The 123983-nt window shown below is 45.2% G+C and overlaps 2 protein-coding genes across 2 annotated transcripts; one reads left to right on the forward strand and one right to left on the reverse strand.

Moving 5' to 3' along the window:
* Positions 1-22861: 22861 nt before the first annotated feature.
* On the reverse strand, positions 22862-101300 carry ZZEF1 (zinc finger ZZ-type and EF-hand domain containing 1). The gene is made up of 55 exons (XM_067472053.1): positions 100697-101300; positions 94205-94349; positions 92052-92246; positions 90066-90237; positions 88322-88521; positions 85070-85280; positions 84062-84178; positions 83425-83603; positions 83237-83335; positions 83054-83145; positions 80023-80174; positions 79330-79441; positions 78209-78427; positions 76145-76245; positions 75203-75378; positions 74077-74207; positions 72036-72106; positions 71211-71325; positions 70474-70633; positions 68610-68731; positions 68398-68523; positions 67191-67357; positions 65815-65896; positions 64482-64683; positions 63864-64009; positions 63519-63759; positions 61805-61884; positions 61148-61241; positions 59107-59539; positions 57435-57599; positions 55499-55618; positions 53179-53343; positions 50705-50834; positions 50465-50603; positions 49184-49349; positions 47745-48025; positions 45791-45957; positions 44184-44331; positions 43844-43959; positions 42749-43032; positions 38563-38737; positions 38299-38431; positions 37338-37552; positions 36350-36469; positions 35619-35801; positions 34153-34253; positions 33461-33596; positions 31566-31943; positions 31255-31398; positions 30907-31075; positions 30701-30799; positions 29106-29271; positions 28287-28437; positions 27749-27820; positions 22862-25581 (listed from the first exon to the last, which is right to left on the reverse strand). The coding sequence occupies exons 1-55, from the start codon at positions 101153-101155 to the stop codon at positions 25507-25509; spliced, it is 8997 nt and encodes a 2998-aa protein (XP_067328154.1). The 5' UTR covers positions 101156-101300; the 3' UTR covers positions 22862-25506.
* Positions 101301-106629: 5329 nt separating this feature from the next.
* LOC132763479 (putative methyltransferase DDB_G0268948) lies at positions 106630-119609 on the forward strand. Its single transcript, XM_060756973.2, has 6 exons — positions 106630-106843; positions 110089-110246; positions 112797-113010; positions 113611-113711; positions 116051-116188; positions 119373-119609. The coding sequence occupies exons 1-6, from the start codon at positions 106733-106735 to the stop codon at positions 119473-119475; spliced, it is 825 nt and encodes a 274-aa protein (XP_060612956.2). The 5' UTR covers positions 106630-106732; the 3' UTR covers positions 119476-119609.
* The last annotated feature ends 4374 nt before the right edge of the window (positions 119610-123983 follow it).

The raw sequence follows: 123983 nt of genomic DNA on the forward strand, positions 1-123983 counted from the left end.
GCAGGCAGGGAAGGACACCTGGGTAGATCAGAGCAGGGCTCTCCACCTGAGGGTCCCTCCCTAGTGGGGCTGGCCCCAGAAATCCCAGCCAGGTTACCAGCTGTTAGGAATTCTGGGAGCTGAAGGCCAAAACACCTGGGGAGAGACCCACAGATGTTGAGAACCACTGGATTAGATACATACATACATACATACATAGACACATAGATATGTAGATAATAGATACATAGATAGATGGACAAATAGATACATAGATACATAGATAGATACATAGATACATTGATGGACACATATAGATATTTAGATACATAAATACATAGGTAGATACACAGATGGATAAATAGATATATAGACAGACACATAGATATGTAGATAATAGATAGATACATAGATGGACACATAGGTACATAGATAAATAGATAGATAGATATCTATAGATAGATAGACAAATAGATACATAGATGGACACATAGATACGTAGATACATAAATAGATAGATAGATAGACAGACAGATACATAGACAAATAGATACAAAGATAGATAGATAGACACATAGATACGTAGACACATAAGTACATAGATACATAGATAGATACATACATATACATTAGATATATACATAGATAGATAGCTAGACACATAGATACGTAGATACAGATAGATAGATAGATAGATAGATAGATAGATAGATAGACAGATACATAGATAGATAGACACATAGATACGTAGATACATAAATAGATAGATATAGATAGAGACATAGATAGATAGACAGACAGATACATAGACAAATAGATACAAAGATAGATAGACACATAGATAGATAGATAGATAGATAGATAGATAGATAGACACATAGATACATAAGTACATAGATACATAGATAGATACATACATACATAGATATACATAGATACATAGATACATTCTGTTCAGAAGCCACACACACACACACACACCCCGCTTTGATAAATGGATAGAGAGATAGGGAGGGAATGATAGAGGGGAAAAGAGGGGGGGGATGGTGATAGATAAGATAGAGGGGAATGATAGATTAGATAGATAGATAGATAGATAGATAGACAGACAGACAGACAGACAGACAGACAGATAGACACACGCACAAACACAAGGATGGAGGGAACAGGATAGATGGAGGGAATGATAGATTAGGTAGGTAGGTAGATAGATAGATAGATAGACAGACAGACAGACAGACACAAACACAAGGATGGAGGGAAAGGATGGAGGGAATGATAGATTAGATGGATGGATGGATGGATGGATGGATGGATAGATAGATAGATAGATAGATAGATAGATACACACAAACACAAGGATGGAGGGAAAGGATAGATGGAGGGAATGATAGATTAGATTAGATTAGATTAGATTAGATTAGATAGATAGATAGATAGATACACAAACACAAGGATAGATGGACGGAATTATAGATTAGATAGATAGATAGATAGATAGATAGATAGATAGACAGACAGACAGATAGACAGATAGGATAGAGGGAATAGGATAGATGGACGGAATAGGATAGATAGAGAGATAAATGAGTAGTTGGTTTAATGGATGGAGAGAGAGTGATACAAGGATGGAGGGAATGATAGATAAGATAAGATAAATGGAGGGAATAGGGCAATTGAGAGAATGATGATAGATAGATGGAGAAAATTATAGATGGATGGATAGAATGATAGATAGATAGATAGATAGATAGATAGATAGATAGATAGATAGACAGACAGACAGACAGATGGACGGAGAGAAAGAAGGATGGAGGGAATGATAAGATAAATGGGGGGAATGAATGATAGATACATAGAGGAAGGCGATTACAGATGGATGGATGGCTTGGATGGATAGATATATAGATATAGAAGGATGGAGGGATAGATAGATAGATAGATAGATAGATAGATAGATGGATAGATAGATAGATAGATAGAGGAATGATTGACTGACTGATTGATTGATTGATTGATGGAGAGAGAGAATGATAGGTGTGTGGGTGGATAGATCGAAGGAGGGATTATAGATGGAAAGAAGGATGGGTAGAATTACAGACAGAAGGAAGGACAGATAGACAGAAAGAGGGATGGACAGATAGACAGAGGATGAATGGAAAGAAGGATGGATGGATAGATAGAGATATATACAGATAGATGGATGAGATAGACAGAGAGGCACAGGCAGGTAGGCAGATGGATAGATGTAGCGAAGACATGACTTTATGGGCCGAGTGGCCTAAATCGCCCTCCAGCTGAGAATATTCCCAGGATTCCACGGGGCATCGCACCAGACATTTCTGGTCATCTTTTAATGATGTTGGAATATTATGCATTCGTTTTTGACTTGGAGCCAAGAGAAGAGGCTGGTAATAAATACTAAAAGGTTATTATTATTTCTTCTTCTTCTTCTGACTATTATGGGTATTATCTGTATTTATTATTTATTACTATTGTTTTATTAATAATTGTTGCTATTATTACTATTATTTGTATCATATTTTATTATTTATTGTTATTATTGTTATTATTGTTATTATTTGTATTATATTTTTATTATTTATTGTTATTATTTGATTAAAGATTATATTTATTATCTTATTTTTACTATTATCATTTGTGTTATACTATGTTCATGATTTATTTTTATTTTTATTTCTTGTTACATTTATTTAGTTACTATTTTATTATTGCTGTTACTATTGTTTGTATTATATATTTACTAGTTATTTATTGTTATTATTTTTATTAAATTATTATATTTCTTATTTTTGTCATTATTCCTATCATTTGTATTATATTGTTTGTGATTCATTGTTGTAATTTATTTTCATTTTTATTTATTGTTATTATTACTAATATTTGTATTATATATTTATTATTTATTGTTATTCATTATTTTTTGTTATTATTCCTACTATCATTTGCATTATATTATGTTTATGATTTATTATTTTCATTGTTATTGTTACCTTTAATTTACTTTTATTTAGTTATTATTTTATTATAATATTTTAATATTTATTTAGTTATTATTTTATTATAAGTGAAGTGAAGAAGTATTATTTTATTATTGTTGTTACTATTATTTTATTATGTTTTATTAGTTATTTATTGTTGTTATTATTTTTATTACTCTGATTATATTTCTTTTTTATTATTATTCCTATCATTTTCATTATATTGTTTATGATTTGTTATTTTTGTTATTTATTTTCATTTTAACTTATTACTATTACTACTATTATTTGTGTTATATATTTATTATTTATTGTTATTCATTATATATTTTTATTTTTTGTTATTATTCCTACTATCATTTGTATTATGTTATGGTTATGATTTGTTATTGTTGTTATTTATTTTCATTTTTATTTATTGTTGTTATTATATTGTTATTGTTATTGTTTGTTATTGTTATTGTTGTTGTTGTTATTGTATTATTCCCAAGTGGAGGTGTTTAGGGTCTCTTTTGTGGTGTGTGTGTGTGTAGGGTGATAAAGGGTCTGGAGAACAAGCCCTATGAGGAGCGGCTTAAGGAGCTGGGCATGTTTAGCCTGAAGGCTGAGAGGGGATATGATAGCCATGTCTAAATATGTGAGAGGAAGCCACAGGGATGAGGGAGCAAGCTTGTTTTCTGCTTCCTTGGAGACTAGGACGCGGAACAATGGCTTCAAACTACAAGAGAGGAGATTCCATCTGAACATTAGGAAGAACTTCCTGACTGTGAGAGCCGTTCAGCAGTGGAACTCTCTGCCCCGGAGTGTGGTGGAGGCTCCTTCTTTGGAAGCTTTTAAACAGAGGCTGGATGGCCATCTGTCAGGGGTGATTTGAATGCAATATTCCTGCTTCTTGGCAGAATGGGGTTGGACTGGATGGCCCATGAGGTCTCTTCCAACTCTTGGATTCTATGATTCTAGTGGTTTTAACTTTGAATAGGTTTTGATGGGTATGAATAGTGAATTTCTTAGTGCTGTTTGTGTTGAATTCTGTCTTAATGTTTGTACATTTGTGTAATTTAAATTGTATGCTAATGCTATTATGTCAAGCCACTTAGAGTCCCCTTTGGGAGAGATAATGTGGGGGATAAATAAATATCGTAATAATAATAATAATAATAATAATAATAATAATAATAATAAATATTTATTAATAATTATTAATAATAATTAATTAATAAAACGAATCGATAACATGATGTCACACTACTATTTTTAATCCTGAGTTATCAATGTCATTTCCTAATTGGCTCTATCATAAAAACATGGGGAAAGAGGGGTTTGTTTCTTTGCCGCACACCTTGTGTTTCTATTTTCATATTCAAAGTGGGAGGAAGGTTCTGGAGAGCCAAAGAAAAGGAGGAGGAGGAGGATGGGGCCGTCAGTAGGATTACTTTTCCAAGACCATTTTGAATAAAAGCAGTGGCAAACATCTGTGTCACTCAAAATTTGCCTCCTGTCCGGATCTGTAGCTTTCTGGCAAATAAATTACCTTACAAACAAAGCTGGAAGGCTTTAATTCAAAAGCATGCATTAGGGAATGCAACAAAATTCCAACTGACAGTTTATTTCCCTCACACCTCACCCTGGCCACTTGTGCGAGAAATGACACACTCCTCCAGAAGCAGCGCAGCTTGTGCAGGAATTGACACACTCCTCCAGAAGTGGTGCAGCTTGTGCAAGAATTGACACATTGCTCCAGAAGCTGCACTGCTTTTGCAAGAAATGACACACTTCTCCAGAAGCAGCACAGCTTGTGCAAGAATTGACACCCTCCTTCGGAAATGGCGCAGCTTGTACAAGAATTGACACACTCCTCCAGAAGCTGTACTCAGTTTCAGTAAACAACACACTTTTCCAGAAGCAGTGCAGCTTGCCCGAGAAGCTGTGCTGCTTTTGCATGAAACGACACACTTCTCCAGAAGTAGCGCAGCCTGTGCAGGAAATGATACACTCCTTCAAAAGTGGTGCAGCTTGTGCAGGAATTGACACACTCCTCCAGAAGCAGCACGGCTTGTGCAGGAATTGACACACTCCTCCAGAAGCAGCACGGCTTGTGCAGGAATTGACACACTCCTCCAGAAGCGGCGCAGCTTGTGCAGGAATTGACACACTTCTCTAGAAGCGGCGCAGCTTGTACAAGAATTGACACACTCCTCCAGAAGTGGTCCGGCTTGTGCAGGAATTGACACACTCCTTCAGAAGCAGTGCATCTTGTGCAGGAATTGACACACTACTCCAGAAGCGGTGCAGCTTGTGCAGGAATTGACACACTTCTCCAGAAGAGGTGCAGCTTGTGCAGGAATTGACACACTCCTCCAGAAGCGGCGCAGCTTGTGCAGGAAATAACACATTGCCTGAGAAGCTGTGCTGATTTTGAAAGAAATGACACACTTCTCCAGAAGCAGCGCAGCTTGTGCAGGAAATTACACACTCCTCCAGAAGCGTTGCAGCTTGTGCAGGAATTGACACTCTCCTCCAGAAGCGGTGCAGCTTGTGCAGGAATTGACACTCTCCTCCAGAAGCGGCGCAGCTTGTGCAGGAATTGACACACTCCCCCAGAAGCAGCGCAGCTTGTGCAGGAAATTACACACTCCTCCAGAAGCATTGCAGCTTGTGCAGGAATTGACACTCTCCTCCAGAAGCAGCGCAGTTTGTGTAAGAATTGACACACTCCTCCAGCAGTGGTGCAGCTTGTGCAGGAATTGACACACTCCTCCAGAAGCAGCGCAGCTTGTGTAAGAATTGACACACTCCTCTAGAAGCGGTGCAGCTTGTGCAGGAAATGACACATTGCCCGAGAAGTTGTGCTGCTTTTGCAAGAAATGACACACTCCTCCAGAAGCTATGTTGCTGTTTCAGTAAACGACACACTCCTCCAGAAGCAGCGCAGCTTGTGCAGGAAATGATACCTCTAGATTGTCAAAGGAAGAGTTCTTTATTCCCAGGCTTGCAGATCCTGAACTGGGTTAAACAAGTCGCCTCATTTTTGAACTTCAGCCTGAACAGCGTAAGCATTGCTTTTGGTTCAGGCCAGGAGCAGCCAAGTCGAGCACCTGTTGAAAGCTAAACAAATGAGGGATTTGACGCCGGTCTCATCCATCCGGTGAGCCTGCCGTCTCCTTTGCATGCAATGCAAAATTCATTTGTCCAGATTAGGAAAAACCCTTTTGGAGCCCAGTGCTATTGCAGCCCCTCCCTCCCTCCCTCCGGGTCTTCGTCCTGTGGATTTCCATGGCACTGTGTTTCATAACTCTGTGTTTTCACTCCGTTGTACCCCTTGATGTGGGGCAAAAGAGTTCAAAAGATCATAAGAAGTGGCTCAGCAATTCCACTGAGCCAGGATATGGAGCTCTGCATCGTTGGGGCTGGAGCTTGTCCTTTGGTCCTTGGAGAACTATAATCCCTTCCAAGGACTGGAGCGAGGGTGGCAGATCCATTTCCCAAAGGTCTCATGGGATGACCACATTAACAGGAGCCCGAAATGCAAAAAGTGAGATGGCAACTAGTGTTAGAATTAGGCTAAGAAAAATATGGCACTAAAATGGAGTTGTTTGGTTAACTCGCGGATACGGGGGCCTGAGGAGTTTCCGTATCCGCGGTTTAAAGAAATGCAGATTCGGCCTCCCTGGGATGCCTGGAAGGCATCCCAGGCGGACCGGCGGCTGCCCGCAGCCTGAAAAAGGATAAGTTCATGCGTTAGATACTTTTGAATCAAGAAATGCACACAATGTATCACTGTGGAGAGGTGAAGGTTACAATTCAATTAGTCTTTATTAGGGGTTTTGTTACAATGCTTGGGCTGGGGAGAAAAGCAAAAGGAGAGAGCTCAAGGTTAGAGGGAGTCCTTGGTTGAGGCCCAACGGGGCATCCAGGAACTGCGGAACTCCCTGCAGCTGGTCAGATCAGCCGGAAAGCAGGGGCCTCGGGCGGATTCGACATCACTCCTCTTCTTTTCCTTCCCATCTTTTCTTCTTCATAGAAGTCCAAACCCCTTCTTCCTTAAAGGAAGGCACAATCAAAGCCCTCCCAACAGAGTAGATACGGTAGCCAAAGAAATGCAGCATCAAAGGGAAAGAGGCCTCACAGTAACACCTCGAAACTCTAAATGCAGCCGCAGAATCAGAGTTGGGAGAGACCCCAAAGACCATCCAGCCCAATCCCATTTTTTCTGCCAGGCAGGAAAAGCACACATCAACCCTCCCCCTCCTCACACACACACAGATGGCCATTCAGCCTCTATTTCAGCCTCCAAGGAACGTTAGGAAGATCTTCCTGACTGTGGGAGTGGTTCAGCAGTGGAACTCTCTGCCCCGGAGTGTGGTGGAGGCTCCTTTTTTGGAGGCTTTGAAACAGAGGCTGGATGGCCATCTGTCGGGGGTGCTCTGAATGTGATTTTCCTGTATCTTGGCAGAATGGGGTTGGACTGGATGGCCCACGGGGTCTCTTCCAACTCTAGGATTCTATGAAGGAGCTTCTGCCAGACTCCGAGGCAGAGAGTTCCACCGCTGAACAGCTCAAGGGGAAAGTTCTTCCTCGTGTTCAGGTGGAATCTCCTTCCCTGTCATTGGAGCCCATTGCTCCTTGAATTGTGGTGCCCGGAATTGAACGTAGCCTTCTTCCAGGAAAAGAGGTTTGACCAAAACCGAAGAGAGTGGGCCTAGGACTTCCCCTCCATCTGGACATCATCCTTAGAATCCTAGAGTTGGAAGAGACCTGGTGGGCCATCCAGTCCAACCCCATTCTGCCAAGAAGCAGGAAAGTCACCTTCAAAGCACCCCCGACAGATGGCCATCCATCCTCTGTTTCAAAGCCTCCAAAGAAGGAACATTCAGCATGATATCGAGCAAGAATTTAGGGGTCTTTGCCAGAAGGCAGATACCAGCCAGACCCATCAAAGAGAGTCCTTTCAGCCCCGGTGGGAAAAGAAGCACCCAATAGAGTTTTCCCTGATTTTCCAATAAAAGTCTCACCAAGTTGAAGAAAATGCCTTTATTTCGTCCGAGCTGATACGGATGTCAAGCCGCAATCCCTTGCCAAAGATTGACATGTTTTGCAAGGCAGAACAGTACATTTTTATAGAGAAACAGAACTGTCAAATTCAAACTTCCCGCTCCCGCCCCCTCAGCCAGCTTCATGCTGATTGGTTGGAGTCATCAGCTGGAGGGGAGGTGCGGCTGGCTCAGGCACACCTCAGCCAATGGGAAAGCCAGCGCCGCTTCAGCTTCTCAGCCAATGGGGAGCGAGGAGGTGGTCCGAGTGGGAAACAATGAACCGGGATGAAAGAAATGAGTGGATTTAAATGGCTTAATGGTTGTCCAGTTGCTGGCGATAACTCCAAGAGTCCTCAAGCTAGCTTTTTGTATTGTTCCAAGTGTATGAAATAAACATCTTGGTCCGGTAATCCTTAGTCCTGGATATGGGATCAATTGATGATATCTTGTCTCTGGTTTCGGCCAAGGGGATGAAGACAATGGGTGAGGCAGTTGGGGCACCCAAATCCTCCCGAAGGCAGGATGCCCCCTTTGGGAAGAATGATTATATCACCATGGGGCACATCCTTCAGGTGGCCATGCTCCAAAGCCTGAAGGTGTGTGCCTATTGTATTGCCCATGCAAGAGGTTCCTGTTGAGTCCTTTCAGTCAGGGGATTATCTATCCCAGGAAATGAGAAGATTTTCCTGAGATCCTTGGTGTGCTGGGGTCACGAAGAGGTGGCATTTCATATTTTATGCAGACACATATATGGGGTTCATAAGGCATGCATTCATAAAGAGGGGGAAAGAAATCATATCAACCCTCTCCACCCCCACCCAGAGCCCATCTCATAAAGTATGGAGAGCATAATGTTTTTCTTAGCTAACCTTTAGCCTGGATATGTAAATGTTTCTCAGCTCAAAAGGGAGTCCCTTTTGTTTGTGAGTCATTGACTGAGAGGGGAAATCAATTGGAGAGCCATTAATTCTCTAGCCCAGTTGTGTCTCAGATGGAAAAAAGTCAAATAACTTTTGTGGCATGGTTTTCAGTAATAAATGTGTTACCTTCTGCTATATATGAAATTTAGGGCATAAAACTTTAATTAAATGTACACACTATCTGACATGGGAACGGTCCCTGTTGTTGTTGTTATTAGTGTCTTTGCAAATTGACCAAGATTTGACCCCCTTGGAGGTGTCTATGGGCAACGCCGGCTCTTCGGCTTAGAAATGGAGATAAGCACCACACCCCAGAGTCAGGGGACAACCTTAGAATCATAGAATCAAAGAGTTGGAAGAGACCTCCTGGGCCATCCAGTCCAACCCCCTGCCAAGAAGCAGGAATATTGCATTCAAATCACCCCTGACAGATGGCCATCCAGCCTCTGTTTGAAAGCTTCCAAAGAAGGAGCCTCCACCACACTCCGGGGCAGAGAGTTCCACTGCTGAACGGCTCTCACAGTCAGGAAGTTCTTCCTCATGTTCAGATGGAATCTCCTCTCTTGTAGTTTGAAGCCATTGTTCCGCATCCTAGTCTCCAGGGAAGCAGAAAACAAGCTTGCTCCCTCCTCCCTGTGGCTTCCTCTCACATATTTATACATGGCTATCATATCCCCTCTCAGCCTTCTCTTCTTCAGACTAAACATGCCCAGCTCCTTAAGCCGCTCCTCATAGGGCTTGTTCTCCAGACCCTTTATCGTTTTAGTCGCCCTCCTCTGGACACATTCCAGCTTGTCAATATCTCTCTTGAATTGTGGTGCCCAGAATTAGACACAATATTCCAGGTGTACCTTTACCTTACCCCTATTATCCAGCCTGATGTCCTTGTCCTTAGCAAAACTATAGGTTACTATCTCTTATGGGGAGGAGGGGGTCATGTTCAACTTCAATCACACTCCAGGGCAGAGAGTTCCACTGCTGAACAGCTCTCATAGTCTATCAATGCAGCCTAGAATCACATTGGCCTTTTTCGCTGCTGCCTAACACTCTTGATGCCGCTTCCGACTCTGAGACCCTTTCCAACATGTAATCGATAGAAAGAATCCTTGCAATTCTTTGCAGGTCACGATTTTTATGGGGAAGTAGCCTCTTTTGTGCAGAAGGATGTTTTTTCTGCACAAAATAAAACAAATCCTGTTTTCTCTGCAGAAAAACCCCAGTGAAATTTGTGCAAAAGCAGCCATTAAGGGGGGTGGGTTGGGATTTTGCCTTTGGGAAACGGTCCTATTTTGGAAGCCTTCCTTGGCAGCGGCATTAAAAGGGCACTTTGAGTGTCATGGAAAGGTCTCCGTTCTTATTTAGATTCTTGTTTATCTGCAACAGAATTATGCGGCTTCCCTTCTGTTTTTCCGGAGCTGACGGAGGGAAACCCCTCCGTCTTTTTCCTCTGTTTTCGTCGGGCGTCATGTAAACATCAATTGGGGAGAGAAAAAGGCACGTTGCTGGAAAGCAAAGACATTTTTAACCAGGGAAAAGCAGGTTGGGCCTTCATCGTTCTTCCCTTTTCCAATGGATGATAGAATCAGAATGATTGGAAGGGACCCCAAGGGCCACTTAGTCCAACCCCCTTCTAGGCAGAAAAAGCACAATCAAAGCCCCCTCGACAGATGACCAATGTGGGGAGCAAATAATAATAATAATAATAATAATAATAATAATAATCTTTATTTATACCCCGCCACCTCTCCCTGATGGGGACTCAAAGCGGCTTACATGAGGCCAAGCCCAAACAACAATTACAATAAAGAAAAACCGAAAACGCAAACCGAAAATGCAAACAATAAACAACATCATAGTTACATAAATACGACAGCAAAGGAAATCCAGCACCAAACAGGTAAAAGGCAGCACGGTAATGCCTGGCTACCCTAAATGCATCTGTTGTATCACAGAGTTGGAAGAGCTATCCAGTCCAACCCTGTTCTGTCTTATAGGAATCCACAATCCAATCTCTCCCAAGAGATGACTGTGAGAGCTGTTCAGCAGTGGAACTCTCTGCCCTAGAATGTGGTGGAGGCTCCTTCTTTGGAGGTTTCTAAGCAGAGGCTGTTCAGCAGTGGAACTCTCTGTCTTGGAATGTGGTGGAAGCTCCTTCTTTGGAGGTTTCCAAGCAGAGGCTGTTCAGCAGTGGAACTCTCTGCCCCGGAGTGTGGTGGAAGCTTCTTCTTTGGGGGTTCCTAAGCAGAGGCCGTTCAGCAGTGGAACCGGAGTGTGGTGGAGGCTCCTTCTTTGGAGCTTTCTAAGCAGAAGCTGTTCAGCAGTGGAACTCTCTGCCCTGGTATGTGGTGGAAGCTCCTTCTTTGGAGGTTTCTAATTAGAGCCTGTTCAGCAGTGGAACTCTCTGCCTTGGAATATGGTGGAGGCTCTTTCTTTGGCAGTTTCTAAGCAGAGCCTGTTCACCAGTGGAACTCTCTCTCTGCCCCGGAGTGTGGTGGAGGCTCCTTCTTTGGAAGTTTTGAAACAGAGACTGAATGGCCATCTGTTGGGGGTGCTTCGAATGCGATTTCCCTGCTTCTTGGCAGAATGGGTTTGGACTAGATGATAGCCCACAAGGTCTCTCCCAACTCTAGGATTCTATGATTCTAAGATGGCCACCCAGTCTCCACTTCAAAGCTTCCAAAGAAGAAGCCTCCATCACATTCCAAGGCAGGGAGTTCCACTGTTGAACAGCTCTTCTTATGGTCAGGAAGTTCTTCCTGACGTTCAGGCGTCATTGGAACCCAATTCATAGGATGAGCTTCAAAACCCTTGCCACAAAGGGTGCGTCTACACCAGGCATGGGCAAACTTTCTAAATTGGGGGCCGGACAGGGAGGGGGTTCTCCCCAAGCCCCCTTGCTACCCTTTCCTCCCCTTCCTTCCTCTTCTCTTTCAGAGGCAGAAAGTGTGCTTTCTGTGCAAAATGACACAAATACAAACATTAAAACAGAAGTAAATATCAACTAATGGCGGTTCAATCGAACCCACCGCTTCTCCCGGCATTTCGCCTTCCTCAGAAGCACTTGGCAGAGGACGGAGGCCAATGCTGTGTCTCCGCTGCTGAGTCACGGCTGGCAGCAAAGCCTCCCAAGCAGAGAGAGGACATTATAGCCTTCCAAGTCGCCCTCATATGGGTCACGCTCCAAAAGGAAAGTTCCCAAAGCACCACTTTGGGCTGGCATCGCTTTTTCTGGCCGGCCTCCAACCCAAGCCCCAATTGGAGCCCGTTTATTTATTTATTTAGAGTATTTATATTCCACCCTTCTCATCCCAGGTGGATTACAATGCACATATACATGCCATTTAGACATACAACATATATAGACAGACACAGAGGCAATTTAACATTCCAGCTTTTTCTTATGCTCAGTTCCGGCCACAGGGGGAGCTGCTGCTTCACTGTCCACTTGTGACACCGACAGAGTACTTCCTCATTCTTCTGCACGCTGCTGGAAGGTTTTATGGCATCGTAAATTAGTTGAGTTAGACTCCCCACATAAAGTGGTACCTAAATTTCCTACTTGACAGATGCAACTGTCTTTAAGGCTGCACAGGTCAACAGCAAGCTAGACTATTAATGGGCTGACTATTAATGGGCTGCACAGGTCAACAGCAAGCTAGACTATTAATGGGCCGATCTGGGCTGGCTTCGAACTCTCGGTCAGTAGTCATTTAACGCAGCTGGCTACTAACTAGCTGCACCACAGCCCGGTCCAAGCAATAACTTTGAGGCATTGACACGGAGGGGAGGCCAAGGGCTGACAAGCAGAGGGTGCCCAGAGGAGGAAGAGGAGGAGGGTGCCTGCGGAGGAAGGCCCCATACTGCTGTTGCTCCTTCTATTAATTGCTATCCAGAAAGAACAAGAAGAATGCCCTGTTTACTCAAATCTAATGCTCACCTCTCTCTTTTTGGGCGAAATGTGACCTTGCTTGATTTAAGATGTGCCTTCCATTTGCATCGTAATACAGCCTTCTTATTGCTGAGCCAAAACAAAAAGGGAAGCTGCTTCAAGAGCTCCTCTTTGAGGGTCATCTCCTCTAATTCAATGGCTGTGCCATACTGGGATTTGTAGTGTGGCGAGGCATCAGCATCGCTATGTGGATGGCCCCTTGGGAATGTATTGCTAACAAGATGCAAAGTATATACAAATTATCCCTCCATCCATCTCTCCACCCTCCCTCCACTTCTGTCTCTCCATCTATGCCTTCATCCATCTAACCTTCATCTGTCTCTTCACATTTCTCTTCTGGTCTCTCCATCTATCCCTCCTTCCATCTCTTTCTCTCAATTTATCCCTTTATCCATCTGTCCCTCCATCTCTCTCTCTACGTCTCTCCACCTATCCCTCTATTCATCTCTGTCTTCATCTGTCTCTCCGTGTATCCCTCCCTCCATCTCTCCCTCTCTCCATCTCTCTCTCCATTTCTCCCTCTATTCATCTCTCTCTCCTTCTATCTCTCCACCTATCCCTCCATCCATCTCTCCCTCTATCAATCTCTCTCTCCATCTGTCTCTCCACGTATCCCTTGCTCCATCTTTCTCTCCACCTATTCCTCCCTCTCTCCATCTCTCTCTCTATCCATCTCTCTCTCCATCTGTCTCTCCACATATCCCCCATCTATCTCTCCACCTATCCCTCCCTCTATCCATCTCTCTCTCCATCTCTCCCTCTCTTCATCCCTCCCTCCTTCTGTCTCCACCTATCCCTCTACCCATCTCTCCCACTATCCATTTATCTCTCCACCTATCCCTCTACCCATCTCTCTCTCCATGTCTCTCCACGTATCCCTCCCTCCATCTTTCCACCTATCCCTCCATCCATCTCTCCCTCTATCCATCTATCTCTCCACCTATCCCTCCATCCATCTCTCCCTCTATCCATCTGTCTCTCCACTTATGCCTCTATACACCTCTCCATCTGTCTCTCCACATATCCCTACATCTCTTTCTCTATCTGTCCCCCTATCCATCTTTCTCTCCACCTCTCCACATATCCTTCCATCTATCTCTCCACCCATCCCACCCTCCATCTCTCCCTCTACCCATCTCTCTCTCCATCTGTCTCCCCAACTTTCTATCTCTCCATCTCCCCCCCCCCCCCCCCGATGGAGATGCACCCAATGACAACAACAGGCCGGCACCCTGTTCTCTCCCAGGAAGGAGAAGAGCCTGGCCGGAGTGAGGGGGGCTCGTCTGAGGCCTGTCAATCCCTGGCAGGGGGGCTCCTGGCTCCCCCCTTGTCCCTCCCACTTGCCCTTGGGGGTCGTTGGCAGCCCGTGCCACCAGAGCCTCCAAGAGGGAGCTGCCAGGCAGCCAAGGAAGCCCAAGAACACCTCGCTCGTTCCCTCCATCCAAGCACTTACTGGATTAGCTTGGGCTCAAGCAAGGAGGCTTGGCAGCCAGCTGAGTCCTCACAGGAGACCACTTTGCCGGCCAACTCATTACGCACCAACTCCCAGAATTGGAAGGGACCCATTCGGCCCAGCCCCCATCTGGCCACAATCCAAGCTCTCCCTACAGAGGGCCAGGAGAACTGCCAGGCAGGTGCAGGGAAAACATGGCTGGAGTCCAAAGACTGGCAAACACAGGCATCCCAGCCAAACAAAGACTTCTTGTGATTGTGTTTAACACATAAGAATAATAGCCTGAGTAAGAGCCAAGCCCAAGTCAGATAAGGAGGCCCATCACTCTCTGGATCTTGTACTGAAAGCAGCTTCCGCCTCTGGCTCTTATCTCTCATTCACTCCGCTGCTCATTGGCACCAATGCAGACCTGCTCAGATCTGTATTGGTGGGTCTTGCAATCTTCAAAGGACTGACATTTGGAACAATGGCTCCCCTCAGTCTGGACTAGAGGCAGCTTTGGGTGCAGCCTAGGATCACATTGGCCTTTTTCGCTGCTGCACCCCTCTCTCGGCTTGCGTTCAGCTTGGGATAGATTAAGACTCTGAGGGCCCTTTCGCAGGGACGGTTTCCAAGCCAGGCCGCACTCATCCTACATCTTTACATTTCACTTTTCCTGTGGACTGAGGTTCACGCAGCTCCTGAATGGCCCTGGAAGGCCCAGAACAGAACCCAGGTTTGAATCAGGTTTGAATTTCCTGCTCTCCGCCCCTCTGCCGGCTCGACGGTGATTGGCTGGGGCCCTACAGCTAGGAGGAGGCTTGACCACCTCCTGAGCGCCTGGGCCAATCGCTGGGTTTCTGCCGCCTCAGCATCCTGACAAATCAGGAGAGGAGGCAGGACGAGGGGGAAACAATGGATTCTTGAGGGGATTATTGAAGATAGTAAATGTCCAAGCGGCCAGTGAGTCCTGGGGGTCTGCGAGCCAGCCTTTCCTATTGTCTTTGATTGGCTGTAATCAACATTGATGTCTGGCAAGCCTGCCAGATCCAGATTTTCTGTGTGCTGAGATATAGAAACAATGAGGGAATTTTGGCTGAAGTTTCAGTGGAAGGAGATTTAAATGAGTAACAGATCAGGACAAAGGGTGGCTTTCCGAAGTTTTTTTTATACATTTTTCAATAAAGGGGAATCGGGCAAAAAGGTCAGATACATAGGGAGAAATATAAAAATAAGGAAATCATGATACAGAAAATATACCCACTTATCCCTCCCACCAGAGTCCCATAGAAGTTCAAGAGAGTACATAAGTGCACTCTCTCAGTAATAAATGTGCTACCTTCTGCTATATATGAAACGTAGGGCATAAAACCTTGATTAAATGTACGCACTACCTAACATGGGAAGGGTCCTTGTTGTTCTTAGTGTCTTGGCAAATTGACCAAGGCTTAACCCTTATTATCCAGTCTGGAATCCTTGTCCTTAGCAAAACTATAAGTTACTATCTTTTATGGGGGGGGAGGGGGTCATGTTCGACTTCACAACAATTCTTCCTCTGTACATGAGGCAGGGCATAGTGAACAAGCATACATGTGTGGAGTTGTCTGCTCTGCTCCACAGACACATAAGGTGTGGGATTCTTTTAGGTAGTGCCATTTTGCCAGGTTGTCTTTTGAATAATAACAATAATAACAATAGTAATAATAATCATAGTAATAATATCCAGCCTCCAAAGGAGGAGCCCCTGCCTCTATTATTGTAATAATAGCAATAATAATAGAGGCAGAGGCTCCTCCTTTGGAGGCTGAATGGCCATCTGTCGGGAGGGCTTTGATGGTGCTTTTCAGGTTGGACTAGATGACCTTTGGGGGTCCCTTCCAACCCAGGGATTCCAGGATCCTTGGGGTCCGGCCAATCAATTGATTATCAATCCACCAGCTTTATAGCTTCATTTCAGTGGGAATGTCGCGCTTTTCAATCTCTTTCCAATCTGGATTTCCATTTCAAAATCCACGCAGGCAGAACAAGCGTTGTTTTCTTACGGGCGACTGCATTGCCTTGACTGGTTGCTAAGGAAGAAAGAGGCTTTTCCTGATTGCGGTGATTTCAAGCATGGCCTTGTCTTTCCATCGCTCGGCTTTCGTTCGGCTGCTTGGCTTTCCAAACCGGGCTTCTTGCAAACGAATGCAAAGCAAACCAGGTTGAGTGACCACTACGCTTAAAAGAAAGAGATGGGAGCGTTTAATGGTCCCAGAATGGATCAAAGAGGGATCCCAATGATCCCAGTTGGCATCAGAACCTCCACCGTTACCATAAGGATAAAAATGCTGGAACGGTCAATGTATTCAATTTAAATCTATTTTTAATATTTATTAGTCTCTATATCCTCTCTATATAAAAAAGACAGTATGCACATTGGTTGGTTGGTATATACCTATACATCCCTAGAGGCATGTATGCTGCAGAAATACATTTCTAGAGACCTAGAGTGAATCCTTTCTATAGACTGCCCCCTTGTGGTTGCATCAGAGTATTGCATACATTTATCCCTAGAGGCTAACAGCTGATCCTTTCTATCCATAGACTTCCCCCTTGTGGCTGCATCAGAGCATTGCATACAACCATCCCTAGAGACTGACAGCTGATCCTTTCTATCCATAGACTGCCCCTTTGTGGCTGCATCAAAGCATCCCTAGAGGCTGACAGCTGATCCTTTCTATCCATAGACTTCCCCCTTGTGGCTGCATCAAAGCATTGCATACAACCATCCATAGAGGCTGACAGCTGATCCTTTCTATCCATAGACTTCCCCCTTGTGGCTGCATCAGAGCATTGCATACAACCATCCCTAGAGACTGACAGCTGATCCTTTCTATCCATAGACTGCCCCTTTGTGGCTGCATCAAAGCATCCCTAGAGGCTGACAGCTGATCCTTTCTATCCATAGATTTCCCCCTTGTGGCTGCATCCGAACATTGCATACATTCATCCCTAGAGGTTAACAGCTGCTCCTTTCTATCCATACACTGCCCCCTTGTGGCTGCATCAAAGCATTGCATGCAACCATCCCTAGAGGTTGACAGCTGATCCTTTCTATCCATAGACTTTCCCCTTGTGAATGCATCAGAGCATTGCATACAACCATCCATAGAGGCTGACAGCTGATCCTTTCAATCCATAGACCGCCCCCCTATGGCTGCATCAGAGCATTGCATACATTCATCCCTAGAGGCTGACAGCTGATCCTTTCTATCCATAGACTGCCCCCTTGTGGCTGCATCAAAGCATTGCATACAATCATCCATAGAGGCTGACAGCTGATCCTTTCTACGCATAGACTGCCCCCTTGTGGCTGCATCAAAGCATTGCATACCACCATCCATAGAGGCTGACAGCTGATCCTTTCTATCCATAGACTGCCCCTTTGTGGCTGCATCAAAGCATCCCTAGAGGCTGACAGCTAATCCTTTCTATCCATAGACTGCCCCCTTGTGGCTGCATCAAAGCATTGCATACAACCATCCCTAGAGGCTAACAGCTGATCCTTTCTATCTATAGACTGCCCCTTTGTGGCTGCATCAAATCTATCCATAGACTGCCCCCTTGTGAATGCATCAAAGCATTGCATACAACTATCCCTAGAGGCTAACAGCTGATCCCTTCTATCAATAGACTGTCCCCTTGTAGCTACATCAAAGATTGCATACAACCATCCCTAGGGGCTAACAGCTGATCCTTTCTATCCATGGACTGCCCCCTTGTGGCTGCATCAAAGCATTGCATACAACCATCCCTAGAGGCTAACAGCTGATCCTTTCTACCCATAGACTGCCCCCTTGTGGCTGCATCAAAGCATCCCTAGAGGCTGACAGCTGATCCTTTCTATCTATAGACTGCCCCCTTGTGGCTGCATCAAAGCATCCCTATAGGCTGACAGCTGATCCTTTTTATCCATAGACTGCCCCCTTGTGGCTGCATCAAAGCATCCCTAGAGGCTGACAGCTGATCCTTTCTATCTATAGACTGCCCCCTTGTGGCTGCATCAAAGAATCCCTAGAGGCTGACAGCTGATCCTTTCTATCCATAGACCGCCCCTTTGTGGCTGCATCAAAGCATCCCTAGAGGCTGACAGCTGATCCTTTCTATCCATAGACTGTTCCTTTGTGGCTGCATCAAAGCATTGCATACAATCATCGCTAGAGGCTAACAGCTGATCCTTTCTATCTGTAGACTACTCTTCTTTGGCTGCATCAGAGTACCATCACTAAGGAAAAAAAACTTCATTCATATATATATATACGCACTCATGATTCCAAGCCGTGTTTTTCCTTAATGGAAGTGTTGCCTTGGCAACCCTCTCTGCTAACATTAAGTCAGCCTGCCGAGAAATGGGGTGGGAGGGGGCGAGGGAGCGCTAAATCAGTCAGATTTTTTAATGGGAGCGGGAACTGGGAGAGAAAGATGGGTCTAGGTTTCAGTCCGAGCTTCAAAGAAGCCACCCAAGGTTAGTTCCAAATAGGTGAGGCAACAGAGAAGACAAAAAGAGCCAGGCTCCCAGAGTTGGAAGTCCCTTCTGCTGGGCGAGGAGACACAACCTGGCTCCACCATTATTGGAGTTACTATTCCAGGTGGGAGCATGGGCTGTTGTAGGTTTTCCAGGCTGCCGGGCCATGTTCCAGAAGCATTCTCTCCTGACGTTTTGCCTGCATTTATGGCAGGCATCCTCAAAGGTTGTGAGGTCTGTTGGAAACTAGGAAAATGGGGTTCATATGCTTGTCTGTTTGAGGCCAGTGTGAATGCTGCAATTGGCCACCTTGATTAGCACTGAATGGCCTTGCAGCTTCAAAGCCTGGCTGCTTCCTGCCTGGGGGAAACCCTTTGTTGGGAGGTGTCAGCTGGCTTTATTTACTTACTTACTTACTTACTTACTTACTTACAGTATTTATATTCCATAGCCAACATTCAATGCTATAGACACACAACATATATAGACACAGAGGCGATTTAACATTCCCATTTTTCATGGGGGTATTCTGGCCACCAGGGAAGCTGGGGAGCGAGTTCCACAGCTGTGGGGCCACCGCCAAGAAGGCCCCAAGAAGCCAAGAAGCGCACTTGCAAGTCTGGCGGGACCGAGAGCAGGGCCTCCCCTTGGCAGAATGGGGTTAGATTGGATGATAGCCCACCAGGTCTCTTCCAACTCTAGGATTCTATCATGTGGTGGAGGCTCCTTCTTTGGAGGCTTTGAAGCAGAGGATGGGTGGCCATCTGTCGGGAGTGCTTTGAACACAATTGTCCTGCTTCTTGGCCGAATGGGGTTAGACTGGATGATAGCCCACCAGGTCTCTTCCAACTCTAGGATTCTATGATTGTATCATGTGGTGGAGGCTCCTCCTTTGGAGGCTTTGAAGCAGAGGCTGGGTGGCCATCTGTCGGGAGTGCTTTGAACACAATTGTCCTGCTTCTTGGCCGAATGGGGTTAGACTGGATGATAGCCCACCAGGTCTCTTCCAACTTTAGGATTCTATGTTGTGGTGGAGGCTCCTTCTTTGGAGGCTTTGAAGCAGAGGCTGGGTGGCCATCTGTCGGGAGTGCTTTGAGCGCAATTGTCCTGCTTCTTGGCCAAATGGGGTTAGACTGGATGATAGCCCACCAGCTCTCTTCCAACTCTAGGATTCTATGATTCTATCATGTGATGGAGGCTCCTTCTTTGGAGGCTTTGAAGCAGAGGCTGGGTGGCCATCTGTCGGGGGTGCTTTGAAGGTGACTGTCCCGCTTCTTGGCAGAATGGAGTCAGACTGGATGATAGTCCACCAGGTCTCTTCCAACGCTAGGATTTTATGATTCTAAGATGGCCACTCAGTCTCTGCTTCAAAGCCTCCACCACACACCAAGGCAGGGAGTTCCACTGTTGAACAGCTCTTCTTATGGTCAGGAAGTTCTTCCTGATGTTCAGGCCTCATTGAAATCCAATTCATGGGAAGAGCTTTGGCTTTGATATCTCATTGAGTATCCCAGCAAAGACTCAATTAATTCAACGTAGTTTCTGGAAAAGAACAACAATATTAATCCTGTGTCCATTTCTGAGGTCCCGAGGCCATGGATCCGGGTTAGGAGCAGCCTCAAGGCCGGACGTCCCCCAAAGAATCGTCCGGCTTTATTTACCAAGGACGCAGGGCTTCCTGTCCCAACTTGCCTTCTCAGAGGAAAAACCTTGGCGTCCCCTCGTGTGGGCCTGGCGGCCTTTCCCAAACAATGCCATATTGTTTGGTGTGGGATCAGGAGAGGATTTCTAAAAAGCACGGCCCGCCAACCAGTTCTGCCCAGTTCCTGTGGAAAATGGATCGCGCCGATTGATTTACAGTTTGTTTGGAACCGGCTCGAAGGTCTCCCAGCGGCCACTTTTGTTCCCGGGTTGCAAATGTCATTTCCGGATTGGTTCTCTCCTCAAAACATGGGGAAAATGTATGGAATGGCAGAGAGTTCCACTGCTGAACAGCCTCCACTTCAAAGCCTCTAAAGGAGGAGCCTCCATCACACTATGGGGCAGAGAGTTCCACTGCTGAACAGCCTCTGCTTAGAAACCTCCAAAGAAGGAGCCTCCATCACATTCCAAAGCAGCGAGTTCCACTGCTGAACAGCCTCTGCTTAGAAACCTCCAAAGAAGGAGCCTCCACCACATTCCAAAGCAGAGAGTTCCACTGCTGAACTGCCTCTGCTTCAAAGTCTCCAAAGAAGGAGCCTCCTTCACGCTCCAAGGCAGAGAGTTCCACTGCTGAATAGCCTCAGCTTACAAACCTCCAAAGGAGCCTCCACCACACTATGGGGTAGAGAGTTCCACTGCTCAACAGCCTCTGCATAGAAACCTTCAAAGGAGGAGCCTCCACCACATTCCAAAGCAGAGAGTTCCACTGCTGAACAGCCTCTGCTTAAAAGCCTCCACAACACTCTGGAGCAGAGAGTTCCATTGCTGAACAGCCTCTGCTTAAAAGCCTCCGAAGAAGGAACCTCCACCACATTCCAGGGCAGAGAGTTCCACTGTTGAACAGCCTATTGCTTCAAAGCCTCTGAAGAAGGAACCTCCACCACACTCTGGGGCAGAGAGTTCCACTGTTGAACAGCCTCTACTTCAAAGCCTCCAAAGAAGGAGCCTCCATCACACTCCGGGGCAGAGAGTTTCACTGCTGAATAGTCTCTGCTTCAAAGCCTCCGAAGAAGGAATCTCCACCACACTCCGGGGCAGAGAGTTTCACTGGCGAACAGCCTCTGCTTAGAAACCTCCAAAGGAGCCTCCACCAAACTCTGGGGCAGAGAGTTCCACCGCTGAACAACCTCTGCTCAAAAGCCTCCAAAGAAGGAGCCTCCACCACGATAGAATCATAGAACCCTAGAGTTGGAAGAGACCTCGTGGGCCATCCAGTCCAACCCCATTCTACCAAAAAGCAGGGAAATCGCATTCAAAGCACCCTCGACAGATGGCCATCCAGCCTCGGTTTCAAAGCTTCCAAAGAAGGAGCCTCCACCACACTCTGGGGCAGAGAGTTCCACTTGTGAACAGTTCTCAGAGTCAGAAAGTTCTTCCTAATGTTCAGATGAAATCTCCTTTCCTGTAGTTTGATTGAGCACACAACTGAACAGGAAAGAACAGGCTCAGACCAGGAACAGAACATTTTTCAAATTTGCTTACAAAGTGTTGTTATTATTATTAGGCTTACCCGCTCAATTGAATTTCAATCTAGATTTTAACTTGTATTTCAGGGTGCATCTTATGGGTCTTTTAGTCGTATTTGAGCTCATTTAAAGATATACCTCTTTTCAAGCCACAGAGAGGAGGGTAATACTCTTCTTCTTCTTCTTCTTATATGAAACACAAAAGATGAGTCCACAGCGCACACTGCTGGCTGTTGAATTGGATCACATGCCGGACGTTTCCCAAGTGTCTAGGACTGTGTGATGTATCGGCGAATAATGTGTGCAGATCACAGCAAGGTGGCCTTTTGCAGTTGGCAGATGGTAATTTTGTCAGCGCAGATTGTGTTTAAGTGCAGGCCAAGGTCTTTAGGCACTGCACCCAGTGTGCCAATCACCACTGGGACCACCTTGACTTATTTATTATTATTATTATTATTATTATTATTATTTATTAGTCTCTTCTGTGAGTCAATTAAAATAAATTCTTCAGCTGTCGTGCGGATGTTTCTGATTCACCCGCGAACATACATATACACAGAGGCATGACTGCGGATTTGCAGCAATGGCATTCATGTGTGTTGAGGACTGGCCAGCGCCTGCGACATGCTTCACGCCATGCGCGAAATGCTATTGATCACAGTTGGAAGAAGACCCCATCAAAGCCCTCCTGATAGATAGCCATGCAGCCACTGCTTAACAGAGCCTCAACTGGACCCTGAGGCAGAGAGTTCCACTGTGGAACCACTCCCCTTCTTCCTAAGGCTCCTGAGGCCTGAATAAGTTCTGGATTATGCTTTATAGTCACTTTTTGCATAGGATGCCCCTCAAACACACACACAATGATGAGCCACACGCACCGGCGCGCTCTCGTTTTTAATAGATTTCTCTTTTTACAATATATCTCTTCATTTGCATATCTATAATATCGTCTCTCTTTTCTTAAGACACGTCGAAACCAAACAGGAGGAAATCAAAGGGGGAGGGGGGTTCCCGTAAAATAAGGTCAAAGCAAACGTGATTCGTGCCTGCCCGTTTCTCCTCCCAATGACGGATCAAATGGAGTCGAGGAAAATAAACATGAAAAAGGGGAAGCGCGGAAGAGGGGGGTGAAGAACCATTCGCTTTGGGGGTTTAGACTCAGAAACAAAAGCGGGGGGAACGGTGATTGTGATTCGTCACAGAGTATATAATATATAATTCAATCTGGATCTCGCCTTTGAAACTCTGCCGTAAACTCTGTTCAGCCCCTTCTTCTCCTTCTTCTTTTCTATACTTCTGGCTTTTTTGGGGGCTTCCAAAAACAAAACAGTAGCCGTCGAAGGCTTTAATGGCCGGAATCACTGGGTTGTTGTAGGTTTTTGGGGTTGTGTGGCCATATTCTAGTAGCATTCTCTCCTGACGTTTCGCCTACATCTGTGGCAAGCATCCTCAGAGGTTGCGAGGTCTGTTGGAAACTCTATGTGGTGGAGGCTCCTTCTATGGATGCTTTTAAACAGAGGCTGGATGGCCATCTGTTGGGGGTGCTTTGTGGAATAATGTCCGTGATGGGAGAGAGAAGGAACTCTTGTCTGTTGTAGGGAAGTGTGAACGTTGTAACTGGCAAACTTGATTAGGATTGAATAGCCTTGCAGCTGCAAAGTCAATTAGTGAAGGTATCTGTTGGAAACGAGGCAAGTAAAATGATGTCCAGGGTGGGAGAAAGAACTCTTGTCTGCTTGAGGCAAGTGCGAACGTTGCAATTGGCCACCTTCATTAGCATCGAATGGCCTTGCAGCTTCAAAGTCTGGCTGAAACTCTAGAATCGGGAGAGTAAATAAAGAGTAACACTCAAAAAGCAGGGGAATTCCAGACAAGAATAAATCAGGGCCAGCTAACACCTTCCAACAAAGGATTTCCCTAGGATAACACCTCCCAACCCCACTTTTTCTTCTTTCTTTTTAAATTTTTGTAGTATTTTTTAAAGATTCTTTTATCACTATTTTTTTTGCTCTCTTTGCATATCTTCTCTTTTTCTACCTCTTTTCTATACTTTTATTGTTCTCACTCTTTCGATGTATTATTACAAAACTTAATAAAAATCTTTTCCCAAAAAAACCCCCAAAGCATTCCCCTAGGCAGCAATCAGCCAGGCTTTGACACTGCAAGGCCATTCAATGCTAATCAAGGTAGCCAATTGCCACATTCACACTTGCCTCAAGCAGACAAGAGTCCTTTCTCCCACCCTGGACTTTCCACAGATATATAAACCCAATTTTCCAGTTTCCAACAGACCTCACAACCTCTGTGGATGTTTGCCACAGATGCAGGCGAAATGTCAGGAGAGAATGCTTCTAGAACGTCGCCATACAACCCGAAAAAAACTACAACAACCCATGGCCATACAACCCGAAAAACCTACAACAACCCAAAACAACTATTGGTGTGGAATTTGCATGATTTCCTTTTTTAGAAGGAATATTGCTTATTCCCCTCTTGAGAGCAGAAGGCATGCTTCTCCCGGTTGCGTAGGTTGATCTTTCCTCCTCGGATGTTTCGGAACGACAGGAAGGCTGCATCCCTGGGCATAGGGTCAAACCTTCAATCCCTCCCTATCCACTAGGCCTGATCTGCTTGTGCAGCCTTCACAGGGCTCGTTTTCCTATAGAGGCTCGCCTTCCTGGTGCGAAAGGAGTCATGGGAACAGAACGGGTCCTCTTCCAAGCTTGATGTTGACAACTTGGGGGGATGCACCCACTTTGCACACAAATAGCGTCTCCTCCTTCGGGGAGTTTGGCAGACAAAACATGGCGAACAATCCCATTCAACTTCAGCAGTTGCGAATGATTGCAAGCGGGACGAACGGCTGAGCATTTCCTACATTTCCAATCGGGTTCGAGTCAGAGTCCAGTCACTCCATCTCACTCCAAGATGAAACTCCTCGGCTTCTGCGCACATCCAACGAGAAATAGGGCCTGAACGAACCATTTCCAGTCCGCAAACGTTACGTACGAAGCTGCGCCCCCCTCGGCTTCCCCCCTCCCTCTCTGTTTTCATTCCAGGATGCAAAGGAAAGGGCTGGAAACGACCCCCGGGATGTTTTCGACTGATGGGAAGTCAAAAAAGGAAGACACCAAGTTTTTGGTCTCGGCTGCAGCCCCACAAGTCCCAAGAGAGATGCTTCAGATCAATGATATATTTGGGTTTCTGGGAGCCGGCAAGAGGGGTCGCCGAGGGTCCGACAGGCTGGGACGAGAATCACCAGGCGCCCCCTTTTCCACAGCAAGCCCCCCTTTCCCTGCCTCCGTGCACCCCTTTGCAAAAGAGTCAGAGAAAGTAAGCGACCATCCCACAGGCATGCTGCAAGGGAAGTGCGCACGGAGCGCCAGGGGAGCGCAAGGAGGGTCTCTGGAAGGCCCGCGTGCTCCCTCGCAGGGGTGGCACCTTGACCGTGGCGGAGCCCACACCCCAAAGCGGAAGAGGCCCCGTTCCTTCTCTGAGATCCTTACGAGGGCCGCAATGATTAAACGTTCCAAGGGGCGGTCGATTTGTTGGGGTAGTTAATGGCAAGGCTAATGGCGGCAATGTTTTGCAGGGCCTGTGTGCGGGGGAGAAAAGAGAAAGAGAGAGGTGAACACAAAGGGATTTGGAGGTGTTGCCTTTGCGCGGCATTTTGGAACATTCTAGTCAAAGAGCTCCCCCAGGACTAGTTAACAAAGTCACTTATTTCCTTTAACAAACCAAGCTCTTGCTCTGATATGTGTACTTGTTTGAACCTGGTGTGTGCACCTGAAAGAGCGTTTGGCAATGATTCCAGTCTGTGTCCTCCACCACAGGCATCCTAGTGTTACTTACTTTCTCTATTGCCGTGGAATTTGCCCACTGCCTCTCCCTTAACCCTTTCCTCCACCACGGACATCCCAGTGTTTCTTACTGTCTCTATTGGTGAGGAATTTGCATGACCCCGTCTACTGCTTCTCCCTTAACACTTTCCTCCACCACAAACATCCCAGTGATTTTTACTTTTTTTACTGGTGTGGAATTTGCATAACCCCGCCCACTGCCTCTCCCTTAACCCTTTCCTCCACCATGGACATCCCAGTGTGTCTTACGCTTTCTATTGGTGTGGAATTTGCATGATCCCACCCACTGCCTCTCTCTTAACCCTTTCCTCCACCACAGACATCCCAGTGCTTCTTACTCTCTCTATTGGTGTGGAATTTGCATGATCCTGCCCACTGCCTCTCTCTTAACCCTTTCCTCCACCACAGACATCCCAGTGTGTCTTACGCTTTCTATTGGTGTGGAATTTGCATGATCCCACCCACTGCCTCTCTCTTAACCCTTTCCTCCACCACAGACATCCCAGTGCTTCTTACTCTCTCTATTGGTGTGGAATTTGCATGATCCTGCCCACTGCCTCTCTCTTAACCCTTTCCTCCACCACAGACATCCCAGTGTGTCTTACGCTTTCTATTGGTGTGGAATTTGCATGATCCCACCCACTGCCTCTCTCTTAACCCTTTCCTCCACCACAGACATCCCAGTGTTTCTTACTCTCTCTATTGGTGTGGAATTTGCATGATCCCGCCCACTGCCTCTCTCTTAACCCTTTCCTCCACCATGGACATCCCAGTGTTTCTTACTCTCTCTATTGGTGTGGAATTTTAATCACTCCGCCCACTGCCTCTCTCTTAACCCTTTCCTCCACCACAGACATCCCAGTGTGTCTTACTCTCTCTATTGGTGTGGAATTTGCATGATCCCGCCCACTGCCTCTCCCTTAACCCTTTCCTCCACTACAGACATCACAGTGTGTCTTACTCTCTCTATTGGTGTGGAATTTGAATGATCCCGCCCACTGCCTCTCTCTTAACCCTTTCCTCCACCACAGACATCCCAGTGCTTCTTACTCTCTCTATTGGTGTGGAATTTGCATGATCCTGCCCACTGCCTCTCTCTTAACCCTTTCCTCCACCACAGACATCCCAGTGTTTCTTACTCTCTCTATTGGTGTGGAATTTGCATGATCCTGCCCACTGCCTCTCTCTTAACCCTTTCCTCCACCACAGACATCCCAGTGTTTCTTACTCTCTCTATTGATGTGGAATTTGCATGACCCCATCTACTGCCTCTCTCTTAACCCTTTCCTCCACCACGGACATCCCAGTGTTTCTTACTCTCTCTATTGGTGTGGAATTTGCATGACCCCATCTACTGCTTCTCCCTTAACCCTTTCCTCCACCACAAACATCCCAGTGTTTCTTACTGTCTCTATTGGTGTGGAATTTGCATGATCCCGTCCACTGCATCTCTCTTAACCCTTTCCTCCACCACGGACATCCCAGTGCTTCTTACTCTCTCTATTGGTGAGGAATTTGCATGATCCTGCCCACTGCCTCTCTCTTAACCCTTTCCTCCACCACAGACATCACAGTGTGTCTTACTCTCTCTACTGGTGAGAAATTTGCATGATCCTGTCCACTGCCTCTCCCTTAACCTTTTACTACTCTTTTCTATGGCACACAACAAACAGAGTAGAATTTGGTGGGGGGGGGGGGGTGTATTCACCTTGATTTGGGGGAGTTGTAGTTTACTTACATTCAGAAGCTCTGTGAACCCAAATGATGATGGATCGGGACCAAACTTGGACACAGAACCCCCTTTCTTCCCTGGGAGGGATCTGGGCCTCGCTCGAAGGCCACCCGTGCTATATCCCACCCCTCCCCCTCCCCAAAAGGGAATGACCAGAAGCAACGCCTTACCTGTGCAGTGGAGCGGTGGAGGTGGTCGTCTGTGTTTAAGGCAAGCAAGTAGTCCTGCAGAGAGCCCAGTTCCTGAAAGCAAAGGGGGGAAAGTCATTGGAGGCCCAGCAAGCGAAAACACGAGCGAGCCAGCAAGTGGTGCTCAATGTTCTCTGGGACTTGCACCATTAACTCCATTAATGCCAACCAAATTTCAACACGCTGGAGGACCTAGAAATGCCTGTAAAGAATATTTCAATCTAATGCATGGATTTGGCCTTTCAAGAGTGGATTTCCCTTCCTTTTGAGGAGAAAGGACCCCTAAAGGCCATCCATTCCAGCCCTGTCTTTAACTAGGAGCCATTTGTAAGTGGGATGTTTGTAACTTGGGGGCAGCACAAAGGCAAGAAGTAGCAGTGGGGAGAACAGGAGGGAGAAGGGACGGAAGGCCGGGCGCCTGCAAAACCCCGGGAAAGGGCCTTGTTGCGCCCCGACTGGAGTCATCAGGAGAGGCAGGTAAGACATAAATTAAGGCATTACTCCTATGGTGATGACTTACGCTGGCTTTGCTCTCGGTCACGAAGAAGAGTTCGGTCAGGGCCCGGTGGAGTGGGAGGAGGAGGCCCGGCTTGGCCGCCTCGTGGCGGAGGCCATTTTCCATGCAGCTGAACAACTGCCAAAGTGGCCGCAGCAAGGCCAGGTCGCAGTCCCTGAACGGAGGAGGAAGAGGCCGGCTGTCACAACGCCGCCGAAACGCACCCGCTCCAACCAAATATATATGCACGGAATGACTTCCAGAGTGGGAGAAAGAACTCATGTCTGATGGAGGCAAGTGTGAATGTTGCCATGGGCCACCTTGATTAGCACTGAAGAGCCTTGCAGCTTTAAAAAAAGCCTGGCTGCTTTCTGCCTGGGGGAATCCTTTGTTAGACATTCCACAGAGATATAAACCCCACTTGCCTCGTTTCCAACAGACCTCGCAACCTCTGAGGATGCCTACCAGAGATGCAGGCGAAATGTCAGGAGAGAATGCTTCTGGTACATGGCCAGACAGCCAAGAAAACTCACAGCAACCCGATGGGATGGATATTCATTGGAAAACGAGAACCAAATGGGCTACAGCAGGATGCCCCTCCCTCTCTTCATAAATATTATAATATATAAATAATTATACATAAATATAATATAAATATATTTATACTTATTTATAAATATATTTATAAATATTTATAAAAATATTCATTTACAATGTGTGTATATATATAATATCTCAAGTATTATATATATATATATATATATATATATATATATATAATATTTATATAAAATAAATATTTCATAAATATTGACGCATTTATGAAAGGTGTGCCCAGCCTACCCGTGGCCGCACCGCTGGACGATCCGGAGGAGCAAATGCAGGGCCTTCAGGCGCTGGTGCCCAGTCTGGCGGCAGGCCACGCCCACCTGCCACTCCCAGACTTTGGCCAACGGGATGTGCGGGACGACCCTCTCCTCCGACAGCATCTGCTTCAGGATCTCAAACCCTGCAATTCAACACATTTCCTTTGGCTTAGCCATCCTTCGACCCGACTTCTTCCGAAAGCAGAGGCCTATGCACCCCCCTCCCATTGGCCAGGCTTATGGTTGCACAGAGCCAAGAGGGCAATGCAGCAGATACCAAGGCCAATATGATCCTAGAACAGGAATGCATTGGGAGAAACCCTCATAGGAATGCATTGGGAGACATCTCCATAGGAATGCATTGGGAGAAACCACCATAGGAAAGAATTGGAAGAAACCCCCATAGGAAAACATAGGGAGAAATTCCCATAGGATAGCTTTGGGAGAAACCTCCCTAAACTGCATTGGTAGAACCCTTCATAGGAATGCATTGGGAGAATTCTCAATTAAGAAATCAATGGGAGAAACCCCCATAGGAATGCATTGGGAGAGACCTCCATAGGAATGCATTGGGAGAAACCCCCATAGGAATGCATTGGGAGAAACTTCCATAGGAAATCACTGGGAGAAACCCCCACTGGAATGCATTGGGAGAAATCTCCATATGAAAGCACTGGGAGAAATCTCCATAGGAAAGAATGGTGAAAAACCCCCATAGGAAAGCATTGGGAGAAATTCCCATAGGAAAGCTTTGGGCGAAACCCCCATAGGAAAACATTGGGAGAAATTCCCATAGAAAAACACTGGGAGAAATCTCCATAGGAAATCATTGGGAGAAACCCCCTATAGGAATGCATTGGGAGAAATCTCCATAGGAATGCATTGGGAGAAACCACCATAGGAAAGCATTGGGAGAAACCTCCATAGGAAATCATTGGGAGAAACCACCATAGGAAAGCATTGGGAGAAACCACCATAGGAAAGCATTGGGAGAAACCACCATAGGAAAGCATTGGGAGAAACCTCCATAGGAAAGCATTGGGAGAAACCTCCATAGGAAAGCATTGGGAGAAACCACCATAGGAAAGCATTGGGAGAAATTCCCATAGGAAAGCATTGGGAGAAATTCCCATAGGAAAGCATTGGGAGAAACCCCCATAAGATTGAATTGGTAGAACCCTTCATAGGAATGCATTGGGAGAGACCTTCATAGGAATGCATTGGGAGAAACCCCCACAGGAAAGCATTGGGAGAAATTCCCATAGGAAAGCATTGGGAGAAACCCCCATAAGATTGAATTGGTAGAACCCTTCATAGGAATGCATTGGGAGAGACCTTCATAGGAATGCATTGGGAGAAACCCCCACAGGAAAGCATTGGGAGAAATTCCCATAGGAAAGCATTGGGAGAAACCCCCATAGGAAAGATTTGGGAGAAACCTCCATAGGGAAGCATTGGGAGAAACCCCCATGGCCCTCCAGCCTCTGCTTAATAATAATAATAATAATAATAATAATAATAATAATAATAATAGGATCGAATGCTAGAGTTGGAAGGGACCCCAGGGCTCACCTGTCTGGAACCTGCCCAGGTGCCCGGCCGTCACCGTGAACTTGTATCCCCACTCGGTGTTGCTCATGTCGCTGGTGAACCGGTAGTGCAGGGTATCTCCTGGCAAGGCACGAAAGGGAAGTCGCCTTCAGCTCGGGAGAGGGCTTCCCTTGGGCCTTGTTGGGCCCCCAACCCAGAAGGGGAGGCCCCTGCCCGTCCTTCCTCACCTGGGAGCTCAAAGTCGGCCCACTTGTGGGGAGGCCCGCTGAAGGTGTGCCGGTCGTGGGCAAAGTCTGCACTGCTGGACACCACCAGCTCGTCACAGCCCTCCTCCGTGTTGCACTGCGGGTCAAACTTGACGGAGAGGTAGATGGCGCCCGGGATGTGGACCTTGTCCTGCCGGAGAGGGAGAGAGAAAGGGCTCCAATGAATTCTATTTCATGCGCAGGCCACAGGTCTTTAAATCTCTCCTCGCTTCTGCCTCATCCTCAGAATGCGATATACATATATAGCGTCCCTACTTCGCGGATTTTCACTTTTTGTGGGTGGTCTGGAATGACGGTGAGGCCGGTTACCTCAAAACTGGTGTTGTTGTTGTAGGGGTGCTTGGACTCTCGAGCTTGGACGGCCACCCCTGGCTCCTCCATGAACTGGCAAGCCGTGAGCGCCATGGTGGACAGCATGCTCTCGTTGCAGCTACGGAGCACCTTCAGCAGGATCTGCAGGAAGAAGAAGACAGGACTATTACTTTTATGTAGAGGCTGGGAGACCATGGTGCTTTTCCTGTCTTGGACTAGATGGCCACTTGGTCGCTTCCATCTCTACGGCCTGCCGTTGGGACTCCTTTGCGTGCCCACTGCCCCTCTTCCCCGCTGTACTCGCTCACCTTCTCGCAGAGCGGCTTCTCCTCCAGCTGGAGGAGCATGTCCAGGATGTAGGCCATGTGGGCGGGCCCACTCAGCTCCAGCATCTCTGGTCCGAGGGGGGCCTGCGGAGGCCACTGGGCCAGCAGCAGGGCCAGGGCGTGTCGGGCGTAGAGGACGGCGGTGGCCTTGTGCAGCCGGTAGAGGAAGCCCCTTGCACCCCTTGGGCCCCCCCGGCGCGGCGTAGGCGATGGCTCCAGCTCCTTGCGCAGGAGGACGGCACTCTTGGCACGGCGCTGCTTGGCGTAGCTGAGGCGCAGGTCACTCTCGGTGCTGGCGATGAGCTTCTGGGTGACCGGGCTGGACTCCTCCGTGGCAGTGCCACAAGGAGCTGGCTTGGCCTGCGATGCAGAGAGAGGGGAGCAAGGCAGGTAGGGAAGTTCAGCCCAACGAAGCTCAAAGCAGAGTTTCAGGATTTGTAGTCAGCGAGGACCAGGGCCTTTGAATGACCCCTCACTGGGCTACAAAGCCTGTTGTAAAGCGAGATGAATCTCACAACCGGAATGATTAAAAACTGTAGCATAAATACAGAGAACTGGCCTTTGAGTGCTCTAACTGGAATTCAGCTGTGACCAGCAGTGCTGCAAAATTCAAAAAGGCACAAATGGAGTGCAAAAGGGAGAAATGCGCCAAGAGGAAGAAAGCGCGTCAAGCCAACCCTGACTGGGACTGCCTTCCACCTGGAAACGAATGTCCTCATTGCAGGAGAACATCATGGCCAAGAATAGGGCTCCACAGCCACCTATGGACTGACCACCAAGACACTGGACTTGGCAGAGACATACAGAGAGAACTGGGAAGCCCTGGCCCTTGAGCACTCTTACTGGAGGTCAGCTGTGACCAGCAGTGCTGCGGAATACGAAGACTCAGGAATGGAGGGTGAAAGGGAGAAATGCACCAAGAGGAAGAAGGTGCGTCAAGCCAGCCCTGACCAGGACCGACTTCCACCTGGAAACACCTGGCTCTAGTTTTTGAATGACTCTCTCATCACTGAGTGTCAATTCAACCGAGTGTGTGGCAGTCACAAAAACCAAATCTCTGGAGCAGAACAACTGTTTTCAAAGGAAGGGCCGCACAACCAAACAGGAAATGACACTTTCAAGCCAGGAACAGAAGAGTTATAGAAGATCCCGAACTGACTGCGCAAGCGAGAGAAATACCATAGGTGCAATTTCACAGAGACCACGAAGGAGAAAAAGATTTCCCTCCCTGTGGTCTCTGCCCTGTTCTGAACTATGAGTCGTTTGCAAGTAGGATGTTTGTAACTGGCGGGGCGGGGGGGGGGGTTATGTCATACACCACTGAATCTAATGCACACCTCAAGTTTCGTGCTTAGTTGCAAAAAGGGCACATTTTCTCATTTGGCAAAAAAAAAAAAAAAGTGTGCATTGCAGTTGCTGCAGGACTAGAACCCCTTCATTAAAAGCAATGATGTGAAAACCTCCCAGCAACGGAAAGAGAGCCCTTGGAGAGCCTCTCTGCTGCCAAACGCATCCACTTTGATTGCCTTGGTTCACTGCTATGGAAATACAAATGGTTTTCTAAGATTGACAGATGCTCACAGGAATACCTCAGCAAGCAAGAGTCCAAAAGTGGCAGGCTAAATGAATGGCTGATACCAAATGAGAGACTCCCTCCTGGGCACACAGAATACTGGATGACTTCAAAGGTGCTGAACAGACTGTGCTCTGGCACCACAAGATGCAGAGCCAACCTTAAGAAATGGGGCCACAAAGAGGAGTCCATGACCTGCGAGTGCACCCTAATTTTGGCGAGGGAATTCAGCCCCAAAAGGTGGGCGTTGGATTTGAGTCAATGGGGAATATTTTCAGGGGCGGGCGGGCAGGCGCTCGCTCACCAGGCAAGGCACCACGATCATGTCGGTGTCCAGGGCTTTGGCGCTCTGCTCCTCGGAACGGGTCTGCTGGCTGGGCTGCCACTTCTGGGCCAGCGTGCGGATCCGCTCATCGGTTGTCACCACGTCGCCATCAAATCTTTGAGGAAGAGAAACATTTCACAGTCAGAAAGCGGCCACTCCAAAATTGACAGCACTTTGCATGGAAATTTACATATTCCAAAAGCCATTTCCAGCTTGGGAGTTTAAATCTGGGGTTTGTGGAAATCCAAAACCGTTGTGATTTGGCTGGCCTTTCCCCACGGCCAGGTGTTCATTTGCAAGATGCAAAAATAGGCAGCAAAAGCCGCGCTTCCTTCCTGGGAGCCAGAACCCCGGCCAAGGTTAATTAATTATTTATTGATTGACAATATTTATATTCGGCCTTTCTCTCCCCCCTCAGGGGACTCAGGGCAGATCACAATGCACAATGCAAACATTCAATGCCACAGACACACAACATATATATAGCCAGACACACAGAGGTTATTAAACTCTCCATCTTCATGAAGGCATGCTTTTTGAATTCCGGCCACCGGGGGAGCTGTGACACCAATTGAGTTCTTCCTCATTCTTTTGCACACTGCTGGAGACGGCACATGCCATTGTGGGTGTCTCTCCTCCACTTTTGCTGCCTGAGGCAGACCCTACTTTACCTCTTCTGCACCTCCAAGAAGAAAGAGTCCCTCCGCTTCATCTGCAGTTCGTACATGGCCCGGAGGATGTGCAGTGGGGCGTCCAGGGCGTCGTGCGTCATCTGAAAGCAGGCCCAAGCCACATTAACGTCCTGGCCCTCTCTGCCGGGGGGGGGGGGGGGGGGGACTATGGGTGCGCCTACACTAGAGGCATAACGCAGCCTGGAATTACTTCAGTGACCACAACTCACCCAATGGGACTCATTCTCTGGACCTTGTACAATTCACATGCCCTCACCTATATTTTATTTATTTATTTATTTATTTACGGTCTGAGACCCCCTAGAAGGGGACTCAGAGCAGCTTACAAGTAATATGTAAATACAATATATTATATTATTATCATAGCACAATATTACTCTACTATTATACAGTAATATTATATATAATATACAATATATAATTATCATATCATATTATTATATTGTATCACATTATAATATTATCAATATTATATGTATATACAATATAGCATATTATATCATCACCATAGCACAATATTAGTATTATATATTACTATATTGTACTATACCATTGTACTGTAATATTATTAGTAATATTACATGTAATATAAAATATAGAATTATAATATATTATTATTATTATTATTTGTAGTAGTAGTATTATACTGTATTACATTATAATATTATCAATATTATATGTAAATACAATATATTATATTATTAGCACAGCACAATATCAGTATTATATATTACTACATTGCATTCTACCATTATACTGTAATATTGTTAGTAATATTACATGTAATATAAAATATAGAATTATAATATATATTATTATTAGTAGTAGTAATAGTATTATATTGTATTATATTTTATTATCAATATTATATGTAAATACAATATATTATATTATTAGCACAGCACAATATCAGTATTATATATTACTACATTGCACTATAACATTATACTGTAATATTGTTAGTAATATTACATGTAATATAAAATATAGAATTATATTATTATTATTATTAGTAATAATAGTATTATATTGTATTATATTATATTATTATCAATATTATATGTAAGTACAATATATTATATTATTAGCACAGCACAATATTAGTATTATATATTACTATATTGCACTATAACATTATTCTGTAATATTATTAGTAATATTACATGTAATATAAAATATATAATTATAATATATTATTATTATTAATAGTATTATATTTATTGTATTATATTATTATCAATATTATATGTAAATACAATATATTATAATATTAGCACAGCACAATATTGGTATTATATATTACTATATTGCACTCTACCATTATACTGTAATATTGTTAGTAATATTACATGTAATATAAAATATATAATTATATACTTATATTTATAATTATATATATTATCCAGTCCAACCCCATTCTGTTACGAAGCAGGAAAAAAAAATACCAGGAAGCAGATCTTGGTGGTTTCGTCCAGGCCTTCCAGCGGGTCGAGGCGGCCCTGCGTGGCACCCGCAGGCGCCGCAGTGGTGGCCTGGTCCTGATCCTGCTCCGGATCCGGCTCTTCCTCCTTACGTTCTGCCAGGGAACCCGCCTCTTTTTTGCAGGAGTAGAGCATCAGTGACAAGATCTGCGAGAGGACAACAACAGAGAGAACACGTCATCTCTCTCTCATGGGCATGATTGGGCACGCTCTTAGAATGGGGTCCGTATTGCCTGGGCAACATCCTTGCAGAATATAGGTTGCTTACTTGTAACCGTATTTCCGAGTGGTCACCTGTGAATTCGCACTGAAGATGACGAAAAATGAGAAATTCCTAGCTGCTGCAATGGCTGCGGATGAAAAGATCTGCGGCAGTAGCCCCTCCCACTGGCTATATATACTCTCAAGGGGAGAGTGGGCGGGGCTACCGCCTAATAAATTTTCTAGAAGATTCCAAACTGTCTGCACAGGTGCAGGAAAAACCATATGTGCGATTCACAGAGACCACGATGAGGAACCACCGATTCTCTCACACCAGAAGCGACTTGCAGTTTCTCAAGTCGTTCCTGACACGAATAAATCACTAAATAAATAAATAAATAGGACAGACCCTTCATAGGTGCAGATCGAGAGAGACGCCCAACTCTCCACCTGGGTTACACTGCAGCTGGGAAGCCAGAAACCCTTCGGCTTACCTCCAAGTCCCGGAGAAGCCAGGTCTTGCTGAAGCCGGTGCCTTTGCTGCATTTCTTCACCAACAGTTTCAGCAAACCCGTCTGGAGAAAAGCTGTTCGTATTTCTTCAAAGGCAGGGGTCTGTCAGGAAGAAGGAAGGCGGTGCAAGTTACAGCCCAAAGAGCCCAATGTTCGCATCCAGTGGCTGGATGACTATTACTATTATTATTACTATTATTACTACTATTATTATTATTACTACTACTACTACTACTACTATTATTATTATTATTGTGCTATGCTAATAATATAATATATTGCATGTATGTATGTATGTATGTATGTATGTATATGTATATATGTATATGTGTGTGTGTGTGTGTGTATATATCTTGTAAGCCACTCTGAGTCCCATATAAATATCATAAATATTTATTTATTTTTTCTTTTTAAGTCCCTTCCGCTGTGTTTTTCAGCATTTTATGAGTGATGGTCACTTGTTGGCCTGAGAGGTGTCTTGTGTCTAAATTTGGTGTCAATTCACCCAGTGGTTTTTGAGTTATGTTAATCCCACAATCAAACATTACATTTTTATTTATACAGATTGTTGTTATTATTCTGCTCTTTATTGTAACTTTTATTATACTTATTATGCCCCGCTTTACATCCCGATTGTACAATTCTGTGTCTCTCTAACCTAGAATTAAGTTGTGCTGACATTCTGGTGTCTCAGTGCAAACTGTAGTAGGAAGATGCTGCACAAACCAACCCTCCGATGTCCTTAGAAACTCCAGACCCTGCGAGAACCTTTAATTCCTGCTTCCCTTCTAGAGAGGCAGGGAATCTTATTGAGTTGTGGACGCACACCTTGAAAAATCTATCCGTCCAGCTATAAGTGTTTGCAAGCAACTTCTGCAGAATCGTGAAGGGGTTTGTTTCGGTTTTGCCAGAATGTGTTGAAGGGAGCCCCTCCCTTGTATTGGTGAACGTCTTGGCCGAAGCCGCGTACCTTCAGTGCCTTGTAAAGGCCTTTCAGGACCAGGGACAGGACCCAGGTGGCCTCCACCGCCTCCGGGGAGCCACTGTCCACACCACTCTGGAGAAGGTGGCAAGCGATGAACACGAAGTGCGGGATGTACGGCCGCAGGAGGAGGCCCTCGGGGTTGCCGCCGTTCCCGTTGCGGTCATCTCGGCCACAAGGCTGAACCAGTTGGAGGTCCTTCACTGGGCGGAAACAGGGAAGACACGGCCATGGTTTGAGTCGCAATCTAGGCTCTGCTTCACTGGCTTGATTTTGTGTCAAGGGACAGCAAAAATCATGCAGACACGCCCCCAGTAGGGGGAGGGGATTGGCTCAGGTTGATGGGCGTTGTAGTCCCAATAGTTTCTCAACCTTTTGGTGTGGCATATATACTCGTCGCAACCAACTTTAAATACTAGACCGGGGAGGGGGGGATGATGAAGGACGATGGGAGTTGTAGTCCAATAGCTTCTCAAGCTTTTGGCTAAAATCAAGCATGGCGTACATACTCGTCACAAACAACTTTAAATACTGAACGGGTGTGTGAGTGTGTGTTGGGGGAAATGACATAGCATGATGGGAGTTGTAGTCTTAATAGCTTCTCAACCTTTTGACTAAAATCAAGCATGGCGTACATACCCGTCACAAACAACTTTAAATACTGGATGGGTGTGTGAGTGTGTGTTGGGGGAAATGACATAGGATGATGGGAGTTGTAGTCTCAATAGCTTCTCAACCTTTTGGCTAAAATCAAACGTGGTTTACATACTCGCCAAAACCAACTTTAAGTTCTGGATGGGGGTGTGGGTGGGTGGGGCAAATGACAGGATGATGGGAGTTGTAGTCCGCCCATACCCAGAGACCTCCCACCTGGAAAGAGGGATGATGGGACCACTCGACATTCCAAATGTGGGAAGCCAGGGTCAGGGGCGGAAGGGAGGGGTCCCACCTGCTTTCCGCTTCCGCGTTTTGACATCCACGACCACCGCCCTGTCCTTCTCCGCAAAGTGCTTGAGGACGACCACGTCATGTGCCTCGTTGGCCACGTCCACATACGCAGCCCGGCTTCCCGTGCACAGGACCTGGTGTCGCGGAATGAAAGAAAACACGGTCGATCCGCGCCGATGCGCAGCGCACATCTCTAGCCCCTTAAATCTGATCTAGCCTTGCAAATTTTTTCTTTCCCCAAATCCCTTCACTCTTTCTCACTCACCTCTGGGAAGCCGACAAGCACCAGCAAGGCAAAGAGGTTGGTGTGCTTCAGCTGGAAGGGAAGCTGCTTCACACAGTGCTCCGTGAAGGCCGAGACCACGCTGTGCCACTGCGGGAAGGCGCTCAGGGCACCCAAGGCCTCGGCCAGGATGCAGGCCCAGTCCAGGCCCAGGCGACTGCAAGCGCATAGGCAGAGCATACGCGTCACAAGAGGAACCATCATAGAATAGTATACACCTTTAGAGATACATTTACAGGCAGCCCCTGAGTTACAGACACCCCACTCCCTTACAAGCAACTCCCAGTTCAGAACAATGGGGCTGAGACCACACGACGGGAGAGGAATCTCATATGATGTATCATTAGTACTATAGTATTTTTATTATCTCCAGCAAAGGATCACCGCCTTGTCGGGGCGCTGGAGCTTGAGCACCTCAATGATGTCATGAGCGAAACCGTGAAGGGACACCCAAGACGGGACGGTTGTGGCAGAGAGGTCAGACCAAGCATGATCCCTGGGGAAGGCAATGGCAAACCACTCCAGTATCCTTGACAAGAAAACACAAAAATATGGAAAACACAAGAATGGCCATCAGACTGGAAAAAATCAACGTATATCCCCATACCAAAAAAGGGAAATGCGAAAGACTGCTCAAAATTCCGTACAGTGGCCCTTATTTCTCATGCCAGTAAGGGAATGCTCAAGATCCTGCAAGGAAGACTCCAGCAATACATGGAGCGAGAGTTGCCAGATGTTCAAGCTGGGTTTAGGAAAGGCAGAGGAACGAGAGACCAGATTGCCAATATCCGCTGGATAATGGAGAAAGGCAGGGAGTTTCAGAAAAACATCTACTTCTGCTTCATTGACTATTCTAAAGCCTTTGACTGTGTGGATCATAATAAACTGTGGCAAGTTCTTAGTGGGATGGGCATCCCAAGTCACCTTGTCTCTCTCCTGAGGAATCTGTACAAGGACCAAGTAGCAACAGTCAGAACTGACCACGGAACAACAGACTGGTTCAAGATTGGGAAAGGCGTATGGCAAGGCTGCATCCTCTCACCCAACCTCTTTAACTTGTATGCAGAACACATCATGCGATGTGCGGGGCTGGATGAATGCAAAGCTGGGGTGAAAATTGCTGGAAGAAACATTAACAACCTCAGATATGCAGATGACACCACTCTGATGGCCGAAAGCGAGGAGGAGCTGAGGAGCCTTCTAATCAAGGTGAAAGAAGAAAGCGCAAAAGCCGGGTTGCAGCTAAACGTCAAAAAAACCAAGATTATGGCAACAAGAATGATTGACAACTGGAAAATAGAGGGAGAAACCGTGGAGGCCGTGACAGACTTTGTATTTCTAGGTGCAAAGATTACTGCAGATGCAGACTGTGGCCAGGAAATCAGAAGACGCTTCCTTCTTGGGAGGAGAGCAATGTCCAGTCTCGATAAAATAGTAAAGAGTAGAGACATCAGACTGGCAACAAAGATCCGCCTAGTCAAAGCCATGGTATTCCCTGTAGTCACCTACGGATGTGAGAGCTGGACCTTAGGGAAGGCTGAGCGAAGGAAGATCGATGCTTTTGAGCTGTGGTGTTGGAGGAAAGTTCTGAGAGTGCCTTGGACTGCGAGAAGATCCAACCAGTCCATCCTCCAGGAAATAAAGCCCGACTGCTCACTGGAGGGAAAGATACTAGAGACAAAGTTGAAGTACTTTGGCCACATCATGAGGAGACAGGAAAGCCTAGAGAAGACAATGATGCTGGGGAAAGTGGAAGGCAAAAGGAAGAGGGGCCGACCAAGGGCAAGATGGATGGATGGCATCCTTGAAGTGACCGGACTGACCTTGAGGGAGCTGGGGGTGGTAACGGCCGACAGGGAGCTTTGGCGTGGGCTGGTCCATGAGGTCACGAAGAGTCGGAGACGACTGAACGAATGAACAACAACAACAATTTTTATTATTATTATTATTATTATATACAGGTTGCCCCCAGGTTACAAACACGTAACTCATAGCTAAATACGAGGCTGACAGCACAGGAAGGGAGAGGAATCTCATATTATTATTATTATTATTATATTATAATATATTATTAGTATTATTATTTTATATATTTACAGGCTGCTCTCAGGTTACAAATACCTAACTCATAGCTAAATATGGGGATGAGCACAGGAGGGGAGAGAAATCTCTTTTTTTTTATTATTATTATACTATAATATATTATTAGTATTATTATTTTATACACACACACACACACATACATACAGGCTGCCCCCAGGTTACAAACACCTAAACAAAGGGGTTAGAGCACAGGAAGGGAGAGGAATCTCATATTATTATGATATATATATATATATATATATATATACACACACACACACACACACACATACATACACAAGCTGCTCCGAGTTACAAACATCTAACTCATAGCTAAAAACAGGGCTGAGAGCATAGGAAGGGAGAGGAATCATTATTATTATTATTATTATTATTATTATTATTATTTTACTGACACAAAAACACAGTATGTCACAGCAAAAAAGATCTATATGTGGGGCTGAGAGCACAGGAGGGGAGAGGAATCTCTTATTATTATTATTATACTATAATATATTATTAGTATTATTATTTTATATATATACAGGCTGCCCCAGGTTACAAACACCTAACTCATAGCCAAATAAGGGGGTTAGAGCTCAGGAAGGGAGAGGAATCTCTTATTATTATTATTATTATTATTATTATTATTATTATTATTATTATATATACATATACACACACACACAAGCTGCCCCAAGTAACAAACATCTAACTCAGTTCTTGTGGGTTTTTTCGGGCTATATGGCCATGTTCTAGAGGCATTTCTCCTGACGTTTCGCCTGCATCTATGGCAGGCATCCTCAGAGGTAGAGGTCTGTTGGAATTAGGACAATGGGTTTATATATCTGTGGAATGGCTGGGGTGGGGCAAGGAGCTCTTCCCTGCTGCAGTTAGGTGTGAAGTTTAGCTAATCACCTTCATTAGCATTTGAAGGCCTGCCTGAACCTGGGAAAATCTGTTGCTGGGAGGTGTTAATCTGTGCCTGGTTTCTTCCTCTCTGTTGTTTAGCTGTTATAATTTTAGAGTTCTTTAATACTGGTAGCCAGATTTTGTTCATTTTCATGGTCTCTTCCTTTCTGTTGAAATTGTCCACATGCTTGTGGATTTCAATGGCTTCTCTGTGTAGTCTGACATGGTGGTTGTTTGTGTGGTCCAGCATTTCTGTGTTCTCAAATAATATGCTGTGTCCAGGCTGGTTCATCAGGTGCTCTGCTATGGCTGACTTCTCTGGTTGAAGTAGTCTGCAGTGCCTTTCATGTTCTTTGATGCTAAACTTCACACCTAACTGCAGCAGGGAAGAGCTCCTTGCCCCACCCCAGCCATTCCACAGATATATAAACCCATTGTCCTAATTCCAACAGACCTCTACCTCTGAGGATGCCTGCCATAGATGCAGGCGAAACGTCAGGAGAAATGCCTCTAGAACATGGCCATATAGCCCGAAAAAACCCACAAGAACTGAGTGATTCCGGCCATGAAAGCCTTCGACAATACATAAAACATCTAACTCATAGCTAAAAATGGGGCTGAGACCATAGGAAAAGAGGAATCTCATATTATTATTATTATTATTATTATTATTATTATTATTTTATTTTACTGATACAAAAACCCAGTATGTCACAGCAAACAAGATCTATATGCTCGATTTCGTATCACAAAATCACAAGTTGAACACTTCTGAAGCGTCTAGGACTGTGTGATTATTATTATTATTATTATTATTATTATTACTACTACTACTACTACTATTATGATATACAGGTTGCCCCCAGGTTACAAACATCTAACTCATAGCTAAAAACAGGACTGAGAACACAGGAAGGGAGAGTAACCTCTTCCTCAGAAGGAAGGGAAATGCACTCTGGGAAAAGTTATGATCAAGGGGAAAAAGGGGCTCCCATGAAACTCTCGTACTGATCCTTGTTTCCACAGGTCTCTTCCAACTCTAGGATTATAGGATTCCAATACCCTTTCCCCATGTTTTGATGACATAACCAATTAGTAAATGCCCCTGCCAACCCAGAAGCAGACAAACAAACATCCCAGCGTGACCGAGCTCTGCTCCGAGAGGGGTGGGTACCTTTCCAAGCAGGCGGCTCCCAGGCTGAAGAGCAGGTGGGTGGTCTTCCAGCCTTGGGGGGCTGCCGAGGTGCCCTCTCCGCCGGCCACCAAGGGGCCCTGCTTGGCTGAGAAGACCTTGCCCAGCGCCGCATCCACCTCAGCTGGGGGCAGCCTCCGGATGACCTGCCCCAGCAGCCCCAGCGCCAGGTGGTAGGCCTCGTTCAGTCGCCCCGCGTTGGAGATCACCTCCTGGAATAGGAGTGGCAGGACCCGGTCCAGGCCGGGCAGAGGTGTCGCCAGGCCCTGCAAAGAGAAGGAAGGACATCATTCCACAGATATATTAACCTCACTAGCCTAGTTTCCAACAGATGCCTCAACCTCTGACACCTCCCAAGAAAAGGATTTCCCTAGGCTTTGAAGCTGCAAGGCTTTTCAGTGCTAATCAGTGGCCATTGGTAACATTCACATTTCTCTCCAACAGACAAGAGTTCTTTCTCCCACTCTGGACATTCCACAGACATATAAACCCAATTTTCCTAGCTTCCAACAGACCTCACAATCTCTGAGGATGCCTACCAGAGATGTGGGTGAAATGTCAGGAGAGAATGCTTCGGGAACATGACCATATAGCACGAAAAACCTACAGCGACCCAGTGAAACTCCAGTCTACTACTACTACTACTACTATTATTACTATTATTATTATTTCTTATCCGCCTCTCCTCATAGTTGGAAGTGGGTCACAGCACACTCTATTATTATTATTATTATTATTATTATTATTATTATTTTCAACTGGCATTAAAAATTGTCAGATTTTTGTCCATAAAATGCAGTTGCACTCATCATGGGAGAGTCATAGCATCCGAGAATCGGGAGAGACACCAAGGGCCCCCCACCCAACCCCCTTCTTTGGACCTCTACCTTCAAACAGTAGCAATCACCCAACCTGAGCAGAAAGATAACACCTGAGTCGAAAGCCTCCAGATATTTTTGGGATTTGACTCCTGACATTCTCTGTCATGCTGGGAATTGTTATCCAACGTAATTGGGAGCAGTGCTGTGATTCCCCCCCCCTGCCCCCCCCCCCCCCGGGTTGCAGAGCACTCCTTACTGGTTTCAAGCGAGGCAACATGGCCGCCAAGAGGCCCAGGATCCTCTTCTGGGAGCACTCGGCAAACAGGGCCTCTTGGACGGGCGCCGCTTGGTTCAGAGGCCAATCGTCAGCGCCTAAAACACAGGAAAGAAATAGGTTGACCACCGCTTCCGACTACTTCCTGTGAGAAGAACGCTTTCTGAATTAGGGACAAAGACGGACACAACGGTCCCTTGTTTGTCTGGAGGTTCTACCAGCCGAATCGACCTTGGCGATCAAGGGGGTGGCAAATCTCGCAGCCAGATGGCCCTCACATCCAACAGCCACTTGGACTTCCATGGAGAAACTAGGAAGTCACCTTGACCGGGAGGCTGGGAATCAGAACGAGGCACGGCGGGCTCCCTCTCAGGCAGGTCAGCCTTCTTCTTCTTGGGCGGAAGTCCATTGGAAGCGTTGCTCGGCTCTTGTTCGTTGTTTGCGATGCCCGGGATTTCTTTTCCATTTCCCTGAGAAGGAAGGAAGGAAGGAAAGAAGGCCCAAAGTTGCAACCAAATTATTCAGAGGCATTGGATGTACAAGCATTTCTATTCCTAAGCACAGGCCGTCCACAAGTCACAGACAAAATCAGTTCTCTAGGTTTGTTCTTAAGTTAAATTGGTATGTAAGTTGGAACAAGTTAGAGTAAGTTGGAGACCAGGCTGTGGTGCACCTAGTGAGTAGCCAGCTGCATTGAATCACTACTGACTGAGAGGTCATGAGTTCAAAGCCAGCCCGGGTTGGAGTGAGCTCCTGACCATTAATAGTCTAGCTTGCTGTTGACCTTTGCAACCCAAAAGACAGTTGCATCTGTCAAGAAGAAAATTTAGGTTCTCTCTCTCTCTCTCTCTCTCTCTCTCTCTATATATATATATATATATATAATATCCTAAATTTCCTACTTGAAATTTAGGTACAATATATACCAAAATTGTATATGTGTATGGGTTTGCGCATGTATCAGTGTTTTGTTTTGTTTTTAAATGGCTTTTTAGTCACTCCCGCTGTGTTTTTTCAGTGTTTTTATGAGTGATGGTCACTTGTTGGCCTGAGAGGTGTCTTGTGTCCAAATCTGGTGTCAATTTGTCCAATGGTTTTTGAGTTATGTTAATCCCACAAACTAACATTACATTTATATGTATATATACACATTAGTCGTCCCCTGCCATGCGTTGCTGTGGCCCAGTCTGTGTATATGTGCTTAGTGTGTGAATATATTTGTGTATATGTATATATGGACACTCATTGGCCTGATACGTGAATTGTGTCCAAATTTGGTGTCAATGCGTCCAGTGGTTTTTGAGTTATGTTAATCCCACAAACGGAGCCCCCGGTGGCGCAGTGGGTTAAAGCGCTGAGCTGCTGAGCTTGTTGATCGAAAGGTCGCAGGTTCGATTCCGGGGAGCGGCGTGAGCTTCCGCTGTCAGCCCTAGCTTCTGCCAACCTAGCAGTTCGAAAACATGCAAATGTGAGTAGATCAATAGGTACCGCTCCGGCGGGAAGGTAAGGGCGCTCCATGCAGTCATGCCGGCCACATGACCTTGGAGGTGCCTATGGACAACGCCGGCTCTTCGGCTTAGAAATGGAGATGAGCACCACACCCCAGAGTCGGACACGACTGGACTTAATGTCAGGGGACTATCTTTACCTTTACCTTAATCCCACAAACGAACATTACATTTTAATTTATATAGATCTGTATATTTGCCAACACGGCCAGATATGAATAGAGCCTGCAAGCCTAACAATTCACACACTGTATATATTGATAAAAGGAGTTCGGTCAGTCAAAAACCATCTATTTGTTTGTAGTACATGTGTAAGTGGCCTGCTTGTAACTCTGGGATGGCCTGTAATCTTTTCTTTCCTTGCTACGGTCATTCAGAGCCAGAAGGGAGGTCCAGCCAGGCGCTCTGTCACAGGACTTACGTTGCAATGGGCGAAAGGCACAGGCGTCGCCAGAAGGCTTCCCGCCACTTCCTCCTTTGCAAAGTGTTGCGTTGCAGCATCTGCAGAAGCATCAAGCGATGGGGCTGCGTTTTCGGCAAAGGATTCACCATCCGGCAACATGGAGAGCAAGGCCAGGCCTTTCAGACCTGCGCATATGGGGAAAAGCACAAAACCTTGAAGGAAAAGGGACATCCTTTGTACAGAGTAATGGTGCAATATGATGGCGCCCCCTAGAGATGCATCATGGCATGACCAAGGGAATTGTTACTATTCATGATAATAATAATAATAAATTAAGGAATCAGGAAAAGAGATTCCACCTAAATAGTAGGGAAAATCTTTCCGCTGTTGGGAAGAGGCTGCCACAGAGTTTGGCGGAGCCGCCTTCTCTGGAAGGTTTTAAGCCGAGTACACATGGCCACCTGTTGGGAGGGATCGGGAGGTGCCTTCCTTTATGGCAGAAGGGGGTTGGATTGGATGGGGTCACGCCCAACCCTATGAGAACAATACTAATATGAATACCAACAAATGATAACACTGGGTAACAATCTAATAGGAATTCTTGCATGGCAGAATAAATAATAATAATAATAATAATGCAATATAATAATTATATATTTTATATTACATGTAATATTACTAATTATATTACAGTACAGTACAATATAGTAATATATAATACTAATATTGTGTGTGCTAATAATATAATATATTGTATACATATATAATATTGATATTATTATAATGTAATACAATACTAATAATAATACAATATAATAATATATTACATGTAATATTACTAATAGCATTGCAGTATAGTGCTGTAGTACAATATAGTAATATATAATACTAATATTGTGTCTGCTAATGATATAATATATTGTATATATATATAATATTGATATTATCATAATTAGTACAATGTAATACTAATAATAATGCAATATAATAATTATATATTTATATAATTATATATTTCATATTACATGTCATATTATTAATAATATTTCAGTATAGTGGTATACTACTATATAGTACTAATATTGTGTGTGATAATATAATATATTGTATACACATATAATGTTGATATTATAATGTAATACAATATTATACTACTAATAATACAATATAATAATAATATATTTAATAGTACACGTAATATTACTAATAGTATTACAGTATAGTGGTATACTACAATATAATAACATATAATACTAATATTGTATGTGCTAATAATATAATATATTGTATACATATATAATATTGATATTATGATAATTTAATACAATATAATAATAATTATATATGTATATAATTATATATTTCATATTACATGTAATATTACTAATAGTATTACAGTATAGTGGTATACTACTATAAACTAATATATAATACTAATATTGTGTGTATTTATTTATTTATTTGTCATGTCAGGGTAACCAGTCAATTGTATATTACTAATAATATTGCAGTATAGTGCTATAGTACAATATAGTAATATATAATACTAATATTATGTGTGCTAATAATATTTTGTATACACATATAATATTGATAATATTATTATATTATATTATTATATCTGAGCTCAAGTGGCAGTTGAGTTCCCACAGAAGTTGAGGAAGCAAGAAACCATCTTCTCCCTTTGCTTCAAGTAAGCCTTGTCTTAGAGTGCATTAGAAATCTCAGTGTGTGTTTAAGACTAGCTGCTCTGAGTGTTTGTTTTGTTTGGGAGGTCAGGCTAAATTCTTCAGCCAGCAGTGATCGACAGTTTCAGGGCTGGGTGGCCCTTGGGATCCATTCCAACTCTAGCGTTCTATGATACCTAGACAGACCTCGACAGATCCCAATAAGACCCAGGCAGACACCAGGGGCTGCACTGGGGGCCCTTGTGGCCCTTGGAGCTACAAGGCTCATCGGAGTCCACCATTACCTTTCCCCTGCTGGACTTTCAGGAGGCAATCCCCAAGGAGCTCCAGGCATTCCTGCTGCAGCGCTCTGGCACAAGCGATGGCCGGTGGGTCAGGGGCCTCTTCACCCTGCTCCTCCGCCTGGGCTCCTCCGCCTCCGGTGGCCAGGTCAGCACTGTAGAGGGCAAGGGCCGAGAAGAGCAGCCAGGAGTAGTTGTGCAGGTAGGGCTGGATGGGCCGGTGGCGCTCACTGGTCCGGACGGTGACCGTGGGGTGCAGTGTGACGCTATGGCTGGGCAGGTGGCTGGTCAAGAGAAAGACGCATCAAGCCCCCGGGCATCCACTCATCCGTATCATCCACCCATACCCACACATAGGCATAGACCTGCTTCCCAAACCTTTTGAGATGCGCCTCTTCCAGTTTTATTGCCAATGTCCACCCTCCAACATCAATCCATCTATCCTCCATTCATTCTCATTTGTCTGGATGTCTATCGTCCATCCATATATCTGAGTGTGACCCAGAGCTATTCAAACATTTCTGGTTGGGGACAGACTCATGAGACATGCTTCACTTAGTGACATGGTCATGCAACTGTCCTCCATCTCCAGATCCATCACCCGTGTATGTACTTCATGCATCCGCTATCATCTATATTTCTTCAAGACCTCCAAACCAGACCCTTATACAATCTTTCCATGTTGGGGACACACTTTTCAGACGTGCATCCCTCTGCTACACAGTCATACCATTTTACTGGCAAATCAGAGGAGGGCGAACCCTTCCCTATGCGATCCAAATCTATGTATCTATGTGTTTGTGGACTGGGTGTGGTACATCTGGTTGGGAGTCGGTTTCATCACAATCACTACTGACTGAAAGGTCATGAGTGCGAAGCCAGCCCAGGTCAGAGTAAGATCCCAACCATTTGTCTAGCTTGCTGTCGACCTTTGCAGCCCGAAAGACAGCAGGAAATTTATGTACCACTTATGGGGGAGGCTAATTCAACAAATTTACAACACCATAAAAATCTCCAGCAGCATGCAAAAGAATGAGGAAGTACTCCATCGGTGTCTCAAGTGGACGGTGAAGCGACAGCTCCCCCGGTGGCCGGAATTCAAAGCATACCCTGATAAAGCTGGAATGTTAAATAGCCTCAGTGTGTCTGTTTATGTTGTGTGTCTATGGCATTGAATGTTTTCCATGTATATGTGTATTGTGATCCGCCCTGAGAAGGGCGGAATATAAATACTGTCAATAAATAAATAAATTTGACAGTTGTTGTTCTCTTCCAGAAACTTTGTTGTTTTTGTTGCGGCCGCAAAGTAGGTTGAATTGGTGGAGACTCATTGTTGAGAGACTCACTGAGAAACTAGAGCCGAAGGTGCGAGAGCCGGGCCTCCCTCCCGCAACCGACTTTCTCCATGTTATTAGGACAGAACCCATGAGAAGGGGGAATACCTGTCGGAGGGCTTCTTAGCGGAGTAGCAGCCAAAGCACAGGTCCAAATCCTGGCACTCGTCGCAATGTGTGCGTCGGCCGACGATGACTCCCCGGCACTGCCCGCAGGTGTAGGCCATGTGCACCATCTCGTGTTGGGCCTCGTGGCCCTCCGGCCGCACTCCGCCTGCAGGAAAGGAAAGGGAGAAGCGCACGCGGTTGCAGGGCTGACCTCACGGCAGGGAAACAGGGCCCCCCCAGTGGCACCCACCCACTCTTTCCAATGGAAGATGTATAGAAATGTGGACTGCTCTAAAAGGGTTGGCTCTGGTGACTTGGTTTCTGTTGAAACACCTCACCACCGGGCTGTAGTGCAGCTAGCTGATAGCCAGCTACATCAAATCACTAGAGGTCATGAGTTCGAAGCCTGACCAGTTTGGAGTGAGCTATTAGTCTAGCTTGCTGTTGACCTATTTATTTATTTACGACATTTATTTGCCACCCTTCTCACCCCGAAGGGGACTCAGAGCGACTTAGATGTCATATGTAAATACAATATATTGTACTAGCTGTCCCCTGCCACACATTGCTGTGGCCCACATGGGGGTTCTGTGTGGGAGGTTTGGCCCAATTCTATCATTGGTGGGGTTCAGAATGCTCTGTGATTGTATGTGAACTATAAATCCCAGCAACTACAACTCCCCAATGTCAAGATTCTATTTCCCCCAAACTTCATCTGTGTTTATATTTGGGCATATTGAGTATTCGTGCCCAGTTTGGTCCAGATCCATCATTGTTTGAGTCCACAGTGATCTCTGGATGTAGGTGAACTACAACTCCAAAACCAAAGGACACTGCCCACCAAACTCTTCCAGTATTTTCTGTTGGTCATGGGAGAACCGTGTGCCAAGTTTGGTTCAATTCCATCATTGGTGGGGTTCAGAATACTCTTTGATTGTAGGTAAATTATAAATCCCAGCAACTACAACTCCCAAATGACAAAATCAATTTTTTTTGAGTGAAGGACATAGATTGGGTTGTTAGGTGTCTTGTGGCCAAATTTGGTGTCAATTGTCCAGTGGTTTTTGAGTTCTGTTAATCCCACAAACGAAAATTACATTTTTATTTTTATTTTATATCTATCTATCTATCTATCTATCTATCTATCTATCTCCCCCCTTTGGGATGCGAAGGGCGGCATATAAATGTTGCAAATCAATCAATCAATCAATCAATCAATTTTTGCATATGACTGTGTTGTGATGTTGGTGTCGTCCCACAAAGGCTGCCCACCCGGCTTACCCAAAAAGCACGTTTTGCAGAGGTCCATGTCGTTGCAGCGCAAGCAGCGGTAGCGGTGCCATGGCGCAATCTCATCGCAGCCATCACAGGAGAAGTCCACGCGCAGCTGGTCGCAGTAGCGGGCGATGAACATGTGCATCTGGAACGGGGAAAACGGACCAGCCAGTGTTGGCGATGGGGCGGCCGAGGGCCTTCCCTTTCTGGCCAGAGCGCCACCCCGTTTCCCCCTCCCGCGCCAACCTTGCGCTGCTTCTCTGTGTCGGCTTGGCCAATCTTGTCGAACCAGATCTCAAAGAGCCCTTCCTGGCACTCGTCCATCCACTCCAAATTCTGCTTGTAGTCGGAAATTTCCTCTTCTTCGCTCCATTGACTATGGGGGGAAAAGGCCGGAAAGCAGAGCTTGAGAAAATCCCAAGGACAGGCCTCCCCGGTTGAAGCTGCAGGAAGCACTGGATTGAGATCCCTTTATCCAGCAGCATGGGGTTCCTTCTAATGGCAATGAACTTGTCTAAATTCCCTAACTGACTCTTTTACACTCATAGAATCCTTGAGCTGGAAGAGACCTTGTGGGCCATCCAGTCCAACCCCATTCTGCCAAGAAGCAGGAAAATCCCCTTCAAAGCACCCCCGACCAATGGCCATCCAACCTCTGTTTGAAAGCCTCCACCACACTTCTGGGCAGAGAGTTCCACTGCTGAACAGCTCTCACAGTCAGGAAGTTCATATGGAATCTCCTTTCTTGTAGTTTGAAGTCATTGTTCCATTGCGTCCTAGTCTTTAGCAGAAAACAAGTTTGCTCCCTCCTTCCTATGACTTCCCCTAACATATTTACATATGACTATTATGTCTCCTCTCTGTCTTCTCTTCTTCAGGCTAAACATGCCCAGCTCTTTAAGCCGCTCCTCATAGGGCTTGTTCTCCAGACCCTAGTCGCCCTCTTCTGGACACATTCCAGCTTGTCAACATCTCACTTCAATTGTGGTGCCCAGAATTAGACACAGTGTGATTCCAGATGTGGTCTAACCAAGGTAGAATAGAGCATGGATAGCATGACTTCCCTGGATCTCGGCACTATACAGGCCAAAATCCCGTTGGCTTTTTTTGCCGCCGCATCTCATTGTTGGCTCATGTTTAACTTGTTGTCCACAAGGACTCCAAGATCTTTTTCACATGTACTGCTCTTGAGCCAGACATCATCCCCTATTCTGTATCTTTGTCACTCTCTTCTTTGTCACTCATCACTCTATTATTATTATCATTAGTAGTAGTAGTAGTGTATCCAGCTTTTTCTCTCTTAAAAAGATACTCCAAGCAGCTTACAGTCAAACATGATGATGATGATCATCATCATCATCAGGAGCCCCCGGTGGCGCAGTGGGTTAAACCCTTGTGCCGGCAAGATGAAAACTGACAGGTTGCAGGTTCGAATCCGGGGAGAGAGCAGATGAGCTCCCTCTGTCAGCTCCAACTCCTCATGCGGGGACATGAGGGAAGCCTCCCAGAAGGATGGTAAAACATCAAAACATCCAGTTGTCCTTGCAGACAGACAATTCTCTCACACCAGAAGCAACTTGTAATTTCTCAAGTCGCTCCTGACACAATCAAAAATTATTATTATTATTATTATTATTTAATACCCCTGCTCCTATGTTGCAATTGAATCCCATTTCATCAAAATTTATTATTTATGTCAGACATGGAGTTGGATAGGATGACCTCTGGGGTCTCTTCCAACTCTGGGATTCTCTTGTATGTATTTTTAAAGAGTCTGCATGGCCATCTGTCAGGATGGCTTTGATGGTGTCTTCCTTTAAGGCAAAACGGGGTTGGACTGGATGGTCCTTGAGGTCTCTTCCAACCCTAGGATTCTATGATACAGGTTTTTAAGCGGAGTCTGGATGTTCATTTGTCAGGAGGATCGGATGGTGTCTTCCTACATCCATGGGGTTGGACTGGATGGCCTCTGGGGGCCTCTTCTGACTCCAGGATTATATTATTCTTATGCACTTGGGCTACAATAATATTACCTGATAGCCTGAAAACAAAATACATTTTGTTGCTGACGAACATACAGATTCAATCAACCCACTCATGGGACTCGCTTTTGCTACTGTGATCAAATTTAATGTGTGGTTTATTTATTTTATTTATTTAATATATATAATTTGAATGAAATTGTAGGAAAGTTGTATGGCTGAGGCCTATATAGCCTGAAAACGGAAGAGTGAATATTGAAACCTGCTAAACTGAACTTCTGGCATGACGAGAGACCACGAGAAACTCTTGGGTTGAAAGCAACATGTTTACACAGTCAAGGACAAGGATTCTTTAAGTTCAGGAGGCAGGCACAAAGCACCTTACTTAAGAAACAATACCAAAATATGTCCAGAACTGACAGAGTCTGCAGGTTTTAGCTGCTAAACACCCTGTCAGTCATTTACCACTTTTTGGGGCAACAATAAAAAGAAATATGCTACGTAAGAGACCTTTTTACTATCCCAAAGTGTGGCAGACAGTAGAGACTTTCTCCAAGAGATGGCGTATCTGCAGAAGGGCAGATTGGCAGGTCACGCGATCTGACCCATGTTTGGTTCTCTTCTCCAGGAGAGGGAATAAGGGATAGTCATGTATGCCTGAAAAGTATCTGTGACCAAGCCCCCCCCCCCCCCCCCAGGAACCAAGAGGGAAGAAACCCCCCTCGGAACGTGGCTTACCGCTGGGCGGTGTCGTGAGAGCCGATGTTCTCCTGGGAGACGGCGAGGAGGAGGCGCGGAAGCTGTATATCAACAAAGAAGGAAAGGTCACTCGGCTCCCAGCCCATGTCCAGGAGGTGGAGGAGGGACGTCTGGACGCAGGACAAGGCCGGGAGCAACAACGATCTGGACAGACAGGGGAGACAAACCAGGGCAGCGCCGTTAGAAAACAAGGGGCTCTTGAAGGCCGCCAAAGGACAACCTGGGGGGGGGGGAGGCTTACAAGGGGAGGGGAGGGCAGCCACACTTTCGGGAAGGTGGGTCTCTTGCGGAGCCACCCGACCCCTCAAGAGATAAGCAAGAGTGCTGCTTTGGGCATGTTCTTTCTTAAGCTGCATTTGTTTGTATTTCAGGACATATATAGCTTCTTGAGGTGAGAAAGCATCAGTGGCACCCCCTTCTCACTCGGATAATCATAATTCTCCCAGGAATTGGTTTCCCTTCCTTCTGAGGGGGAGATTCCTCTCACTTCCCGTGATCTCAGTCCTGTTCTTAGCTATGAGTCATTCCTAACTCAGATGTTTGTAACTCGGAGGCAGCCTGCCTTTGGTTTGACAACAGTGCCTCGGGAAGGGATCTCAGTTTTAGTCAATTACACACTGAACATGGCCAATGCGATCCTAGTCATGACTGATAGATAGCGTAGTGTCTCCTGCACTGTGCTAATAATATAATATAATATAATATAATATAATATAATATAATATAATATAGGCTGCATCCATAGGAGTGTAGAGTCCAGGGAAGTCAAGATTGATAGATAGATAGCTGTACTGTGCTGATAATATAATATATACATATAATATTAATATTATAATGTAATACAATATAATACTAATAATAATACGATATTATAATTATAGTATAATTGTATAGTACAATATACAAATGCCAGCGTGCTTCCCTCCCAATGACTCCATATATAACATATAATACTAATATTGTGCTAAGGTAATAATATAATATATTGTATTTACATCCATACGAGTGTAGAGTCCAGGGAAGTCATAACTGATAGATAGATAGCATAGTGTCTCCTGAACTGTGCTAATAATATAATATAATATAATATAATATAATATAATATAATATAATATAGGCTGCATTCATAGGAGTCCAGGGAAGTCATGATTAATAGATAGAATATAATATAATATATTGTATATACATATAATATTAATATTATAATGTAATACAATATAATACTACTAATAATACGATATTATAATTATATATTTTATATTACATATAATATTACTAATAATATTACAGTATAATTGTATAGTACAATATAGTAATACATAATACTAATATTGCACTAAGGTAATAATATATTGTATTTACATATTACTTGTAAGCCGCTTATTACTTGTAATATTGTATACACATATAATATTGATATTATTATAATGTAATGCAATATAATACTAATAATAATACAATATAATAATTATATAAGTATATGTTTCATATTACATGTAATATTACTAATAATTTTACAGTATAATGGTATAGTACAATATAGTAATAAATAATACTAATATTGTGCTATGGTAATAATATAATATATTGTATTTACATATTACTTCTAAGCCGCTCTGAGTCCCCTTCGGGGTGAGAAGGGTGGCATAGAAATGTTGTAAATAAATCAATAACTAGAGAGAGAGAGTCAATGCAAAAGGGATCTCAGAGTCTTAGCCAACGGTGTGATGCAGCAGCGAAAAAAGGCAATGCAATACTAGGTTGCATCAATAGGAGGACGATGTCTAGGAAAGTCATTTATATATGTGTGTGTGTGTGTGCGCGTGTATGTATGTATGTATGTATATATATATATATATATATATAGTCCATATGAAAGGGATCTTGAAGTCTTAATAAGCGGGACATGGGAGGGATCGGATGGTGTCTTCTCACATGGTAGAAGATGGGTGGACTAGATGGCCCTGGGAGTCTCTTCCAACTCTAGGACTCTGTGATCTGATTAGTCTTGTTTGTGAGAGTTGAGTGGTTCATTATTACTAGTAATAATATTATTACTATTTAATATTAATATGAATAATATTTAATATTAATATTAATATTATTAGTAATATTATTATTACACATATTATTCTTACTCAACCACCCCACTGGCTGTCGTATTTCGAAGTACATATACAACAGCCTAAAATGCCGGTGTGCTTCCCTCCCAATGACTCCATATTGATAGAAAGATCGGAGAAAAAGACCGACAACAGCAATCTATCTCGCATGCTTTGGACGTAAGTGAAGCCCATACTTGTCGTGAATGCTGTCGAATCCTTTCAGGGCGTTGACCAGGAAGAGAAGCAGCTGGTAGTACGACTCCCGTATTTCTCGGTGCAGCTTCGCCCCGCAGCCGTCCAAATGTCCAAGATGGCTGGAAAAGAGGGTGGAATCGTACGTCAAACCACACTGTCGTGCTAAGACCAGCCTAGCCAAAGTTACCATGAATTTTAAACTCCTGTCCTGCACTCCCCGTTGTTGAGATCTCTGTTCTCTGTATTTCCATATACGCATTTCATAGAAATACATTATCATGTATGTATTTTTCATAATGTTTTAAAATGATGTGTTGCGTCTTTTACTGTGTTGTGTCCTGCCTCAAAGAGAGGCAGTTCAGAAGTAAATTATTATTATTATTATTATTATTATTAATAATAATAATAATAATAATGCATAAATCTATATAAATAAAAATGTAATGTTTGTTTGTGGGATTAACAGAACTCAAAAACAACACCAAATTTGGACACAAGACACCTAACAACCCAATGTATGTCCTTCACTAAAAAAATGATTTTGTCATTTGGGAGTTGTAGTTGCTGGGATTTATAGTTCACCTTCAAAGAGAATTCTGAACCCCACCAACGATGGAACTGAAACAAACTTGGCACACAGTTCTCCCATGACCAACAGAAAATACTGCAAGGGTTTGGTGGGCAGTGTCTTTTGGTTTTGGAGTTGTAGTTCACCTACATCCAGAGATCACTGTGGACTCCAACAATGATGGATCTGGACCAAACTCTACACGAATACTCAATATGCCCAAATGTGAACACTGGTGGGGTTTGGGGAAAATAGAATCTTGACATTTGGGAGTTGTAGTTGCTGGGATTTATAGTTCACCTACGATCACGGAGCATTCTGAACCCCACCAATGATAGAATTGGGCCAAACCTCCCACACAGAACCCCCATGTGGGCCACAGCAACGCGTGGCAGGAGACAACTAGTAAATAAATAAAAAGTTACAGAAAAATAATATCAAATTAATATTAATTAATAATATTAATTTAATAATGTAATGTAATGTAACATTATAAATTGATATTAATATTTTTAAAATAATAATAATAATAATAAATAAATAAAAAGTTATAGAATATGAACACATTAAACTACTCTGGGACTTCCGAATTCAGACTGACAAGAATTTTGTAGCACAAGACTCCCGACCTCACAATCGTGTTAAAAAGCCAAGTATGGATTGCTGATGTTGCAATCCCAGGTGATAGAAGAATTGATAAAAAGCAGTACGAGGGCATTATGAGTATTATTTACATTATTATTATTATTATTATTATTATTAATAATAATAAGTAGTAGTAGTAGTGATGGTAGCTTATGGAGTTTCCTGCCACAAAGTGGGAATCGACTTGGGCATTGTTATCATCGTCATCATCATCATCATCAATAATAATAATAATAATAATAATAGGTAGTAATTGTTATTTTAGGGGTTTTCTTCCCCAAGCTGGAATTGATCTGAAGGCATTATCATCATCATCATCATCATCATCATCATCATCAGGAAGAGGAGGGTGACTAAAAGGATCCAAGGTCTGGAGACCATGAATAATCCCTCTGAGGAGCGTCTTAAAAAATTTAGCCTCAGAAGATAAATTTGAAAGGAGACACGATCACCATGCATAAATATGTGAAAGAGTGCCATAAGGAAGAGGGTGAGACTTCCTTTCTGCTGCCCTGGAGACTAGGACTCAATGAAGCCATAGGTTCAAATGGTACGGAAGGACGTTCCAATGAACATTAAGAAGCAATTCCTGACTGTACGAGCTGTTCAACAGTGGAACTCTCTGCCTCAGAGTCTGGTGGAGGCTCTTTTAACCAGAGGCTAGATGGCCATCTGTCGGAGGTGCTTTGATGGCGAGAAAAAGCAGGGGGGAGGAGCCTTACGTGGTGAAGTCTTTCTGGGAGGCGAGGAGCTCCAGCAGGAAGGCGATGCAGGGGGGTGCAAAGCAGTGGGGCCGGCCCAGGGCCTCCAAGCACCGCAGGGTCATCTTCAGGACCTCCAGGACGTTCGTGGCCTGGGCCTTGCGCAGGGCCAGCACTCTCAGCACGCTAAGAAGGAAGGGACACACGTGTCTTAAGGCTTCATGCTCCTTTCCCCACTTCCCCAGGATCATTCAAACATGTCTCTTGCTACACTTTCTAATGCAGAACAGTCCTCTTGATGACCTATTGTAGAATGCTGTATGTACTCAAATCTTTTGGAGCTACATTGGTTAGAACATTGGTTTAAATGTAATGTTTGTAGTTTAAACTGTGTGTGGTGTAGCAATGCATAGAGCTGTACTTGATTCCTAGAGCATAACCTTTGAATGTTCCAGTAATGTGTTTACATTCCAGAAAGATCAGATAGCCATGCGGATTGAGCTTCCAGCGATGTACAGATAGCAAACGGACGTGTGCTCCTGTAAATAGTTTTTAATAATTGCAATAAGAAGATAAGTGCCGCTCCGGCCTTTTGAGCTGACTGAGGTAGCACGCTTCATTATTTACTTTTGTGCCTTTTAGCAGACGTTCAGACATCAATAAATCGACAACACTGCCTCGCCAAAATGAGTTTAACATAACTCAAAAACCACTGGACAAATTGACACGAAATTTGGACACTACACCCCTAACAGACCAATGAGTGACCATCACTCATAACCACCCCCCCCCCAAAAAAAACCAGCTGAAAGAAGGAAGGATGGATAGAAAGAGGGAGGGAAAGGGATAGAAGGAAGGAGGGAAGGAAGCAAAGAGGAAGGTAGGAGAGAAAGAAGGAGGGAAAGAAAAAAAAGGGGGGGAACGCAGAGGTAGAGAAGGAAGGAAGGAGAACAGGAAAGAAAAAAGGGAAGGAAGGAAGGAAGGAAGGAAGGAAAGAAAGAGCGATGGAAGGAAGAAAACAGAGAGCAAAGGAAGGAAGGAAGGAAGGAAGGAAGGAAGGAAGGAAGGAAGGAAGGAAGGAAGGAGAGGAGAGGAGAGAAGAGAAGAAAAGAGGAAAAAGAAGGGAAAGAAAGAGGGGGGAAGGAAGGAAAGAAGGAAAAAAGGAAAGGAAAAAGGGAAGGAAGGAGAGAAGGAAAGAAAGAGGAAGGAAGGAAAGAGAGAAGGAAGGATGGAACCAAAGAGCAAAGGATGGAAGGAAGAAGAGAAGAAAGAAAAGAGAGAAAAAAAGAAGGGAAAGAAAGAGGGGGGGAAGGAAGGAAAGAGGGAGGGAGGGAAGGAAGGAGAGAAAAAGGAAGGTTGCCACAGCAATGTGTGGCGGGTACAGCTAATAATAATAATAATAATAATAATAATAATAATAATATGGTAGTCCCCAAGTTATGAACAAGACATGTCTCTTGTTTGTAACCTGGGGACTGCCTGTACACATATTAAAATTTATTATTATTATTATTATTATTATTATTATTAAAATAGAAACAAACAGAAACAGAGAACACCCTTGAAACTGTGACAGTACACATATTGAGCGAAAGAAACTGTGGGACGGTGGTGCTCCCATGCATTTGTCTTGCATTCGCCTGGGCTTCATTCTGGTGGGAATGAATCAAGCCCAGAGGTGGCAGCAGCTCACCTTTCGTGGGAAAGTGACTGGTCTTTGATGAAGTCCAGGGCATGCTTCAGGATGGGGTCCTTCTCCTTGATGCTGGGCGCTGGCCGGGACTCCTCCATGGAGCGGAAGGAGAGGAGCCGGAGCCTCCCGCGGCTGAAGGGTGGCTTGCGGGTGGGAGTCGAGGGCGGCGAGGAGGGCTCCAAGGGCGAAGGTGGCTGTGGCAGGGGTGTCCCCTTGGCCTCGGGTGCCTCCGTCCCAGGGAAGGGGAAGCCAAGTGGCCCGGAAGGATGTGGTGCCGGAGAAGAGGAGTCTGTTGTTGCGGCCTGGAAGTCGGCCTCCAGGAGGGAGCTGCTCCTGCGCGGCCCCTCCCTCGGGCACGGTACCCCCACCTGCGCCGGCCGCCGTTCAGGAAGGAAGCTCAGCAGCAGGTGGCTCTTCTGGATGCACTGCTGGGCTGCAAGAGGAACATAGCACAAGCACACTTCACAAAATGGATTATCCTTTTTGGATGCACTGCTGGGCTGCAACAGAAAGGCAGCACACATATCACAAACAGTCATACAATGTGCGCTCCCCCATTGTCACTGAGCATCAAACACTGATGTTCGTTGTCACTGAACATTGAGAAAACCAAAGTGCTTTCCATCAGTCACCGGCCAATCCCTCTCCAATGCCAGAAATACAGTTTAATGGTGTAATATTAGAAAATGTTAACAATATCCGCTCGCATGGCAGCCACCTCTCCACAAAATTCAACATTGACACTAAAATACAACACCGCCTGAGCTCTGCGAGTGCAGCATTCTTCCAAATGAAGCAGAGAGTGTTTGAGGACCGGGACATCCATAGGGAGACCAAGGGGCTTGTTTATAAAGCTATTATCCTCTCAACCCTGCTATACGCCTTTGAAACGTGGACTATCTACAGGCATCGCCCTGCAACTCCTGGAACGATTCCATCAGCACTGCCTCTGAAAAATCCTGCAAATCTCTTGGGAAGAAGACAGGCGGGGAAATGTCACCATGCTGGAAGAAAAAGCGAAGACCACCAGCAATAAAGCGATGCTCCAACTCCACTGGACATTGTCCGGTTGCTCGACCACCGTCTCCCAAAGCAGTTACTCTACTCCGAACTCAAGAATGGGAAACGTAATGTTGGTGGGCAGGAAAAGAGATTTAAAGATGGGCTCAAAGCCAACCTCAAAAACTGTGGCATAGACACCAAGAGAGAACTGGGAAGCCCTGGCTCTTGAGCACTCTAACTGGAGGTCAGATGTGACCAGCAGTGCTGAAGAATTCAATGAGGCATGAATGGAAGACGAAAGGGAGAAACATGCCAAGAGGAAGAAGGCGCGTCAAGCCAACTCTGATCGTGACCGCCTTCCATCTGGAAACCGATGTCCTCACTGCGGAAGGGACAACATGTGGGTCAAGAATAGGGCTCCACAGCCTAGACACCACATCTGGAAGACCATCATCCTTGAGCTACAAGGGATCGTCTAAGTCAATGGTTCTCAACCTGGGTCCCCAAATGTTTTTGGTTTTCAACTCCCAGAAATCCTAACAGCTGGTAAACTGGCTGGGATTTCTGGGAATTGTAGGCCAAAAACATCTGGGGACCCCAGGTTGAGAACCACTGATCTAAGTAAAGTAACTTCATGGTTACTCACATGCTAATGGGTAGCTTCCACTCAATGCATGCAAATCAGGACTGTTAATGCCACACTTGACACTTGTTCCTACTCCCTCCGTGGACACCCCACAAGGAGATATCCTCAACTTGTTTGACCACCATCAGATCCTCTGAAGATGCCAGGAGCCACAGGTGCAGGAGACACATCAGGAGAAAATGCTGCTAGGACACACTGGCCACAAAGCCTGGAAGGGGAAGACACCTCTCGCTTTGGAAGTCGGGTGTTTGTAACTTGGGGACAGTCTGCATGTGTCTGTGCGAGGATTTCTTGAGCGCATGCCAATAGAGGCCGCTGCCGTTGTGGTTGAAATGGGCTCACTTCCGTTGGCAAGTGCACAGTGCAGCAACAACCCCACAAGGAAGCACTTACCGAGCATTTCCGGGCTGACCTCGTCCACCTCTCCGCCCGGCCTCTCCTCCCCGTCGCTCTCTTGGCCCATCAGAGACTTCTGCTTCATCTCTAGCTGTGGAAACCATGTCTTTGTTATGTGTGGACAGCCCTTTCAAGGCCACTTTCCCCAGTATCAAACCCCCTTTGAGGCCAGAGGAGATCTCACAATACATTGCATTGGGGGCCTTGAAGCGCCCCATGGACTCCACAGGGCTTTCTCCAGCAAGGAATCTCCAAAAGTGGTTTTGCCAGCTCCTTACTCTGAAATAAGACCTGTAGCTGCCTTGAGATTCCCTGGTGGGCCTCCCCTCCAGGTCTTGACCATGACTAACCATGCTGAGCACCCGGATCAGGCAGGGTCAAGTGCCTATTGAGTGCCTTCCACATTCCTATGTGTCTACAAGTACACTTTCAAATGGCCTCTTGACTTAGGGGTTTTGACTAGGGTTGCCTTAGCAAGACCTCTTCATTCCTGCGGCATCTGACGTGTGTGTCTCCCACCCAGACGCCAACCAGAACTGAGCATGCTTAGCTTCCCAGATGAGACGGGATTGGGAACCTTTCAGGACTCTGAGCCTCATTAAAAATGGGCAACGGTAGGCGTTCTCAAGGACAAAGGAGGGGAAGGAAGCTTACCATCCATATTCGAATCCCGTCGGCCAAGGAATACACTTGGGCAAACTCTTCACCCAGAGGCGCTTGGCCTCCGCTGCTGACTGTGAAGAAAGAGAGAGGGAAGTAAGAGGAAAAGGAGAGGCTTTTCTCGCCTGAAGGAGCTGAGCAGCGGTTGCAGAGGTCCGGGTGGACTTCCTCCTTTGTCGTCAATGGACAGGTTCAGATGCTTTGCGGCCCCTTTTATGGACTCTGACTGCCTCACATTGTTGAAAATGGTGCCAAAACAAGCCACCCTCAGCTCCTGGGCAATAAGGCAGGATGCACATAGAAGGAAGGAAGGAAAGAAGGGAAAAAAGGAAGGAAAGAAAGAAGGAAGGAAAGAAAGAAATTAGGAAAAGCCAGAGAAGTAAGGAAGAGAGAGAAGGGAAAGAAAGAAAGAAAGAAAGAGAAAAAGAAGAAGACGACGACAGGGAAGGATGGAAGGAAGAAGGAAAAAAGGAAAGAAAAGGAAGAGAGAAGGAGAAAAAGGACAGAAAGGAAGAGAAAAGAAAGGAAGGAGAAAAAGAAGGGACAGAAAGAAAGAGAGGAGGAGGAAGGAAGGAAGGAAATTAGAAAAAGAGAGAAAGAAGGGGGAGAGAGAAGAAGGAAGGAATGAAAGAAGAAGAAAAGGAAAGGAAGGGAGAAGGACAAAAAGGACAAAAAGGAAGGAGAAAAGGAAGGGAAAGAGAGAAAGGAAAATAGGGAAAGAAAGGAAGGAGAAAAAGAAGGGAAAGAAAGGAAGAGAGGAGAAGGAAGGAAGGTAAGAAATTAGAAAAAGAGAAGGAAAGAAGAGAGAGAAGAGGGGAGGAATAAAAGAAGTAGAAAAAGACAGGGAAGGATGGAAGGAAGAAGGAAAAAGGAAAGGAAAGGAAGGGAGAAGGAGAAAAAGGACAGAAAGGAAGGAGAAAAGGGAAAGAAAGGAAGAGAGGGGAAGGAAGGAAAGAAATAAGAAAAATAGAGAGAGGTAAGAGGGAAGGAATGAAAGAAGAAGAAAAAGACGGGGAAAGATGGAAGAAGGGAAAAAGGAAAGGAAGGGAGAAGGAGAAAAAGGACAGAAATGAATAGAAAGGAAAGGAAGGAGAAAAAGAAGGAGAAAAGAGTAAGGAGAAAAAAAGGGAAAGTAAAAGAGTTGAAGGAAAGAAAGAAATTAGAAAAAGAGAAGGAAAGAAGAGAGAGAAGAGGGAAGGAATGAAAGAAGAAGAAAAAGACGGGGAAAGATGGAAGGAAGAAGGGAAAAAGGAAAGGAAGGGAGAAGGAGAAAAAGGACAGAAATGAATAGAAAGGAAAGGAAGGAGAAAAAGGAGAAAAGAGTAAGGAGAAAAAAAGGGAAAGAAAGGAAAAGAGTTGAAGGAAGAAAAAGACGGGGAAGGATGGAAGGAAGAAGGAAGAAAGGAAAGGAAGAGAGAAGGAGAAAAAGGACAGAAAAGAAGGGGAAAAAGAAGGGAAAGAGAGGAAGAGAGGAGAAGGAAGGAAGTTCCTCCGAGGCATTTCCACCTGGCCTCCCCCCAGACCCAGTTCTCTAGAGAGCCCCTCCTTGTGTGCCATCCCTTTTGCATAAGAAGTACACGTGTGTTTCGTAAGCTGGGGAGGGCGCCTCTTCTTGCTGCCCCCGAAGCAACAAAGCCTTTGAAGTGGGGCAGAACAGACAACCTTTCATGAGGAAGGCACAGAGACAGAGTCACCAAGGTGGAGTTACCATAGGCTTGCAGCTTCTCAAACAGGTCTGGAGAGAGATACACCAAAGCCGCAAACGTGGACTGGATCGCCTGGTCAACAGTGGAACCGGCAACTCTATCGGTCTTGGGGGCCTGTTGTTTACATGCCTGTGCAAGTCCGTTGAAAAGCCCAGAGTTTGGCCCACAAAACGCCTGGGCCGGGTCGGACTTTAAGAAGTCAAGGAGAAACTGGCGGCAGTCACTGGCCTCGGAGCCGGCAGCCTGGAAAAGAGCAACAAGGGGCCCAATTATGAATTGTGTATTCTTTGTGCAAACCTTCTCCCACGGAACGGAAAAATTCAGTGAGGGGCACCGACAGCAAATACCTCTGTATTCTCCCGGTTGGCTTTGCCGGGCTCGCCTTCTGCCACCCCGTCCTGCTCCAAACGCATCAGATGCCGGAAAACCGGCTTCCACAGCGGGGAACTCAGTACCGCCGTCACCTTCGTGGGAAGTAGCTCGGCTTCCTTTCCTGCCTCGGAAGAGAGCGACAGAAAAGCCGAGCGGAGGTCAGGGGGCTTGGGGCCGGAATTGATGTAGCCCATCCCCGAGTTACAAACATCCAACTTACAAGTGACCTGTAGTTAAGAACAGGGCTGAGACCACAGGAAGGGAGAGGGATCTCCCCCTCGGAAGGAAGGAAGGGAAATCCACTCTGGGAAGTGGGGGGAAAGGTTCCTCAGCTGAAGCTCTCTCTCCAGCTCTTGTTTCTACATTTTCCCAAATCCAATTCTCACAGGGACAGAAAGAGAGGTGGGATTTCCTGAACAGGGGCACTCCACTGGGGTGTCCACCCTTCCCTGTGCCATCCACCAGGCTGTGGCGCAGCTGGTTGGGAGTCATCTGCATTAAAATCCCTACTGACCGAAAGGTCATGAGTTCGAAGCCAGCCCGGGTCAGAGTAAGCTCCCGACCCTTTGCCTAGCCTTGGAAGCGCTGCTCACCATGGGCATGCGGGAGGGCCATGCTGTGGGAAGCCAAGCGGCCCATCAGCCGGGCCACCAGGAGGTGCAGGTCCAGGCCCCACGAGACCTCCAGGTCCGGCAAGCCGTAGGCCGTGACGCAGAACCGGTAGCCCCATTCGTTGTTGCTGCTGTCCGAGTGGAAGAGGAACTGCAGCCGCGGGCCGGCCTTGAAGGTCACTTTCTACACAGAATGGGAAACAGTCAGCATTTCGCCACCGTCGTCGTCACCATCACTGTCATTGATCCCCAGCTTTTCTCCCAGGAGGAGGACCCACAACATGAAAACACCATGCGATCGATCAGTGCAAAAAATATAAACATTAAAACTGAATTAAGTATTGCAATTACTATGTAATAAAACTTGAAAAATGTCCTGTTCCTGGTATGAAAGTCTTATTTCCTGCTTAATTGTGCAGTCCTTCCTTTGAAAGGAGTCCCCCTGCTCACGAAACGTTGTTTTTTGTGGCTGCCACAAATGAGGTTGAGTTAGTTGGGACTCAATGCAGAGAGATGTATTGAAAAACTAGACCCCAATGTGGCAGAGCAGAAGGAGGAGGAGGACACTCCCTCCTTCCGCAATCCCAAAGTTGTGCACCGTATGATCCCCTGGTGTGATCCCTGGCTCCAAATGGAGCCACCCTCTTGCACTGGCAAGGAAAGCAAGACACTCTGCAACAGACCGGGAAGGAACACAAGACACGATGCAAGGAAAGCTTCCGAGCACAATTCAAAGTGCTGGTTTTAACCTATAAATCCCTATACGGTTCTGGCCCAGTTTGCCTGTCCGAACGTATTCTCCCCTATGAACCATCAAGGACGTTCAGATCTTCTGGAGAGGCCCTGCTCTCAGTCCCACCATCTTCGCAAGCGCTTTTGGTGGGAACGAGAGACAGGGCCTTCTCTGTGGTGGCCCCTCGGCTATGGAACTCTCTCCCGGGCGAGATTAGATCTTCCCCCTCCCTCTTGTCCTTCAGGAGGCTAGTGAAATCCTGGTTATGGAACGAAGCGTTCCCAGAATAATGGCTGAGACTGGTTACAGACCAAAGTAAGTGGCCACATATGCAGACTGAGTTGAACATGATTTTTCCTTGGCGATTTGGTATATGTGTATTTTATCTATATGTATTTTAATCTTGTATTGTTGTATGATGTTTTAACTTGTATTAGTAGCATTGAATCCTTGCTGTAAGCCGGTCTGAGTCCCTCTTCGGAGGTGAGAAGATCGGGATACAAAAGTTTTAAATAAAGTTTTAAATAAATAAATAAAGCAAGACACGATGCAAGAGACCATTCATTGGAGAACTCCACTCACCTTGGGCCATTTGTCGGTCCCCACTTTGGTGTCGTAGCGGGTTTTCCCGCCTCTGGCATCCGTAAATTCCAGGTAGTCATATCTAGGAAGACACATTTGTCAAAGGAGAGAGGAAGAGCATTCATGAAAGGGCAGTGGAGGGAGGGAAGAAGAAAGGTACATATGGGATTTCTCTCTTCCTCTCTCTCTCTCTCAGAGCTGCCAGAGCTAGTGAGAAGCCTTCTCCTGATCTATGCTGACAATCGTGCCATCACCACCCAAGCAGGAAGCTTTGAGATGGTTGAACAGAAGTTCTCCGAAGCTCTGGCGCTCTTATTGCCTATTACAGGGAACACCAGCTGATCCCTAACCCATCTAAAACAGACATGTGCTTTTCCCCTTAAGAACAGACAAGCATCCCGAGCTCTGAGGATTACCTGGGAAGGAATCCCACTGGAGCATTGCAGCACACCCAAATACCTGGGAGTTACTCTGGACCGTGCTCTGACCTACAAGAAGCACTGCCTGAATATCAAGCAAAAAGTGGGCACTAGAAACAATGTCATACGAAAGCTGACTGGCACAACTTGGGGATCACAACCAGACACAGTGAAGACAGATGCCCTTGCGCTATGCTACTCTGCTGCTGAGTATGCATGCCCAGTGTGGAACACATCTCACCACACTAAAACAGTAGATGTGGCTGTTAATGAGACATGCCGCATTATCACGGGGTGTCTGTGCCCTACACCACTGGAGAATTTACACTGTTTAGCTGGTATCGCACCACCTGACATCTACCGAGAAGTAGCAGCCAATAGTGAAAGGACCAAGGCAGAGACATCTCCAGCTCATCCCCTGTTTGGGTATCAGCCAGCACATCAATGACTTAAATCAAGAAATAGTTTTCTAAGATCTATAGAGACACTCGCTGGAACACCTCAGCAAGTGAGAGTCCAAAAGTGACAGGCTCAAACCCAGAACCTCAATCAATGGCTGATATCAAATGAGAGACTCCCCCCTGGGCACACAGAGGACTGGGCGACTTGGAAGGCGCTGAATAGACTGCGCTCTGGCACACGAGATGCAGAGCCAAGCTTAAGAAATGGGGCCAAAAAGTGGAATCTAAGACCACCTGCTGCAATGCAACCTGAGCCCTGCCACATGCACGATGAAGGACCTTCTTATCGTAACACCAGAGGCACTCCAAGTGGCCAGCTACTGGTAAAGGGCACTTAATAAACTACCAAGCTTGCAAACTGTTAATGGGGGATGGCCTTGGGTCCACTGACATGCTCTCTCTGCTGAATGCCGTGGCGGAAGAGGCCTGTGCCGACCAACGCAGCCATGAAAGGCCTTGAGAAGCGGGGCTCAAAAAGCGGGAAAAGGCAAGTTACCTCCTCTCGGTTTCGCATCGGTCGTCAAACTCCACTTCAAAGTAGGTGGCCCCCGGGCAAAGGAAGACAGTGAAGTCGTGGCAGTTGTTGTCGTAGTTGTGGGGAGACTCCACGGTCCAGACTCGCAGCACCACCGGCTGCTCTTGCTGTAAGCCCTCCAGGCCCGCCTGGTGCCAGGACGAGAACCAAGGGAGGACATCGTGAGAGCCATCCCGATTGGCAGGGCTATTCTAAAAGCAGGCAGGTCAATGCTCTGGGGAGACACCAACCTTGAAGCAGGTCTCCACCAGAAGGAAAGCCACTCTCAAATTTGTCATTCCCTTTCTCTCAAGGGAGATTTTGCCCTTCTCAGATGGAAATGATGCAGGGATTCTGACCCAGATCCACAACCGCATCGCAATGCCTCGGGTTATGCAACGTAACCACCTCTGTTTTCAATCATTGTCACCGGAGTTAATGAGTCCTCAACTTCTGTTGAGTTCCCACAGAAGTTGAGGAAGCATTCTTTGCTCCCTTTGCTTCAGGTGAGCCTTGTCTTAGAGTGCGTTAGAAATCTGAGTGTGTGTTTAAAACTAGCTGCTCTTAATAATAATAATTAGTCAATAAGAAGATTTTTTATTTTTGTACTCTTTTTCTTTTTTTTCTTTTTTACTTTTTTCTGCCATTTTTACATGTATTTTTTACCATTTTCCCCCTTTTTTCTTTTCCTTTTTTATTCATTTTCATTTTTTACCGTTTTCTTGTCTTCCCTCTACCTCTAGCCCTTTTACTCCCACTCCCATTAGTAAGGAAACCTCCGTACCCCTTTTACCATAGTTAGTCGCTTTCTCCTTTTTCCTTTCTACTAATTAAATTTTCCTACCCCTTTTTACCCCCCCCCCCCCATTTTCCCCTAATAATTCAGTAAAAAATATTTTAAAAAATACTAGCTGCTCTGAGTGTTTGTTTTGTCTGGGAGGCGAGGATAAATGCTTCAGCCAGCAGTGATTGACAGTTGGATTGAAGCTATCAGGGAGTGAGTGCTTGCTTCCTGTTTAACCCATGTAAGCCAGCATCGCACACGCTAACTCACACCCTCACTAACCCACTCTTTTATCCCTGCATACAGAAAATAAAATAAAAAAACACACAGCCTCCTCCGGTAGGCTGTTAGGAATTGGGGAGCCACGTAACACCCTGTGGCGCTTCCCCCGATGGCGGCTTCTACCTGATGGGGAGCCCCATCTCCCGGCTCCAGTGAGAGCTCCTTCAGCAGTGGCGTCAATGTGCTGACGTCCTGCAGGAGGGTCCGGTGTGGGACGGCCAAGGCACAGAAGTCCTGCAGGAAGGTCATCTGGAAGAAACATGGCCAGAGCCACCAGTCAGTCACGCTAGGCCAAGGGGGGGCACTGGACAAGGGGGAACCCGCCTCCCGCTCACCAGCTGACGGGACACCAGGGAGAAGACGGAGTTGCTCAGGGCTTCCGCCAGGCTCTTTCCACCATGCTTGGCCAGGAGCGGCTCCAGGACGGCCGTGGCGCTAGAGAGGAACTGCCGCACATCTGGGGAGAGGAAGGAGCAAAAGGCACTGGCTCAAAACTCCCCATTGGAAGAGACCCCCAGAGGGCATCCAGTCCAGCCCCCTTCTCTCGGGAAGGAACACACAGTCAAAGCATCCCTAACAGATGGCCATCCAGCCCCAGCTCAAAACCCCCCATTGGAAGAGACCCCCAGTGGGCATCCAGTCCAGCCCCCTTCTCTCAGGAAGGAACACACAACCAAAGCATCCCTGACAGATGGCCATCCAGCCCCAGCTCAAAACCCCCCATTGGAAGAGACTCCCAGAGGGCATCCAGTCCAGCCCCCTTCTCTCAGGAAGGAACACACAGTCAAAGCATCCCTGACAGATGGCCATCCAGCCCCAGCTCAAAACCCCCCATTGGAAGAGACCCCCAGAGGGCATCCAGTCCAGCCCCATTCTCCCAGGAAGGAACACACAGCCAAAGCACCCCAAGAAGTCCAGACAACCTTTGTTTCAAGACATCCAGAGAAGAGACTCCATGGGACTCCCTGGCGGTGTATATCTCACTAGAGTTGGAAGAGGCTCCCAGAGGGCATCTAGTCCCTATTTAAAAGCCTCCAGAGAGGTTTAATCCCTATACAAGTGGAGGGCTGCTGCTCCTGCACTGTTCAAATGCACAATTTGTGGACTGTGTTGCAGTAGGTTAAAAAGGTGAAGGTTTTCCCCAGTTGTGTCCAACTCCGGGACTCTGGTGCTCACCTCCATTTCTAAGCTGAAGTGTTGTCCGTAGACACCTCCAAGGTCATGTGGCCGCTGGCATGACTGCATTGAGCGCCATTACCTTCCCGTTAGAGCGGTACCTATTGATCTACTCACATTTACATGTTTTCGAACTGCTAGGTTGGCAGAAGCTGGGGCTGACAGCAAGAGCTCACCCCGCTCCTTGGATTTGAACCACCAACCTTCTGGTCAAGAAGTTCAACAAAGATGACCAGAAGTGAAATGATCTCACTAAATTTTTATTTTCTATTTTTACTTTTTTCTCTCCCTTCTCCCCCTCCCCTATATATATATATATATATATATATATATATATATATATATACATACACACACACACACACACACACATATATACATGTATATAAATATATATATACACACACACACACACACACTTTCTTCGTATTTCTCTCTCTATATATATATATAATTCCTTTCTTCACCGATATATTCTTATTTTTCTATATACAATTTTAATCATTGTACACTATAATAATAATAATAATAATAATAATAATAATAATGATGATTTTTTTTAAAAAGTTCTGCAGCTTAGCAGTTTAATCAGCTGCGCCACCGCGGCCCCTACAGAACTTACATACAACCAGGCAAACAAACTAACTAACCAAGAAACAAGATCTAAGTTAAAAAAACCTTTCTTCTAGAGTAAAAGTATAAGGCGTTAGTTCATCCTCCAGGTTGGTAGAAAACTGCATTACTGTGTGAATACGAAAGGAGGCCTGCCTAGGAAGCGTGTCCCCAACATGACTTGTTTGGAAAAGTTCAGCAGTGGAACGCTCTACTCCAAAGTGTGGTGGAGGTTCCTTCTATGGAGGCTTTTAAACAGGGGCTGGATGGCCATCTGTTGGGGGTGATTGAAGGTGATTTTCCTTCAAAGTTGAAATAGATGGCCCACCAGGTCTCTTCCAACTCTAGGATTCTAGGATTCCGCTCTAAGAGCTGTTATTGGGGGCAAAGGCCCTTGCGCTGAATGCTTACATTTGGTCAGGACGTCAGCGGCCAGCTTCTTAGGGGCGGCTTCGCTGCCTTTGAGTTGCAAGTAGCACCAGGAGAGGAGGCTGCCCTGCACTGACCAAAACAAGGAGGACAGCACCGGGCCCGTGTCCGACTGGGCCGCTCCCAGCGCCAGCATTTCGCACTGCAGAGAAAGAAAGGAAGAGACACTGAGTTCAGAAAGGAAAAACAGCCGGCAGGCAGCTCCAAGCAACTGGGAATAGGCTGAGCTTTTATCACTGAGATTTATACAAATCTATATAAATAAAAATGTAATGTTCGTTTGTGGGATTAACATAACTCAAAAACTACTGGACAAAATGACCCCAAATTTGGCCACAAGACACCTAACAATCCAAAGGAGCAAAGCAAAGGAGGCAAGCAGCGCATGGACTTCCTTGGAGAGCACTCAGCAAGCCTCGCTCCGGCAAAGGCCCAACCCAATGGTACTATAGATTTAGAAGGGACCCATAAAGGCCATCCTGTCCAACCCCCTCCTCCCAGACCGGACACAATCAAAGCCCTCTCAACAGACAACCATCCAGCTATAGATATAGGCAATGATTCAGACAGAGCGAAGGAAGGAAGAAAAGAAATAGGTAGAGAAGTAAGCAAGGAGAGAAAGAGGGGAAGGGAAAGAAAAAGAGGGGAAGGAAGGAAAGAGGGAGGAAAGGAAGGAAAGAAAGAAGGATAAAGAGATTTAAAACAACAAGAGCAACAACCTCTCTTGACATCACCATCAGGAGTGTCTCCATCACCGCCAGCACTTGGTCGATGTCAACATCGGCAGAAGTCCCTTTGTCTGCGAGCAACAGAAGCCCCCCAGGATCTTGATCGCTGAAAATTGGAAAAAAATATGACTTTTGTTGCTTCTGCTCAGAAGATATATATGCACAAACAAGATATATATGCATACTGGCAGACCTAATGACTCAAAGTAAATCTAAAATACAAACACATATGCATAAATGATCGTATAGGAAAAGCTGGCACAGGACGAGGATTTAAAGATCGAATGGCACAAGCCAGTCAAGGGGGTCCCAGAGGTGATTGGCACACTGGGCGCAGTGCCTCAAGACCTTGGCCTGCACTTAAACACAATTGGCGCTGACAAAATTACCATCTGCCAGCTGCAAAAGGCCACCTTACTGGGATCTGCACGCATTATTCACTGATACATCACAAAGCCCTAGACACTTGGGAAGGACCCGACGTGTGATCCAACGCAACAGCCAGCAGAGTGACCTTGTCTGTTGTGGACTCTTCTTGTTGTGTTTCAAATAATAATAATAATAATAATAATAATAATAATAATAATATACACATTCTGGTCTGAAGCTGATTCTCATCATAAGGATTGCTTGGAGTACCCTCAAATTTGGGGGGAGCCTCTGCTGCATACAGCAGTAGGACCCCTCATGGACTCCATCAAAGTCCTAAAATTGCCCAAAACAGCATGTTCCATGAAGCACGGCATTGAGCTCTGGACTCAGAGTTGGAGAAAAAAAAGAAAGAACACCAAGGCAACACACAATCCAACTGCTTACCTGAAATATGCACAGAGGGATCTGAACGTGAGCTGGACCGACGGCTTGTGTTCCTGTTCCGTGATGTTCTTCTAAGAACACAGAAATTGATTAAACAGGCAGCCCCCAAGTTACAGGCAAGAGAGGCTCCGCAGGTTTGCTCTGAAGTTGAATTCCTGCATAAGGTGAACTCCAACCTGCCCCCCCCCCCCCCACATATATATAGGTTTATGTAATGTTTGTTTGTGGGATTAACATAACTCAAAAACCACTGGATGAATTGACACGAAATTTACCCACAATACACCTATCAAGCCAATGAGCGACCATCAGTCATATAAACACTGAAAAATACAATGGAAGGGACTTAAAAAGCCAAAAAAGTGAAAAGACACTACAGCGCAAATGTGCAAAAACGACTCCCCCGACAAACAAAACACACAATAGCATATCCACACTCTCTTCCAAACTACAGCTCCCAGTATCCCCTACACCAGGCCCTTTAGGAGAGGAGGAGGATCCAAATGCACTGCTTTCAAGCTGCAAGCTTTCTTCTCCTTGGATTTCTTTAACAGCATCCCAATCCCTACATATTTCCAATTTCCTATTCCTGGACTGCAACTCCCAGCAATCCTCCAGATAGATAAGATAGATAGAGATAGGTAGGTAGGTAAGTAGATGGATCAGGAGGACAGCTGGGAGTTCCAGTCCAAGAATAGGTAGACGGGAAGAAAGTGGAAGAGAAAGAAAAGGTGGAAGGGAAGGAAGGGAAGAGGAAAAGGAAGGAAGGAAGGAAGGAAGGAGAGAAGGAAAGAAAGAAAAAAGAGAAGGAAGGAGAGAAAGAAAGGAGGAGAGAAAGAGGGAGGGAAGGTTGGCCACAGCAACGCATGGCGGGTACAGCTAGTATGTATGTATGAATGAGATATATATATTATACATACATATATATATATATATATATATATATATATATATATACACACACACACACACACACACACAGACACTAGCCGTCCCCTGCCATGCGTTGCTGTGGCCCACATGGGGGTTCTGTGTGGGAAGTTTGGCCCAATTCTATTGTTGGTGGGGTTCAGAATGCTCTGTGATTGTAGGTGAACTATAAATCCCAGCATCTACAACTCCCAAATATCAAGATTCTATTTTCCCCAAACTCCACCAGTGTTCACATTTGGACATATTGAGTATCCGTGTAGAGTTTGGTCCAGATCCATCATTGTTTGAGTCCACAGTGATCTCTGGATGTAAGTGAATTACAACTTCAAAACCAAAGGACACTGCCCACCAAACTCTTCCAGTATTTTCTGTTGGTCATGGGAGAACTGTGTACCAAGTTTGGTTCAATTCCATCATTGGTGGGGTTCAGAATGCTCTTTGATTGTAGGTGAACTATAAATCCCAGCAACTACAACTCCCAAATGACAAAATCAATTTTTTTGAGTGAAAGACATACATTGGATTGTTAGATGTCTTGTGTCCAAATTTGGTGTCAATTCGTCCAGTGGTTTTTGAGTTATGTTAATCCCACAAATCACTGGATGAATTGCCACCAGATTTGGACACCTATCAGGCCAACAAGTGACCATCACTCATAAAAACACCAAAAAACACAGCAGAAGGGACTTAAAAGGCCAAAAATGTTTTTAAAATACATTACAACGCATGTGCAAAACCACACATATATACATATACACCAATATATACACACACAAAACACATATACGCAGACTAGGCCATAGCAACGTGTGGCAGGGGACAGCTAGTATGTATATGTGTGTGTGTGTGTATACACACACACAAACACACACAGGCAATTCCCAAGTTACAAACATCTGACTTTCAAATGACTCCTAGTTAAGAACAATGGGACTGAGACCACAGGAAGTGAGAGGGAAACCCACTCTGAGAAGAACAATTATTGGGGGAAAGGCATCTATACTGAAGCTTTCTCTCCAATCCTTTTTTCCACAAGAAGCCATTGTTTTTCAAAACCCAATGATCACAGCGACCGAAAGTGTTTCCGTTGTAATTCCGGCAAACCTACCAACATTGCAAGAAGCCGCTCCCGTCGTATGTGCCTGCGGGGGAAGAAGATGGCGGCTCCGTTGAGCAAGGTGTCCTTCACTTCCTGCTTCAGGGTCTGGAGGGAGGGGTGCTCACTCTCACCATCCACAACTGAAAAAAGGGGTTGAATAAAGAATAACCTTGAGTTTTCCTAAACTCCCAACCCCATCAATGGCGAAAGCACGTCAAAATCTATGGCATTGGAACGTGAATGAGTGATAAAACGGGGGCAAAATCTCTTCTGCAAGACCAAATGCGAAAAATGTGGAAATTGGGACCAAAAGATAACTTATGCCAAGATCTTAAAGGAAATGTGGACAATTTGGCTCCCAAAAAGTGACCTAAAATGCATATAAAGATATCAAAAGAAATAAGTCAGAAGTGCGGCAAAGAGGTAGGAACACCTTCGACATGAAAACAAAATGGTTTCAAAACCCAGAACCAAAACTGCGGCCAAAACATATATAAAAATTCAAATTTAAAAGTCACAATCCAAGAAAGGATCCAGAAACAACCAGGTGAAACCCATCGACGCAAATTCACTGGGGCGATAATGCAGCGTGTGAAGAAACAGAAAAAGGTCGCGACAGATTTTAATTTGACAAAAATTATTATTATTACTCCGGGTTGGAGTAAGCTCCTGGCCATTTGTCTAGCTTACTGTTGACCTTTGCAGCCCAAAACACAGTTGGCTTCGGTTAAGTAGGAAATTTAGGTACCGCTTGTACGGGGAATTAATTTACGACACCATAAATCTCTCCAGCAGTATGCAACAGAATGAGGAAGTACTACATCGGTGTCACAAGTGGAGGGTGAAGCAACAGCTCCTCCAGTGGCCAGAATTCTAAATGCATACCCTCATGAAGATGGAAAGTTAAATAGCCTCTGTGTGTCTGTCTATATATGTTGTATGTCTATGGCATTGAATGTTTGCCATGTATATGTACATTGTGATCTGCCCTAAATCCCCTGTAGGGTGACAAGGGCAGAATATAAATACTGTCAATAAATAAATAAATAATCTGGGATCAGATCCTGGGGCATAGGGCAGTGTTGATCCAGCCCTAAGGCTGTTGCCCTGGGGGAGACACATTGTCCGCACTCACCTTGGCAGAGGTGCTGGTAGAGCTCTTCCGCGGCCTCCCTGTTGCCTTGGGCTTCTGCCTTCGCCTTCGCTCCCGCCTGAGACTCGGGGGTTCCGTCCTCGGAAGGGAACGCCGAGATGCAGCTCCGGAGAAGCCGCAGCAGCGCAGTCTGGGCCTCGACACACTCTTCGCGGGGGCTGCGGGAGGAGGAGCAGGAAGAAGACATGGCGCTAGAAGCAGGTCTTTTCAATGATACAAAGCTCATAGGAAAGGGAACACGGGGGGGGGGGGGGGGGGAATGGGATGGGACACCATTCTGATCCCATGAAATCATAGGATGTGGGAGCTGCTCCCACTTAGTACGAGGAGGAATCCTAATAGTAAGAATAATATGAATAATAATAGAATCCCAGAAGGAACCCCAAGTCTATCCCCCTCCTGCCAGGCAGGAAGACAACATCCGATCTCTCCCAACAGAGGCCCATCCTGCCCTGCCCCCAAATAGTAGTAGGAGGATGTATTTTAATAGTAAGATCAATAACAACAACAACAACAACAACAACAACAACAACAGACTCCCAGAGTTGGAAGGGACCCTGAGGGGCCATCCTGTCCATCCTCCTCCTGCCAGGCAGGAAGACATGACACAACCCCTCCTGACAGATGGTCACCCAGGACTGGACATCCCTTATCCCAAATGCTTTGGCCCAGGATGATGACTGGAATAATGGCCAAAGCAGAAGGAGACATCTTGTGGGGGCGGGATACCAATCGAAACACAGAATGCATCCCATTCCACGCAGAGCCCAGCAGCAGTTTCATGTAGCATGTTTCTAATGATTTTGCACACGAATAAATGCCGTGCACATCGAAAGCAAGGATTTCACAATCTCAGCTGCCCCAATTTGGGAGTATTTGGGATTGCTGGGTATGGGAACATTACAATAACTGGTGGGAACCTACCTTTCATGCAGCTTGCTATAGAAATCCCAAAACAGCTTTAAATCCAGGCCTGAGAAGTCCAGGTACGATCTGTAGCGAAGGCCGCTTTCTCTCTTCTGAACCTGGAAGGGGGGAAAATTGCAAACGGAGCTCGACCCAAAGTTTCCAGGGAAACTAAATTGATACTAAGGACATCTATCCATGAAAGAACACCAGGAAGCCCATCATGAGCCATAGACAGACAGATGGACACAAACACAAGGCACTTTGAAAGAAACTCAAATTAGGAACTTCATTACAACTCTAGAGCAAAGCTTCTGGGGTCAGCATCCTTTGAGGGTGGGGTGGCCAGGGGAAGACAGGAAAGGAAAAAAGAGCCTTGGGAGTCGGGGCATTTCCCCTTTCCCTTGGCACCTTCCCTTTTCATTCCCTCTCCATCTTGGGAGTTTTCCCTTTCTTTTCCTGCCTGTTCTTGGGAGTCTTCCCTTCACTTCCTTTTCTTTCCTGAGAGTCTTTCCTTTCCTAGGGGTTTTCTCATTCCCTTTCCTTTCCAGCCTGGGAGTGTGGACATTTTTCCTTTCCTCTCCTTTCCTTCCCATCTTGGGAGCCCCCACCCCTCACTTCCTTCCCTCTTGGGAATCCATGGTCCCATCCCGTCCCCTAACGTCTCACCCTCTCGGGTCCAGTCCCTTCCCATCTCTTCCCTTCGTATCCCTTCCCTTACCATCCTGTCCCTTCATGTCCCTTACCATCCCATTCTATCCCTTCCCTAACCCTGTCCCTTACTATCCCGTCCCTTGCTGTCCCTTACCATCCTGTCCCTTCCTGTCCCTTAACATCCTGTCCCTTTCATGTCCCTTATGATCCTGTCCCATCCCTTCCTGTCCTGTGCCTTCCCATCCCTTACTATCCTGTCCCGTCCCTTCCTATCCCGTCCCTTACCATCCTATCCCTTACCGTGCTGCCCCGTCCCTTACCATCCCATCCCTTCCCATCTCATCCCTTACCACCCTATCCCTTACCGTCCTGTCCCGTCCCTTACCACACCATCCCATCCCGTCCCTTACCGTCCTGTCCTGTCCTGTCCCTTACCATCCTGTCCCGTCCTTTCCCATCCCGTCCCTCACCATCCCGGCCCTTCCCATCCTGTCCCGTCCCTTCCCATCTTGTCCCTTACCGTCCTGTCCCGTCTCTTACCATCCCGTTCCTTACCATCCTGTCCTGTCCCTTACCATCTTGTCCCGTCCCTTCCCACCCTGTCCCTTACCATCCTATCCCTTACCGTCCTGTCCCGTCCCTTACCATCTCATCCCACCCCTTCCCGTCCCTTACCATCCTATCCCTTCCCATCCCATCCCTTACCACCCTGTCCTGTCCATAACCATCCTGTCCCGTCCCTTCCCATCCCTTACCGCCGCCCTGTCCTGTCCCTTCCCATCCCGTCCCTTCCCTTACTGTCCTGTCCCTTACCATCCCATCCCTTACCACCCTGTCCTATCCATAACCATCCCGTCCTGTCCCTTCCCATCTTGCCCCTTACCATCCTATACCTTACCATCCTGTCCCGTCCCGTCCCGTCCCTTACCATCCCATCCCTTCCCACCCTGTCCTGTCCATAACCATCCCATCCCGTCCCTTACCATCCCATCCCTTCCTTTACTGTCCTGTCCCGTCCCTTACCATTCCATCCCATCCCTTACCGCCCTGTCCTGTCCATAACCATCCCGTCCCTTACCATCCTGTCCTTTCCCGTCCCTTACTATCCTGTCCCGTCCCTTCCCATCCCGTCCCTTACCATCCCATCCCTTCCCTTACTGTCCTGTCTATCCCTTACCATCCTGTCCCATCCCTTACCATCCCGTCCCATCCCTTCCCTTGCCGTCCTATCCTGTCCATTACCATCCTGTCCTGTCCCTTCCCATCCCGTCCCTTACCATTCTATCTCTTTCCGTCCCGTCCCTTCCCATCCCTTCCCGCTCCTTCCCTTCCTATCTTGGGAGACTGGGGAGGTTTTCTTTTGTTTTATTTTGCCTATAGACTATTTATTAGTTTATTTTCGTTGATGTCAAGAGTGGTCCAACCCACCAGATCCTGTGCAAGCTGCTGGACAAAGGCGAGGGTCTTGAGTAGGAGGGTCACCCCGCAGACGGCAGCGCCCCCTTCTGGCCGGGGACATTGCAGGCAGCCCAGGTTCCTGGCGGGCTCGGTCGAGGAGGGGCGCAGGTAGCCAAAGGCGGACAGGCCTTGCACGCCCAGACGCTCCGCTTTCTCTTGCCGTGTCCACAGGAATTTCACCATCAGGTACTAGATGAGGAGAGACATGCACTGCTGTCACCCCTGGATGCCAGACAACCCCTGGAAGGCTGTTTGGCTTCACAGGCCAGTCCCCAAGCCACAAACATCCCACTTACACATGACGCTTAGTTAAAAACAGGGATGAGACAACAGGGAGTGAGGGAAATGGCTGACTGAGATGGTTTAAGCAACTGATTTTAAAGTGGAGATAATTGCTTTTTAGTGTTTTCCGTAATTGCAATACTTCTATTTTAAGTTGCGTTAATTTAACCAATGTACTGTTTTGGGTTTTTTTGGGGGGTGGGGTGGTATTGTTTTAATAGTTATTTGCTGTAAGGCGCCCTGAGTCCTTTCCAGGAGAGGGGCATAAATATTTTTTTTATTATTGTTTACTTTATTTATATTCTGCCCTTCTCACTCCGCAGCTTACTCTGGGAGCTTACTCTGACCTGGGCTAACTTCGAACTTATGACCTTTCGGTCAGTAGTGATTTTTAATGAAGCTGACTCCCAACTAGCTGTGCCACAATATTATTATTATTATTATTATTATTATTATTATTATTATTATTTTATTATTATTATTATTATTATTATTTTACTGACACAAAAACACAGTATGACACAGCAAATGAGAGATATATGCTGGATTTTGTATCAAAAAATCTCAAGTCAAACACTTCCCAAGCATTTAGGACTGTGTGATATTATTATTATTATTATTATTATTATTATGGTGGCGGCACCCCCAGTCCTCCTCACTTTGCAGCAATGGCAGCTTTTTCTCTATAGAGCTCGCCTTCTGGGCGAGCAATCCAGACGACAAAGAGGCACTGTGGACATTCATTACATTAGGTTGGGTGTCCATTTTTGCTCATGCAAATTGAGACGAACGGGGCCAAAACACCTCACCTTGGCAATCCGGCAGGGCTGCATTTTCACCTCCACTTCGTCCCATTCTTCTTCCGTTTCAAACCAGCCCACGGGGTCGTCTTCTCCCAGCTCATCGAAGGGAGTGCTGCTCCTGAAAAGGCCCCCGAAAGAGAGAGAAATTAGGGACCCGCAAAAACATGGATCTGAAGCAACGGGAACAAACCTAAAGCCCACCCAGAGGAGCCCAGAAGCCTATCAGGTGATAATTTTTAAACACTAAAAATTATTATTATTATCATTATTATTATTATTATTATTATTATTATTAAACTTTATTTGTACCCCGCTAGCATCTCCCGCAGGACTCGAAGCAGCTTACAAAGGCCAAGGCCTCAACACAACAACAGCAAAACAATAACAGTACAATTCAAAGCAAAATAAAACATAAGCAATAAAACAATACATCAATTACGCAGTAAAACCAGGGCCGGCAGAAGAGACTTAAAAAGCAAAAAAAAAAAAAAATACATTGCAACGCATGCCCAAAAACACACACATATAGATGCAAACACATATATATAACGTGGCAAAAATTCTACAAACACACTCTAAAAGATACATATTAAAACCGTATTTCTATGAAATGCCTCTCTGCGAAGGCAATGCTGAGCGAGAACAACCCAGAGGCCTCCAGGCTTTGGGAAAGGGAGAAGACCCATCCCCTCTGCTTACCTGGTTTTCAAAAACTGCTGGAAGTCTTCCTGCTTCCACGTGTCGTAACTCTCGAATCGCTTGAAGTGTCCCTCTGCGTGGAACTTCTCGGACGAGGGGTCGTTGTAGGCAAAGACCAATCCACACCGGGCCCCGATGGCTCCCCTCCGGACCTAAGAGGAGAGTAAAGTTGCAGCCCAGGCCCAAAGGACAACACACACACACAACAGAAGCGATCAGCAAACCTCACATGGTTTAACAGAATCATGGTGGCGTGCCTTCCACTACAGCGCGCCCTCTCATGGGGTTTGTCTAAGACTGAGAGTGTGCGACGCACCCAATGTCACTTCACAGGTTTGCATGGCCAAGCGGGGAATTGAACCCTGGTCCTAACGGTGGGGACAAGAGACAGGGCCTCCTCGGCTGTGGCCCCACTCCCAAATTATTATAATTGTAATTGCTTGTATTGGCATTGAATTTTGCCATTACTTATGTGTAAACCGCTCTGAGTCCCCCTCGGGGTGGGAAATATATGTACATAGGCACATATACATACATACACACATATATACACACACATAATGTTCCTAATATCGCGACCCCTCAATCAACATTATTGTCCCCTAAGGCCCTGTCAATTACTATTGTTACTATTATTATTTCTACCCCACCTTTCTCCCTCTGAGGCCTTATCTTATTATTATTGTTGTGATTATCATCATCATCATTGCCATTACTATTATTATTATTATTTCTCCCTGAGGTATTGTCAATTACTGTTGTTATTATCATTATCATTATTTCCACCCTGCCTTTCTCTCCCTGAGGCCCGATCTACTACTACTACTACTATTATTATTATTATATTATTGTTATCTTTGTTGTCATTGTTGCTATTATTATCCTTATTTGTACCCCACCTTTCTCCCTCTGAGGCCTTGTTTATTATTGTTGTTGTGATTATTATCATTTCTATTATTATTATTATTATTATTATTATTATTAACTTTATTTGTACCCCGCTAGCATCTCCCGAAGGACTCGATGCGGCTTACACAGGCCGAAGCCTCAAAACACAATACAATAGAAAACATAACACAACAATAAACAAAGCAAATCAACAATTAAGCAAAATAACAATGACAATGCATCAATACATCAAGACACTATTAAAACTGGTTCGGCCGGCGCAATGGGGTACAGGGTTAAAAGTGCTGAAATGGCAGGAGGAACGTAGGATTAAAAGTGCGGTGTGCAGCAACATTGGTTGTGCTAAAGTGCTTCTAGGACTTGGGATGGGGATTCCTAATCTGCGAAGGCACATCGGAACAGCCAAGTTTTTAGGTTCCTTCTGAAAACTGCCAGAGTAGGGGCCTGACGAAGCTCTTTTGGAAGGGCATTCCAAAGTCGGGGGGCCGCCACAGAGAAAGCCCTGTCCCGTGTCCCCACCAAGCGCGCTTGCGACGTAGGTGGGATCACGAGCAGGGCCTCCCCAGATGACCGGAGCGAGCGTGTGGGTTCGTAGATGGAGATGCGGTCACGCAGGTAGGGTGGTCCCAAACCGTTCAGGGCTTTGTAGGTGAGCACCTGCACCTTGAATTGGGCTCGGAAAATAAACGCCAGCCAGTGGAGCTCCCTAAACAGAGGGGTAGACCTCTCTTGATAATGAGCTCCAGTTAGCATCCTAGCTGCTGCCCGCTGGACCAATTGAAGTTTCCGAGCCGTCTTCAAGGGCAGCCCCACGTAGAGCGCATTGCAGTAATCCATTCTAGAGGTGACCAAGGCGTGGACCACCCCGGCCAGATCAGCCTTCACGAGGTACGGTCGCAGTTGGCGCACAAGTCTCAATTGTGCAAGGCCCTCCCAGATACCGCCGACACCTGAGCCTCAAGTGTGAGCGAAGAATCCAGGAGGACACCCAAACTGCGGACCTGTGGCTTCAGGGGGAGTGTAACCCCGTCCAACACAGGTAGCCACCCTATACCCCGATCCGGTTTACGATCGACCAGGAGGACCTCTGTCTTGTCGGGATTGATCTTCAGCTTGCTCTTCCTCATCCAGATCGACACAGCGGCCAGGCACTCGTCCAGCACCCGAGAAGCCTCCTTGGAATTAGGTGGAAAGGAGTAGTAGAGTTGTGTGTCATCTGCGTAGAGATGGCACCCAACTCCAAAACTCCGGATGACCTCTCCCAGCGGTTTCATGTAGATGTTGAAAAGCATGGGCGACAGAATGGAGCCTTGCGGGACCCCACAGGTCAAAGGCCAGGGGTCAGAGCAGGCGTCTCCCAGCTTCACCATCTGGGTCCGTCCCTCCAGGAAGGACCGGAGCCACGACAAGACCGCGCCCCTGAGGCCCATCCCAGAGAGACGACCCAGAAGGATACCATGATCGATGGTATCGAAAGCCGCTGAGATGTCCAGGAGAACCAGCAGGGTCACACTCCCCCTGTCCAGCTCTCTGCGGAGGTCATCCACCAAGGCGACCAAGGCTGTCTCGGTGCCATGACCAGGTCTGAAACCAGACTGTGACTGATCTAGGTTATTATTATTTTTATTATTATTATTATTATTTCTTCCCCTTGAGGTCTTGTCAATTACTGCTGTTATTATCATTATTATTTCCACCCCACCTTTCTCTCTTGAGACCTTGTATATTATTGTTGTTGTTGTTGTGTTGTTGTGATTATTATTATCATCATCATCATTTCTATTATTATTATTATTATTATTATTATTATTATTATTTCCCCAAGGTCTGGTCTATTACTGTTATTATTATTATTATCATTGTCATTATTTCCACCCCACCTTTCTCTCTCGAGGCCTTGTATATTATTGTTGTTGTTGTTGTGATTATTATCATCATCATTTCTATTATTATCATTATTATTATTTCTCCAAGGTCTTGTCAATTACTGTTATTATTATTATTATTATTATTATTATTATCATCGTCATTATTTCCACCCCACCTCAAGGCCTTGTCTATTATTTATTATCATTATCATTATCATCATCATTATTATTACTATTGACAGGATCATCCAGACCTTGATTCTGATTTGCGTGACCTGCAAGGCTGCTTCGGTTCCACTCGCAAGGATGATGCTGGCTCTTCTCTTCCCGGTCTCCGTCAGGAAGCCTTGGAACAGAAACGCAAGACTCGTGAATTGACCCCACAATGGAAATGGATAGACCTTCGGGATCGGGTCCAGATGACCCCGAGCGCTTACCGTCCCCTGTCCAGGGCTCCACCAGGAGGTTCTCAGGCCCTGACTTGTCCTCCTTCCCTTTGACATCGCAGGCTTGCAGAGTCAGCCGTAGGGAGGCTCCTGCCAAAGCAGACAAGACCATTGGGACAAGGGCGGAGATGGAGGACCCTCTGTGAGGAAGGGAATCCAACCCTACACTGGCCATTTACCGTATTTGTAGAGCAGGTTCTGCCGGACGGCGGCCATGGAGGCGATCAGGGAAGCGGCCTCGTAGGACGTTTCCAGGTGCTCGGCAATGGCGCAGAGGGCGCTCAACACTTTGGAGACGCTCCCTCGGGCCAAGGAGAAGGCCAGCAAGGTCAGCTCCACCTCGGGAGATACGTAGCGGCTGGAGAAGGGGAGACGGCATTTGAGGGAGGAAGGAAGGAGCCCTGCGTTTGATCATGAGGATGAGACAAGGATACAAGTGTGCCCACGTTCCCTCTTTGCGCAGCATTCGACTCCAATACACTTCTTACTGAGCTCATAACCTGCCTTGCATGGAGCCTAGCGGGGCTTACAACATAATGGAAAACAAAAGACAGGCTGTCCCATCCGCTGACGATTTCTCCCCAATCCTTGTCTCCACAACAAGCCAAATTTTTGCAAAATCCATACAAATTCAACTTAAGAACAAAACTACAGAAGCAACCTTGTTCGTAACCTGGAGACCGCCTGTACACCCAAAATTTGGGCATGAACCAATAAGACATCTCTTGAAACTAAGCTCTAATGCGTCTTCTGGAGAAAAAGTTAATACAGGAGCCAGTGTTATTTTCAGGGAAATACAATATTGATGGGACGTACCTGGTGATGCCCAGCAGGAAACTGTCCACTTCTTCCAAAACATTGGGAGACAAGAAACTCGAGAAGTCGGTGGAGCCGGGCGACAAAGAGAGAGGTGGCATGTGCTGCAGGGCCTTCCTGGAGGACAGAGCAGAGGAGCCCATTAGACCCAGAACCTTCCTTGAGCCTTGGAATAGGAAAGGAGAGGTGGGAGAGACCCCAAGGGCCATCCAGTCCAACCCCTTTTTGCCAAGATGCAGGACAATCGCCTTCAAAGCATTATCGAAGGCTTTCATGGCAAGAATCACTGGATTGTTGTAGGTTTTTCGGGCTGTGTGGCCATCTTCTAGAAGCATTTTCTCCTGACGTTTCGCCTGCATCTATGGCAAGCATCCTCACTACCTCTGAGGATGCTTGCCATAGATGCAGGTGAAATGTCAGGAGAAAATGCCTCTACAACATGGCCATATAGCCCAAGAAAACCTACAACAACCCAGTGATTCCGGCCATGAAAGCCTACGACAATACATTCTCTCCTGAAGTTTTGCCTGCATCTATGGCAAACATCCTCAGAGGTTGTGCCTTCAAAGCACCCCCGACAGATGGCCATCCCAGCCTCTGTTTCAAAGCCTCCACCACACTCTGGGGCAGAGAGTTCCACTGCTGAACAACTCTCACAGTCAGCAAGTTCTTCTTCAGGTTCAGATGGAATCTCCTTTCTTTCCTGTAGTTTGAAGCCATTCCTCCATTGCATCCTAGTCTCTAGGGCAGCAGAAAACAAGCTTGCTCCCTCCTCCTCCCTATGACTTCCTCTCACTTATTTATACATTGCTATCATGTCTCCTCTCAGCCTTCTCGTCTGCAGGCTAAACATGACCAGCTCTTTAAGCCGCTCCTCATAGGGCTTGTACTCCAGATGGGGTCTTACAAGTTGGATCTTTTTGGAAAACCGGATACAAATGTTTACAAAAGCATGAGAAAGAACAGACAAGCTGTGCCAGGCCAATGCTAAGAGGGGAAGGGACTCACTGCGTGTTTTGCAGGATGGCGTGGACGATGGGCGGGTTGGTCTCCATGGAGGCGGTGACCAAGGAAGTCAACAGCGACCAGCACCAGATGGCCGAAGCGTCGCAGACCGAGACGCCGCCTTTCTTCACTCTTTGGAAGCCAACAGCCCGGAGGCCGTGGATTCGGGTGTCGCAGCCGTCGCTAAGGCAGCGCTTGATGTTGATCTGCACGTCTGTCAAAAAGGGACCCAAAGAAAGGTCACTGCTTCAAATGTGGGCCAGACTCAAAGCTCAAAGAGATATCCCTGATGGTGTCACAGGGCAAGACGGAGGACCACAACTCCCCGAGGAATCCCCCAGTTCTGCACTAGGATTCTACAGTCAGCGCTTGCCAGAAAATTTTATTATTATTATTATTATTATTAATTTTTTTGATCAGTCATATGAACATTTCAAAATACAACATGAATAAAAGACAAGGCAAAAAGGACCTTCTATTTGTTAGTACTTTGGTTTAAATGTAATGAAACACTTTTGTAGTTTAAACTCTGTGTGTGGTGTAGAAATGCAATGCGGTGTAAGGGTTAAATACACAGAGCTGTGCTTGATGCCTAGAGCAGTAACTTTGAAGAGTTCCTGTTACTTTGATGCATTCCAGAGAATCAGATAAGCATATGTTCTTTTCCAACAATGTACAGCTAGAAGGAAAGATGTGTCTTGTGCTACTCCTGTATATAGTTTTGTAGTTTTACTAATTTGGCAATAAATATTTAAGTGCCGTTCCGGGCTTTGGAGCTGACTGAGGTAGCATGCTTCATTTACAATACTAATTATAACAACACAATATTATAATTATATATTTTATACTAGCTGTACTCACCACGCGTTGCTGTGGCCAACCTTCCCTCCCTCTTTCTCTCCTGCTTTCCCTCTTTTCTTTGCTCACTCTTTCCTTCCTTCCCTTTTCTTCTTTCCTTCTCTCCTTCCTTCCTTCTCTACCTTCTTTCCTTCCTTCCTTCGCTTTTCGTTTCCTTCCTTCCCTCTTTCTTCCTTTCCTCCCTCTTTCTCCCTCTTAAATATATTATATTACCAATATATGTATATATATAAAATATTATTAGTACACCACAATAATATGTTAGCATTATATATTATTATATTGTATTTTACCAATATACTGCAGTAGTAGCAATATTACAGGCAACATGTAATTTCCAATTATTGTATTATTATATTGTATTATATCATTATACCACAATATAGCCTCTGTATATCACACTATGGGTTATCAATGTTCTATTCTAAAAACATAGGGAAAGTGTATTAAACTGCCCAAACTTTGTTCTTCCGGGAGGGGGGACATCCTCCTCCTCCTGAAGCACATTTTGCGATAGTTTTTCAATCAATCTCTCAGCATAGATTCTCAACCAATTCAACAGAATTTATGGCAGCCACAAAAACAAACAATTCCTTTCAAAGGAAAGACCGCAAAAGGAAACAGGAAGCAACACTTTCAAACCAGGAAGAGAACATTTTTCAAATTTTGTGACATGGTTTTCAAGGGACAGAAAGTGCGCTGAAATCTTCTGAACAGAGGCACAAACCACCAGGGCGTGAACCCTCCCCCAACGGGATCCAAAGCTACAAAACGTCCCTGTTCCAACTTGCATACCAATTCAACATAAAAACAAATCTAGAGAACCGCTCTTGTTCGTAACGTAGGGACATGCCTGTCATTACGTCCTGTCTAGCTCCTCCAGTAGTATGGTGAATATTTAATGTTAGGTCCATATTTGTATATTTTTAGGTTTCGAATGGTGTTGCTTTGATTATGGCCCGGTGAGTCTCTTTTTCAGACAGAAGAAGCAAGATACAACAGAGGCTGGATGGCCATCTGTCAGGGGTGCTTTGAATGCAATTTTCCTGCTTCTTGGCAGAATGGGGTGGGACTGGATGGCCCACGAGGTCTCTTCCAACTCTAGGATTCTATGAAATAATAATTTGGGTGCCATGCCAAAAGATCTCAGCTGGCATTTGGAAGCCATAGTAAAGGTAAAGGTTTTCCCCTGATATTAAGTCCAGTCATGTCCGACTCTGGTGCTCATCTCCATTTCTAAGCCGAAGAGCCGGCATTGTCCACAGACACCTCCAAGGTCATGTGGCTGGCATGACTGCATGGAGCGCCGTTACCTTCCCACCGGAGCAGTATCTACTGATCTACTCACATTTGCATGTTTTTGAACTGATAGATTGGCATAAGCTGGAGCTGACAGCGGGAGCTCATCCCGCTCCCTGGATTCGAACTGCTGACCTTTCGGTCAGCAAGTTCAGTAGTTTCACCCACTGTGCCGCCAGGGGGCCTTCAGAACACTATAGGATGAGGTAATACTATAGTCCAGGCATGGGCCAACTTTGGCCCTCCAGGTGTTTTGGACTTCAACTCCCACAATTGAAAGAATTTGGACATTCGACCTTTCAATCAGCAAGTTCAGCGGCTCGGCGGTTTAACCAACTACACCACCGGGGACTCCATAATGTTTATTGGAAACCATAAACATTGACAAAAATCACTGTCAACTGCAAAAGGCCACCTGACTTGGATCTACGCACATTATTTGAAATATATCACACAGTCCTAAATGCTTGGGAAGTGTTCGACTTGTGATTTTGCGATACGAAATCCAGCATATAGTTCTTGTTTGCTGTGATATACTGTGTTTTTATGTCAGTAAAATAACAATAACATAATAATACTTAATTATAATTATATAAAATTATATTTATATATATATACACAATAAAGCTTAATATAGTTTTTTTAATTTATATAACTATATTATATATAATATATAATATAATAATAATACTTAATAAAACAACAATAACATAATAATACTTAATTATAATTATATAAATTTATATATTATATATATATAATACAATAATAATGCTTAATTATAATATAGTTTTTTAAATTTATATAACTATATAATATATATAAATAGAACATAATAATACTTAATTATAATTATATAAATTTATATAACTATATAATATATAATAATACTTAATAATAATAATACTTAATTATACAAACAGCTGCAATCCCCAAGAAGAAAGACTCCTGAGGAAGGGAGGGAGCACTTCCTCGGATGCAGATGTTTATGTCAAGCTGTCTTTCGAGTTCCCTTCCCTTCCAAGCCGTACAGATAAAATATTTATCATTTTAGGGGAAAAATAAGAAGAAACACCAATTGTGTTGTTATTGACTCACACATCTGACTAATGTTAGCGTTTTCCAACAATGTCACATATCCAGTAACATTGCTGGGAATGTGAACATCGCGGACCTCCTGGAGATTGCTGGCAGTCCTTCCCACCGCGACCGTGACTTGCTGCGGCATGTAGCTCTGGTCGTTGGCCGCGACGGCGATCGAGAGGTGCCTCAGAACGACATCCGGCTTCATCTTTAAACTGGGAGGAGGAAGACAGCAGCAAGCAAATAAAAATGTTAAGCAACTATGAACAAAAGCAACTGAACAGCAAAAGGCCTTTTGGAGTGACTTTCTCTCGCTTTCTCTGAGTTTTGGATTACATTCTACTGCCACTATACATTGCTCTTTGCAACCTGTACTTGGAGTATTTTTATATTGGTGTGTTTTGATGTATGTGCTGTATATACTCCAGTATAAGCCGAGCCGAATATAACCTGACACCTAATTTGAGCTCAAAAACTAGGAAAATGGATTGACTTGAGTATAAGGTGAGCGTGGGAAATGCAGCCGCTGCTGGTACATTTCAAAATAAAAATAGATACCAATCAAATTATATTAATTGAGGCATCAGCAGGTTAAATGTTTTTAAATATTTAAATAAAAATATAATTTAAGATAAGACTGCCCAACTCTGATTCAACCATTATTCTAATCTTCTTTAATGTAAATGTGCTTGCATATCCTTCCAATAATAATAAAGAGAGTAAAATAATCAATGTCGTAATAATAATAATAATAATAAAATAATAATAATAATAATAATAGAGTAAAACAACAGGGATGCATTAATAACAGTAATAACAGAGTAAACTAATAAATGTAATAACAACAATAAATGGAGTAAAATAATAAATGTAATAACAATAGATTAAAATAATAAATGCAAGAATTACAACAATAATGTAAAATGATAAATGTAATAATAATAATAATAGAGTAATAATAATGGAAATGTATTAATAACAGTAATAATAGAGAAAAATAATAAATGTAATAACAATAAATGGATTAAAATAATAAATGTAATAATAACAATAAATAGAGTAAAATAATAAATGTAATAACAATAAGTGGATTAAAATAATAAATGTAAGAATAACAACAATAATGTAAAATGGTAACTATATACACAAATATATATACACACACATAAACATACAAAGCACATATACACAGACTGGGCCACAACAACGTGTGGCAGGGAATCGCTAGCTTAAAGATAATAATAATAATAATAATATAATGGAAATGTATTAATAACAGTTATAATAGAGTAAAATAATAAATGTAACGATAATAATGATGATGGCGGAAATGTAATAGCAGTAATAGAGTTAACATAATAAATGTAATAATAACAATAAATAGAGTAAAATAATAAAAGTAATAATAATAATAGAGTGAAATGGAAATGTATTAATAAAAGTAATAATAGAGTAAAATAATAAATGTAATAATAACAATAATGTAAAATAATAAATGTAATGCAAATAATAATGATAACAGAATAAAATAATAAATAACCTTGACTAAAGTATAAGTCAAGGGGGACTTTTTCAGCCTAAAAAAAGGGCTGAAAAACTAGGCTTATACTCAAGTACAGTATATACAGTATTTTATGTTGATCTGTTTTGACTTGGTCATCCCCTGCTTCAGGCCATTAGGAGAGGCGGGTAACAAATAACGTTATCATTACGATTACGATTACTATTCTTATTCTTGGAGCTCCCCGCTTCCGCTTACCGTATCCAATGCAAACGGGCACTTCCGTCGGACTGCCAGTAGGAGGAAGTCTCTCCGTTGGTCATTTTGCCGATATCCTCGGAATTGGAAGAGGTTTCTATGTGGGTGTAGCACTTGGAGACGGATTTGAATTTGTCTAACTCCTGCTTCCCACTCAAGTCACCGGGACACTCTGCCAAAGGATCAGAAAGAAAGAGTCAAGACCAGAGGCATTCTTGTGACTTCAAGCTATGCCCTCGGGCAGTCCGCACCAGGGTTCTTATGCAGAGATCCTTTTCCCTTTCCTTGAAATGCGCAGGTTAAAAAGGAAGCAGTCAACACTGAGAAAAGCCAATAGAGCCATAATACGTAGACCCTAGATCCCAGCTGATCTCAGGAACAAGGTCAACCCTGGTCAGTACATAGATGGGAGAATGACCACAAGTACCGAGGAGCTCCAAGCATTTACTGATAACAAATCTGCATTTGCAAGCTGATTTTCCTTTTGCAGCGTTCACTATAAACAATGCACATTTTTGATGAACGACTTAAGAGACTTACTGTAAATACTCGAGTATAAGTCAACCCAAATATAAGCCAAGGCATCTAATTTTACCACAAAAAACCTGGGAAAATGGATTGACTCGAGTCTAAGCCGAGGGTGGGAAATGCAGCAGCTAAAGGTAAGTTTCAAAATAAAAATAGATACCAACACAATTACATTAATTGAGGCATCAGGAGGTTAAATGTGTCTGAATATTTACATAAACTGTAAATAAAGATATGACTGTCCAACTCTGATTAAACCATTATTCTAACCTTCCAATAATAATAATAATAATAATAATAATAATAATAATAATAATAATAACAACGAGAATAAAATAAGAAATGTAATAAAAGTAATAATAAAGTAAAATAATAAATATAATAATAGAGTTAAATAATACATATAATAATAATGGAGCCCCCGGTGGCACAGGGGGTTAAAGCGCTGTGCTGCTGGAGCTTGTTGACCGAAAGGTCGCAGGTTCGATTTTGGGGAGCGGCGTAAGCTTCCGCTGTCAGCCCTAGCTTCTGCCAACCTAGCAGTTCGAAAACATGCAAATGTGAATAGATCAATAAGTACCACTCCAGCGGGAAGGTAAGGGCACTCCGTGCAGTCATGCCAGCCACATGACCTTGGAGGTGTCTATGGACAACGCCAGCTCTTCGGCTTAAAAATGGAGATGAGCACCACACCCCAGAGTCAGACATGACTGGACTTAATGTCAGGGGACAACCTTTACTTTAACCTTAATAATAATAATAGAGTGAAACAATAAATGTAATAATAATAATAATAATAATAATAATAATAGAGGAAAATAATGGATGTAATAATAATAATGGAAATGTATACTAACAATAATAAAGTAAAATAATAAATGTAATAGGTTCTTGTGGGTTTTTTCGGGCTATAGAGCCATGTTCTAGAGGCATTTCTCCTGACGTTTCGCCTGCATCTATGGCAAGCATCCTCAGAGGTTGTGAGGATGCTTGCCATAGATGCAGGCGAAATGTCAGGAGAAATGCCTCTAGAACATGGCTCTATAGCCCGAAAAAACCCACAAGAACCTAGTGATTCCAGCCATGAAAGCCTTCGACAATACAATAAATGTAATAATAATAGGGTAAAATAATAAATGTAATAACAGAGTAAAATGATAAATGTAATAATAATAAATAACAATAAAGTAAAATAATAAATGTAATAATAATACTAATAATAATAAATAGTGTAAAATAATAATAATAATAATAATAATAATAATAATAATAATAACAACAACAACAGAGTAAAATAATAAATAACCTTGACTCAAGTACAAGCTGAGGGGGACGTTTTCAGCCTTAAAAAAGGGCTAAAAAACTAGGCTTATACTCAAGTATATACAGCAATAGAATAAAGGTGGGAGAAAGTGAAGCAAAAGCCAAGGACACAAAAAAAAAATGAGTATCTTTTACCCTTTTCTTTGAGGAGCAGCCGGTCTAAAGAATCCTTCAGGACCGAAGAACGCATAGTGCAAATATTGTTGAAGTATTCCAAAACGGGATATGGGATGGCCGTGCTGGCAATACGGTGCCGGTGCAGGAAGCGCAGGATCGTGGAAGCATGATGGCTAAGGCGCTCATTTGAGTCTGAAAATATGTCTATAAAACCTAGAAAGAGGGAGGCAGGGGCTTAGATCAGTGAATCGAGATCATCTTTCCCAGGCCCTCGGATTTGGAATCCTGGCCATCATCATGATACAGCGATCCACCAAGCACACATAGCATGGCACACTATGTCACACCATTTTTGTTCCTGGGTTATCCATATCATTTCTTAATTGGTTCTATCATAAAAACATGAAAAAATATACAACCAAAAACACTTTTGCAGCACATTTCACTCTAGTTTTTAATGAGTATCTCGTAGAATTCAACCAACTGCAACCTAGTTTGTGGCAGCAACAAAAACAATGAAGTTTCTGGAGTACAACAAGTACCACACAATTAAACAGGAAATGACACTTTCAAACCAGGAACAGATTTTTTTTCCAAATCTTGTGACATAGCCTGTTCCTCCTGTCATGACATGCAACTTTCTTAAGAACTTCTCTTTATTGTTATCCCCATGGCTTAATCATTCTCATTGCAAGCCATGACAAGAAAGCCAGAGATAAATTTCAGTACAGCATGAGAAAAATGGTCATTTTCTGTGAACAGTTTGACAGGACCGGGTTGTGGCGCAGCTGGTTGGGAGTCAGCTGCATTAAAATCGCTACTGAATGAAAGAAAGTTCATGAGTTCGAAGCCAACCCGGGTCGGAGTAAACTCCCAACCATTTGTCTAGCTTGCTGTCAACCTTTGCAGATTTTTTCCCCGAAAGACAGTTGCATATGTCAAGTAGGAAATGTAGGCACCGCTTATGCGGGGAGGCAAATTTAACTAATTTACGACGCCATAAGACTCTCTGTCAGCATGCAAAAGAATGAGGAAGTGCTCCATCGGTGTCACAAGTGGACGGGTCGGAGTAAACTCCCGATCATTTGTCTAGTTTGCTGTTGACCTTTGCAGCCCAAAAGACAGTTGCATCTGTCAAGTAGGAAATTTAGATCCTGCTTTAAGTGGGGAAGCTAATTTAACTAATTTACGACGCCATAAGACTCTCTGTCAGCATGCAAAAGAATGAGGAAGTGCTCCATCGGTGTCACAAGTGGACGGGTCGGAGTAAACTCCCGATCATTTGTCTAGTTTGCTGTTGACCTTTGCAGCCCAAAAGACAGTTGCATCTGTCAAGTAGGAAATTTAGGTCCTGCTTTAAGTGGGGAGGTTAATTTAACTAATTTATGACGCCATAAAACTCTCCGGCAGCGTGCAAAAGAATGAGGAAGTGCTCCATTGGTGTCACAAGTGGACGGTGAAGCGACAGCTCCCCCGGTGGCCAGAATTCAAAGCAGACCCTCATGAAGCTGGAAAGTTAAATAGCCTGTGTGTGTCTGTCTATATATGATGTGTGTCTATGGCATTGAATGTTTGCCATGTATATCTGCAATGTAATTCACATTGAGCCCCTTGCAGGTGAGATGGGTGGAATATAAGCACTGTAAATAAATAAATAAATAAATTTTGGATGTACAGGCGGTCACCAGGTTACGAACAAGGTTTGTTCTTAAGTTGAATTTGTATGTAAATAAACAAATAAATATTCTGCACCATCTAATTTCTGAGGCACAAAGCCGCCATACATCATACAAATTACTTTCATTTCCATTTCCGTACTATGGACTCTAATACGAGCTGACATTGGTTCAAACATGGCAAACGAACCAGAACAAGTCTGATATTAGCAAGCTAACTAGAGCAAGAACGACCATGTCATATGAACATAATGAGTGAGTTGATTCCAGCCCCACCCAAAAGGAAACAACTGCTGTTCTTTATGGACTTGATTAACTCATCTTGTTTGGATACTCAACCCTAAAAGGCCAATGACTGGAATTGTTACAGCAGCCAGAAGCCTGACTAGTTCTCATGCAAAATGCCGGTTCTCTCACTGAGCACTGAAGCCTTGGCCTTCTGCAAGGCAGGACTCATTGTGCTTGTCTCCAAATGAATCCCTGCCCTGTTCTTACCTGGGACAAGTGAACATGCCTGGAGCTGCCTGATCACATGGCCGAGTTCCCCATGTAGAGTGCCACCACCGGAGCTCTTGAGCATCTCCAACATGTTCTCCACATCCACCATGCCATCGCCCTCCGTGTCGAACTGGGCAAAGGCCTGCAACAAAGAAGAAGAAGAAGAACACAGGGTTAGCGCTCGGAATGACCAGGAAGGATGGTGCCTGTCTTTCCCGTCACAAAAGCACATCCCACTGCCAAACAGCTCTGCCCATCAGGAAGTTTTTTCCTAAAGTTTAGATGGATCTTCTTTTCCTGCAAATTGGCTCCACTGCTCCATGTCCCACTCTCTAGCAGCAGAAAACAAGCTGTCTTCCTTCTCAATATGACACCCTTCCAAATATTTAAATGCAGCGGACATCTCTTGAGGCCACTTTTTCTCCAGTTTGCAGTTTTTTTCCTGTGGACAACAGCACTCACTGTCCCAAAATGCCACATTGGCCACAGACTAAAAGCACCCATGAACCTGACTGCCATTTCAGAGAACTGAAAAAAGCGGTGGTCACACTTTTATTTATTCTATTTACTTATTTGCAACATTTATATGCCACCCTCTCTCACCCCGAAAGGGACTCAGAGCAACTTATATGTAAATACAATATATTGTATTATTACCATAGCACAATATTGGTATTATATATTACTACTAGCTGTACCCGCCACACGTTGTTGTGGCCAAGCTTCCCTCCCACCTTCTCTCCTTTCTTTCTCTCCTTCCTTCCCTTTTAGTCTTTCCTTTTCTCCTTCCTTCTATTCCCTTTTCTTCCCCTTCCTCTTTCTCCCCTTTCTTCCTTCTCTACCTATTCTTGGACTGCATCTCCCAGCAGTCCTTCTGATCGATCTACCTACCTATTTATTATTATTATTTATTTCATGCATTTCTACCCCACCCTTCTCCCCCCAAAGGGGAACTCAGGGCAGCCTCACACAAGCATCATATGATGCTATAAGCATATAAATAATCAAAAATTACAGTAAAAATCATTAAAACCATTTATTTATTATTTATTAACAACGTTTATATGCTGCCCTTCTCACCCTAAAGGGGACTCTGAGCAGCTTACAAGATATATATATATACAATACATACAATATACAAATTCATTAAACAATAAATTAACCATGCCAATTAAAACCTATCTATCTATATCCAATCTATCTATCTGGAGGATTGCTGGGAGTTGCAGTCCAGGAATAGGAAATTGGAAATATGCAGGGATTGGGGTGCTCTGAAAGAAATCCAAGGAGAAGAAAGCTTGCATCTTGGAAGCAGTGCTTTTGGATCCTCCTAAAGGGCCTGGTCTAGGGGATGCTGGGAGTTGTAGTCCGGAAGAGAGGGTGGATATGCTATTGTGTGTTTTGTTTGCCGGGAGAGTCATTTTTACACATGCGTTGTAGTGCATATTCAGTGTTTTTATGAGGGATGGTCACTCATAGGCCTGATCGGTGTATTGTGTCCAAATCTGGTGTCAATTCATCCAATGGTTTTTGAGTTACGTTAATCCTACAAACAAATCTTACATTTTTATTTATACAGATACTGTACTATACTATTATACTGCAATATTATTAGTACTATTATATATAATATAAAAGATATATTACTATTAGTACTAGTACATTGTATATAACGTTATCAATATTATATACAATATATTATATATTATACTTTTACTGTCCCTTTCCCTGGCCAAAATTAATAGGCAATACAATTAGAAGACAAAGTCCCCGCCCTTCGCTCTCTCTCCTACACGGAAACTCCCTTGAAATATTCTTTGTTGATTTTCCAAACGGAATGACAGTCTCACACAACAAACAAGGCCCACAACGATCTCTATTAAGTTGCCCTGTTTGGAGAAGCAATGTAACCAAACTCCACCCTGGAGCTCTTAGGCCAGGGACTGAGTCATTTCTGACCTTTGAGGCCAACATCTAATCCACTTCCATTTCCAAGCAGCATTTATCAACAAAGATGAACCCGCCGTGCAAAACAACCTACAGGCAGCAATGCAGGAAGGCCTGACACAGCAGCGACATTGGGCTGATTTCAAAATTGCAATGCTTCCTTCATGGGGCAGACCTGAACTTTCACACAGGTGCCCTATAGAATACCTAAGAGCCATGCCAAGCTTTCCCCACAATGGGCTTTTTGGGAACTCTTTCAGCCGGGCATCAATGTCACCTGCACCTGCTGCCTTGTGTTTCCCAGTAACAGGTACACAGGAACACACTGCTTCTGATACTGGATGAGACACACAACCATCCACACGGAGAGCCTCCACCTCCATAAAGTGAACTTATTTCCTTGGAAAGTCCTCCTGGTTCCCACCCACCCACATTTATGGTAGCAAATTTGACAGCTTAACTACACTTCGTTTGCTCCAACTTGCATTTTCCACTGTTTCTTCAGACCCAACTGTTGACTCCAGCTACACTTCTCCACCACAAGCACAGTTTTGAATACAGTTAGTCCTTCATATCCATGGATTCTGCTTAGAAACATTTCTAAACGCGTCCCAAAACAAACACTGCTTTGCTATTTCATATATAGGATAATATTATATTACAGCGTTACTTGAAGTCAGCTGTGACCAACAGTGCTGTAGAATTGGAAGAGGCATGAATGGAGGGTGAAATGGGGAGAAATATGTCAAGAGGAAGAAGGCGCCTCAAGCCAACACCTGTCGGGACCACTTTCCACCTGGAGGTCGATGTCCTCACTGTGGAAGAACATGTAGATCAAGAATAGGTCTCTAGGGTCACCTGCGGACCCACCGCCAAAACTCCACACACTATACTATCCTATCAATAGTGTTATGATGACCCTTTCCCTGGGAATTTTCCCTATTCTATCACTATATCATTATTGACTATAGTATTACTTTATCCTCGCAGGCATGTTTGGTGGGGATGAGAGACAGGGCCTTCTCAGTGGTGGCCCCTCAGCTGTGGAACTTCCTTCCCAGGGATATTAGATTGGCCTCCTCCCTCCTGACCTTTCGGAAAAGACTGAAAACCTAGCTTTTGGAACCTTCGTGTTACTAGATAAACACAGGATTATGAAATAACGAACACTCAGCGGCTTAACTATGCAAAAGGATAAGGAGTTGAACTGGAATACATTAATTATTATAGTTTAATTGATTTTTATATGATTTTATTACATGTTTTAACTGTTTTTAATTGGTGTATGTGTGTTGTGGCATCTAATTGTTGCCAGTCTCTATGCCGCCCTGAGTCGCCTTCGGGCTGAGAAGGGCGTGGTAGAAGTGCTATAAATAAATATTATGATTGACTATAGTCCAGGGAAATGCTAAAGGCTGCTCAAACTTTCATACGGCGGCTCTTATTTCTCATGCCAATAAGGTAATGCTCAAGATCCTGCAAGGAAGACTCCAGAAAGACATGGAGATAGTTGCCAGATGGACAAGCTGGGTTTAGAAAAGGCAGAGGAACAAGAGACTATATTGCCAATATCCGGATGCTGGATAATGGAGAAAGGCAGGGAGTTTCAGAAAAACATCTACTTCTGCTTCATTGACTACTCTAAAGCCTTTGACTGTGTGGAGTATAATAAATTGTGGCAAGCTCTTGGTGGTATGGGCATACCAAATCACCTTGTCTCTCTCCTGAGGAATCTGTACAAGGACTAAGTAGCAACAGTCAGAACTGACCACGAAACAATCGACTGGTTCAAGATTGGGAAAGGAGTACAGCAGGGTTGTATCCTCTCACCCAACCTCTTTAACTTGTATGCAGAATATATCATGCAATGTGTGGGGCTTGATAAATGCCAGGCTGGGGTGAAAATTGCTGGAAGAAACATTAACAACCTTAGATATGCAGATGACACCACTTTGATGGCTGAAAGTGAGGAAGAGCTGAGGAGCCTTCTAATCAAGGTGAAAGAAGAAAGCGCAAAAGCTGGGTTGCAGCTAACCATTAAAAAAAATCAAGATTATGACAACAAGAATGATTGATAACTGGGAAATAGAGGGAGATAACGTGGAGGTAGTGACAGACTTTGTATTTCTAGGTGCAAAGTTTACTGCAGATGCAGACTGTGGCCAGGAAATCAGGAGATGCTTACTTCTTGGAACGAGAGCACTGTCCAATCTTGATAAAATAGTGAAGAGTAGAGACATCACACTGGTAACAAAGATCCACATAGTTAAAGCAATGTTATTCCCCATAGTAACCTATGAATGTGAGAGCTGGACCATAAGGGAGACTGAGCAAAGGAAGATAGATGCTTTTGAACTGTGGTGCTGGAGGAAAGTTCTGAGAGTGCCTTGGACTGCGAGAAGATCCAACCAGTCCATAATTCAAGAAATAAAGCCTGACTGCACATTGGAGGGAATAATAATAATAATACTTTATATCCCGCTACCATCTCCCCAAGAGACTCGGTGCAGCTTACATGAGGCCAAGCCCACAGTACATCAGTAAACAAAGGCAATAACAAAAACAATCAATACAAAACAATTAACATAAATCACATAAAGAAAAAATAAACAATAAACAATAACAGTAGCACACAAGCATTTAAAAAAAACCTATGGCCAGGCCAAATGTAATAAGGGCTGAGAAAAGCGGTATATAAATGAAGGGTTGAAAAAACAGTATATAAATGAAGTAAATAAATAAATAATAATAAAGAATTAAAAAAATAATGATGGGCATGAACAAGGTAGGATATAACTAGAATAGGGTTTTTCAAAGAGAGATGAGGAAACACAGTCAGTCCTAAATCAGTGGTAAAGTGCATTTTGAGGGCATATTGCTGAGAGTTTTCCTTATTCTGGGAAGGCACACTGTAAGAACCACGTTTTCAGGCTCCGCCTAAAGACTGCCAGAGTTGGGGCATGTCTGATGTCCTTGGGAAGTTAGTTCCAGAGTCGGGGGGCCACCACCGAGAAGGCCCTCTCCCTCGTCCCAACCAATCGCACCTGCGAAGAAGGTGGGAGCACGAGCAGGGCCTCTCCAGATGATCAAAGAGATCGTGTGGGTTCGTACACATAAATGGAATCACGCAGGTAGGCGGGATATTAGAGGAAAGATGAAGTACTTTAGCCACATCATGAGAAGAAAGGAAAGCTTGGAGAAGAGAATGATGCTGGGGAAAATGGAAGGAAAAAGGAAGAGATATTGACAAGCTGGAATGTGTCCAGAGGAGGGCGACTAAAATGATCAAGGGTCTGGGAACAAGCCCTATGAGGAGCGGCTTAAGGAGCTTGGGCATGTTTAGCCTGAAGAAGAGAAGGCTGAGAGGAGATATGATAGCCATGTATAAATATGTGAGAGGAAGCCACAGGGAGGAGGGAGCAAGCTTGTTTTCTGCTTCCCTGGAGACTAGGATGCAATGGAACAATGGCTTCAAACTACAAGAAAGGAGATTCCATCTGAACATGAGGAAGAACTTCCTGACTGTGAGAGCCGTTCAGCAGTGGAACTCTCTGCCCCGGAGTGTAGTGGAGGCTCCTTCTTTGGAAGCTTTTAAACAGAGGCTGGATGGCCACCTGTCAGGGGTGATTTGAGTGCAATATTCCTGCTTCTTGGCAGAATGGGGTTGGACTGGATGGCCCATGAGGTCTCTTCCAACTCTTTGATTCTAGGATTGATTCTAAGAGGGGCTGATCAAGGACAATTATTATTATTATTAAACTTTATTTGTACCCCGCTAGCATCTCCCGCAGGACTCGATGCGGCTTACAAAGGCTAAGGCCTCAACACAACAACAGCAAAACAATAACAATACAATTCAAAGAAATTAAAAACATAAGCAATAACAAAACATTACATCATTACGCAAAAAAACCAGGGCTGGGCCAGTAATGGGTACAGGTTAAAAAGTGCTGCGTGTGGCAGGTGGTATGTTGGGTTTCTGGGCAAGTGCAATGTGCAGAGAGTCTTAAACTCTAATAAAGTGCTTCTGGGACATAGTGCTGGAGATTATCCTAATCCGGAAAGGCACATCGAAATAGCCAGGTCTTCAAGTTCTTCCTAAAGACTGCCAACGTGGGTGCTAATCTAATGTCTTTGGGGAGGGTGTTCCAGAGTTGGGGGGCAACCACAGAGAAGGCCCTGTCCCTCGTCCCCACCAAACGCGACTGCGACGCAGGTGGGATCGCGATGAACGAAGGGAGCGCATCATTCCGGATGAACGAAGGGAACGCGTAATATACACCTTATTGATTTAACCAACGGTTAAGATGGATGGCATCCTTGAAGGGACTGGCTTGATTCTGAAGGATCTGGGGGTGGTGACGGCCTACAGGGAGCTCTGGGGTGGGCTGGTCCATGAGGTCACACAGAGTTGGAAGCGGCTGAACGAATGAATAACAATAACAACATAGTCCAGGCCTGGCCAACTTCAGGCGTTTTGGACTCCAACTCCCACAATTCCTAACTGTGGGAAAAGTCAGGCTGGGTGTTCTTTCCACTGACCTCCTCCTCCTCCTCGTCGGCCTCCTGCTGTTCCCCGTGGTGGGGCTGCTCCTCCGGGTGGGCCTGCTGCCGTGCGGCGGCGGCGCGGAGGGCGTGGGCGAGGTGCTGCCGGGAGACGGCGGGCTCCCCTCGGGCGAGGCAGTCCTCGAGGCAGCGCGCCAGGGCGGCGTGGTGGCGGGCCAGGAGCGGGAGCCGAGGCGCCGGCGGGGTGGCGTGGCGCAGGCGGGCCGCCGCCTCCTCCCGCAGCCGGGCCTGGCCCAGCAGCACTGCCGCCCCAGGCACGGGCCCCGCCGGGGAAGAGCGAAGCGGCAATGGCGCGGGAGGAAGAGGCGCCACGGCCGGAGAGGCCTCGGGCCCGCCCGGCGGGGGGAGCAGCTCTGCGCCTCGGCCCCCTCCTCCTCCTCCTCCCTCATCCTCTTCCTCCTCCTCCTCCTCGCCCCGGCTTCCCGCGCCCCCCATCCTCCTTCCTCGCCTTCTCTTCCTTCCTCTCAGGGAAGACCCCGCGGCCTTCTCCTCAGCACAAGCCGCCACTTCCGCCTCGGGTGTCGCAAAGCCCCGCCGCAAAGCGAGAGGCGGCGCCAAGGGTTGCGACTCTCTCCCTTTGGACAACAAGCACGAGGCCCCGCCTCCAGGGGTTGAGAAGGGGGCGTGGAAAAAGAAGCCACGCCCCTCCCTCGCCGGCCTGTCTCAGCGAGCGCAGCCTTCTCCTCAACACAAGCAGGTGTCGCAAACTCCTGCCGCAAAGCGAGAGGCAGCGCCAAGGGTTAGGACTCTGTCCCTTTGGGCAACAAGCACGAAGCCCCGCCTCCAGGGATTGAAAAGGGGGCGTGGAAAAGGAAGCCACGCCCACGCTTGCCGGCCTGTCTCAGCGAGCACGGCCTTCTCCTCAACACAAGCCTCGGGTGTCGCAAACTCCTGCCGCAAAGCGAAAGGCAGTGCCAAGGATTGCGACTCGCTCCCTTTGGACAAGCACGAAGCCCCGCCTCCAGGGTTGAAAAGGGGGCGTGGAAAAATGAAGCCACGCCCCTCCCTTGCCAGCCTGTCTCAGCGAGCGCAGCCTTTTCCTCAACACAAGCCGCCACTTTCGCCTCGGGTGTCGCAAAGCCCCGCCGCAAAGCGAGAGGTAGCGTCAAGGGTTACGACTCGCTCCCTTTGGACAACAATAAGCACGAAGCCCCGCCTCCAGGTTGGAAAGGGGGCGTGGAAAAAGCAAACCACGCCCCTCGCTTGCCGGCCTTTCTCAGCGAGCGCGGCCTTCTCAACACAAGCTGCCACTTTCGCCTCGGGAGTCGCAAAATCCTGCCTCAAAGCGAAAGGCAGCGCCAAGGGTTACGACGCTCGCCCTTTGGACAACAAGCACGAAGCTCCGCCTCCAGGGTTGAAAGGGGGCGTGGAAAAGGAAGCCACGCCCCTCTCCTGCCTCTCCTCCTCCCTCACCAACTGCCGCCAGTTTCTTTGCTGCCGCGAAGCTTCCTCCTCGACTGTCGCAAAGGACTCATAATATAATTATATTTCTATCTATCTATATTAATTAAAATGTAATGTTCGTTTGTGGGATTAACATAACTCAAAAACCACTGGAGGAATTGACACCAAATTTGGACACAAGACACCTAACAACCCAATCTACGTCCTTCACACAAAAAAAATGATTTTGTCATTTGGGATTTGTAGTTGCTAGGATGTATAGTTCACCTACAATCAAAAAGCATTCTGAACCTCACCAACGATGGAGTTGAACCAAACTTGGCACACAGAACTCCCATGACCAACAGAAAATACTGGAAGGGTTTGGTGAGCATCGACCTTGAGTTTGGGAGTTGTAGTTCACCTACACCCACCGAGAGCACTGTGGACTCAAACAATGATGGATCTGAACCAAATTTGGCACAAATACTCAATATGCCAATATGTGAACACTGGTGGAGTTTGGGGACAATGGACCTTGGCATTTGGGAGTTGTAGTTTCTGGGATTTATAGTTCACCTACAATCACAGGACATTCTGAACCTCACCAATGATAGAATTGGGCCAAACCTCCCACACAGAACACCCTTGTGGGCCACAGCAACGCGTGGCGGGGACTGCATATACACTACATCGTATGATATAGTACAATGTATTATATAATACCGATAGTATAATATGTAGTGAATTATCTATATTGTGGTATAATGATATACTATAGTATAATAATATAATAATTATATATTACATGTTGCCTGTAATATTACTAATAATAGTGCAGTATATTGTGTACAATTATAATAATATGAGTATATTTTATATATATATATATATAAAGTATATTATATTACTATATATTTTGTATCTTGTCATATTATATATATATTCATTTACAACATATTATTATATTGTATATATTAAATATATATAAATTCTTGAGTGGATTAAGGAATTTAGGAAATGTCCAAGGGGCCGGCGAGTCCTGAAGGCCTAAGAGGCAGCCTTATTATTGTACTTGAGTGGCTGCAATAAACATTGATGCTTGACAATACTGCCATAATCTGGATTTTCTTCCATGCTGAGACATAGGAACAATGGGGGGAACTTTGGTGGATGTTTCAGTGAGAGAGAGTGAATGGGTGACAGATTAGGATGAGGTGCGGCTTTCTGAAGACCCCCCTCTGTCCTATTGAGATATAATCAAAATTGCCAAACAGTCACTTCCTCTGGGGGCCAAAACTCCGAGCCCAGAGGTCACGATCCTTTGTTATTGTCCATGCAAAGAGTGTCTTTTGATAAGGGGTCTTTTAACTGGTAATTCCTTCCTTTCCAAGGCCAGGGAGGGGTGGCTTCCTTATATTTTATACATTTTTCAAAAAGGGGAATGGGGCAAAAGGGTCAGGAAAAGGTCAGATACACAGGGAGAAATATGAAAATACAGAAATCATGATACAGAAAATATGCCCACTTATCCCTCCCCCCTGTGTCCCATTGAGAAATTGATAGGGGCCATGATCATGGCTCAAGGTATGTCCATGGTCCATTATGGGGGAATTCATTGATGAAAATATATCCTTAGAGGGAGAAAAAGTCTTGATGTGGGGCAAAAAGGTTTAAAAAATCATAAGGAGAGGTCTGGTGATTCCACTGAGCCAAGATATGAAGTCCTGCATTGCTGAGGCTGAAGCTTGTCCTTTGATCCTTGGAGAACTACAACTCCCTCCAAGGGCTGGAACCACGTATCACTCCCCGCTGGCCTCATGGGGTGACCGCATCAAGTCCCCGGGTCCTGGGGCTCCAGAAGGACGAAGAAGCAGTGATGGCGGGAGCAGCGCAGCAGCAAGAACGCTCAGTTTGACAATCAGCTGGTTTCCTTTTAAATTATATTCTTGAAAGTAAAAAAGTTATTCCCCGAGCGCAGGAGCCCAAAATGCAAAAAGCAAGATAGCAGATAGTGTTAGAATTGAGCTAGGAAAAATATGGCACCAAAATGGAGTCGTTTCGTCAACTTGCGGATATGGGGGCCCGAGGGGTTTCCGTATCTGCGGTTTGAAGAAACGCAGATTTGGCCTCCCTGGGACGCCTGGGACGCGATCCAGTGGCTACCCGCAGCCCGGAAAAGGATAAATTCATGCATTAGATACTTTTGTGAGTCAGGAAATAGACACAATGTATCACTATGAAGATTTGAAGGTTACAATTCAATTAGTCTTTATGAAGGGTTTTGTCACAATGTTTGGGCTGGGGGGAAAAGCAAAAGGAGAGAGCTCAAGGTTGCATAGAGTCCCTGGTTGAGGCTGCTGCTGGGGCACATTTCATCAGAATCAGCCCAATGGGGCATTCAGGAACTGCGGAACTCCCTGCAGCTGGTCACATCAGCTGGAAAGCAGGGGTCTGGGGTGGATTCGGCATCACATAGAGGAATTGACCTTAACTCCTAGCAAGGTGTCAATAAATACCAAAGACAAAGACGGACTGGAAATTATTTAAAACTTATCTGAAAAAGGACAAGAAAATTATAATTAATATAACATATTTTTCCCCAGGCAATCAGTCAACAAGGAACGGATAAGGATCAAAAAGCCTTTGGCCCAACGCCCAGAAATTGGCGAGACGCCCAGGAAACAAAAGGCCACCGTACCAGGACATTTTAGATCAGCAAACTTAAGGGACTTTGTTCTCCAGGTGAAAAACAGAGTCCTCCCGCTTAGGACAACAATACCTATTATCTCAACCATATCAGCTAAATAAGGACCTGTACGTCAGCAAGTCACAATTTTCTTTTTCTAGTTTGAGTATCCAGTGGAGGGCGATTCAAATGATCAAGGGTCTGGAGGACAAGCCCTATGAGGAGCGGCTTAAAGAACTGGGCATGTTTCGCCTGAAGAAGAGAAGGCCGAGAGGAGACATGATGAGGGCCATGTATAAATACACGAGGGAGGAGGGAGTAAGCTGGAGACTAGGACGCAGTGGAGCAATGGCTTCAAACTATAAGAACAGAGATTCCACCTGAGTATGAAGAGTTGGAAAGGATCCCTAAAGGCCACCCAGTCAGGCCCCTTTCTGCCATAAGGGAAGACACTGTTCAATCCCTCCCGACAGAGGGCCATCCAGCATCTGCTTAATACTAACCATACCAATAATATCCTGGAGTTGGAAGGAATCCCTAAAGTCCACCCAATCTGACCCCTGTTGATCCCTCCCGACAGAGGGCCACCCAGCCTCTGCCTAATATTAATCATACCAATGATATCCTGGAGTTGGAAGAGATCCCTAAAGGCCGCCCAATCCGACCCCTTTCTACCGTAAAGGGAGACGCTGTTCGATCCCTCATTGTCATTGTGATTGTCATAGTGATTGTGCCTATTGTTTTGTTTGTTGTATATTGTTATGTTATCACATGTTATATATAATTATGTTGTTGTTTATTGTTTGCGTTTACAGTTTTATTTTATTGTAATTTGTTGTTTGGGCTTGGCCTCATGTAAGCTGCTCCGAATCCCCATTGGGGGGATGGTTGTGGGGTAGAAATAAAGATTATTATTATTATTATTATTATTATTATTATTATTATTATCCCTCCCAACAGAGGGCCATCCAGCGTCTGCATAATACAAATCATACCAATAATATCCTGGAGTTGGAAGGGATCCCTAAAGGTTGCCCAATCTGACCTCTTTCTACCATAAAGGGAGACACCGTTCGATCCCTCCCAACAGAGGGCCGTCCAGCTTCTGCCTAATACTAATCATACCAATAATATAATGGAGTTGGAAGGGATCCCTAAAGGCCCCCCAATCTGACACCTTTCTACCATAAAGCGAGACACTGTTTGATCCCTCCCGACAGAGGGCCACCCAGCCTCGGCTTAATACTAATCATACCAATAATATCCTGGAGTTGGAAGGGATCCCTAAAGGCCACCCAGTCTGGCCCCTTTCTAACATAAAGGGGGACGCTGTTTGATCCCTCCCAACAGAGGGCCACCCAGCTTCGGCTTAATACTAATCATACTAATAATATCCTGGAGTTGGAAGGAATCCCTAAAGGCCACCCAATCTGACCCCCTTCTACCATAAAAGGAGACAACATTCAATCCCTCCCGACAGAGGGTCATCCAGCCTCTGCCTAATACAAATCATACCAATAATATCCTGGAGTTGGAAGGGATCCCTAAAGGCCACCCAATCTGACCCCTTTCTAACATAAAGGGAGACACTGTTCGATCCCTCCCGACAGAGGGCCACCCAGCCTCTGCTTAATACTACTCATGCCAATAATATCCTGGAGTTGGAAGGGATCCCTAAAGCCCACCCAGCCTGACCCCTTAAAGGAAGACACCACCTGGCGGCCAAGCCAAGCACTGTCAATGAGCCAGGCCCATAGAAAGGGCGGCCTCTGGCGGCGGCGCGTGGCTTTGCAGCCTTTCCCGACCAAGCGAGAGACCCGTTCCGTGAGGAGGAGGAGTCCGGCCCGGGTTTTCCGCCCTCGCAGGGAAGAGGCAGCAGCAGGCAGGCCTCAAAGGGAGGTGTAGTTCGCCCGGGGAAAGAAGGGAAGGAGGAAGGAAGGATGGCGGAGCGCTTGTTCGAGGGGCAGGACCACGCGCGTGTGTACCAGAAATACCGCTTCCCGCCCCAAGAAGCCCTGCAAAAGGCCGTGTTTTCCTACCTGGACCGAAAGGTAAAGGTTAGCCGGGGTCGCGGTTTCCAGGCGGCGCTATCCTGCCTAGCAACACAGAGAGAGAGCAGCCAGGTGGGCTGAGAAGGAGGTCCTTCTCTAATATGGGAAGGTCATCCTCATAGAAGACCACTATAGGACATCATCCAGCTCTAGGACTTTAATCATAATATTAATAATTAATATTTATATAATGTTAATAATAACAGTAATGTGTTGTCGAAGGCTTTCATGGTCGGAATCACTGGGTTGCTGTGAGTTTGTCCAGGTTGCCTGGCCATGTCCCAGAAGCATTCACTCCTGACATTTCGCCCACATCTCTGGCTAAAGGCATCCTCAGAGGTTGAGAGTAGGCATGGGCAATCCATGGTTCGAAAGTACTTACAAAACTAGGGGGCACTGGGGCTTTGCTTCCAAAGGGTTGCTAAAGTTGGTGCTTTTGCTTCGAAAGCGTTGCTAAAGTTGGTGCTTTGCTTGCAAAGTGTTGCTAAAATTGATGCTTTGCTTCTAAAGTGTTGCCAATGTTGGTGCATTGCTTCTAAAGTGTTGCTAAAGTTGGTGCTTTGCTTCTAGAGTGTTGCTAAAGTTGGTGCTTTGCTTGCAAAGTGTTGCTAAAATTGGTGCTTTGCTTCTAAAGTGTTGCCAATGTTGGTGCATTGCTTCTAAAGTGTTGCTAAAGTTGGTGCTTTGCTTCTAGAGTGTTGCTAAAGTTGATGCTTTGCTTCCAAAGTGTTGCTAAAGTTGGTCCTTTGCTTCTAAAGTGTTTCTGAACTTGCTGCTTTGCTCCTAAAGTGTTGCTGAAGTTGGTGCTTTGCTTCCAAAGTGTTGCTAAAGTTGATGCTTTGCTTCTAAAGTGTCGCTAAAGTTGGTGCTTTGCTTCTAAAGTGTTGCCAATGTTGGTGCATTGCTTCTAAAGTGTTGCTGAAGTTGGTGCTTTGCTTCTAAAGTGTCGCTAAAGTTGGTGCTTTGCTTCTAAAGTGTTGCCAATGTTGGTGCATTGCTTCCAAAGTGTTGCTAAAGTTGGTGCTTTGCTTCTAAAGTGTCGCTAAAGGTGCTTTGTTTCTAAAGTGTTGCTAAAGTTGGTGCTTTGCTTCTAAAGTGTCGCTAAAGTTGATGCTTTGCTTCTAAAGTGTTGCCAATGTTGGTGCTTTGCTTCCAAAGTGTTGCTAAAGTTGGTGCTTTACTTCTAAAGTGTTGCCAATATTGGTGCTTTGCTTCTAAAGTGTTGCTAAAGTTGGTGCTTTGCTTCTAAAGTGTCGCTAAAGTTGGTGCTTTGCTTCTAAAGTGTCGCCAATGTTGGTGCATTGCTTCTAAAGTGTTGCTGAAGTTGGTGCTTTGCTTCTAAAATGTTGCTGAAGTTGGTGCATTGCTTCTAAAGTGTCGCTAAAGTTGATGCTTTGCTTCTAAAGTGTTGCTAAAGTTGGTGCATTGCTTCTAAAGTGTTGCTAAAGTTGGTGCTTTGCTTCTAAAGTGTTGCTAAAGCCGGTGCTTTGTTTCTAAATTGTTGCTAAAGTTGGTGCTTTGCTTCTAAATTGTTGCTAAAGTTGGTGCTTTGTTTCTAAAGTGTCGCTAAAGTTGGTGCTTTGCTTCTAAAGTGTCGCTAAAGTTGGTGCTTTGCTTCTAAAGTGTCGCTAAAGTTGATGCTTTGCTTCTAAAGTGTCGCTAAAGTTGGTGCTTTGCTTCTAAAGTGTTGCTAAAGTTGGTGCTTTGCTTCCAAAGCGTTGCTAAAGTTGGTGCTTTGCTTCTAAAGTGTTGCTAAAGTTGGTGCTTTGCTTCTAAAGTGTTGCTAAAGTTGGTGCTTTGCTTCCAAAGCGTTGCTAAAGTTGGTGCTTTGCTTCTAAAGTGTTACCAATGTTGGAGCATTACTTCTAAAGTGTTGCTGAAGTTGGTGCAATGCTTCGAAAGTGTCGCTAAAGGTGCTTTGCTTCTAAAGTGTTGCTAAAGTTGGTGCTTTGCATTTAAAGTATTGCTAATATTGGTGCATTGGTTTTAAAGTGTTGCTAAAGTTGGTGCTTTGCTTCTAGAGTGTGGCTAAAGTTCTGGTGGTAAAAATTTCAGAACTCTAACAAAGCGTTCAAGATTTCATTACAAACGGCAGTTCCTAATAGGTTCTGTCATAAAAATCTCAAATAAGGAAATAATAATTGAATTTTGGAAGTTTTGTTAGAGTTCTGAAATTTTCACCACCAGAACTTTAGCAACACTTTAGAAGCAAAGCACCAGCTTTAGCAACACTTTAGAAGCAAAGTTGTGAGGTCTGTTGTGATGTTAGTTGTGTGGTCTGTTGGAAACGAGACAAGAGGGTTTTATCTATATCCCTGTGTAATGATGTCCAGGGTGGGAGAAAGAAAACTCCTGTCTGCTTGAGGTAGCTGTGAATGTTTCAATTGGCCACCTTGATTTAGCATTGATTGGCCTGCAGTTTCAAGGTCTGGCTGCTTCCTGCCTGGGGAATCCTAAAATCATAGAGTTGGAAGAAACTTAGTGGGCCATCCAGTCCAACCCCATTCTGCCAAGAAGCAGAAAAATCACCTTCAAAGCACTCCTGACAGATAGCCATCCAGCCTCTGCTTCAAAGCCTCCAAAGAAGGAGCCTCCACCACACTCCCTCTGGGGCAGAGAGTTCCACTGCTGAACAGCTCTCTCTCACAGTCAGGATGTTCTTCCTCATGTTGAGGTGGAATCTCCTTCCTTGCCTGTAGTTTGAAGCCATTGGGTCCTAGTCTCCAGGGCAGCAGAAGAAAGGAAGCCCGCTCCTTTCCCATTTATACATGGCTATCATGTTTTCTTCCAGCCTTCTTTTCTGCAGGCTAAACATGCCCAGCTCTTCAAGCCGTTCCTCATAGGGATTGTTCTCCAGACCCTTGGCCTGCACTTTCAATGTCTGGGGGAATCATAGAATCCTAGAGTTGGAAGACATATGGCTGAAGGGGGTCAGACTGGATGGCCCTTGGGGTGTCTTCCAACTTTATGAGTCTAATAATAATAGTTAATAATTGTTAATCATGGTTAATAATTGATAATTCCAGTGTCCTGCCTGGCCGGAGTGGAAGGGGGAGGGACTGGGTGGCCCCTGGGGGTCCCTCCCACTTCTTCCAGAATCCCCCAAGGAAAGCTTCTGAGTTGTTTTTGGCCAGGGGAAGGGGACCTGGGGTGGGACTGGGTGGCCTCTCTGGGACCCCTTCCTCCCTTTGAGGGTTCCCCCAGGCTCCTCTGGCTCAACTCTTGCATTTTCTTTCCCTACCCAGGGGGGTGCCTTCGGCCTGGCGCTGGACGTGGGCTGTGGTTCCGGCCAAGGGACTCTCCTGCTGGCCCCACGCTTCCGGAAAGTAGTGGGGACGGACGTCAGCCCGGCCCAGGTCAAGGAGGCTCAGCAGGCCCCACACCCGGACAACGTCTCCTACCAGTAAGTACCAAAGAAAGAGCTTGGCTCACACCTATCTCCAGGCTTAGACATGAGTCTATATGGCTGCTTATGGCTCATACTTCCAGGCTTATGTAGTGCCTGGACGCACTTCTGACCTCCAGGTGTTTTGGACTTCAACTCCCACAATTCCTAGCAACAGGTAGGCTGTAAATGCCAGAGTAGCGTTAGTAGCCTGCAGAATGTCACCGCCTTTTTACTCTCAGTGTGATAAAAACCCCAAAAAATACACATGAGTCTGTTGCTTTAAGTAGAAACAAAAAAATATTTATTTATTTATGACACTAGCTGTCCCCTGCCACGCGTTGCTGTGGCCCATATGGGGGTTCTATGTGGGAGGTTTGGCCCAATTCTATCGTTGGTGGGGTTCAGAATGCTCTGTGACTGTAAGTGAACTATAAATCTCAGCAACTACAACTCCTAAATGTCAAGATTCTATTTTCCCCAAACTCCACCAGTGTTCACATTTGGGCATATTGAGTATTCGTGTAGAGTTTGGTCGAGATCCATTGTTGTTTGAGTTCACAGTGATCTCTGGATGTAGGTGAACTACAACTCAAAAAACCAAAGGACACTGCCCACCAAACTTTTCCAGTATTTTCTGTTGTTCATGAGAGATCTGTGTGCCAAGTTTGGTTCAATTCCATCGTTGGTGGGGTTCCGAATGGTCTTTGATTGTAGGTGAACTATAAATCCCAGCAACTACCACTCCCAAATGACAAAATCAATTTTTTTGAGTGAAGGACATACATTGGGTTGTTAGGTGTATCATGTCCAAATTTAGTGTCAATTCCCCCAGTGGTTTTTGAGTTCTGTGAATACCACAAATTAACATTACATTTTTATTTATATAGATTTACGACATTTATATGCCGCCCTTCTCACGCCGAAGGGGACTCAGAGCGGCTTACAAGATATATATACATACAATATATTATATTATTAGGGTAGTACAGTATCAGTATTATATATTACTATATTGTACTATACCATTATATTGTAATATCATTAGTAATATTACATGTAATATAAAATATATAATTGTAATATCATTATTATTATTTGCTTTATATTGTATAACATTATAATATTATAAAAATTATATGTAAATACAATAAAAGGTAAAGGTTGTCCCTGACATTAAGTCCAGTCATGTCTGACTCTGGGGGTTGGTGCTCATCTCCATTTCAAGCCAAAGAGCCGGCATTGTCCATAGACACCTCCAAGGTCATGTGGCTGGCATGGCTGCATGGAGCGCCCTTACCTTCCCGCCGGAGCGGTACCTATTGATCTACTCACATTTGCATGTTTTCGAACTGCTAGGTTGGCAGAAGCTAGGGCTGACAGCGGAAGCTCACGCCGCTCCCCGGAATCGAACCTGCGACCTTTCGGTCAACAAACTCAGCAGCTCAGCACTTTAACACACTGCGCCACCGGGGGCTCTGTATATACAAAATATTATATTATATTATATTATATTATTAACATAGCACAGGAGACAAGGTGGAACTGTCCCCTGGCCCACTCTCTCTTCACTCAGGCCCAGAGCGGCAGTTGTTCTGGCGGGGAGAGGTCCCCAAATGATGACATATGCAGGAGACAAGATGGAACTGTCCCCTGGCCCCTCTCTCTTCACTCTGGCCCATTCAGTTCTATTCAGTGTAGGCCAAAAACACAAAGCAACACAGAAGAATTGTTCTCACCAATATACAACAAACAAAAGTATTACAGTCTCTCTTCTTAGTTATCAGAAGCATGTCCTTATCTTGCCATGAACAAGCAGTTTCCTTGGTACTCCAAATGGCTTCAGGTTCAGGATGCTGCATAACCACTCCCAGCAACAGCGCAAAATGAGCCATCAAATGCAAAGCTCAAAGCTTACAAAGTTAGTGCCTTGTTATATTCTGAAGCAGATAGCACAGTTAATACTTGTGGTAGCTGTAATAGAAAGGGTTCTGCTCCTCCCTGTTACTTAGAAAAAGCCTGTTGTAAACCCCTAGTAGCAACACAAACACCTGGAAGGAGGGCTGAAGTTTGCTGAGGCCTGGGGTATATGGTTTATTTATTTATATTCTGGAGGTTGCTCGATTTGGCCACAGGGGGGAGCTGTCGCTTCATCCACTATGATGCCGAACCTTTTCCGGCATTTTTATGGTGTCATAAATTAACCTTTAAGCGGTCCCTAATTTCTCTACTGACAGCACAGCTTAGGTGAACAGTAAGCTGGGCTATTTAACAATCGGGAGCTCAATCCCGACTCGGGCTTCGAACCTTTTACCTTTCGGTTGGCAGTGATTTATTTCAACTAGTGATTAACCAGCTGTGCTCCCAGCCCAGCCCTTATTTTTGTGTCATGTTTCCAGACTTATCTATGAGTATACATGGTAGTTTTGACTCCTATTTCTGGATTTCTACATGAGTACCGATGGCAATTTTGGGCTCCTATTTCCGGGCCTAGCCATGCATATAGAGGGGGCCGATTTGCTCAAACGCAAGCCCCTTGGTCAATGACCTGATCTCCCCCCACCCTAGGGCCTGCCCGGCGGAAGAGCTCCCCTTTGCGGACGGGTCAGTGGACCTTCTCACCTCCTTCACGGCGGCGCATTGGTTCGACATCCCGCGGTTCATGCGAGAGGCAGAGCGTGTCCTCGCGCCCTCCGGCTGCCTGGTCCTGACCACCAACACCCTCGACATGCGCCTGCATTTCCGGGACTGCGACCAGGAGCTCACCCAGATCTTCCAAGAGGTGGGTCCCAGTGTAGGATTGGGGAAGGAGGCACAGACCAAGCATTCCTGGCTGGGTTTGGGGTTTCTAAGACCTGTGGGATGTGAGTGAACTACAAATCCCATCATCCTATGTCATTGCCCCCAAACTACAACTCCCATCTTGCTGGGCCAACACACCCCCAAGCTCCGCCATTACTTATGTGTGCCAAGTTTTTTCTGAATGTGGGTGAACTACAACTCCCATCATCCCCTATCATTCCCCCACCAAATACAACTCTCATCATACTGGGCTAATACACACACTGCACAAAAAAACTCCACCATGACTTATGTGTGCCAAGTTTCTCTAGGTGTGGGTGAACTACAACTCCCATCATCCTTCATCATTGCCCCCAGCTAAGACTCCTGTCATGTTGGGCACCCTCCCAAACTCCACCATTACTCCGATTGTGCTCCGATTGTGGGAGGAACTACACAACGCACACCTTGCTGCTAAACTACAACTCCGATCGTCCTCTGCAACGGCTCCCCAGAGCACACCGGCACTTAGGTGGTAGTCAGGGTGGATCTGTGTGCGCCAAGGTCCGCCACATGCCTTCTTGCTCTCTCTCCCTCCCAGTTCCGGGACCGGCTCAATCCCTACATCAGCGACAAAGTCCGCCTGGTGGCCAGCGACTACAAGGAGATCTTTGAGGCCGTGCCCTTCCAGGACAAAGAGCGGTGAGACAACGCAGCAAGCACTTCGGCATTTCCCCCAGATTAGAATCTGCCGCTTACGGCCCAAAACTTGCCCTGGGCTTTCTTTCCACCCCTTCTTTCTTCCTTTCCTCTCCCTTCCCTTCCTTCTCTTTTCCTATTTCCTTCTGTGATTATGATGTTCATTTCTACCCCATTTTTTCTCTCCACAAAAAAACTCCAAAGAGGCTGTGTATCCAGTATTAGTATTAGATGTATTGTTATTAGTGGTAGGATTAGCATTATATTATTATTATTTGAAACACAACAAGATGAGGCCACAGCAGATAAGATCACTCTGCTGGCTGTTATATTGGATCACATGTCAGACACTTCCCAAGTGTTTAGGACTGTGTGATGTATCGGCAAATAATGCGTGCAGATCCCAGTAAGGTGGCCTTGTGCTGCTGCTGCTGCTGCTGCTGCTTCTTCTTCTTCTTCTTCTTCTTCTTCTTATTATTATTATTATTCTGTTCATTTATACCCGCTGTTTCTCCTCACAAGGAGACTCAAACGAGCTTCTCTCCTTCCTTCCTTCCTTCCTTCCTTCCTTCCTTCCTTCTTTCCTTCCTTTCTTCCTTCTTTTCTTTTTTCTTTCTTTCCTTCCTTTTTTTCTTTCTTTTCTTCCTTCCTCCCTCCCTCCCTTTTTCCCTTCCTCCCTTCCTTCCTTCCTTCGTCCTTCCTTCCTCTCTTCCTTTTTCCTTCCTTCTTTCCTTCCTTGTTTCCTTCCTTCCTTCCTTCCTTCCTCCCTCCCTCCCTCCCTCCCTCCTTCCCTTTTTCCCTTCCTTCCCCTCTTCCTTTTTTCTTTCCTACCTTCCTTCCTTCCTTCTTTCTTTCCTTCTTTCTTTCCTTCTTTCCTTCCTTCTTTCCTTCCTTCCTTCCTTCCTTCTTCCTCTCTTCCTTTTTCCTTCCTTCCTTCTTTCCTTCTTTACGCCCTCCCTCCCTTTTTCCTTCCTTCCTCTCTTCCTTTCTTCCTTCCTTCCTTCCTTTTTTCTTTCCTCCCTCCCTCCCTTCTTTCCTCCCTCCCTCCCTCCCTCCCTCCCTTTTTCCTTCCTTCCTCTATTCTTTTTCCTGCCTTCCTCCCTCCCTCCCTTCTTTCCTTCCTCCTTCCATCCCTCCCTTCTTCCCTTCCTTCCTTCCTTCTTTCCTTCCTTCCTTCCTTCATTCCTTCCTTCCTCCCCCTCCCATTTTTCTTCCTCCCTCTCTTCCTTTTTTCTTCCTTCCTTCCTTCTTTACTCCCTCCCTCCTTCCTTCTTTCCTTCCTTCCTTCTTTCCATCCTTCCTTCTTTCCTTCCTCCCTCCCTCCTCCCTTCTTGCTTTCCTTCCTTCCTTCCTTCCTCCCTCCCTCCCTCCCTCCCTCCCTCCCTTTTTTCCTTCCTTCCTCTATTCTTTTTCCTCCCTCCCTCCCTTCTTTCCTTCCTCCTTCCCTCCCTTCTTTTCTTCCTTCCTTCCTTCTTTCCTTCCTTCCTTTCCTTCTTTCCTTCCTTTTTTTCCATCCTTCTTTCCTCCCTCCCCCCCTTCCTTCCTTCCTTCGTTCCTTCCTTCATTCCTTCCTTCCTTCTTTCCTTCTTTCCATCCTTCCTTTCCCGGTCCATTCATTGGAAAATGTGTATATTTTTAATTAGGTTGATTTTAATGCGGCTGTTTATTTACTGATACGTATATGTATATATGGCATTGAATTTTGCCTGCGTGAGGCCGCCCTTTGGGGTGAGAAGAACAGGGTACAAGTGTGGTCAATACATAAACAAACAAATTTATTTATTTATTACTTTGCTTATATACCGCAATTCTCAGCCTAATGGCGACTCATTGCGGTGTACAACATGGAAAAACAGGTGCAAAAATTCAACATACAAAAAAATAATACACAGTACATCATTATCAAAACATCTCATCAAAAACATTAATATAACTACAAGCCATTCCGAGTCGTCTCATCGTCAAGTTCACAATCCAATATCATTCCGTTGTTCCGTTCCTATGGTCGAGTTACCCATTATTGCACTACTATTCAAATGCCTTCTCAAACAACCAGGTCTTTAACTTCCTGCGGAATATCAACAGAGAGGGGGCTAGCCTGATGTCTACGGGAAGGGTGTTCCACAGCCGAGGAGCCACCACCGAGAAGGAAAAGCCAGAGCCAAGTCTGCTCTAGCACAATGACCCTCCCGCAAAGGCAAAATTTGGGAAGTTTAAGGCACTTTCCTGGTGTTGTCAGGATAGAACCAATTTGGAACCAAGGCTGACAACCCAGGAGCCCAAGCGCAGTGCGCCGCGTCGCCCGCCCTGGCTGTCCTGACCCTCCCCGTCCTGTCTTCCAGGGTCACCGACATCGTGGACAAGGTCCCCATGACCGTGGCGGAGCTGGTGGGCTACGTCCAGTCCTTCTCCATGTTCCAGTTGTACCTGAAAGCCCACCCGGAGGAGGCCCGCTCTCAGGTGCAACGCCTCCAGGACAGGTGAGCGCCCACTTTCCCCACTCAGCCCTTCCACTCAGGGTGGGAGATGTTTTCCAGGTTTACGTGTTTCAAAGGAGGCCCCATTGAGGAGAATGGGTGAGGCTTGCTTCCTGCTGCGATGGGCACTTACGATTAGTATTATTATTATTGGGTGCCCTGGGTGGCGCAGTGGGTTAAACCGCTGAGCTGCTGAACTTGCTAACAGCAAGGTCGCAGGTTCGAATCCGGGGAGTGGCATGAGCTCCTGTTGTTTAGCCCCAGCTTCTGCCAATCTAGCAGTTTGAAAACATGCAAGTGTGAGTAGATCAATAGGGACCGCACCAGTGGGAAGGTAAGGATGCTCCATGCAGTCCTGCCAGTGGCCACGTGACCTTGGAGGTGTCTATGGACAACACCAGCTCTTTGAGATTATGAGCACCAGAGTCCCAGAATCGGACACGACTAGACTTAATGTCAAGGAGAAACCTTTACCAATAATAATAATAATAATAATACTTTATTTATACCGTGCCACCATCTCCCCAAAGGGGACTCGGAGCGGCTTATATGAGGCCAAGCCCAGCGATACATTACAGCAACATAAAATATAAACAACAAAATAACATCACAATAAAATAAATAAACCAATCAAGTAAAATATGCAGTACAAAATAACATAATGGAAAATAAAACACAGTGGGCGGGCCAAATGCATGGCATTACCTTTACCTTTATTATTATTATTATTATTATTATTATTATTATTAATAGACTGGGTGGCCCTCTGTTGCGAGGGATCAGATGGTGTCTTCCTTAGAGGCAAAGGGGTCAGACTGGGTGGCCTTTGGGAATCCTTCCAACTCCAGGATATTATTGATATTATTAGTATTAAGGAGAGGCTGGATGGCCCTCTGTCGGGAGGGATCGGGTGATGGTTTCCTTATGGGCAGAAAGGGGTCAGGCTGGGTGGCCTTTAGGGATCCCTTCCAACTCCAGGATGGTATTATTAGCATTAAGCAGAGGCTGGATGGCCCTCTGTTGGGAGGGATCGAATGGTGTCTTCCTTTATAGCAGTGATAGATCTATCATATATAGTTATCTCAGTCATATCTACCTGTCCATCTATCATCCCTTTCTCTCTCAATAATCTCCTATGGACATCTAACTACGTCTGGATGGCTCTCTGCCAGGAGGGATCAGATGGTTTCTCTCTGTATGGCAGAAAGGGGGTCGGAATGGATAGCCTTTGGGGTCCCTTCCAACTCTAGGATATTATCATTATTAAGCAGGGGTTGGGTAGCCATCCACCGGGAGGGATTGGATGGTGTCTTCCTTTATGGCAGTGCTAGATTTCATATATAGTTCTCTCAAGCGTATCTGTCTGTCTACCTATCATCGCTTTCTCTCAATCAGATCTATCACTGTATGGCCCTCTGTCGGGAGGGGTCGGGTAATGTCTTCCTTTAGGGCAGAAAGGCATCAGACTGGGCGGCCCTTGGAATCCCTTCCAAATCTTATTATTATTATTATTATTATTATTACTACCGGTATTATTATTATTATTATTTGAAACGCAACAAGATGAGTCCACAGCAGACACTCTGCTGGCTGTTCTGTTGTTGTTGTTGTTGTTGTTGTTGTTGTTGTTGTTAGGCACTGCACCCAGTGCGCCGATTACCACTGGGACCACCTTGACTGGCTTGTGCCAGAGTCTTTGCACAATAATCAAATGGTAGTAATATATCTATCATATATAGTTCTCTCAGTCATATCATCTTTCTCTCTCAATCATCTAACTACGTCTGGATGGCCCTCTGCCAGGAGGGATCAGATGGTGTCTCTCTGTATAGCAGAAAGGGGGTCAGACTAGGTGGCCTTTGGGAATCCCTTCCAACTCCAGGATATTATTGGTATTATAGGTGGTGCCTTCCTGTATGGCAGAAAGGGGATCAGACTGGGTGGCCTTTGGGAATCCCTTCCAACTCCAGGATATTATTGGTATTATTAGTATTAAGTTGAGGCTGGATGGCCCTCTGTTGGGAGGGATCAGATGGTGCCGTCCTTTAGGGAAGAAAGGGGTCAGACTGCGCAGGATTTGGGGATTATTTGGGGATTGATTTTTGTTTATGTGATTTATAGGATTTGTATTTTATTGATTGTTTATTGATGTTGTGTTTATTGATGTTTTGTTTGATGTACTTTGGGTTTGGCCTCATGTAAGCCGCACCGAGTCCCTTGGGGAGATGGTAGCGGGGTACAAATAAAGATTATTATTATTATTATTATTATTAAGCAGAGGCTGGGTGTCCCTCTGTCAGGAGGGATCGGGTGGTGCCTTCCTGTATGGCAGAAAGAGGGTCAGACTGGGTGGCCTTTGGGGATCCCTTCCAACTCCAGGATATTATTGGTATTATTAGTATTAAGTTGAGGCTGGATGGCCCTCTGTTGGGAGGGATCAGATGGTGCCGTCCTTTAGGGAAGAAAGGGGTCAGACTGGGCGGGATTTGGGGATTATTTGGGGATTGATTTTCGTTTATGTGATTTATTGGATTTGTATTTTATTGATTGTTTATTGATGTTGTGTTTATTGATGTTTTGTTTGATGTACTTTGGGCTTGGCCTCATGTGAGCCGCACTGAGTCCCTTGGGGAGATGGCAGCGGGGTACAAATAAAGTTTATTATTATTATTATTATTATTATTATTATTATTATTAAGCAGAGGCTGGGTGTCCCTCTGTCGGGAGTGATCGGGTGGTGCCTTCCTGTATGGCAGAAAGGGGGTCAGACTGGGTGGCCTTTGGGGATCCCTTCCAACTCCAGGATATTATTGGTATTATTAGTATTAAGTTGAGGCTGGATGGCCCTCTGTTGGGAGGGATCAGATGGTGCCGTCCTTTAGGGAAGAAAGGGGTCAGACTGGGCGGGATTTGGTATTATTAGTATTAGTATTAGTATTATTAGTATTAAGGAGAGGCCCTCTGTTGGGAGGGATCAGATGGTGCCGTCCTTTAGGGAAGAAAGGGGTCAGACTGGGTGGGATTTGGGGATTATTATTATTATTAAGCAGAAGCTGGGTGTCTCTCCGGCGGGAGGGATCGGGTGGTGCCTTCCTGTATGGCAGAAAGGGGGTCAGACTGGATGGCCTTTGGGGTGCCTCTTGAGGACTCTATGAGCTGCCTAAGGTCTTCCTTCTTCTCTTCTCAGGCTCCTGAAGGCGATGGGAACGACTTCCCTTGAAACCAAGCTGGAGTTCTGGAATCGGCAGGTGTGCATCCTGGCTTCCCGGAGACCCATTCCAGATTCCTGACCACATATTAGCCTTTGAAGCCCACAGGGGAGGGAAGGAAGCCCAGCAAACCCATGGGCAGAGAGCCCTGCCCTGCCCTGGGGCCGCTGTCGGGACCACGGCCAAGAGCCAAGGGGAATAAAATTACACGCTTATTGGGTGTGGAGTATCTCTGTTCTTTCACATAGTTAAAGCACCAGAGGAAAGCACAGAAAGTGTGCTTTTGCAGGACGAACTTCCGGCTAGTTGTCTAGTGCAGATCTCCTCGCTAGGAGGTCTTTACCGCCCCCCAGTAGACACACCGGGAAGCGCACCCTGCAGCCCCCAGCCCCAAAGGCACCTTTGCCCACCACTCTGGTATATATAAATAACATTTGTTTTGTCATACGCTGGGCTTGAAATGAAATGCCTTTAAAACAGGACGTGCAGCTTGAGTCCAGCGGGAAGCCAGGGCCCCCGAAGAGAAGCTCTTAGGGATTTTCCACCACAAACAGTCTTTAGAGGGCTTGTGAAATATAACAAAGTCTTTAATTGAGGAACAATCAAACAGAAACTTCTCTTGTCTTCAAAAGGTTAAACAAATGCTTCCAGGCTTTTGTGCAACTGGTGGCTTCTAACTGTTACTTTACTTTAAAGGAAAATCCCTTTATAACTTCTCCCAGGCTGACTGTGAACCTAAACCTAACTGATGTGGGCTCCACTACCGGGTTGAACTGCGTCTCAAAGCACCGAGTGGACCTACCAGCAGGGCCTGTAGTCTCTTCAGCTGGAGTTCTTTGATATTCAAAGCTGTTTTTCCCTCCGAAATTCCTCAGAGCTTTAGGGCTGTTTCCCTGGGAATCTTTGGGAATCTTTGGATGCTCTTAAGACTGTTTCCCCCCGGAAAGTCTTAAGGGTTGAAGCTTTTGCACAGGAGAAACCTGTACACGTTCTGTACATTAGCTATCCTTGCTGAGACTGACCAAAATGGTTCCTATCCCTCTCAGAGCCTGAACAGGGGGCGGAACCAAAGCTTAATGATGATGGACAGGTGACCTGCCCTATAACTGCAAGCTTTAACAGGAAGCCACCCTTCTGCAGAATCCCAAGCCTTGGACTGCACACAAACATTTAATACAAAGCAAATAAAGCTGGAGCTTCTGGTACGGCCGTACCAGCACAACATCATATGCACATACATATAGAATCCTAGTGTTGGAAGATCATCCAGTCCATCCAGTCTCTGATGAATCTCTTTTGGGGTGATAACTTCTCTTGTCAAAAATTCAATGACTGCACGTTGCTTAAGTCGCATTGACTAACTGTCTGCGCAGGGTTCCATACTTAACACTTTAACAACACAACCGTTCAATGCTAAGGCTTCCCACCGAAATGGAACTGTAGAGGAGAATCTACTGAATAAGCCAGTACCTGCCACATACCAGTGCTTCCATCTGTTGAGGAGTTACGAAGGTGGAGGCATTACTTTTCATTCAACCCTCGTACTATACAATAATGTTGTAATATTTTGGAGTATTACATGTAATATAAAATATGTAATGATAATATTGCATTATAATTAGTATTATATTATATTATAAATATTTTATATATCTATATACATAAAAATGTAATGTTCGTTTGTGGGATTAACAAAACTCAAAAACCACTAGACAAATTGACACCAAATTTGGACACAAGACACCTAACAACCCAATGTATGTCCTTCACTCAAAAAAATTGATTTTGTCATTTGGGAGTTGTAGTTGCTGGGATTTATAGTTCACCTACAATCAAAAAGCATTCCGAAGCCCACCGACAATGGAACTGAACCAAACTTGGCACACAGTTCTCCCATGACCAACAGAAAATACTGGAAGGGCTTGGTGGACAGTGTCCTTTGGTTTTGGAGTTGTAGTTCACCTACACCCAGAGATCACTGTGGACACAAACAATGATGGATCTGGACCAAACTCTACATGAATACTCAATGTGCCCAAATGTGAACACTGGTGGAGTTTGGGGAAAATAGAATCTTGACATTTGGGAGTTGTAGTTGTTGGGATTTATAGTTCACGTACAATCACAGAGCATTCTGAACCCCACCAATGATAGAACTGGGCCAAACCTCCCACACAGAACCCCCATGTGGGGCATAACAACACGTAGCAGGGGATGACTAATATACAATATATTATATTGTATTATTAACATAGCACAGGAGACAAGGTGGAACTGTATTCCTGGCCCCCTCTCTCGTCACTCTGGCCCAGAGATCAGAATGGCCAACTATTCCTTTGTTTCTACTGCTGCCGCGCCTCCTCTCTCATCATTGGCTGAGCAGCCAAAGCGGGGCTCGCGCTCCCATTGGCTGAGTCGCACCAGTCCCCAGCCAAAGGAGAAAGATAGGAAAAGGGACCATATTCCCCTGACCAATCACAGCGAAGCCGGCCCAGGTGGCAGGCATGGAAAATTCAAATGGGAAAAATGTATAAAAAGTATATTCCTCTGTATTAGGGTATGCCGGCTTCTTCAGCAGACTACTGCAGCCGTCATCCTTTCCAGCTGGAACAGAAAATACACTTTGGTGGCCTTGCTTCATCCTGGTGAAATTTATTTGGGAAAAAGGGAAATTTTCTATTTGGCTTCTATTGACTCACCAGGCGTAGCAGACTCTCATTTCTGATCTCCGCCAGTCCTTGCTTCATGTACGGCTTCAACGCTTCAAGCAAAATGGTCTTGCTTATTTCTCTTTACCTTATGTCCCCACAAAACCATGTGCTTCCTGAATGCAAGCCCGAGTTAACTTTCATTTACGAAATAATGGGAAACAAGAGAGCGTTACTTGCATTTCCCAGCAGCATGTCTGTTGTTCTTGGGAAACTTGATTAGAATTTCACTCAAGAAGCCGAAGAAGCGAGAAAAGGCCAAGAGGAAGGACGGAGTTTCCGAGCCTGAAAAGACTGGGTGCTGTGCGACGAGAAATGCAGGAACCGCAGTATTTCTGTGCTGAAAAGAGAAGTTACAGTTCCATACTAAAAAAAAACAATGTCCGTAAATACGTCTATTTGGGTAATGCAGATATAGCTTATGTAATGTAGTCAAAAGAGCCGGAAATTAACATTACTTACTTACAGGCAATGTTGGCCATAACTATGTGCCTGCAATGTCTGGAATTTAGTGAAATGCATTAACAAGAAAACACTCAGTATTCAAAGTAATCACTCAAATGTGAGGGATGGGTTATAGGAAATCATGACAAAACTGTGTGCGGTTGCAGATTTCTCCTGTTGTTACTTCTGTCATTAAAAGGAGAAAGACAGGAAAGGGGACCATATTCCCTTAGAGATCGGAATAATGGGATCTCTCTATATGTATGTATGTATGTTTGTATGTATGTGTATGTATATATATATAACACACATGAATTTGGAGGAAACCCTGTTCATTACATTTGTATATATATATGTTTGTGCCACAAGAGCAGAAAGATAAAAAGGAAAGGTATGAAGGAAGGAAAGAAGGGAAAGGAAGGAAGGAGGGGAAGAAAGAAAAAGGAGGGAAAGAAAATGAAGGGAAAGGAAGGAGGGGAAGAAAGAAAAATGAGGGAAGGAAGGAAATAGGGGAAATGTATGAAGGGAGGGAAGGAAAGAAAACGAAGGGAAAGGAAGGAAGGAGGGGAAGAAAAAAAGGAGGGAAGGAAAGAAATAGGGGAAATGTATAAAGGGAGGGAAGGAAGGAGATTAAATGAAAGGAAAGGGAGGAAGGAGGGGAAGAAAGAAAAAGGAGGGAAGGAAAGAAATAGGGGAAATGTAAGAAGGGAAGAAAACAAAGGGAAAGAAAAGAAGGAGGGAAAGGAAAGAAATAGAGGAAATATATGAAGGAAAAAAAGGAAAGAACGGAGGGCAAGAAAGAAAAAGGAGAGAAGGAAATAGGGAAATGTATGAAGGGAAGGAAGGAAAGAAAACGAAGGGAAAGGAAGGAAGGAGGGGAAGAAAGAAAAAGGAGGGAAGGAAGGAAATAGGGGAAATATATGAAGAGAGGGAAGGAAGGAAATTAAATTAAGGTAAAGGAAGGAAGGAGGGGAAGAAAAAAAGGAGGGAAGGAAAGAAATAGGGGAAATGTATGAAGGGAAAGAAGGGAAGAAAACAAAGGGAAAGGAAGGAGGGAAAGAAAGGAGGGAAAGAAAGAAATAGAGGAAATATATGAAGAGAAGGAAGAAAAGAAAGGAGGGGAAGAAAGAAAAAGGAGGGAAGGAAATAGGGAAATGTATGAAGGGAAGGAAGGAAAGAAAGAAAATGATGGGAAAGGAAGGAAGGAAGGGAAGAAAGAAAAAGGAGGGAAAGGAAGGAAATAGGAGAAATGTATGAAGGGAGGGAAGGAAGGAAAGAAAACAAAGGGGAAGGAAGAAAGGAGGGGAAGGAAGAAAAAGGAGAGAAGGAAAGAAATAGGGGAAATGTATGAAGGGAAATAAAGGAAGAAAATGAAGGGAAACGAAGGAAGGAAGGAAAGAAAAAGGAGGGAAGGAAAGAGAGGAAATATATGAAGGG

Source organism: Anolis sagrei, chromosome 11, assembly GCF_037176765.1.
Source record: "Anolis sagrei isolate rAnoSag1 chromosome 11, rAnoSag1.mat, whole genome shotgun sequence".
In the NCBI taxonomy this organism is placed as follows: domain Eukaryota; kingdom Metazoa; phylum Chordata; class Lepidosauria; order Squamata; family Dactyloidae; genus Anolis; species Anolis sagrei.

What these genes read in the sequence shown, in the direction of transcription:
- ZZEF1 (XM_067472053.1), bottom strand. Translation starts at nt 101,155, where the DNA reads ATGGGGGGCGCGGGAAGCCGGGGCGAGGAGGAGGAGGAGGAAGAGGAT. An exon ending in ACGGGATTCGAATATGGATG is followed by an intron (nt 61,242 to 61,804) that starts GTAAGCTTCCTT and finishes TGGTTTCCACAG; the next exon opens with CTAGAGATGAAGCAGAAGTC. An exon ending in GGCTTCTCCGGGACTTGGAG is followed by an intron (nt 35,802 to 36,349) that starts GTAAGCCGAAGG and finishes GTCCTCTCGCAG; the next exon opens with ATCTTGTCACTGATGCTCTA.
- LOC132763479 (XM_060756973.2), top strand. Translation starts at nt 106,733, where the DNA reads ATGGCGGAGCGCTTGTTCGAGGGGCAGGACCACGCGCGTGTGTACCAG. An exon ending in TTTCCTACCTGGACCGAAAG is followed by an intron (nt 106,844 to 110,088) that starts GTAAAGGTTAGC and finishes TTCCCTACCCAG; the next exon opens with GGGGGTGCCTTCGGCCTGGC. An exon ending in CCGGACAACGTCTCCTACCA is followed by an intron (nt 110,247 to 112,796) that starts GTAAGTACCAAA and finishes CCCCCACCCTAG; the next exon opens with GGCCTGCCCGGCGGAAGAGC.